Source organism: Brassica napus, chromosome A10 (assembly GCF_020379485.1).
Source record: "Brassica napus cultivar Da-Ae chromosome A10, Da-Ae, whole genome shotgun sequence".
Classification (NCBI taxonomy): Eukaryota; Viridiplantae; Streptophyta; class Magnoliopsida; order Brassicales; family Brassicaceae; genus Brassica; species Brassica napus.
The window spans coordinates 7433873-7576905 of NC_063443.1; the positions used below are offsets into that span (position 1 = coordinate 7433873).

Genomic DNA, 143033 nt, shown 5'->3' on the forward strand with positions numbered 1-143033 from the left:
ATATTAATACTCATGAATATATTCAATATGAACATCATCAACAACAACCATCTTCAGTTACACAAAAAAAATTGGACAATATTTAGAAATTTTGACGGTTCCGGATCAAACTTACCTGACTATTAGTGTTGTTGTAATATTTAAATTTGTGTAATAGTTATGTCTTCATGTAATTTTTTAAAAGCTTTTTTGTTAAGTTTCTTTTGTATATTTTTGTTATCTAAATCTAGTTTTAAATATTTTAAATCTTATTTTAAAGTTTTATTTAGATTTATGTGTTAACTTAAATTTTATAAACAAAACTTAATATATTTATGAGATGTAATTTTTATAAGGATTAAACAATAAACAAGAAAATATTTATGAATCATAAATGTAATGTGTAATTGTAATGACCAAAATAGAAATAAAAATATGAAACTTTAAATTTGAAATATTGAAGTTTCTTTTTGAAAAGCAAAAACTTTATATTTGAAGTTATAGAGTATCTTTTGGAGATGTTCTAAGTAAATAAACGCAATGCATTCACAATTAACATAGAACATTAGGAAACACTCCATTCATGTTCAATGGACCCGCGTCATCCGTCAAAAATGAGAGTCTGTATTTGGACATTTTCCTTTTTTTTTAAACTATTTCTTGATTCGGATCGCATTGCAAATGATTTGGGAACCATATTTAAGACCAGACCTCTAAGATGATAAAACGTTTCACTTTGTGTATCCGTTTCAGACTTCATACAAACCGAGCTAAAATTGTATTGGGTATAAGTTGATTAGTACATATGCATTCCCTTGCATAGTTTCACCTGATCGTGTAAGAGTGTTAGATTCCAAACAAATTAGAAAATGCATATACATATCAGCTATTTTTTTTCATATTCCAAATTTATTAGATTTTTCTTTTCTTTTCAAACTAGAAACATCGATCTTGAAATTCAGTCTTAATTAAAATTATCAAAGATTGATATTATAATATGGCAGCCTTATCTATACTATTAAAAGGGAATCACTCCTAAAAAATCTACTTAAACAAGGTTGTTGGACCATTTCATTAGACTTAACTATTTATTTGGTCTTAACTTATATTTCTCTAACTATATAAATACTTTACATAATTTAAATGAATTCATTTATTATTTTCTCATAATCTATTATATAATTGCTCTAACAATAAATTCATATGAATATATGATAGATTATTCAAATGTGATCATTACCGCATATAATTCTATTAATAGTATAAACTTTTAATGGTTTAGTTATGTTTAATAGGTATATAATTTGTATTTTAAAATTTTAAGTATTCATTTGGTCCTTACTTTGGTTTATATTTTTTCTATGCTCGATTATTTATGAAATTCAGCTTAATTTTGAGTTTTTTTTCAGTTTAGTACGGTTCAGTGTACTCGGGTAAATGTACTCAAACCTATACATTATCTCTTATATAAGAAAAATGTATTTAATTTCAAAAATAAACCCGCGCTTTCTAAGCGCGGGTCAAAATCTAGTTATAGTGTTAATAATAAAACTACTTGTTTGCAAAATGTCAACGAATAGAAAAATTTCGTACAGGAAATGCATGACAGACCAATTTAAACATAATGTAAGTCATTGAATACTTAGAGGATCGAGTTATTCCTCCGAAAGAGGAGATCTAATCCATGTTCCTCACGTCACGTGCGACGTGCGTACCTTGCATTTACTTAGGCTTAAATATCGGCACAAACTTGTTGTAATAATGCTCCAGTATTATTTATTCTCTTTTCACGATATGCATTATTGCAAATAATAATATCTTCTTCACAAATAAAACAAGGGCTTATTTGCCAAATAACCAAAAAAAAAGTAATTCGATTTTTAGTAAAAAGTTAGAGAGAGATAGGAAGAGAAATAATGAGAGAGAGTATTTTTGGTTAGATAATGGGTTTGTGTTTTTTCAGGGTTTTTAGTAATTAAAACCCTCAACTAAAGGTTTATTGTACATCAAACCCCCAACTATTTATGTTGTATTTTAACCCCCCAACTTCGATTCCGTTAGCACGTGTAACCCTCCGTTTACGGTGTCGTGATTTATAGACATAAACCGTTAACCCAGAACGCTGCGTTTCATTTAAGAGATAAAACAAGAAGTCTTCTCGCAAACCACACGACGTTTGTTTAAAACGGCGAGACATCTCAATTCCGAATCAAGATATTCATTGATCGAAGAAAACAGTTCAGAAACCCCAATTTCGACGAATCCTAATTTTGTACCTTTGAGAATCTCTTGCTCAGACATGATTTTGATGTGTTTGTGACTTCAGAAAAGAGTGTCTGAGCTGATCTGGGAACAAAAGCAGAGTCGGGGCTTGCAAGATGTTAAGGTAATAGAGTTTTGTATTTTCTATTGAAATTTTGAATCTTGTAGAATTATGGTTGATGTAAACTTTTAATTGATTACATGACAAGTTTTTTCCGAGCACACATCAGAGGATATTGGGGGTGGGGGGTGATGGATCGTATAATGGAGGCCAGACAAGAAGTCTTCGACTTGATTATGAAGTGTCGAGTATAGCGATGTTAAAAAAGATGGTGTTGGATGCAGGGTTTTCAGAAAATATGAGTATGTTTTCTTACTTCCAAAATGGAGTAGTTGGCGAGAATCGTAAGGAATTGTATGGTGATAGTGACGTTGAAGAGATGATTAGAGGTTCAGTAGAGGTAGAATCTTTGAATCTGTATGTGGTTAGAGAAGATGACCCATATCTTGAGGATGTACTCCTTGGAGAAGTTGGAGAAGAAGAGGAAGAACAGGATGATGGTGAGGAGTTTGATTTTTACGGTGATGATTATGTGGAGAGCGATGGATCAGATGATGATGATGGCACTAAGATAGTCTTCTTTGGGGGAGAAAGACTTGTTGTTTTATCTCTTAAATGAAACGCAGCGTTATGGATTAACGGTTTCTGTCTATAAATCACGACACCGTAAACGGAGGGTTCCGCGTGCTAACGGAATCAAAGTTGGGGGGGGTTTAAATACAACATAAATAGTTAAGGGTTTGATTTACGATAAATCTTTAGTTGGGAGTTTTAATTACTAAAACCCATTTTTTTATGGCTATAGGGTGCAATTTCCCAAAAACAAATAAAACAACCACAATGGTAGATACACTATAAAAGGCACAAAATACAATTGCAGACAAGCTTGAATTAAGAGCAAGAAGTTTTCTTTCAGCTATTTTATATGTCGATTCTACACCTTCAACTATTTTATATGTCAATTCTACACCTCAGGTTTTGGCTTTGAAAACAGGTTGGTTCAGTTACTTAGTTTAGAGTCTATTGTAAAAAAAAGGGTAGATATATAGTTGCTCAAAGTAACTTTAAAGTATGGTTGTTTAGTTAATGTGTAAAATTAAAGTATACTAACAAAGTCTCGATTGAACCCAAAAGTGTAATATATGCATTTAGCTGATGCTTTATCAAAATTTTAACACATCAAATTACCTTTAATTAGAAATTGGCATATGACCAACATATAGTTTAAAACGGCCATATGACTAAAATATGATTCGACTAGTTTGTAGAATTATAGCATAATAAAAATGGTGAAATAACCATTTTGTACGATATTGTCATCTATGTATAGCTTAATTAAAAAATAGCTGAAAATGGGATGGAGTTATCGTTAATTTGTCCTAGCAGACTCAGAACGGTGTAGTTAATTAGTATCAATCAATATGGATATAATAAAGTTAGATCTTAAAATGCATATACAAATGTGAACAACAGTCGAGCCTTAATCATATTAATTACCCGGCTGAGTACATACTAATTAACCATATCAAGGAAAAACATAATCACAACGGTATCATCTTTATTGCTTACATACATTATTTATATTATATATCTAATTCATAATGAAGTTGACCATGATATATTATACGATTTCTTGTCACTTTAAAAAAAAGTTACGTATACATATACACATACATAATAAGATTTTTCTGTTTCATAAAGACACCAAACATGACAGATCGAGATAAGATAATTAACCATATTCTCGTTAATAAAAAAAAAAGAGATATATTACTTCCTTCATTTTGAAAGAAAATGTACATGTGTGTTGTATATATATTACCCATGAGATACAACATAGTTTCAGAATTCTTCCCTATACATTTGTTCACACCCGAAAGACGAACCCTAAACACAAAAGGAAGCAGTAGTTATCAAAATGTCGCAGTTTTTGTACTCTCTAACGCTCGTCTTCGTTTTCCTCGCATCAGCAAACACACAAATAACAGCAGACACTTCACCATCCTACTCCAAAAACCACAAAATGTTCGTGAAGACAGCATGCAATTCGACAACATACCCTGACAAATGCTACAAGTCCTTATCCTCATACTCATCTACCATCAAATCCGACCCGATAAAGCTATGCACCACAGCGCTCAAGCTCAACGTGAATTCCGCAAAAGAAGCAGCTTCCGTCATCTCTAAGCTTCTCAAAAAGTCTCAGAAATCCGCAGCCGGACGAAAGAATAAAATGTTACCGGAGAAGCTTATCCTCAGGGACTGCCTTGAGGAGATGAGGGACACAATTGTTGAGCTGAAGCAAGCGATCACAGAGATGAAGACTCTACGAGATGGTGACTCTGTGCCTGAGCATATGACGAACGTCAGGACATGGGTGAGCGCGGCATTGACGGACGAAGGGACTTGTACGGACGGGTTCGAAGAGATAAAAGTGAATAAAGAAACTAAGAAGAAGGTAACGAAGGTTGTTGAGGAACTTGCAACGACGACTAGTAATACTTTGGCGCTTATTACAAATCTAAGTTACTAGCGAACGATTATATAAAATAAAATTATTGTTAATGAATTATTACGCGCGACCACCTTGTGCATGTTTTTCTTTTCTACACGTCAAAACTGATGTGTGTTTACCACATAATATTGTAACAATGTTAGAGTTAATTTGATTAAGACAAATTATATTATAAAGATATCGTGTTTTTACTATTACCCAAGAACTTATCAAGAATATGTACGGGGTGGACGAGCAGTTAAAACCCCTTCCAAAATAGCACATTTTTGCTGTGTCCAGAATTTCAGATCGTATCTGCACATGCTCCATTTAATTTTCATCAAATTTATTTTTTGTTTCTTAAAATTCAGCACGTACCGGAAGTACGAAGATATTTGATGGTGAATTATTTGAAAGACATTTATTGAATAGATAAAGAGACGATTCGAACAAAAACTCTAGCCATCAAGAGAAAAAGAGAGATATTTTAATAGTTTTAAACTAATGGCCATAGGTTTCTATAGTTCCGACACCGGATTGTTTGATTAGTTTTATTTCTTTTTCTTTGATTTGCGTTACTTCCGGTCACTTTGGTTGTTTGATTACCAATTTATTTTAAATCTCGCAAGAAAAAAAAATTATTGTTTTTTGTATGTTTTTTCCAATGGATTTGGTAAGACAAAATTTTTGGTTCAATTGAACAATTTAGAAAAGATAATTGACAGATCTACTCTGGATGGTGGCGACAGGTTTTACCGGCTTTAATCGTTGATGGTTCTTTATTTGATGGTGATGAAGTTCTTGCTGCAAACTATGGTTACTTCGAAAGGCATTATGAATGGAACGAGAGTGGCAATCGTTCTCAATTCAGTCTGAAGCGTGGTATTTTTGGATTAATACGAATATTATCTCTCTTGAGATTCAACTGTTCTAGAAGAAATATAGAGCTTTTATATGAAAAGTATTTAGTCATCCATACGCAAAATAGATGTGTGTTGTTACTTTGGATCCCTACTATTGTATCCATTTTCTACATTTATTTTGATAGTTCCCATGCATTGTTAAGAACTCTTTGCCTAAAAGGCTTAATAATAAAATTCAGCGTTAAAAAATAAAATAATGAGACGACAAGGTGATTGATCGAGTTTGTTTAAAAGATGAATATTTCAGCAACACAAATAACAATGTAAAACCTACCTCTTGTGTCGAAATTTTATGTAAATTTTTGAATGTCTTTCTCGGTTCTAGGTGTCTCCCTATTATACATGTCATCTTTCATTTTCTCTCCTAAGTCAGCTTAACTTTACGCCGAACTTAGCTCAGTTGAGCCGACATCACTTGATATGTACCAAGTAATTCTGTCTATTTGATAGGTTTTGTCAGAGAGATGTAATCTATCTCAAATATATTTTAGGGCTCAATGTCTTTGTAAATTTTCAAAACAGAGACAAATTTATGATAATCTCTTATATATTAAAAGGCATGCATTGGCTTTAATGTATTCACACTACCTTCGCCACGTGGCACTCTCACGTTCATTTAGAAGAACTTATGTTGACGTGTTTCTTTAATAGAGCACCTTACAATTTTGTTTCTTATTTTGATTAAAAGCTATAACAAACGTTTTACATCGTCGATACTCTTATGTTTCACGTAGATTTTTGAGTTTTCAAAATTTTGAAAAGTTGTATCGAAGTGGAGGGTTATGAAAAGGTGTTCACAATGCATCACATCCTTACGCAGTTCTCTGGCCACACTCTCTTGGACAACAACAGTGCTTGTCATCTTCTTCCTGATGTTAAGCTTATCTCTGGTCATCTCTACTATCTTGTTCCTACAACAACGAAAAAAAAAAAAGACCAAGAAAGTAATGTTTGTGGATCCTGAGGTAAAAGAAACCCAAGATTACTAGCTAAGAGAAGGTGTATGTAGCCGATCACACTGGTGAAAGAACCAGAAACACTGATAGTGATGACAATAAGAACGTGAGTGTTATGAGAATGAAGATCGTTGTGAGTAAGCAAGAGTTAGAGAAGCTGCCCCAAGGATGGTCATTCCATGAAATGGTCTACCAGACTCTTGAGAAACAAACTTTGCTTTCTGATGATGATAATCTTCAATGTAAGACCAAGAAAGTAATGTTTGCGGATCCTGAGGTGGAAGAAGACGCAAGATTACTAAGAGAAGGTGTAGCCGATCATACTGGTGAAAGAACCAGCAACACTGATGGTGATGACAATAAGAACGTGAGTGTTATGAGAATAAAATCGTTTTGAGTAAGCAAGAGTTAGAGAAGCTGCTCCAAAGAGGGTCGTTCCATGAAATGGTGTACCAGACTCTTGGGAAACAAACTTTGCTTTATGATGATAATAATCTTCAATGTAATATATATATATACTAGGGCCGGCCTACGGGTGGGATGAAAATTAACAAATAATTTAAGTAGTTAGAGTAAATATTTAATATGAATTATTATTATTTAAAAATATAAATTTTGTACATGTTATTATTGTATTTGAAGATTAACTGAACCATGTTATCTGAAAATTTAGTTATAATTTTTCAAAATAAATATTACTTGTTATTTTTCAAAATATGATTTTTTTTATTAAAAGGTTTAAGATGATTTTCTTTTATTAAATAATATATGTTTTAATCATATATTAAGAATTGGATGTGGCATTACATCATTTCTTATGATTTTTTAGAGTTGGATGACCATAAAAAAACCCGTGAGATTCTTTTTTTTCATTTTTGTTAGAAGAAACAAACTTGTAAATTAAATTCACATATTTTTTCCTTTAATTTTATATACTTAAGTAGATTATTTCATGTTTTTACTAAATTTAGTTTTTACAGTAGATTATTATTAAAATTTGTTTGAGTTAAAATGTATAATTATTATAAAATTATTTATGTAATATTAGTTATTTAATTAATATATTTGACCCAGATAATATAAAATGTAAATGTATTTAAAGTACACAATTATATTATTGTAGATTTTCATAATTTTGTCGTGTGATCTATGTAACTATATTATTGTAGGTTTTTTCGTAAAATTGAACTTGGTAACCACATATAAAAAAAAGAATTATTTGTAAAATTTATTTTTTTATTTATGTTGGTCGGAGTTTAAAATAATATCTTAAATAGATTTTTCTTTCTTTTTTTGTTCTTAAAATTTTTTTGCTACTTATTCTTGAAGTAACATAATCTAAAATCACATTTCGTATTTTTGGTTTTCTTTCAGCTCAAAAAGACTAAGTAAAATAGCAAAAAGGAGAAAAGAATAACAAAGCATATCCACCATATAGGAGCTCCTAAAATCACATTCTCTATTTTCTGTATCATTTGAGAATCAAACACCTCAATCTCCACCTGAGGACTCAGATTTACAATGTAAAAATTCACACTTTTTGAGCTATTCAGTTACCGGAAGATGACAAATATATGTGGTTTTCGCAGTTTTGATGATAGCTGCTGAAAAAGAAACATTAATTAATTGCAAACAATAAATCAAATTTCAAATGAAACAAACCATAGATTCTATTACAATTTGGGAAAGGAAAAAAATCCACATGGCATACCTTCGATTGCAACTTGAAAAAGAAAAACAAAAGGCTGTAACACAGGAGTTAACTATTTTTAAAAAAAAAAATACCAAAAAATTCGTAAGAACAAAAAAGAAAAAAAAAATCCAATTAAATATTATTTTTTCATGTCTTCTCAAACTCCGACCAACATAAATGAAAATTAAATTTAAAAAATAATTCTTTTTTATATGGTTACCAAGTTTAATTTTATGAAAATATACAATAATATGATTGCATACATGACACGACAATCAACATCCCGCACATAGCGCAGACCTACCTAATATATAAAATAGAATCTATCCTATACTAAAAGGAATATATGCTAAAAGAATAGAGTGTCCACGTCATTTAATTTAATCCACCAATCAGGATGTTCTTATCTGCCACATAATTTTATATTTCACGCACAATTTTGGTCCACTTTGTAAACGAGCCATTTGTTGACCCAGCCAGTAAAGGCTTTCAAACACAGATCCTCCCCTTCCACCTTCATCGTTCTCTTCGAAGAAGTTCTAACGTTTTTCTACCTTCTGTTTTTCTGATCAGTAACGACAGTTTCCATCATTCTTTTTCATTAAACCTCTAATTTAATCATTCAATGTAGGCTATTCCACCATTCCAAATCCCTCTGTTCTCCACCTTATATAAACCCAATGAATCTCTTCTCCTCGCAAAATTCACGAAACCCATCAAAGCACATCAGGCAATGGCGACCAAATCGACAAATCCGACCGGTAAGGCTCCAATCGCTCAATTTCTTAAAGATGTCCCCCCTGGCTTAGTTACTTGGGGCTGCGTTTCCGTTTGATTCATTTGTGGGAAGCAAAAAACACAGCGGAAGGGGGACATGCTTAGTGGGTTTAGAACTGCTTCTCATGTACGAGCAGGTATGAAAACTAATTTCAGATAAGATTATTTGCTTCCCTAAGATTTGATTCCAATATTCAAGACAACTCACTACTCTCTTTACGACATGGAACTGTTGTACAAGCAAATCAAGAGCAAGATGACGATGTTGGAGAGTCAAAGAATGTTGTATCACTGTGGGAGCGTCTTCAACACTTTCGTTTCTGTTTGTGGCTTTTCTGATTTGGTTGTGCTGTTTCTTAAATCATTCATTCTCACTTTTTAGTTCTTTTTGTTTTGTTTGGGTTCAAAATAATAAGACGAAATTGTTTTAAATCCAAAAATCTTTGATTCATTATGTGTTACAGTGTCTCAGTTGATCTTCGGAGTGTCGGCTGTGTTTTCGTAGAGATTTTTACCGGAAGACCACTTCTTAAAAGGAAGAACAGAGGTGAGAAAGGGACCAAATCGATATATCATAATTACTCATTTCAGATAGAGTTTTTAATGAGTTTTTTTGTGTGTTTATTCTGTGTAGATTAAACAACTTCACATACTGTATAAACTCTTGGGTTCACCAGATGAAGAATTCTGGGAAAATAACAAGCTTCATTCTCAAACTAAGTGTTTAGACCACAACATCAATATGACCGTTGTCTGAGAATCTATTAACATCAAGGAGTTTCCGATAACATCAGCTGATCTTCAGGAGAATATATTATCTGTTGATCCAGACAAACGAGGAACTGTCTCTTATGCTCTCATGTAAGAGGTAAAGAAAAAAGAACCCAAAACTTTAAACTTACAGTGTTTTGGTCTTCTTTGTGGCTTTGCTATTATTATATTAGTTTAACACAAAACCTTATGCTTGTGATACATCGACATTAACTAAGTTTCCTCCTAACAATGAAATGGATGCTAAGTACTGTGGAGAACTTCAACGATGGTTTCAATCGATTTTCATAAGATCTGTATAAATTTGTGTCTCTGTGATTATGTGTTGAGACTTGGGAGATCATAATATTTGTTTTGCAGGAGAAAATAAGGTATAAAAGAAAAGATATAACTTGGTTTTCAAGAAAATGGTGAAATTATGAAGAACAATCAAAGAGCTTGCAAATCTAAACAAGTTACCAACCCAACAGGTATGTAATACAACAAGCTACCCTCAACAATATTTATTGTATCAAAGCTACAAATAGACCGGAATACACTGATGCTTCAAAACCCCAGTTCCTCATTAGTGATTTGGTTCATTGTTTTCGAAGGAAGCCGAGACATAAATCTTTTTCCATACGCTATCGGAGATATCTCAAGTGACTACTTGAAGCGAGTTTCCGTACACAGATTTATCTCATACCACGACATCGGCAAGCGGGTTCACATTGGCTGGGACAAAGAAGAGAAAAGATGACAACGCAGCTTCAACACTCACTTATAATCAGCCTGCAGGATCTGTGAGCATATCATTTGCTAAGACCACTTTTGGCTGACAATAAATGAAGACAAAACGTGCTTTCTTAAACAGCAAGTTTCTCCAGACTCCTCTGAGGTGTTTCTGTTCCATAGCGCCACAAGAAATCAGAAGAAGATACAGTGGGTCCATTGAATTTGGTACGAACTAAATTGAGATCTTTCATGATTTGGCGCGTTGGTTTTTATATTTTTATATGACCTCTTTTAGGATTTGAAGAAAGCTTGAACGAGTCCGAAGATGTATTTCAAACTAATGGAATGCCGTGGTATTCATGGACTGAGAGTGGTGCAAGAGTCAGTGTTCGAAGATCACCAAGAAAAGAAAATTCAGTCCGTGTCGTATATACTTCAAATCATTTGAAGTCCATATATAAAATCGTATATACTTGAAATCATTCGAATATATTTGTTTTCACATAGAATTTAAAATTATCAATAAAAATATACAAAATCAGTATCTTATTAAATATTTTAAAATATAAAAATTCAAAAATATATTTCTTTCAAAAAATGAAAATTAAAAAAAAAATATGGTAAACTAACAACATCAAAATAAATATGTATCAATATAAAATAAGATACAATAACAAATTAAAAATCTTTGAAAATTAATTCACTTAACATATACTAAACATTTGAAAATTCATGATATGATATAATCAACAGAAAATATTTCTTAAAATGCAAAATTTTAAATTATGCAAGATTTGAAGAATATAGACTACATAAATGTAAAACATCTATGTTAAAAAAATATTTTAAAACATAATATGATTTCCAAACTCGAGGTTATATCCCATCAAATGTATTCATTATAATTTAAAACCACCAATGTTCCATTAACAGTTAAACTAATAAAGGTTTTTGAAAAAAAAAGTTAATATCAATTTAGCTAATGGAGGATATGATGGATACGTTTAGAAGTTCTAAACTATATTTGAAGATCAATTTAAGAGTTAACAACCACTGAGTGAGGATGGATACAATCACACAAGTGATTTTAATAAAACATGTTTTAGAACTCATAGAAACAAATATTTAGTGACGCCATTCAGTCTTTACTAATGTTCCTGCTTTTAGTATTCTTAGTTTCTAAAAGAATATCCATATACTCAATGAAGGTTAAAGCAACTACATCATGACCTAATCCTATTAATCTCAAACAACTATTAGAATTTTTAGGCCAAGTCAACTATTATAGATGTGATGTTAAGAGTTCCGCAGGTTTTACTTTTTCAATAGGTTTATGAGAATTATTTTTTGAATAAAAATGAAAATCAATAACAAAATTTAAATTGACAAATAAAATAATATAAAAATAATTGATATCATATCTGAAAATTCAACATAAAATTTTTAATTTCAAGAAATTGTTTAACTAGAGACAAAAAGAATATAGATCATCTCTTACCAATGTAAGAAATCCAAATATTTTGAAAACAATTAAAAAAATCATAAAATTGGAAAAGTATAACAGTTAAGATTACACAGTTTTTAACAAAAGTATAAATTTTTTAAATACCATTACAAGATTAATGTTCATTTTTTAAATGTTAACAATTATTATTTTCATTATAATTTCTACACATATGTCCTATATCTAAAACATGTTGGAAATAATTTGTTTAGATAAATTAGTTATTTAGATGCATAAGTATTTAATTTTATTTAAACTTATCATTTTCATAAATTATCTTACTTAAATTTTTTATAATGTAAAACAAATATAATATAAATAATTAGTAATTTGAAAATTATTATATAAAACTATTTTAGTAATAACAGTCTTTAATCCAATTCTAATTAACATTTTAAAATTTATAAATATATATATATATACTAATTTTAAAATATTAATATTCAAGACTAATATTTATTTGTAAACCAGAAATTATATATATATATATATATATATTTATTTTTTTGGTTTATTAGAAATGCAAATGAAATATTAGTTATTACTTGTGTAATTCAAATATATTTAATAAAATGAAATGAGTACAAAGGGCAGATTTAGTTTGGGATAATTTGTAAATTACTCTATTAATAGTTTGAAAATTGAAAATTACACCTTCTATTTATTTTTTGAAAAATAAACTTTATTCAATGTGAGTTGACATTTTTATCCATATTAGATATTTCAATAATTAAAATATACTCCAAACTAAAAATGATATTATTGTTATAATTATTTATGTTTAAGATAAATTTGTATGTTTAGATAAATATATGTTATTTAATCTTTTAAAATCATAAAATAACAATTATATTATAAAAACAAAAAATAATGATTTTTTTCTCTTTTCCAAAACCTCTAGCTATATGCAGCATAATTTTACTAAACGAAAAAAAAAGAGAAGTATTTTTCAGAATAAAATAGAAGCAGAATTAGAAACTGAAATCTGATTCATGAATTAGCAAATTTCTTAATGAAATGAGAGGAAAAATGAAGAATCTGTGAAACTATAGAATAAATATTAAAATAATATATTTTGTAGATAAAGATAAATAGTTTAAGATAAATATTTCTTTTTAAAAAAAAATTTTTCTTTCTAAAACCTTACTTTAAATACAAAATAAATTAGGAATTTTGAAATATTCAGATTGGACAATTTAGTAAATTTATATATACATAAGTGTATTTTTCAAAAAAAATTTACACAATGGTGTAGTTTTCAAATTAAAATTTTACTGTAGTATATTTCTCCAAATTTTCCCATTTAGTTTTTATCATAAACCAAAAAAGCAGCATTCAAAATTATTGAATTTAGGTATATTTATTTTAAGTTTGAAATTTTATTTTAAGATAGAACAATTTGCTGACTAAACGTTTATAATCCAAACTTATCGCTAAATATTGTTTCATATTTTATACACAAAACTATTTTTAGAGAAAAATAGAATATCTAGTAAATGGAAAGTAAAATTGTTCATAATGAATAATAAAATACAATAAATTATCAATATATACATATATATATATATTAAATAGGTTTTATCCTTTTTATTAGATCATCAAAACAAGTAATGTACCAAAAATTGAATCATAAGCACATTTCTTAAGAACAACCAAGATTTTAGTTAATTATCTATATATCATTAAACATTGAGTTGGTGATAGTGATACTACTAAGCTACTGCGAAGCATTTTCGTATTTCAAATAATGTGAAAATAACCTTTTTTAAGTGAGAGAAATACTTAGAATAGAGATTTTGGTTTAAGAGAATGTCATACAATTTTGGATATTAGGTACAGAAACAACATTAATAAATTTCTTTTAGTGTTTAAATAATTGGCATGCAGTAGTGACACCTTTAAAAAAATATTTTTTTGAATGCCTAAATATATTTTTTAAAGTTATTCTAGAAATTAATATCGTTTTGCTTAAATCCAAATTTTAAAATACTATTTTTTCAAAAAATTAACTTGCTTGAAAGACACCCAATACATATTATGATATTTCAACTCTTTGCGGTTGCACATACTTCAGAATAATATTTTTATATTCTCAAATGTTTGAAAATGATTTAAAACATAAATTTAAAGGACATAATCCGCGCGTAGCGCGGAAAAAAGATCTAGTTGATTTAAAGGTTCTAAGAATGTCTACTCTACATAGACAAAAAAAATAGCCCATCATTTGTAATAAATAATAACATATCATTTATACTAATAAATAATAAAAATTACCAATAAAAGTGTCAAATTGATATCCTTGTTGTTTTCTTAAATGTTACTTTTATTAAAAAAAAAGTAATTTCAAAATCAAATAAAAAATATAATAAATTATCGGAAAAAACTAACAAAAAGAAAAAAAATCATAAAACGCTAAAACTATATATGTCAAAATAATAAAAATAAATTAAAAATAACTTAAAAGAGCATTTTCAATACATTTCCTTAAGCATGTCAAAATATTCAAAATAGTATTTATCAAAATCTTTTTATCATTCAATAGTAGTTTTAACTATAAAGTTTTAAACAATCCATTTTAATCAAGAAATATCAAAACTTTAATATGTAAAAATATAACAAAATTTTAAACAAAATGTATGATATCTGAATTTTTAAGAAATTCAAAATTTATTTACATGTTGATATATCTAAGTTATGGTAATATTTAGGTGCTGATTGTTTGAACTAGTTTTTAGTTTTAGTTTTTGGTTTTTAGATTTTGGTTTTAGTTTTTAGATTTTGGTTTTTGATTTTTAAGTTTTTGTTTTGGTTTTCAGTTTTTGATTTTGGTTTCTAGCTTTTGGTTTTGGTTTTTAATTTTGCAGTATTTTTAGTTTTTTAAAAGATGATTGGGACATTCTTTAAGCAAAAAATAGCAATAACATATATAGAAATTACAAAAAAAATCTATCAAAAACAGTGATTTTTAATTAAAAATAAAAATACATTAAAATGTTTTAAAATTATTTTATTTTAAGTATTATATTAGAACAAAAAATACAAATATCTATAAATTATGCAAAATTAAAATATTAAAATTTTGAAACTATGTATAAATTTTCTTTATAAATTACTTTTATTTTTTTTAATCTTGAATTGCTATTTTTCTTAAATTACTATAATATTTTTAGTTACTAAAACATTTTCTATTTTTTATAATTTTAGTTATTTTGAATGTGTCTAATAATTGTTATAATTATTCAATAATTTTATTTATAGAAATAGATAACTAATTCTTTGCAATTACTTATACTATATATAAATACCTAAATTATTTTACAGATATAAAATACAAATAATTATTTTACATTATTATTTAAATGATATTTTATGTACAAAAAGAAACAAATTCGTTTTTTCCTTTAAAAACCCACAAAAGTTGGTTTTTGGTTTTTATTCATAAATTGTTTAAAACTTTGAAAAACTAGTTTCCCTAAATTTTAGGGAATCTATTTGTTAAAAAAATTGATTGGGAAATCAAATGGTTTTTACAAAAACTAAAACTAAAATCTAAAACTTGATTGGAGAAAAAATGGTTTTTGAGAAAACAAAAACCAAAAACTAAAACAAAAACCAGAAACAATCATCACCTTAGTCATATTAGACATGCCGTTTTCCCTAGATTTAACAGTTAACATTAAGTTTCTCTCTCTCTCTCTTATGTTTTGAGCAAATGTTTTCTACATATAGTCTTTGCACACACCACTTCTGATGTCAAGATTGTGAAGCAGAAACTGAGAAGCACACAAAAGATACTCAAGAAATCAAAGCAGTCCAAGGCCAGCTTCAACTTAGTTCAGAGAATATGAATATTACACATTTATACAAAAACAGAGGCTTTGAGCTTCAGAATTTCTACTATTACACCTCTATCCATACTTATTTGTATAAAAGATTACATCAAGTTTGAGCCAGAGCTTAACAAACCAATTGCAGATGAAGGAAAACAGTAAAAAAAAAATACTTTTGACGGATTTTTTCAAGTTCTCGTGGATCGTTAACAACAACTTGGACACCCAGCTGCATTTTTGTCTTCTGAAGATTGAAGTCAAGGCAAGCAATCTTGGCTGGAGACACTCTTAATGGCATCCCTGGGCAGCGCTGCCAGTATTGAGCGCATATCCTTTCAACAAATAGCTGTCTCGCGCACTTTGTCCATGAGCTTTCAGAATATTGATCCCCTATAAGGTAAGTAAGCAGAAAATGTTTAACGATTAAAATATCATCCTGACTTCAGATGCTATTTTTAAACTTTGACAGAAGAGAATAAACAGACCTTGATAGGGTACTTTATCTCCCCTCGCTGATTTGTCATCTTCACTGATAGAACAGCATCCACAACCTTGAAGAAAAAACATGATTATAACAGTTCAGAAACATGGAGTAATCAGCCAGAATTGCAAGAAATTATAAACGGATCCCACAATTTAGAAGGAAATTCTATAAGAGATGTATGTAGAAAAGAGTCCCCCAGACTACATAGAGAGTAAACATAGGAATTAATAACACAACTCACAACACTAATGCTTTGCGAACAAAGGAATGAGAAATGAAAGCATACCAAATTGGCAAAGAAGTCCCTGTCACCAGATATCAGTTTGGAGGACATGCTGGTTTTAGCACAGTTTATCAATGGAACTCTCCCAAGCTTTTTGACCTATATAACGCAACATAAGTAATTAACTGAAGCGGCAGAGACGGCCACTACAGAGAACTTACACAGTTATGCTTACAGAAAAACATTATAAATGTACACCACATAAATTCACATTTCCTCACTACTTATTCTGACAATTTGATCTAAAGCTTTGTACCTGCTCCTGTGAGCGGAAATACATGAAGGGTGTGTAGTTGAGGAAGTTGGATACTCTTGATGTGTATATGTCAGCGGATATACCTGAAACCAATTTTGAGAGAAGGAAGTTTGAGAGATATACTACAAGTTGCTCAGAAAAAGCAGAGAAGAGGTATCCGTACTTTTCGATTTGTCTCATCAAGTATCTTTTGTCCCAAAAACTATGAGTCACAAAGAAGAGGTATCATAGATACTTGCGTAGTTTGCCCCTTTTTAAGAGAAACCTTTTGTTGAAGAGCTCGCCGTCTGATTCAAGCATTAGACCAATCTTGTCATCTAGTCTTTGCATTACAATGAGAAGCTTCTGCATGGTCTCCGTCAGTTCTTGATCAGCCAAGGTCTAGAAAGAAAAGATAAAGAGAATACCTTATACTACCAATTGTATCCAGCACATGAACTATAGATCTTGTAAAGGAGATAAACAAACCTGAGCAGGAACGACCTTTGCTACTTCTTTGCAGATCAAGCCGAAGTATAACACTATGAACATGAGTCAAGAAGTATGATAAAGCGATGAATAAATAGATTTTCAGTTACCTAGTGTGTTATGATCACTTCTAAAATATCTCGTAAGACTTTCAAGTCTCTATATATCTATATCAAGATTCAGAATGATTATCAGAAAAATGCAAAGAAACAAAAATCAAGATTTTCTTTGAAGAGACAGAGAAGCAATTAGAGATCAAAGGAAAAAAGGTTCACGTTTTGCATATAAGAAAGAGCTTAGAAACTGAGATAATACCGCTGCTGCATACTAATACTGCCTAGGATCTAACAGTGAGAATGAGACTTGTTGAGATTGAAGCAGCCATATACTTTGAACCAACTGAAGAAACCCCAACTGCTCCTCTATAAGACCAACTCGAGTTTCTCAATCTAGCGTAGAATGTAATCTAATCGAATTAGAATCTAAAGATATATGAATAATAGATCATATTTTTCTCCACTAGGAGAAGAAGAAAACTAACCGGCCAGAGGAGCTGCAATGATTGATGGTGAAGGCGAAGAAGGAAAACGGAGACTATCAAGGCTCCTGCAAAACATGAACAGATAGAAACACAATCAACAAACGTACACGAAATCATCTCCAAAAATTTTGATTAAAGTGTTCATCAAGAGCATATCAACCCACACGAAAAGCTCTGGAGTTAACCCTCTCTCAAAAAAAAAAATTTATTTTGTTGTTTGAACAGATTGATAAGATGGTTTCAAAGATGAAGAATGATTACCTTTTTATATTCCCTGACAAACCGCCTAGCTGAAGAACATCTTGCATTCAAGACTATATCGGTGTTGATTGAATTAATAAGGGATTCAATATGAAGAATCCGTAACAGGAACCGCTTAGGTGATGAAGATGAAGATCAGACGTCGCGATAGATCGTAGAGAGAGGATGAACCCTGAAGATGAGACGGCGTAAAGGAGAAGATTAGGGCGGAAGGCTCGTCGGCCTGGAAAAATGACAAAGTCCAAAACCCTAATAACGTCAAACGATTGAAGCCCATCACGCGGAGACTTAATGAAGCGCAGAACATGGACACGTGGCGCCGTTTCCTTGCTCGACTTTCCTAACTGGCGGATGACGTGGATGGCCTAAGAAGAATAGAAACTCTACTTTATATATATTTATATTTATATTTATATAGATAGATAAATAGATATATGTATATATATATATATATTATATTAATGATGAAATTTTTTTCCGATATAATAAAGAAACACTATATTCTCGAGCTTTCCATATTATTATGGTTATGGTTTTAACGCTAAGCTCTGTTATGGTTTAACGCTTTCATTCGGTATAATAAAAATCGTTTTCAAAATCAGAACTTTCCCTATTATTATGGTTAACACTTTTAAACCAAAATTCAAAATTGGTTTGTTATTATACCGAAAGAAACACTAAGCTCTGTTTTTTTAAATCGATTTTGCTACATTGAGTGATTGGCAAGATTGATTGATGATAGGGGATTTGCATATATTTCAAAACTTTGGTTTATGGCAATATATACATCGATTGTGCTGAGCAAGACACAAATATATGTCATTAATTTTTTGAAAGCGATCAACGTAATTTGCATTAGGGTTTTTAGACCTATATAAGACATGTCTTCCATCTTTCTTACTCAAAACCTAAATGCAAAACCTAAGCATTCTTCTATAATGGCTGCGATAAGTTGATAATGACTCATATATCCTAAACCTCTACACATAAGTTGTGACCAATGAAAAGTCCAAAAAATCCAATCTAAAACCAAATTGATGTCTACATTAAATAGATCTAATGTCTTCTTATTTTATAAATAACAAAATTATCACCTAGTGTCATATATTTGGGAGTACTACGCATGTCATTGGTCATTAAGCCAGACCCGTATGGGAAATATAAATTCTCAGTTGTCACTCATTTGGGAGATAATGCCTATCCTACTAAATTATTTCATCGGTAGGAGATCAATACAACAATGCATCTTGTATTTTCATCGGGGATTACTAGAAGAGACTTGACTAATTTGAAGGTTAAGCTAATAGCAGCAAATAATTATAAATTGATTTTTTTGTTGCTAAATTGTAATTTTATTTAAAGAATTGAAAGTTCACGAGTTACAATTTTCTTTAATAGATTGATAGATCTGAAACGATTAGTCCACATAAAAAAAAAACAAAACATGGAAATAAAGACAATTAGTACTCAAACACATATGTTTGCTAGCATTAGAATGTAAAAGTAACGATAATAACTTAGAGTCGAATAAAGTTGAAGCCATAAACGAGTCAAAAGGAGAGACACGAAAAAGATTTAACAAATGCTTATGCAGGAAAAGAAAGTTATTTCATCTCGTAAGACAAACAAAGAATCATTCATCTAAGCAGATAGTAGAGACTGCATCAAAGGTTGCCTTGAAAGTCTAAGCAACGACGTTCAACAAAAAAAACCTAGATCCGACATGAGTCAAGATAACACTAACTGGCAGAGCTTAACAGCAGATGCTCACTCTACCAAGTTCACTTTGGCTAGCACATAGACAATCCACATCACCATTCTGAAGCCTTACTGCCTCCTTTTAAAGCACTAATAATGAGGTATATAAACCAAACCAATTTATAAGACTAACTAACCAAACGTCCACACAAGCAAAACAAGTAAAATCACTAAGCCATTTCAATTTCAATGCCAATCGGAGCTCTAATAACGTTTGAAATTGGAACCACTAGCATCTGTAAATTCAAGCATTTGTATTCTCAACCGCTATCTAGTCATGCTCTAACTAAGTTGCCTTATTATTTTTGCGACAAAAAAATTAACAAACAAAACAAAAAGAAATCTAAGTGAAGCGTCGTTATACAGCTTCTGCCGGCGACTGTCTGTCGCTACTGACCTTTTCTGTATTTTTATCGCCGCTGTATTTATCAGTTTCTTCTAAATATGTGTTGACATGTAGCTAGCCTCAATTATTAATAATTGAACAAATAAGAAGGAAGCTTGTCAAAATTGATAAACATATGCTGACATGTACATTTTTATTTTTTATTTTATTTTATTTTTGTCGATGACGTTGCGTCCAGGGAAAGAACATGACTTACATTGACACAAATGAAAATAAGGAGGAAGCTTGGCAACATTTGACACATGTGGAATCTAATGATGATTTGTTGGTGTTGACTCCTCGTAGTATATGACTATAGTCGGTAACTAAATTTTAAAGACTATTCAAAAAAGCTATTTTATTGTATTTAAAAATTATATATATTTTTACTGATTTTCATTAATTTAAGTTTAAATTTCTTAAAAATCAAAGTTTGATGTTTACTAACGTAAAAGTATATATTCATTTTGGTATACATTATTTAAATCTATATTTTCTATATTATTTTTATTTTTATATTTTAGAAATTTTAAGTATATACTCCATCTGTTTCATTATAAATGTCAATTTGACATTTTTCACGGAGATTAAGAAAATTGTATAATAGACTAATATATTTTTATTTAATGTATTATGAATTTAATGAGAATGATTTAAATAAAAATATATTGGTTACTCAAAAGGGTAAAAAGTAGATTTAATGTACAAATTTACATAGGAATCGTAGAATGACACTTATTTTAAAATAAAATTAAAAATCTAAAATGACACTTATTATGAAACATAGAGAATATAAATTTACATTTTTTAAATAATAATTTAAACGGATTATCCGAATCCGAATCGAACATGCAAAGATCCAAACCGAACCTGAACCAAAATTTGTAAGTACCTGAATAAGACTGAAATCTTTAACTTTGAAAACCGAAGAGCTGCGAATCAAATCCGTACGGAGATCCGAATGTCCACCCCTAAGCTATGATACATGAGGCCAACCACTTTACCAAGGTTCATCATCCAATTTTTATTTTTTTGCGAAAGTTTATCATCCAATTTTATTAATACATTCACTCCTATTTGAAACCATACCTTCCATCCACACAGCCCATCCTGATTAAATGCTAGATTATTTGTCAAACATACAAGAACATTTTGCTGGGATTTTTAACCAGACCGAACTTGCCGAACCAAACCAAACTATCATAACAAAACTGAACTTGCCGAACCAAACCAAACCGAAAATTTAGGTTTTTGGTTAGTTTGGTTCGCTTCGGTAACAAAATTAAAATTTTGGTTTTTGGTTTGGTATGGTTTGGTAATCGGTTAGTTCGTTTTCTAAAAAAAAAATTTTAGTTTCAATTAGTACCAATATTACCTGAAATTCCGAATCAAATCAACCGAAATCTGAAACGAAAAAACAAACTAACCGATATGACTGAACCGAATTAACTAAAATCCGAACCAAAATAACCGATTTTTATTTATTTATTCAATTTAAACCAAAAATTTAACCAAACTAACCATAAAATAAAAAAATTTGGTAAAATAATTTTGAAACCGAACTACCCGAGAACCAAACCGAACCGAACATTTTTACGGTTCAATTCGGTGAAATTTTACCAAAACCGAACTACTCGAAAACCAAACCATCCGAACCTGCAGGCCTTATTTCAGTGACACAAATGGATAATGAAATTTATCATGATTGAAAATTGAAGTAAAACCTGAGACTGAGATACGAAAGCTACTAAGTACGAACCTATATTGGGCTAAATCGAATCTATATTGGGCTACTCCGAGCAACATATTCTATGTGTGTTTAACTTTTCAGTCTTTATTTATAACAAAAACCACAACGAATCTATATTGGGCTAAATCGTGCTCTCTAATATAGGCTCAAGTAAAAATCCTAAAAGCCCATTAGGTATTAGCAAAATAAAAACCTAGTTTCGGTGTCTCTCAGTTATAACCTAACATCATCTCTCTCCCTCAAGGTTCGTCGCCCAGTTTCTTCATCAACTCAGCGGCTCGTGTCTTCTTTCTTCTCTGGTAATATTTTTCATCAAGGGTTTATACTCTTATTACAATGTTATCTACGTATTCTTATTATTTTTTTCTTTCAAACTGTTATCTAGAAATGGATTGTGACCTCTTGGTTATTCTTTATAGGGGATTCGAGTTGATATATAATAAGATTCGTTTGCTTTGTTTTGGATGTATATTATGTTTAGCTAAAGAAAGCTATGGCGTACGCACCACCGATGAAGCAAGGAAAGACAGGATTTGAGGAGCCTCAAGAGCAGATTCACAAGATTAGAATCACTCTCTCCTCCAAGAACGTCAAAAACCTTGAGAAGGGTGAGATTCTTTTTCTCGATTTAGCCTTGAAGATTGATTATTTCAGTTAGATCTATTATAGGGTTTATCTGCAATATGTAAATATATAGCTTTCTGGTACTTGGTTTAGTCATTAATATAGGCACTGAACCTACTAAAATGGTGAATTCATTACTTATCTATCTGTTGGGTTCTGGTGTTTAGTGTGCACCGACTTGGTCCGTGGAGCCAAAGACAAGAGATTGAGAGTTAAAGGACCAGTGAGGATGCCAACCAAAGTTCTTAAGATTACCACAAGAAAGGCTCCTTGTGGTGAAGGTCAGTAATCAAATCTCCCTTTTCTTTTCTTTTTTTTTGAAAATTCTGCAGTGTTGTTAGCTAGATTGTCATTAGATTTTGTTATGTTTTTGTAGTTTCATATGATAATAAAGGAGAAACGTAAACACCTAAGATCTTTGTGTTATGTATTTGTAGGAACCAACACATGGGACAGATTTGAGCTCCGTGTACACAAGCGTGTGATCGATCTCTTCAGCTCCCCAGATGTGGTGAAGCAGATCACTTCCATCACCATTGAGCCTGGTGTTGAGGTTGAGGTCACCATTGCTGATTCTTAGATGCATCTACTTTAATTTTCAAGTTGTCTTTGAATTGCGACGGTTTATCTCTTTTTTTTGCTACAAAGTTCAGACTTCGTCTTTACTTCTTAAATATGTTACCCTTTTTGTTTTAATTTTGTTGGACATGTTATTTGCTAGTGGTGTTTTATTTTTTTGCTTGAGCATTGCGTCTTTGTTTATCATATTTAAAGTGGCATCTCTAACCTTACTTCATTTTCTATTTCAAAATTTATTGTGGAGTAAAATCTTTTCCAATCATACTTCATTTTCAATCCTAGCCATTACTCCATTTTGGTGTTAAAACTTGTTTTATGTGTGAAAAATTGTTCTTTAAATTTTTAATGTTTTCATTTTTTACTTAAATAATATTTTAAAATGATACAATAACATAACTAAACAAAATGTTATATTATTTAATAATTTTACATAAAATATATATACTATAATTAAAAATAAAGATAACATAAAAAGATCTACAGTTGCTTTTCACTATTGTGAAAGGACATGTTCAACTACATGTAAAGTTTACATAACATGATAAAGGATGAGTATGATGTCGATGCACCAACTGAACTTGCAAAAGAAGTTCTATTTCCATATGTCGAAACTGCTAAAGATGAAAGTGTTTTTTTTTTTTTGTCTGGTTAATTATGCTATTACAAATCATGAGAAATATTATATAGACGATATTACAGTCGACAATTCTACCTACCTTATGAAGATTCACGCCTGACTGCATCACCCTGAGTAGTCCTATGAGATCCATTCTTAACGGTACTCCTTGCGCCATGCTAAAGATCTCTTGTAAGCATTTTCTCTAATTTTCTGCGTAATTCGCCATGCTAAAGATGAAAGTGTCTGATTTAGAAATCACAAAGAGAAGGAAGCTTATGTTTCATTACGAAATGTATTAGTTGATCATCTGTGATAAAAATATTCTAATGCCATTATTAAACTAATTTATATATTATCTTTTATTTTATTTTATGATTTCTTGTACTTTTTAATAAATATTTAATTTAAATAAATTATATTTTAAATAAGTTTTGTAAACATAAAATAGTTGGGATTAATTAGTAATTTTTTATAAGTATAAGGTATTATTAACAAAATATATTATTTTTGAAGTAGAAAATGAAGTAATACATTGAAGTAAAAGCATCTTCAACCTAATTTCATATTTTACTCCAAAATTGAGAAAATAGAGTGAAAAATAAAGTGATGAACAAAAAATTAAAACGATACTCTATAAATGGAGTAATGCTTTTATTTTTTGTTCATTACTCTATTTTTCACTTTATTTTCTCAATTTTGGAGTAAAATATAAAGTGAGATTAGAGATGCCCTAAAACATTACTCCATTTTGATGTTGAACCATTTTAGAGTAAAATATGGAGTAATACATTGGAGATGCTTTTAATTTCAGTAAGTTCCATTGTTTAAATATTATAATCAAATCTTGAAATGTTGAATGATATATCAAGGGTGTGAATATATAGTCTGTTTGGAGTAAATATTTGGAGAAACAATTTTACTCAAAGTTCGGCTGAAATGTTACCAATCAGGTTAATTATTATTATTTAATTTTTACTCAGTGTACTATTGATAAAGTGGAAAAAACAGTCTAAGGTTTCGAATGGTATGTAGATCAAACCTAAAACGCATATCAAGCAGAACAAATGCAGAATAAATATAGATCTAATTGGTTAAGCTAATTTATCGAATTAGTGTATTTAACCAAATGTTAAAAATAATTTTGTAAATTAAATATCTAAAACAAAAATACAAACTATTATCAATGATTTTTTTATTAATTTAATAAATACAAAGAAAGTTTTAAAATCATATAAAAAGTAAACACAATCACACCAAAAAATCGTAAAATAAAAAAAATATCATTCTAATAAATATATTATAACTTAAAAATTATATAAAATTTATTAAAATGACAAAGAGTATTCTTTTTCCCTTTAATTATTTTATAGTCCAAATTAAAATTTAATTAAGATCCAAAGACATTAATTAGGACTCGACATAAAATCCTTAACCTGAATTTAAACCGAATCCGAACCGAAAAACTGACTCGTACCAAGTCCAAAATGTAAAACAGTATCTGAATGGGTTTTGTATAGGCTTGGGCAAAAAAAAAAAGAAACTGAAAAATCAACTGGAACCGAACCGAAATACCCAAAACCGGATCCGGACCAAAACCCTCAAATACCCGAACGGTTTCTATATTTCTATATTCGAAATAACCGAACCAAACCGGAACCGAACCGAGAACCGAACGGGTACCCGAATATATAACAATATTAATTATATATACATATAATATAACTACATATATATTTTTAATATAAAGATCTGTTAAAAGTATCCGAAAATAATTGAGATAACTAAATTATTATAATGTATCTGAACTACCCGAAATTATCTGAAACTATCTAGATAGTTTTATCTGAAATATCCAAAGTAATCCGAAATATCTGAAATTCTTACCCGAAAGTGACTGTAAAATAATAATTAAAGTAAAATATATGCAAGTTAAATATATATTGTCATATCAAATAATGTGCATGAATTCATCAAACTATTTTATATAAAAATATAAAAATTTCAAACTAGTTAAATAGAAGATAAATATGTATATGTTATTTTTAACATCCTAATTTTTTATTCTTTATTTAATGAACTAACTAAAATACTCCTTGAATTTTTGAATCCTTTTTTTTTATAGAATACAAATTAATGTGTAAATTCTTTTTACAAAAATTATATTAAATTTATGAATATGTCAATTAAATATATATATAAGTATTTATAAAAATATAATATAATTTTATGGTTTAATATAAAAGTAAGGAAGTTGGGTGTAGTATTTAAAGGAAAAAAAGAGAGAAAATAACCCATCGGGCACCTGTTTTTGGCCACCTACGTTTTTGCTATGTTTGCAGGAGAACAGTTTATACATTACAATTGATCTGCAAAGCAGTTCAGTACATTTTTTATTATTTAATTTATGTTCAGTATTTTAGTGATGAATAGATAAAAAAATGCAGATAGGACTGCAGACCAATTCTCCTGTGTTTCTCCTGCTTTTTAACTGCACGACATTTATATAGCCTAAATGTTACTCTTGTATTGATAAGAGAAATACAATTAACGCCACTTTTTGTTTCTCTTTCATGAATCATATTTACCCCCAAATTAGATGCTTGAATTGTATCCAGATAATGATTAAGTTTCAGTTTACTGTATACCAATACATGCATAATTATTAAAAACCAATAAAACTCCAAATTAAACCAAGAAAATATCTGACTAAAGTAACTTATTTTATAACTATCTTAAATAAAACCTGAAACTCGAAAGTCAAAGGGTTAAAATTACCAAATCAAATTAAACCAGGAAAATATCTGATTAAAGTAACTAATCTTACAGCTATCTGAAATAAAACCTGAAACTCGAAAACCAAAGGTTTAAAATTACCAAATCATCAAAATTTGAGAAGAACCACATTAGTTTATCTCCGATGGTTTTGATGATTTGTGGATTTGACCTTTTGATTTTCAAGTTTTGGGCCGTTTTATTTCGGATGGGATGTGAGATTGAGAATATGGGATGTGAGAATAATTTCTTCAATTTGGTATTTTCTTGGTTTAATTTTGGTTTTGATTTGTATCTGATGGTTAGACATGTATTGGTACACAATAACGGAACTTGATCATGGTTTGGGTGTGAATAGATTTTGAACTTTAAATTTGGGGGTAAATACGATTCGAACTTTGAATTCATGGAAAACTGGTTTAACATTCATTTGATGGATTGACAAAAAAAAACATTCATTTGATGGATATATAGAATGAGACTTTAACTTCGTGTGGACACAGTGTTATATGATAGTCGTCAAGTTATGATTACACATCCTTTGTTCTTATAGAATTGCATAACTTATTTACAAAAGATCTCAAAGCATCTTAGAGAACAAATCGGATGGAACTGAATGAAGGAAGATAAGCATTGTGCTTTGTACATGATCTTTTAGTATCACTCATTGCATCCGAGAGAGCAAATTGGATGTAACTGAATTAATATAAGCATTGTGCTTTGTAGATGATATTTTAGTAAGTTTTCTGACAAAGCGATAGTTGGTGATGATATTTGAGTGGACTTTTGCTATAGCTGGCCCAAATACAAATTAGGACGTGATACTGTATTTTAATTTGAGATTTGAAACTATGTTGTTTTCTCTTTTTTTATCAGTTACCCATATCACTAGACTAAATTTTGATCAGATGATACGATTTTCCAAAGAATATCTCCGTCTGGCCGGCCGTATGCTAAATGTCACTAAAGCTTCGTTAACATTGGAGTACTTTGATTATTAATAAAGTTTCATGAAACAATAACTAGTTGAGTTTTTTTAATATTTTTCGTCTAATTAAAACGGCACCGTACTTTGGAAAAAAAACTGTAAATTAAACTTGTTATGTTTTTGAATTATTTAATTATTTTTAATGAAATTTTATTGGACCGTGATTAACCTCAGTCTCTTAACTGGAGTTATTAGCTTCAGTTAAGAGACGATTCTTAGTTTTTTTTCAAGATTTTAACTAAGAAAAAATAAGAACTGTCTCTTAAGTAAGAAATATAAGAGTTGTTTTTAGTCGAAAAGTGTAAAAAAAAAATAAAAAATAAAAAATAAAAAATGTCAAATCATGAATTAGGAATCCCGGCTCAGAGACTGAATTTAATCATGCCCTTGGTAACAATTTTACTCTAGATAAATACTAGTAATTACAACTCAACTGAACTAAATTCGGGTCAGACCCACCCTTCCAATAAAATTAGTTTTTGACCCCAATCCTTCAAATTTTGACATGTCCTCTTTCCTTTTTTTTTTGGCAACTTCATATCCTCTTTCCTCTCTTCTTCATTTGACCTCATTCTTATCTCCCTTTCCCTTTGTCCAATTAATTTCTATTTTCACTCTTAACACGAAATTCATCCTCTTCTCGTCGTATTCATAACACCTCTCATCTTCTACTAAAGGTAAGTGACCATCAATTTTGGATTAGGTTTTAGATGTTCAATTTAGGAACTAGGGTTTTAAATATATGAATTAGAGTTTATAACAACTCGATTTGAGAAATGATTTTGAGATTGAATTTTCTTTGACATGTACATAAATGACAATGCCCCCTCGTCGCAAGAAGGTTAAGCCTAATCCTCGACCGATGACGATGCGTAGAAACTAAAAATCTATCTATCTACCTAATTGAATTGAGTGGATCATCCGCGGAGAGTGAAGAATTGAGATGGATGGAGCTGAAATTGACATGGTTCATGATACGAGCATTGAGAGAAATCTTTCATTGTTCATTTCAAATTTCAATATATTCCTCTATGGTACTTTCAAATTCTATCCCTCTTTACTTCATTAATTCACTCTTGTGTGCAAAAAGAAATTGTAATAATAGGTTTTGATGAATGTAAGCAGTTTTTGTTAATTTCTTTTTCGAAGAGGTTTATAATGAATACTCTTTTTCTAGATTCTAATAATCTATGTGTGTTCGAAACTCACAAGAGTTTTTTGTGTGTTATGTTTCGTGCCTATTCATTTCCGAACTTTATAGTAGCGCGTATTTCATATTGTACTAAACAAAAATTCAAAATACTACATAAACTTTATATGTCGTGCCTTTTTATTCCAATCTTTATAGTAGTGCTATTTCATACTGAACTAAACAAAATTTCAAAAATACTATATGAATTCTTAAAATCGTGTATATATAAATATATTGACCGTTAAAGGTGTTAGCAATCCGTTAATTTATCAAAACAACGTCATTTTGAATAATTATTTTTAAATTTTATAAAATTTATCCAAAATGACGTCATTTTGATAACTTAACGGATGACAAACACGTTTGACAGTTTATATATATAAGCACGATTTTGAGAGTTCATCTAGTGTTTCTAAATTTTTAATTTTACCGAATCTATCTAAAATGACGTCTTTTTGATAAAATTAACGGATGACTAGCACTTTGATGGTTATTATATATATATATAAGCACAATTTTGAGAGTTTGTGTAGTATTTTTGAATTTCTGTTTAGTTCAGTATGTAATATGCACTAATGTAAAGTTCGGGAATGAAAAAGCACGACGTAAAATTCATGTAGTTTGTTTGAATCTTTATTTAGTTCAGTATGAAATACATATTATTACAAATTTCGGGGAAAAATAGACACAACGGTTAAATTTCAGCATGAAATAGACATTTTTCCCTTCGAAACGCATAGACAAAAAAGTTACTAACCCACTGAAGATGCTAGAAGTGAGTGAGTGCAAACCATATATGGTTTATAATAGCAGCTTGAGTAATAGAATAGCCGTTTGAAGAAAAAAAAAAGACTGAAATGATAGTGAAAATACTTTAATCTAGATCCCGCAATCCCTTGATAAAATTTTCAACGACTAAGCCATCATAGATCAGTCTAACCACTAAACTATTTTTACCATTTTGATAATTTAATATTAAGTTTTACAACAATAATTTATAAACAATTCTTAATATATATATATATATATATATATAGTAAACTTAATGTATAGAAAGATTTTGAAATAATTTGTTTTCTAGTTAGTAATATAGGAAAGAATACAATGCCAAATAGAATTTGAATAATATTATAAACTAAAAATAAAGAGAACATGCATGGTGAAAGGGAGAAGCTACTTGACCAATACCAATGAGCGAGAAGAAAAGATACCATGCGAACCATCTTACCATAACTAAAATCACCAAAAATAAATTCTAACAGATCCAACGGTTCATATTAACTTTAAAAAGATTGGACGATCACCTTTAAAACAATCTCATAGATTCTCTGAAACAGAACACAACACACAACTACACAACACTCCTTTCGATTAATCTTTTTGTCTGAATGGACAAAGCACGCGACATCTCTCTGTCTTTTATCTTCTCTCTCCTCCCTTAAAAACCGAGTTTCAATAGAGAATGAGAGAGAAAGAAAAGTAAAGAAATCTGAAATCAATCTCTTTTAGCTAAAGCTTTAGCTTCTGAAGCAGCTTCTCGAGCTCAAAAACAAACCCTAGTTAAAAAACAAAAATGGCGCCGACACAAATGCTGCTGCAACTTCTTCCTCTCCTCCTCATTTTCTTTAACCGGGTCGGATCAGTACCCACCGACGAGTTACAGACACTGTTAGACATTAAAAAGGAGCTAGACCCAGAAGGCAAACACCTCGTTTCATGGAGCATCAATGGAGATCTATGCAAAGACTTCGAAGGCGTTGGCTGCGATTGGAAAGGACAAGTTTCCAACATATCTCTACAAGGGAAAGGGCTTTCCGGTAAACTCTCTCCGGCCATTGCAGAGCTTAAACACTTGACGGGTCTGTTCTTGCATTACAATGCTCTTGTCGGAGACATCCCTAGAGAACTCGGTAACTTGTCGGAGCTTACGGATCTTTACCTCAATGTTAACAATCTCTCCGGGGAGATTCCTTCTCACATTGGGAAGATGGAAAGCTTGCAAGGTTAGTTTATTTTAATCAATTCATCATTCAAGATAGATCTTGTCCCAAGATTATTCAATGAAGATTTTGAAATCTGAAAATGTTACAAGACTTTTTGTTTTATTGAATTTATTGCGTTAATGATGTGTCTTCAAACGTCCTTTTCATGTCCTTTGTTTGGGATTTAATTTTTTTTTTTCCTTTTTGTAACTTTACTACAAGGAAGAAAAGTCAAGAACTTTATGCTACTTCAAAATATAAGACACAAACTTTGAATTTGAACCATTGATTGCTTTCTGCCTCCTAATTAATACGGACTTGAATTGATTGTACTTTCTCTAGAATAATCTTGTTCATTTAGATTTATTGATTGAATTACTTCAAAAGACTTTAACTTTGGAGTTTGAATTAGTACTAGGGCCACGTTTCCTAATCTAGAACTCGCTTCTCAACCTCCTGTGTATTTGTGTGTGTATATGAAGTTAAGACAAAAACTGAACTTTAAAGCTTGTTTCTGGTTTTGTGGTGTAGTTTTGCAGCTGTGTTACAACAATTTGACAGGAAGCATTCCAAGGGAGATTGGTTCACTGAAGAAGCTCAGTGTTCTTGCTCTTCAGTCCAACAAACTCAGCGGTGCTATACCCGCCAGTTTAGGGGATTTAAACGCGTTAGAGCGGCTAGATTTGAGCTACAATCACCTCTTTGGTTCCGTGCCTGGTAAACTAGCTGTCCCTCCTCTGCTTAGAGTCCTCGATATCCGCAACAACTCTCTCTCTGGCAATGTACCTCCTGGTAATATTATTACTGTTTCCATCACTTTATTAGAAACAAACATTATGCATTTGTGTAGCATTTACTCATTTGGATTTTATGTTTGACAGTACTGAAGAGACTGAATGAAGGTTTTGCTTTTGAGAACAACTTGGGGCTATGTGGAGCTGAGTTCTCGCCTTTGAAACCTTGCAATGGCACAGCTCCCGAGGAACCAAAGCCGTATAGTGCAACCGTGAACGGTTTTCCATCGAGGGCTATACCGGAGTCAGCTGATCTTCAGTTACCTTGCAATGGAACTGAATGTAGTGGTGCTCCTTCTCCAAATTCTCACCAAGGTTCAATCTTGATCGGTCTGGTTGTCTCGACCATCGCCTTGTCCGCCGTAAGCATCCTCTTGTTCACACACTACCGCAGACGCAAACAGAAGCTTTCAACTGCTTATGAGATGTCTGAAACCGGACTCAACGCCAAAGGAAGGAAGAACAAGGGTAGTTCTCCATTGGCCAGTCTTGAATATTCCAGCGGTTGGGATCCGCTTTCAGACAATAGGAATCTCAGCATCTTTGATCAGGAGGTTATCCAGAGCTTTAGATTCAACCTGGAAGAGGTTGAGACAGCTACTCAGTATTTCTCGGAAGTGAATCTGCTCGGAAGAAGTAACTTCTCGGCGACTTACAAAGGAATCTTGAGGGATGGCTCTGCTGTCGCCATCAAACGGTTTAGTAAAACAAGCTGCAGATCCGAAGAGCCGGAGTTCTTGAAAGGACTCAACATGCTGGCGTCTCTCAAACATGAAAATCTGGCGAGGCTTAGAGGCTTCTGCTGTTCAAGAGGACGTGGAGAATGCTTCCTCATCTATGATTATGCTCCCAATGGAAATCTACTGAGCTATCTTGATCTCAAAGATGGAGATACTCATGTTCTTGATTGGTCTACTAGAGTATCCATCGCCAAAGGCATCGCTAAGGGTATGCTTTTTTCTTTTTCTTTTTTTTTTCCTCTCTCTTGTGTTTAATCTTATGTATGCTTTTGATTTTTAGGAATTGCTTACCTGCATTCATACAAAGGAAACAAACCGGCTTTAGTTCACCAAAACATCTCAGCTGAGAAAGTCTTGATCGACCAGCGATACAGTCCCTTGCTCGCAAACTCCGGTCTACACACACTTCTCACAAACGACATTGTCTTCTCTGCAGTCAAAGACAGTGCGGCAATGGGATATCTAGCTCCAGAATACACCACGACAGGACGATTCACCGAGAAGTCCGATGTCTATGCGTTTGGGGTTCTTGTGTTTCAGATACTCTCTGGGAAACAGGAGGTTAGGAGTCTGGTGAAGCTTGGAACTGAAGCGTGTAGGTTTCATGATTACATTGACCCAAATCTCCAGGGGAAGTTCTTTGAATACGAAGCCACCAAGCTTGCGAGAATCGCGTGGCTGTGTACTCATGAATCTCCCATTGAGAGACCCTCCGTGGAAGCTGTTGTTCATGAGCTTGGGAACTGTAGCAGCTGTCTCTGAGGAACCATATGAGTTGTGATGTACCTTTAGGAATCAAGGAAGGGTTTGGTGTTAGTCGCCTTTTCTTGTGTTTATTAGAGTTAAGAAAATATGCTCTTCTGCTTTTTCCCTTCTTGTTGATGATGTTTGAAACTGTTCAGTGTGTTGTTGTTTTAGATAATTGTTTTATTAGAATCATATTTTGAATTTGGTTCTGTTTGCCACAATAGCCAAGGTCGGTTTTATGTGAGTCCTAAATTGGTTTTAAACTTAAAACTTAACAAGCATGTCTGATTTCACCTTGGCTGCCCCCAAGGCCCTATGAACGTCAACTTCCTTCTTCTTCAGAGCGTTATCGTAGTCAAACACCATCAGGTTGATGTGAGCAGCATAATAGGAAGAATAATAAAAAAATGTTGACAGTCAATTCACAATAAAAAAAGAGAGGAGCTAAATGAATAAAGATCCAGTTACTTACAACAATGCCAAGCTCAGGCGATTTCATGATACTTGACTGGAAAAGTCAAGTAATGCACTTGAGGAAAAAAAAAAAGCCTCATGCCGCTTTTTATTTGTTGAAAGAACTCAGCAGGAGCATCCAAATTGTTTACCAGAGGAGTATCCTCTGAGGCATACCAGACTCCACCGTGTCACGCAGCTCGGTTCTGACTTATTTCGGTAGTAACTAGACCACTCCATCAGCAAGTGTGTGCAGCGGCGGAAGCAGATTTTTTTTCTAAGGGTGTCAATAATATTATATTATATATTTATATAAAATACGGTGTCAATATATCATATATTTATTTATTTATTAAATAAATATTATATTAAATAAACATTTTATCATTATTTATGTTTGGAAACCTTAGAAAATATTTTATAGTAATGAAACTAATTAATTTTAATAATATATAACTAAACTATTACTATTGTAATTTATTATTCATAATTTTATTTAAATTAAATTTACATAGCAATTTCTATGTAAGTTATTGTCTCACCCGATTTTTATTTAAAATGCTTATTTTTATAATTTAAATGTTTTTACTTAATAAATCAAAAATATGATCAATAGAAAGTGCTTTAATATATTTCAAAGCTATTTCTTAAAATTATATATCCTAAACTAGACAATTAAAATTTATAAAATACACGGTTGTAGCTTTTGTTATAGGAGAAATAAAGATTACGGAAGAAATAGTTTTAGTAATTATCCTTTAACTTTTTTAATAAGATATACATGAGTTTTAATTTTTGCAATAACCCCATTTTAAGTGGTATGGTTTACTCATATGGATTTGAGAAAGAAAATGATGTACATGTGGATTTAGATTACTTTTGAAATATTCAAGTAATTATTTTTAACTGAACTAATGTAGGCTTGGAAAATATGTAAATAAACCATCTCTCTCTCAAAACAAAAGCCTATCTACTCTATTTTCTTCTCCGATCAATTCTGTTTTCCGGCCGACGTTTGTGGGCTCCCACAGCCACAACGTCAGTCGGGATTTATTTTAAAAGTTCTCTTAGTTTCTCTGCTTGCTTATATAGCCTTTTGTGATCACCTAAGTATCTTTCTCTTGTGGATCTAGATCTAGATCGAAAATCTCGAAGTTGATTCTTTACTCTCTGACTGAGTGCATATCCTTTCCACGTTCTTTGATCATCGATGTGTAGTGTTTCTATGGTTTTAAGACCTTGGATCAGATCGTTGGCTTTCGGTCCTTGCCTCTTGTTCGGAGTTGTTTCTTCTTCGGTTTTCATGGTTTGATAGTAGACTCTGGTGATGAAGCTGTTGGGATCAGCAGGATCGCTCATCCTCTAATCTTTGGATTTGGAGCTTCGGCTCATTAGCAACAGGTCGCTGGAAGTCGTCAGGTAAACCAGTTCTTCACTGCTTCTTCCTTGGTTGTATCATATGGTTATGCTCGTGGCTCCTTTACCGTTTCGGAGCAATATAATGAGTGAGGTATTTGATTTCCATCAATAAAGTTTCGACCTTGGTGTTGTTTTCCTTAAAATCCTTCTCTTCCCAATGTTTTTTTTTGTTTATTCAGTGTTTTATGTATTGGATCAGATCTGTTTTGATTATATTCTAAGTGTGTATTTATGATTATGGCTTCCGGAGACTTGCATGTTTCTAGGAAAGTTCTTTTCTTCGCCTAGCTTAATTTTTCGGGGGTCTTGTAATGGCTCGCCAGCTCTGTTTTTATTGTCGTGAATCTCTCCAATGTATTCCACCTTTGTACCTTGTTAACCTAATGAAAATTCAGTGTTAAAAAAAAAGCAGGCTTGAATTTTGTTGGGGTCAATAAAATATTTTGAGTGGGGTCAGTACTACAAATTCTCATAAACTAGTGTAGATAATTAAAATCTATAGGGATCAGCTGACCCCCTAGCTCTCATGTGCCTCTGCCCCTGAATGTGTGCTTTGCCGTTTCTGGAAAGATCCGTTCCACAATAAGATCATTGTCTTGAGAGGATGAGAAGTCGCCAACTAAGGTCTTTTTGGCCACTTGTACCTTTGTGTTTGATGGGTGAAGATTGGACGACTCTACATACAACTCAATAATTCCTTAGCTGTTGTGGCAAAATCATCGTCTTTGGCCTTTGCGGCCATAACTTTCTTCGAGGACTTTCATTTTTTTTTGTCTTAGATTTCAGTGGCTCAGTGGCTGGTACGAGATCTAGAGGGGTATCAACATGGAATTGATAATTTGCATCAGGTTTTGAGCCCCGTTTTGAGATGGTTTCCCGAGGCTGTCAACATAGGAAATGATATTGTTATTGACTTTTCCATTGCTGGTTGGATCTCTTTTTCGTTTCCACATTCTACCGAGTAAGGAATTTTGATGTTCTAGTCAACTACCACACATGATACACATGGAGTCATTAAAATACTACGGAACCCAAAAATTAACTTGAATTTTGGTGTTCCAGTCAATTTGTTGTCTATCACAGTAAGATGTGATGATATGTGGAATGGGGAACCACAACATGCTGTCTTTCTGGAACCACGATTCATAAATGCATGCATATTCCTACAAGAGGTATCATCCACGGTTGTTGATCCAATTTTTGAATCAAGAAAGTAAAATCTACCCTAACACCTAGGTGTTTAGTGAGTATCTTCACACCTTGTACTGTAGAACATTTCAAAAGATGTACAACCTAGTTCTAGACTACTACGACTGATGGCCGTATATCAGCTTTGAGGATTTCTTCCTGGCATACGAACCTTTATGATCGGCTTTCTACTTCAGATGAAGATCCAAAGATGTAAGGACGACCCTTTGTGTATCTAATTCGGACATATCAGGATCCATGTTAGCTTCTTCAAATTGTCAACCTCTTCTTGATAAGAGATTTCATGGTTTCCTCATCTCGCCGCAAGTTCACAAAAATATGGACCAAATGAAGTTGGGCATGATCTACGGTTGTTATGCCTCCCAGCACCAATTTGTATCTTTGATTCGAATTGGAAAAAGATCTACACTCATCCGAGTCTGATCCATCAACAATGCCCCCTTACCTTTAGTCCAACATTTATGGATTTAAGAAATCTTCTCGACGAACAGACGAAGAAGGCAAAGCAGTTCGGAGAAATCACAAATAAAGTGGTAGAAAATTGGAAAAATTATATCAAAAATGCGGAGATTGGAGAGATAGAGAGTGAAAATCTATCTTGATATGATAGAAGAAGTGGGGGAAATGAGAAAATGAGAATCATATTTACAGAAAACCCGATGCGAAACTCGAAAGAACATCATTTTGTTTAGTGGACCCACAAGAGAGGCTACGTCCCGAATTTCGGGGAGGCAACAATTCTACTTCTCAAAAACCTGGAAAAGCAGTTTGAAATTAAACCGCTTCTGGTTCAGTTTTGAACCAAATTAAACTTGGAAAACCAAGATCGCATCCCGTGATCACCGAGATGTCAACTAGGAACAAAAACATAATTTGAAAGACGCATAACGCCTAGTTTGTTTACATTATTGGCCCATTCTATCTAATTTATCGACATCAATTTCCTCTCTTGCAATGAACTGAAGGGGGGGGGGGGGGTTATTGTTAGAGATAGATTGTGTCCCTCGACGAGACCTATCATGTAAATGAAATCATCTCGGTTGAGAAGAGAGGCGGCCGAGGAAGGTCATGTGGCTTAGAAAAAAGGAAAGAAATTGACAAGTTTCAGCTATATAAAGAGAGGTTGGACAAAGATTTCTTTCCTGTTCAAATAAAAAATTAACCCTTTTTGCTTGATATGATGTGGATTAGGCTTCTTATCCTATAACTTGTAGGTTGCTTACAAGTTGGCTATCCATTTAGGAGGTCCTTTGGTGTTTAGGAAGACACTGAAAACACAATTTGGTATCTTGGTCATCTTTTTGAAATGCTGACACGTTAAGTGAACTTCTTTGGTTTCAAGAGTTATTTTCAACAATAAAAATGGTATATGATGTTATTATAGGTAGGGTGGGCAAGCAACATGTATCTGGATTTATCATTAAACGTGTTTGTATATAAGTTTGTCATTGTGGAATTCCAGATATCTTCTTTGGTTTCAAGAGTTATTTTCAGAAATTGAAATGGTATATGATGTTACTTTGCTTTAATGTTAGTTTGTAAACCAGTCACGTATAGAAATTAATGTTGGTATGTTAACCATGTTCCTATATAAGTTTATGTCATTAAATGTGTTTGTATATAAGGTTGTCATTGTAGAAGTCCATTTAGTTCAATGGTTTGATTAAGGGTTCAGTTATACTTTTACAGCACGAAGTCTGTAGTTTCAAGTCTTAGAGAAAGCGAATTATGCATAATATTTAAAAAATGCATATAAAAGATCTTCCGCATGGTGTAAGAAATACCATAAGGGGTGGATCTTATAATGTGGTTTAGGATGATGAAGTCAGATGTGAATCCTCATAACTTCATATGATATGTAGAATTGTCGACTGTAGTATCGTCTATGTAATATTTTTCATAGTATGTAATATTAATGATTTACCAACGTTTTAAAAAAAGTTGTCACCTTTGTTATTTTGTGATTCTTTACAACTGCTGAAACCCTCTGCCCCGTTGAAAGGTGTCTAAGCCCAGTTCTATTATTATGTATTAGAGTCTAGAATGACTGTTAAGTTAACAAGGACTCATGTGCTGTAAAAGACTTAGGTGATAGGATGACTTATCACAACTTAGCTGGCAAGGAATCTCTTCTTAGAAATAAAATGTCAAAAATTCTCTTAAAGTGTAAATCCCTCTTATCAATAATCATTTATACATATTATCATTAAACAATTAAAATTTTAACAACTTTATTTAGCAGTATAATCAATATCTACTTGTCTAAAAAGTTTCTCTTCTATTTATAAAAACTTTGGAAAGAATCTTTTTTAACAAATAACTTTTCTTCTCTGTATCTCTTCCTCTCTACTCTCTCTTTCTTATTGCGAAGATGATAGATTTTGTCTTGGAGTTCGTGAACAAAACAGGTTCAAATTCTTTATTTATGTTCCTCTTCTGTAACTTCATCATCATCTTAATCATATTGGACATCTCTAAATCGGGTTCCGAAGATGAGTCAACCTCTGGTGCGCAGCAACCCATGTTGATATCGAGTCTCTCTTCCAAATCGGATTTTGAGAAATCCAAGCCGAGTCTCACCTCGAAGACCAGTTCACAAGAATCTGAGCTTATGTCTGAGTCGTTTCTCTCCTCCAAACACACCAGTTCTGGTCAATCGTTGACCTGCAAACCCGGTTTGCAAATAATGTTTTCTGGGTTGTAACCTGATTCAGACTTTTTAAAGAAGGACGAGAAAGGATAAATAGTAAAGCAAAGGGTTTAGAAGTGAAAATGAAATGGAAGTGGAGTGTGTGTGCTTGCTTAGTAGACGAGTTGAAGAATTCATTCACAAAATTAATACTCAATGGAAAATAGAGAAATTACTGAGAGTTTAACTAGTAACCATTATATGAACACTAAAAACAGATAGAAAATGAATGAATAGTAATAAAATTTCAGGAATGATGAATAATGATGATTCTTTAACAAAATCAATAAAGAACATATTTGTTCTATGATACTCTACAAACAAAGAAATGAAAAAGAACCACTATTTCTCATGAATTGTAAATTTTCTAAAATATGTTAAAAAAATGTAGTGTTACTTTTCATTCTCTTAGTTACCATTGAAAAGCCTAAAAGTAATGATCTCTTGTCACACTTTTGTTTATAATTATGAAAAATACTTTAAACATTTGGAAGCACACGTTAATATCAGTGTTACTAAGTGAACACAAATTTAACTAAATTTGTATCAAAGGCAAGATTAAATCAAATCAGAATTTTTTTTGCTACAAAACAAAATTACATTATAAACACAAAAGCAAAATGAAGCTGATACCACCAACACATAGAATCAAAGGTCAGAAAAACACTGATACGATTCAACAAGGATTTGCGTGAATAATTCGCAGCAATTGGCTTAAGCTCTTGCAACCAACCAAAAACGCAATTTATTTTATGGTTTGTTCGACACAGAAAAAAACAATTTATTTAGTTCATCAATTCCACAAGTCAATAAAACAAAGCTGATGTCCAAAAACGATAAAAACAAAGTTAATAGATAAATAAATCCGACAAAATGATACGATTTCCCAAACCAAATTGAGATATGTATTAAAACGCTATCCAGCTATGGGCGATATCCAACATTTCTAATTGTGTACTTGAAAATTGGAACTCCTATTAAACAAGTAATTTCGAATTGGCATAAAGAAAATTTGTATTACAATGTGAATGCCAACTTTTTTTTAGACTACCAAGATTCATCACCAAAGTAATTTATCTTTTTCACGTTTGAAACCACATCTAATACCTGATTTTATATCAGCATTACTTGATCATGTGACCTCTAAGTTTTGTCCTTATATTTTTTCCAACTAAGCTAATGACATTAAGTGTGATTAACACTGTGTGAATGCCAACTTTTGTAAGTCTCATAAACTTGTTATATGTATTTGGGTTTCTTGAGAGTTTTTGAAATTTTAATGACTTACCTAATGATATCTTTTTTTTTTGTCAAACACCTAATGATATCTAATGCCAACTTTACCTAATGATATCTTCGTTCTTGTTACTCCGAGTCATATCATCGTCAAGACGTATTATAGCTTTAACCAAATTCATAGTCCCAGACTTGGCAAATTTTTTAAAAATTATTTATTCACTTTGTTTAACAAATATGAGCACACGTACTTGTTTATAAGGAAAAATTAGTTACACGCCAAATAAATTTAAAACCTGAAAATGACTTTCGAGAGAGCAGAGTAACAAAAGTCATTTGAGTTTCAAAATGAAGTCACTGAAGAGTAAATTAAATGAGAGAGTTTGCACACACACTTTAAAAGTTTTGCACTTCTACAACAAGGACACAGAGAAAACAAGTCAAAGAACCCTAAACATTACATCCTTTAATAAGCCCTAACTCTTTAGTGATCATCTCTGTTTAATAAAACAACTAAACCTGGAGAAAAACCCCATTACACTCAAAAGAATCTCAAGGCACCAAAGAAAAAAACGAAGCAGGAGGTCAAGATCAAGAGCGATCCATGTCTCATTCACTCTCACTAAATCATCAGCTTGGAACCTCGGTGTCAGATTCGCTATGGTCTCCGAATTCTCCATCATCTCCATCTTCACCTTCTAAATCATCATCTTCATCATCATCCTCTCCTGGGAGAGAAGAGAAGAGATCCCTGATCTGTTCAGCAGTGTTGTTTGTGTAGTAACCTTGGACAGGGTTAGTGCTTGGCTGAGGCTCATGCTGCGAAAAGGGTACAGGAGGTGCCGACATTGGTGGTGCCTGAATAACAACAGGCTTGTTCAGCCCATATCTAGCCTTTGGATCTTCCGCTGAGCCACCACCGAATGAGATGTTAGAAGCTTGTGTTGAAGTCGGGATCCCAAATCTTTCTCTTCTTTGCGTCTTCATCTGCTGTTGCTGCTGCTGCTGCTGCGATTCCTCCTGACCCGCTACAAAACGCCCAACCACTACCTGAGAAAATAGATAACAATGCTTCAGAACAAGAAAAAAAAAGGTAGAGTCCATTAAAGAGATAGATCAACACCTCATTATGTTATATACTCCCTCTGTTTCATAACATGATGTTTTAACCCAGTGCATATCTATTAAAAAAACTATTTTTTATCAAAAAGTATAAAAATATAATTTAAAACTACTATTTAGTTATAAATAGAAATAATAAAAATACAGTTTTTGATAAAGTTAAAAAGTTATATGAATTTGTGCACAGATCATATATTATGAAGCAACAAAACTTCTCTAAAACATCATCTATATTGAAATGGAGGGTGTCTAAGTTAGTTACCTGAACAGGACCAGCGGCAATAAAGAGACCGGCGAGTCCACCACCAAAGACACGACCATCAGGTCCTGCAAGAGACACACTCATCCCTCCAGCTCTGCTTCGGGTTCCTCCACTCTCGCTTGGTATAAACGAACCCGTCAAAGAAAGAATCTCAAAATGACCCTGAACCACAAATAGTTAACTTAAGATTCAGTAAAAAAAAAAGCTTTAAATGAATCTGATAGAGAGAAAGAGAGAGAGAGAGAATAGACCTCATAAGTGAGAGTACCACCAGATGTCATAGACTGACGAAGTGTAACATTAGAAACGGGACCGTTTGCTGAAAGAATGCATATAGCACGAGAGCTCTGTTGAGAGAATGTCATTATCTTCATCGTCACATCCTGTTACCATTCAGTCACAAATCTTGAAATTATGCATGGTGATAATATGTGTTCATATTAAAAACTGAAAACTTATATATATATATTTTTTTTCCTTGTAAACATTACAGTAAAGAAGGACGTACCTCGCCGGCATTTACTGTGAGCACATGAGGCGTAAAACTTGCACTAGTAACAACTTCTGGAGTTCTTACAACTGCAGAGTAAACATCAAATAAATCGAGAATTAACAAACTATTAAGGTAACAAAAATCAGGATAGGATGAATCTTAAGTTGTTAGTTGCCAAACAGTCCAAGTTAAAACAATTATGCAACTTAATCACAGTGCTTATATCAAATGATACTCCCCTTAAGATAATATTCCAGTTTAGCAGACAGTATATTTCGTGTTTCAGATAGAAGCATTCACTATATCTTTTAGACAACAACTTTTGTCCTTACTCCAACTTTTCTTTTTAACAAGTCAAACTAAAAGAAAAAGAGAACAAGATCCATTACAAGCCACGTATTGGTTTAAACGAACTGTATAAAGATTCCTATAAATCTAAGACAAGAGAGAGATATAAGCGGGCATTACCAGGAGAACTGTTGTCGAATTCGAACATCTGAGGATTCTTGACCCAATTGTTGTTGTTGATGGGCGGCTCTACAAGTCCTCGACCTCTTCCTCGTCCTCTTCCTCTTCCGCGCCCTCGTCCCCGTTTCCGAGAAGAAAACTCCGTCGTCAAAGGAACGGAGGAGGAGATGGGCATCGGAGAAAGTGTGACAGCGAGTGAACCGTCGGGGTTATACTTCCTCGGTCTCCCTCTCTTCTTCTTTAGCTCAGAAGACGTATTCTCCACCGGCATTGTTAAGCTGAAAGGCGGAGCAGCATTCTCCGAAGCTTTAGCCGCCGCGACGGAGGCAGATGCGGATGCGGCGGTGGTGTTGGGTAATCCGACAGGAAAAGGGTTAGGGTTTTCGGACCGTGGTGGGTCCATGTGGTAGACACCACCACCACCAGTAGGAGGAGGAGGAGCTACATGTTGGTTCAGACCAAAGCTGCTTATGATGTTGTTGCTGGTTCCTTCTCTCTCCTCCATTAGATTCTGTAAGGAGAGATTCCGACAGTTTAGGAGAAGCTTAAGAGGACAGTGGAATCTTTCTGATCACGACAGGTTCAAGCTTCTGAGTTTAAAAGTACAGACAAGAGAAAGAAAGAGGAGAGAGAGATCCAGAGGAAGTGAGATTCAGAAGAGTAAGAAAAGAGAAAGGAGAAGAAGTCTTGCAAAGTGAACTTAGTGAAGAGAAAGATCGAAGCTTCCATGGGGGAACCTTAATTTCGGATGAATTTCTCCTAAAACACTCATAATTACCAGCAGAAGTTTTGGATTCTTTTCTTTTTTTTTCTACGGGTGGGTTAAGTTTAGGGAGAAATTGATTTACAGATGTGAGAAATTAGGGTTTTCAGAAGGAAATTGGAAAGAGAAAATGAATTCGTAAAATGAGAAATAAATAAATAAATCAAAGGAGTAGATATTTATTACATTATTACATTTTGAATTTAATAAATACAAAATGAGAGAGACGAGAAAAGAAAGGTGTAATTCGGAAAATTGTAATAATGGGCTTTTAAAGAAAATTTCAAAAAAATTTACAATCCAGTCTCGGAATTTGGGATACAGCTAAAGCTAAATTAATTTAATACAAAAGGTATGAGTAGGGGGCAAATTTTTAATTAGATGACATGATTTTGAGATTTCCATCTTATTTAAAAAAAAAAAAAAGGTTTTGAGTCATATAACGTCATTTTATTAGTCTACCCACGTTGACTGTAACCAAAACACTTTTGACCGATCCAAATCTTAACCTACAAAATCTCTGCGCCCGTGACTAATGTCCCGGCTAAAAGTGTTATGGATGGATCAAAACAAAGATACTGAATTTTTAGCTTTTATGTGGACTTTAAATTAGATACTTTTGTGAATGATCAAAAAAAATTTGAGAATAAAAACTAACAGAGTGATTGAAAGACATATTTCTCATGAACCTTATCAATCGTATGTAGAGAGCTTATATAGTATGGTTAAACAACTTAAGTGAGTGTGTGATATAAGTACATGTGTTATCATCTAGACGGTTATGTACACGAGTTTGTTATGGACGTTTAGCTATATTTGGCTGTATACAGACACATATTGAGTAACTACAAACATTACAAGAAAACATGTGTCTAAAAACAAAAATTTACAACAAATTAATTTTGGTCGTCCTAAATTGAGTACCAGGTGACGGCAATGTTATGATGAATATTAAAGTTTACAATGAAAATCGTTAGTTGTAAACCTGATGTATATTTATAACTTCCGATAACTATCGACGTAAAATAGCTTTAAAATAATAAATTATTTATAATGAATGTTTTTTCGTTGTAAATTTGATGTAAGTTTACGATGAAAATCGTTCGATGTAAACCTGATGTATACTTATGATGAGTTAATAGCTTCCGATGTAAACCTGATGTATACTTATGATGAGTTAATAGCTTCCGATGACTATTGACGTAAAATAATTTTAAAATAATAAATTTTTTATGATGAATGTTTTTTTCGTTGTAAATTTAACATAAGTTTGCGATGAGTTAATAATTTCTGTTAACTATCAACGTAAATAGTTGTAAAGTAACAAACTAGTTACGACAAAATGTTTTACAATGAATCAGAGCGGCGAATGAACAAGTGAAAGTAATATGGTAAGTGGAAACATGTTTGTAGTTTGCTATACCAAACATATGTTGTCGTGAATTATTTGTTATATGTATGTAAAAGACTTGTAAAATAGTTTCGTTGTTAATCAGTTGGTACTTTCCTACCTACCAAAGATAAAAGTTTCCTATATATGTCATCTATATTATTAAAGTTGAAGTACACATTAAGATTGTTTGGCAATATAGATAATAGTTAAAAAATAGTACTGTTTGAAAACATTGATAGTAGTAAGTTAGGAAAAAAATAATGGGTTTATGCTATTAAAATTGGAAGTCCATTACATTATATTAAAAAGTAATGGGTCTATGTTATTTGATATATAATATATTCAAATCAAAATAATAATTTAAAATTGATTTATATCAAAAATTCATTCAATATATATATATATATATATATATATTCAAAATTTGATTTTTACTAACATATTTTCTAATAACTATTATAAAAATGTTTTCAATATATATAAGAAAAATACAATACAAAGCCCAATTTCAAACACCAACTTAAATTATGGTTTTTATATTTCACATTAAATTTTAAAATATAATCTATGTGATTATTATTAATTATAAGAAAACTTATTTGATGGTACGTATAAAATACGATTAATTATATTATTATAGAAAACTTATGTTTAATTATTTTCTTTGTTTTTCTCATTGTGTTATATAAAAAAGGCCTATGTACTTCTTTGAATAAACAACTTTGTTCATTTTCTAATAAACTGAGTGCAAACTCTTTTGTTCCTTGGTGAGCATCATAGATTGTTAAAGTGTGATATATAGCAATCGACTTGGCTAACGCTTTGTTATGTGATATCCAAAGGGGAAGCCGTTATAAGGTAAATGAGAAGTCCAATCCGCAAGCTTCTGTGCGACCTTTCACTCTATCCATCTTTCTCATTGGTGTTAGTAACCCTTTGACCGAGGATTTATCTCTCAACCATCTAAGCAAGTGCATTTCTTGGGTCATATTGCATTAGCTAGGATGATAAATATCATAATTTATTTGATATTCGCATGATGCATGAACTGAATTGTTTAAAGAGTATTTTCCAGAAGAAAACATGTCTACTGATTCTTATTATAAGGTTAATAAATTGGTTTATAGTCTTGGGTTGCATGCGGAGATGATAGATTTTGCATCGGCGATTCTATAATATATTGGAAAGACGATGAGAAGTTAATAGAATGTTGCTTCTGCATGAAGCCAATATTTAAATTTTAAGGAAGAGGACTGAATAGTCTACCATACTAAATAATGTGGTATCTACCAATTACAGATATGTTGAAAAGATTATATCAATTTGAGAGAACAAGTGGAGTGATAAATAGGCATGCCAAATATATCCAAACGGATGGAGAGGTCACTCATCCATCAGATGCAAAAGCTTGGAAACATGTCAATACGGTACACGCTGACTTCGCTAGAAATATTCGTAATGTTTATCTTGGGCTATGCGTAGATGGATTTAGTCCATTTGGTATGTCTGGACGAAAATATTCGGTGTGGCCAATAATTTAATGTTGCATTCGAATCATGTTACTTTCGGGTAATCATTCATCGTTCTGTATTTGAGTTGTGTAGTATTTCATATGGAAAGACGTCTAGAAGTTGCCTTATTGAGCTTTCTATTTGTTCCCCTTCCCTTTCCATTTCCTCTCTTTGAAGGATTGTAAGTAAAAGTTATGGATATAGTTGGGTTGGTGAATTTAAACCGAAAAAAACTTGTCTAGGTATTATAGGACCGATAGTAGGACATGATAACTTGTGGCATATAAATATCGTTTGGAGGAACCGGTCGTTACAAACTTGCTAAAGAATATTCCCTTTGTTTCACATTAAATTTCATTTTATATTTTCAAATTTGTTTTATTATAAATATCGTTTTATATTTCCAATGAAAATATTAAATATAATTTCCAGTTTTTACCTTTGTTTTAATTCATTATATAATAAAATTAAACAAAATAATGTATTAAATAGGAGTAAAAGATGAAATTACTCCATCTGTGTGTAAAAAATTTAAACGAATGAGTATATTACATTTTACCCATTTGGTTCATTTACAAGGTACAACGTTTTTGATCTTTCTTTCTTTTCCCTCACCTCTCTTTTTTTGAGAAAAATATGTTTACGTTCATGTGCCCCATAAGGCCATAACCAATAAGATATGCCTTCGACCCTGGTTCTGAGCCAACACAACGCTGCATCAGTCTTTGAAGTTGGGATAAGAGCAAACACAATTTCTGGATCTGGCCTAAGACAGTGAAGAAACATTTATGTTTACAATTCTGTCGATAAAATATAGAAAGATTTATATAATGGGTCACATTTATACAATTACACTTATTAATAACACTATCTATCACTTTGATAGATAAAGTGATAAAAAGTTAACGTATAAACATTAATGTTTATTTATATCTCAAGTTTGATTCCCTCTTGTGTTTTCTATTTATGAGTTTTCGAGTCACATGCACTTTTGAATATATACATTCATTCATTTTTAATAAATTTAACATTTCAAAAACAAAACAGAAAAGAAAATAAATTTTAAACACTTTTCGGAAATTTTGAAAATGCGAAATTGTCAAAACAATTTAAGGGTGCTAATAATAGTTCCACCTCCACTTCAAGGAAGGTAAGAGACTAGAGAGTCTCTTGTTAGTCTTGTTAGTCTCCATACACATGTAAAACCGATCACTTGAAGAGAAAAAATAGCCAATCATATAATTGACCTTTTACAAACCAAACCACAAACAATTTAAGTTTTGTTTTCTAAAAGACAGATTGAAATCAGACGTGGATCGGCGACTCAGATTGTAGCATGAAGGCGAGTCTTCGTTCCTCAAAGGAGTACTCAATAACTTCAGCCTTTTCAGGGAGAAATCTTGCATCGTTGTTGTTGTGGAGTGGGGTTGGTGCAGTTTGCATGGGGACAGAGATTGTTGCTGGTGTTGATGGGATCGGAATCATCGCTGCTACATTCTTTGGTGTTTGCATCATCATCATCATCATCATCTTCTCCTCTTCCAAATTCTTGATAATGTTGTTGTTCTTGACCGGAGTTGCAAATGAGGATATCTCGTTCACTGCGTTGCTTTTCGAGATTGGAACAAGTTGCTGTGGCGTTGCTATGTTGGCCTTTGATGCAACCACCGTGGTCGAGATGGGTGAGAATGGTTTACGAACTAGCGGAGACTGTAGCTGTTCACAAGGATTCATTGACTGTTTCCTCGAGGGAAGTCCAGCAACATCGAGCCCTCTCCTTCCTGCAGGAGATCAATGCAATTAAGAGAAGCACCCAACACTATGGATAAGCAACTTAGTTCCATTTTTATTGTTAAGACAAAAGATTACCAGTTGATAAAGCTCCATCGGCTTGGCGTTGATCTGCTTTCTTGTTAGGTTTAGGAGTCTGATGCATCCCTGCTCCTAAGGAGAGTCTTCGGTTGGTTGCGGCACCACCGGTTGACATTCTTGGAGCCTTTTTGCCACCAAGGGGTTTTGATGGGCTCGGTTTTGATCCATAGAGCGCCTCTTGTTCTGCTATGAGCTGTCCTTGGAGCTTCTTATGATCCTTTAATATGCAGAAAACATGGAGTTAGTTTAAGAAGATAGTACTGGCCAAGAGTTTCTGATTGAAACGAAGTGAAGTACATACTCGTTGGCGACGGTGTTCTTCTTCTCTTTCCTGCCTCAGTAAGTTATACTCCTCAAGCATGGACAAAAGACGAATCTAGACACAGAAACAGAGGACTACAAATGGTCAGCGATGACATTATGAATAATTGTCAACTGAGAATTTATAGAGAAGTCATACACCATCATAGAGGAATTCAATTCTCTTCTCTTGTTCCCAAACTATTGTCTTCGAAGCCAGTGCTTCTACCATTACTGGATGAATGAAGATGAAAAGACATTATTACCATCATAATCTATTCAGAGCATAAACATTTGTGATATGTTGATTAACAAAGAGTAACTTACCTGGAAGTTTGTTAACAAGATTACGAGCTTTCTCAGCACGCTTGAGAGTTAGATGAGCTCCCCGTCCAGCATTGTATCTGTTATCGTCCTGTAGAGTGGAAAAATAAACAGAAAATATCAGAAAAAAATGTAACGAACTTTGTGACTTTATAACTGTTTATGTGATTCCGCGGCTCTAACCCTGTTGTATTCTTCAAGCCAGCTTTCCTCATCGCAGGCAGACAACCATTTCTCGACCTTCTCAAGTATCTCTTTCCTACTTAAAGCTTCCTCTTTGACCTTAGATATATGTTGCTCAAGATGCTCCAGGACCAGTGTGGCGTCCACAATACCAGATTCTATGCCTACTATAGTCTGATCCATAGCACTATCTGAAACTGGTAACATGTGGGTTTTCCTACATATCTCCTCTAGCTCTGATCTCTTCTTCATAACAAGTTCTTTCATTTTGCTTGCCTTTACCTCGCCCAATCGGACAACTTCTGCCTCAACCTGTATATGGCAATGGAACTCACGGTAAGGTTTACTGACATGCACATTAAAAAAAAAAACTTCCATTTACTTGTAGCTTGATTATAGAGTTAACGGTGTAACCATGAAAGTTTTTCAACAGCTTACGTATTTGATGAAGTCTTCAGAGAGACTATTGGCTTGAGTTATTTCATGTTCTGATGCAGCTATATTGCAGGTAATGTGCTGATACTCTTGCTGCTCTTCTATGGGTGTATCCATCAAATTCCAGAGCTCTAACATGGTTGTTGCTAGATCTTGAAGCTTCATAAGAATCCAGTAAGCAACTATGAGTGACAACAACATCAAAGACACTATCTAGATATAACTCGCAAAAGCAATTATATCACTTACCTTCTGCATTCTCTGTATCTTAACTTCCCTCAGCTTTTGAACTGCAGCATCCAAGGTGTCAATGGTATGATCACTTAAGCTTCTTGGTCCCTCTGGATCAGTTAATGTGGGATTGACTTGGCTAACAACCTCATTGAAGTCCATACCAAGTACTGAACAATGAGAATATAGAGTACACAGGTGCTTCCGAATAGTCTCCACTCGATCACTCTGAAGGAAACAAAGTAAATAAACAGATAACCCAAAAAAAGAAAAAGAAAAGAAGAAGCCAAGTTCAAATGAAATTTCACCTTCTCCTTCTGAAGTGCTTGCAGATGGCAGTGTAACTCCTCAAGCTTTCTCATAGACAAGTCGGTCTCATCGATGGGTGGTTTGGGGAGAACAAGTTCTCCTTGACCTTTGATATCATTAGTGATATTCTCAATTTCTTCAAGGACAAATAGGAACTGGTTTCTTCTCTCGGTTTTCCTCTTTTGCATCTCTTCCAATTCAGGAAGAATCGTCCCAAGCTCTTGTTTCAAGCTCCCAACGCTTTGATCAGACTTAAACACATACAAAAGAAAGAAGGTTAACACGGACTAACCTTCCTCAACACTTAATCCTCATCAGATACGCTACTCACCTGTCTAATATGCACAGGGCGCTCCCCCATTGCAGAACAGATGGCAGCAAGCTCTGCTTCAGCATCAGCAATAGCTTGTCTTAGCTGAGCTCTGCATCGATTAGCTTGGTCAACTTTTCTTCGGTAAACTTCCAAGCATTCACGTTCAAGCTCAAGCAGCATTTTATCTCTATCAGTTTCAGTTTCTCCAACTTCATCCCAAATAATCTGTTTTTTTTTTTTAAGAAACATAAACAAAACAAGATCTTAATAATACAGATAATAATGATACGAAAGACAAAATAGTCTTTCTTTTTTTTAAATGATCAAACTCACACCACCTGAAGTTCGTAAAGGAGAGATCCACAGGTTGTTTCTACTTGAAGAATCGGATCTTTTGCCATTTCGAAATGCTTCTTCTGCCTGTAAAGGAAACCTTAACTAACTATGTCATTCCCAAAAAGGAAACTGGAGATTCGCTAGCGATTCCCATACATATCTCAATCAACCAATCGAATCGACTAAACTATGTAGAGTCGATTTGACATTGGGAAGCAATCGATTTCAGAATTAATCAATGAGAGAGAAGGCTTGCCTGAAACTAGAGATTTCTCCAGAGCTGCTCAATTTGAAGTTTGATCTGTTCCTGCTGCTACTAGGTTGGATTGGAAGGAGATCGATCAGATTTTGGATTTTCGAAATAGAGATACGTTTTTGAAACCCAAGATCGAAGTTTCTGTAGAGAGAGAGAGAGAGCCGTTGAAAGATGTTAAAGGTCGATGTGAGAATAGATTTGAAATTTCCGTCCGTTACCGGATCAGCTCTTTCTTATTCCTTTTTTTTTTTTGTAAAAAACTTTCTTATTTCTTTTTGAGCTTTTGAATTTCAAATATTGGGTTCCAATCATGTGCATCGCGCTTCGACTCGACAAATAAATCTAAACCGTCAAATTGTAAATCTTTAGCGCTCATTCGATTGAAAACAAAATGGAAACAATATCTTGGACAGTATAAATGTTTTTGTATTCATTTAGAAATACAATACGGACCTAATTGGCTAATTGTGCTTTTTAATATAAAAAATTGTTTTATTATTTTTTAGATTTTCATTTTTCTTAAAATTAACATTTGCAAATTATTTATAAAATAATATAATTATGTGTTGATTTATACAGTGAAAATAATATTAGTATGATATATATATATATATATGTATATATATCTATATATTTTGAAAACATAAATACTAATATTAAAATAAATAAATATCAAATAAAATATTTTTATAAATTAGAAAGTCAGGGTTATAAATGTATTTTCTCTTTAAAAATAAGAGTAAAAATGGTTAGTATAAACATAAAAACGGTATTATGAATGTATTATTTTTGGTAATTTCTCTAAAAATTTTGGAAGATTTGCTCAAGTTATGTACACATTAACTCAATTTTAATTTTTTTCATGTTTTTAACATATTAAAATATATAATATAATTTATTATAATCGAAACTGTTTATTTCAAAATTAAATCAGCTAATATTAATTGGATAGTTTCTTTTATAGTATTAAATTTTAAATTTAAATATGTTAAAATCTAGGGATAATTTGTAAATTACTCCAGAAACACTTTATAATTTGATAATTACACCTTCTATTTATTTATTTTGAAAACTACACTTTCTTAAATTTGAATTTACCTTTTTATCCAAATTAGATATTTCAATAATAAGATAAAAATCCAAAATTAATAAGAATATTATAATTATTTATGTTTAAGATAAATATGTGTTTTAAGATAATTAATATGTGTTATTTAACTATAGTTCTAAGTACGGGGGCACATACTTTGATTATTGCAAGCATAACGTGTATGCACAACTGTTCTGCTTATTTTGGTTCTTTTGCTTACGTCTATAGACCTGGTTCATATTCCATTAAGAATTAGATATAGAATATCTTCTCATGCAATTTTTCTCTAGTAATTTTCCCATCAAAGGCTTGTTGTGTAAAGTAGACATTATCAAGGAAAATATGATATTTAAAAAAAAAAAGAAACACAAACTGATCGAGAGAGTGATAGAAAGCTCGAGTTGAAGATCCATGTGATAAAAAAACGTTTTTTTTTTCAGCACTAAATGACCAGAGATGAAAGAATCAAATATATCTTGTAGGTTTTAAGATGTGGTTGAATCACGGGTCTGACCTCTTTCTATATGCAAAATGAATAGTTGAAAAAGTCTTATAGAAAAAGACTTATGTTTTTAAAGTGGGAGAAGTCGTTTATCTCAATGAAATATCCAGAAAGTAGTGGCTTCTATTACAAGAGAGAGCTTACACTCCTGGACTATTAACTTAAATCTTTGTTTCGATACAGAAATGGTTCAAATACGTATTATGATCTGATGGATCAGAAACTCTTTTTAGTGAGTGTTAACATGACCTGAAAGTTCTAATTGCAACTTAGTTTCAAACCTAACTCATTCCAGTATGGAGTTCTCTCATGGTATCAGTCAGATAAGATATGGAACTAGAACGAACATTTGGACACATACGTCGAACTTAAACAGAAGCAGAGTTCTTCAAAGGTGTAGAACAAATGGAAAATATAACAAATGTTAAGGAGAATAGAAGACGAGACGGAGAAGAGAAGGCGGAGAAGAGAAGGCAGACGGCGTCTGGAATTCTTCTATTTTTTTTTCAAAATAATAATTTTTTTTAACAAATATTAAAAAGATATGGAAGAGATATTGTGTAGATATATTAAAAATATATTAGGTACATTCTCTAACGATATTTAAAAAAAATAAAAAAAAATTAGAAATTGAGAAATATTAAAAAGGGACAATTTGGTAAATTTATATATACATAAGTGTATTTTTTAAAAAAATTAAACAATGGTGTAGTTTTCAAATTATAATCTTATTAGAGTGCATTTCTCCAAATTTTCCCTAAAATCTACATTGATTTATTTGTGTGTTTATATTAACTTTACTATTATAGAATTAGATGGTTTAGAGTTGAGAGCTGGGATATGGTTTTTGGAATGTAAAATTTAGGATTCTAATAAATATATAAATAAATACATAAATTTTTTTTATTTTTTCAAAAATAGTTTCAAAAATACTTTTTGAATTTCAAAAAGAAATTTTGAAAACAAAATTTGAAAAAAAAATTGAAATTTTTTTTCACAAAAATATAATAAAAAAATCGATTTTGAAAAACTATAATTCAAAAACATAAAAATTATTTTTATTTATTTAAATAATTATATATTATATATATAGAGAGTAATGGTATAAGAATTTTTTGCCTCTTAATGAAGAAAATATTTTTGAAAATATTTCTTTAGTTATGATAAACATAAATAATGACACCAACAAAGTAGTAAACATGAAAATTCTCCTATTTTCTGATTATTTCATTAAACATACAAAATGTTAGTTTATTAAGATACATTTTAAAAAGAAAAATACCATAGGATAACCCTACAATTTTTTTTAATCACAAATATAGTAGACAAGAGTTAAAATGATGAAAATAAATTTTATCGAAGAGGTAAAAGTCACTGATATCTTTATGACACTATGATAAACTAGACATTTGTGAGGGTTTTTCGGTGTTGAGGGTTTATGAAGAAGTGGAGATTTGACGAAAATAAGCGAGACAGTTACGAGGGTTTCTCGGTCGTCCGAATTCAAAAGGTGAAGATTTGTCGAGCTTGACTTCAGTCCACGTCTGATGTGCCTTGATATTGACATGAGTTAAACAAGGCAAAACACAAGGGAAATCGGTTCATGATCAATAAAAGCCCAATCCGTTTCAGCTCGAGTGATGAAGTCATTATAACGACATGTGAGTCAATGTCTTCCTCAGCCAGCAACCTGAAAACAAAGAATCAATCTGCTAGAGAGAGAGAGAGAGAGAGAGAGAGAGAGAGAGAGAGAGAGAGAGAGAGAGAGAGAGAGAGAGAGAGAGAGAGAGAGAGTTATCTCAGTGAAGCTTGCGAAGGAGTCTTTTCAGCCGCTTCATCAAGGAGAATACGATTGACGGTAGTGTGATTGTGTATCTATGTGAAGATAGCAAGCATGAATAGGAGATTGTGCCGATACTCTAATATTGATTCCTAAAGCTGGTAAATCTTGATATTTTTGATCTCTTGTTGTAGGTACGAAAGCTAGATCAACCGAATGGTCGAAGAAGCTTAAAACAAATCGACCAAAGAGATGATCGGCTGGGCAATATGAATGGAATCTGACTTTTAAACCTTAAACAAATGGAAAACGAATGAGATGCTAATGATAATAAGAATAAAAAAGGATAAATGAACAAAGGATAGGATGGATCATGCTGCTGGTCATGTGACATTCTCAGCTTGATCAGTTGATGATCGAAGTGGATCGAGATGGTGCTTTGCTTGCTGGTTATGTAACTCTATCAAGCTTAGCTAATGGGTGGGATGGACGTGATGGATTGATAGACAACACATAGATCTATGGAAGAGATCTTTAATAAGTCAGATTGCTATGAAGCTGTTTCTCACAACACTATAAAGAAAACCCATAGTTTTAAGAAAACTAGAAAACTGGATATTTCATAAATTTTCAAAGATGGGTGTTTTACAAAGATGAAAGGCGATGTGCATATGTTTCATAATTTCAGGGGATAGATGTTGTGCTCGTAAAATCTGTGGCTCGGCCAGAGTTTCACCAAACCGCCCACACCAGCCATTTAGAATGTACCATCAATAGATGTTCAGTCCAAAGAGCATATATCGACAACCATAACGAATTTTTCAATAAACCCAATTTTCCAAGCACGACAACTCATCAAAGAATCCCTGAGACTTGGAATCACCAGAAAAGCTTCACGGATCAGGAAATTAAGGATTTACAAACTGTAAGTTTTCCAGCCCATCTATATGTGATATCAGTTTTTAGAAGTGAATTCAGGCCCAACCAAGGAACAACCTTAATTAAACTCAATTATGAACTTCAATAGAGATCTCTTATCGATCCAGGAATCCAAGAGTAAGGAGAAAATACCAAGGGGAATTTAAGATGCAATTAATTTTTTAAAACCAACCGACATTGTTTATGAAAAGTCTTCCACCAATTCAATTAGGTTCAGACCAAAACTTTCTATGGAAGTCATGAGATTATTGAGACCAACCAGAAGACAAGGCAGACATCATTATCTACACCTGCATTCAAAATAAAATTATTGGAATCAAAGTTTTGATGGCTCCATGGAATATAGCTGTTAGGCTTGATTTTCTCTTGAAACAGAAGGAAACTTGTGGATCCTTTGTATCAGAACAGCTTCTAGATATAACCACGGCCAAGAAGCCTCCTTGATGTTCTTCTCTGCTTGCTTGATGAAGAATATGGCCGTTGGTCTTGGGCAAGAATTTGTAGAAACTCTTTTAAGTGTATAGTGTCAACGTGGCTGAATATGGAAAGTTGATGTGTACGTAATACGGTAACTTATTTTAATAAAAAAATATATTATCAGAGCCAGGTTTCGATCCTGGGACCTGTGGGTTATGGGCCCACCACGCTTCCGCTGCGCCACTCTGATTCTTGCATTTTATTTTGTATTATATTTGTAGATTAACCAAACTTAACCTTCCTTATGTCTTGTCATTGCTGATGGGCTTTGTTATTTCAGCAGGTCTTACCAATTGATCAATAATTTAACTTCTCTTTTTGTAATTGTTAGCTATACGAATAGAGATTTTTACTAGAATAGCATAAAAAAATTGTTATATAACTAGAATAGCATAGAAAAGTTGTAAATTACTATAATATTTTTAACCCCTAGTAAATTACATTAAAGACGCTTGCTTAGTTTTTTTTAATTGAGATTAGTTTTAATTAACAAATCCATATCACTAAAATTGTAATCCATGTCATAAAAATTGTAATCAAAAGAGAGGGAGAGGGAAAGACAATCAATCTACATTTTAATTCAAACACCACAACTTCCTTCAATCATCATTTACCCTAACCGAACATTGTTATTTATCGTCCTTTGTCCGATATCGTCAGTTTGAACCTGTCTTATCCGATATTGTCTTCATCGTCTTCTTCCCCGAAATTGTATTCTCCGCAATATTCTTCTCCGAAATTGTCTTATTTTTTGGAAGTAAAGACCAAGAAGAAGATAGAAAACAGATGTTAAGCTTATTAGTTTTTGCAAGTAAAAAATGAAAATAACTTTTGCAAGCAAAAGAAGAAGACCGAAGAAAACATACCTTAAAAGCTTTTAGGTTTTGAAAGTGTGTGATCCACACTAACTAGGGTCATATTTTTTCTTTTTTTTTTACGACAAAAGGCTATAACGAAACTAAGTAGATTTCTGATCCAAGAGCCACCTTGGAGGAATCGAATCAACATAAACCATAGCAGCAAGCTGATTTCTAGCACCTCATGCCAGCTTGTCTGCCATTGTATTTTGTGCCTTCGGAATATGCTGAATAGTGAAGGGATAAAAAAATTCCTTACATCGTAGAAACTCCTCCATGTGTGTAGTGAACGCCGGCCATTCTGTTGGTGTAGACACCATTTTCACCAGTTGAGAGCAGTCAGTTGCAAACACCACTTATTAAATAAAATTTAATGCTTCAGATGTTGTATAATAATTAGTTAAAATTTTGAATAATTTTTAAAAAATAGGAACAAGAAAAATTACAAAAATCTTTGACCAGCACAAAATTAGGTGGACTAAATTTGGCACACCAAGTTTTCAAAAATCACTATTTTATTTTTTTAGACAGAAAAGTCAATTAAATATTTAAATCAACTTCTATTACATGGGCAATTTAAGTTTAAGTTTAAGTTTTGATTTAGCAATTTTACGAATGATCTAAGTCAAAATGTTATCTCAACTACAATACATGTTAAATCAAACTTAAAATAAAAAAAGTAAATTTAATGCATGATTGGTAACATTTTTGAGTTACGATCATAAATGAAACTTAATCGAGTCTACTACCACATGTCACCAAATCAAAATCAAAGCCTTAATTATGTAAAGAGACGCATAAAAATAACTAAAACAGACCAACATCGAGTCAAAACCTGAACCGAACACAATTATCTCGCTTTCAATCTTGTGTTAATTAATACTTCCGACAAAATTCTCGTTTATTCCGGCTTGTTTCAAACCGGTAGAATGAAATTGAATCGGTTTGGTCGATAATTTACGCTTTTGTCTGTGTCCCTAAATGGGTTTGGAGGGTTTTCAGAGGTACAGACAGTGGGGGCTTGAGCTGGGGAAAAGGAACGATTCAAGTAGTGATGATTCGGAGTGCCAAAGCTATGAGATTTGCTCCGCCTCTTATCCTGAGAACTTCTTTATTCCAAAGCCCATACGAGTTCGTGTTATACTTCTGCGAACGAGACTTTTCTGGTCTCAGCAGAGATAGAAATGGCTCTTACAGAGAGATGTTGAGAAGTGGGCTCGTTGATATCAAGAAGGATGATGCTATTTCTCTCTTCCAATCTATGATTCGGTCTCGTCCTCTTCCTACGGTCATAGACTTCACTAGATTGTTTAGTGCAGTGGCCAAAACAAAACGGTACGATCTCGTGCTAGGTCTCGTCAAGCAAATGGAACTGAATGGGATTTCGTGTGATCTTTACACGCTGAGTATTGTCATCAATTGCTTCTGCAGGTGTCGTGAACTCGGTTTTGCTTTTTCTGTTTTTGGAAAGATGTTAAAACTTGGGTATGAGCCTGACACGATCACTTTCTCAACTCTGATAAACGGTTTATGTCTCGAGGGTCGCGTCTCCCAAGCTGTGGAGTTAGTTGATCGTATGGTAGAAACAAAGGTTACTCCAGATCTCATCATACTCAACACTTTGATCAATGGACTTTGTCTCCAAGGTAAATTGTCTGAAGCAATGGCTTTGATAGATCGAATGATGGATAACGGATGTCGACCCAATGAAGTTTCTTATGGTCCTATTCTAAACAGAATATGTAAGTCAGGGAACACTGCCTTGGCCTTGGATCTGTTCAGAAAGATGGAAGATAGAAAGATCAAGCCTCAACTAGTCCAATACAGTATTATTATCGATAGTCTTTGCAAAGACGGCAGCCTCGAAGAAGCACTCAGCCTTTTCAATGAAATGGAAACCAAAGATATCAAAGCAGATGTCACTACCTACAACTCTCTCATAGGAGGCTTCTGTAATGCCCGTAGATGGGATGATGGTGCACAGTTGCTGAGTGATATGATTACAAGGGGAATCACCCCGAATGTCATCACTTTCAGTGCTTTGATTGATAGTTTCGTGAAAGAGGGAAAGCTTAAAGAAGCTAAAGAACTGTACAATGAGATGATCGCAAGAGGCATAGATCCTGATACCATTACATATAATTCTTTGATATATGGGCTGTGCAACGAAAAACGCTTAGATGAAGCCAACCAGATGATTGAGCTTATGGTTAGAAAGGGATGCGATCCGAGTATCGTGACTTATAGTATCCTTATAAACGGATACTGTAAGGCGAAACGGGTTGATGATGGTATGAGACTATTCCGCAAAATGCCTCTGAGAGCCGATACAGTCACTTATAATACTCTCGTCCAAGGCTTTTGTCAATCAGGAAAACTTAATGTCGCCAAAGAACTATTCCAAGAGATGGTCTCTATTGGTGTGCCACCCAGTGTTATGACTTACGGTATATTGCTCGATGGGTTGTGTGACAATGGAGAACTAGACAAGGCACTAGAAATACTTGATCAAATGCACAAGTGTAAGATGGAACTTGATATTGGTATATATAATATCATCATTCACGGGATGTGCAATGCAAGTATGGTCGACGATGCTTGGGATCTGTTTTGTAGCCTCTCCCTCAACAAAGGAGTGAAGCCTGATGTCAAAACATACACTATAATGATTGGAGGATTATGCAAGAAAGGCTCGCTCTCTGAAGCGGGCATGTTGTTTAGGAAAATGGGGGAGGATGGGATTGCGCCTAATGATTGTACGTACAACACACTAATCCGAGCTCATCTCAGAGGCAGTGACATAAGCACTTCAGTTGAACTCATTGAAGAAATGAAGAGGTGGGGCTTCTCTGCAGATGCTTCCACCATAAATATTGTTATGGATATGTTATCGAGTGGTAGATTGGACAGAAGCTTTCTAGACATGCTTTCTTGAATGCTTCATCTCACTATGAGGCAGTGCCTTTGGTGTTTACGAGTTAATTGGGTTTTTTAGTTGAAACCAGTTTTTTGTTGCGTAAAAGTACAACTGGAGTTTGTCAAGGGTTCATTGTGGGTTCTCTGGTTTTGTCAGAGATATCATAGGCATTGCTTTGCTCTGTTTATAGTTTACCAAAGGCTTCTTGGCTTAGGAAAGGTTTGGAAGAATTGTCAAGTTACTATTAACCACAACTGAGCCAAACTTGCGAGATTAGTGACTCCTTGAAAGTTTAAGAATCTTCTTTAAGCAAGTTCTTCTTTACTTAAGCTCCATCTTTTCATTTGGCTATTTTCATCTGTATACTTTGCTTACCTTGCAACGTTCTGAACCAATCTGTACATTTTTTTTGGAGATTGGCTTCCTGGTACATGTGTGTGCACTGTGCGTTGAAATGAAGTTTACATGACTGTCTAAATGCCCTTCTCTTAGGTAGACTTGAAACATAACAGTAAGAAATATGTGTTGTGTTTAGCTGCAATGAGCATTGATATGATGAATGTTATTGTCTTGTCCATGACATGTATTATTTTCTTCTCGAATGTTGTTGGTGTTGAAGAAACTTTTCTCTGCTGATTCATTTCAGGTTTCTTGCTAAGTTATATGTTAGTGGCTTGATGTTGCAGAACGATTGTGTAAAGACCGGTTTTTGGCAGTTTACTGAGATGTAACTAAACCCAGTTTTTAATTATATAAACAAAAACAAAAGTCTGATTGGTTGTTAGATGACCACACCATTAATCTCAATGATGTTCCCATGAAGAATATTAATCACTTGAACTGGTTTGACCCAAAAAAAAGTTCACTTGTACTGGTTTTGTATTTCTTAAAAAAATGGAACATGGTTTGGATAGTTGATTAGCTAATCACTTTCAGTTATACTAGATCTTTGTCTGTGTTACGTCCAGATTATGTATTAAAAAACTTTTCTTCAATGATTTCATTCGCTTTTTATTTAAATAGAGTTCTACATAATTTGAAATCAATAAACCGAAAATGTCCACAACATTAAAAGATAGAAGTAGTTTTTTTCAAATGTTAGAAAAAAGAGAGAGTTTTTTATATATATTATATTGTGTCTTGTTAAATTTAAGTTATGCTCTGCTCTTTTGTGTGTGTGTGTTTATGAAGCTGCTGATAACATCAATGGTTATGGGTTGAAAGAAAATCTTGTCCTTGTTGGTACAATGAATGATACCTGAGTACGTCCCAAAATGATAGTCAGATTATAATAATAGTTTTGTAGACTAATTTTTATATGTGCTAATTTATGGACATTTACTAATTTATAAACACATAAGTTGAGAAACAAATTAGCAAAAGTGAGAAATTGAAGGAATAATTAGTCGTTTTTTCATATAAATTTCAGTATTTTGATTCACTTCCTATTTTATTATGACTGATAGAGAAATTTCAATTTTGTCCAAAAAAGATTTGAAATTAAAGAATATTAGTACCTGACCTGACCATGGATTATTTACCCACAAAGAATAATTAATGTCCAAGGGCTCTAGCCTCTAGGTATTGGCTCCATAAGATAGTTTATCCAAAACGACGACGTTGTGTACTAATCTCGATTTATAAACTTTAACAGTTATTGTAAATTACAAAAAACTCCAACATTTATATCTTATTTTTGCAACCGCGCTTGATTCGAAGATCGTCGTGAAACTAGTCCAAAAGTAGTGTGTGCGCATCAAACGATCTCTCTCCATCATCGCCCGTCACTGAAATCATCATCCGATCCGCCACCAGCTATGGCAGTAAGAATCGCTGGATCTTCTAAGATTCGAATCCAAAGGTCACAAACACTGCAACAAAAGCAGAGAAGAGCATCAGCCAGGAGGAAGATCCTTCCAATACTAGCGACGCTTGGCCATCCAATTCACTCCACATAGAAGGAAATATTGGGAAAAGAAACTGCTCCACAAAGGAATCCATTGGGTAATGAAATTCCTCCATAACCCGATTCACTGGGATAAGCGTATTAACGAGTTTTCCTTCAATCTGCCACCAAGAAAGATAACACGAAATCACAGCACCAAGGGCTGGACTGAATACACTAAGGAGACTGCATACTGCAGTAGAAGATCGCACAAAGGCGACCTGAGAGCCATCAACAGGCATAGAGGTAGAACCAAATGAAACAAAGTTCATTGGAACATTGTAATCTAAGTCCATAACCGACAAATCTGGTGCTACATACACAACAAACCTCTCAGACCATTCTACAAGAGAGCAAACTGAGATTGAGGAGAGGAGACAAACCAGAATGAACGGGAGAGTAAGCGAACCAACACAAGTGAGAGAAGAACAATGACGTCTCCAAACAACAAGTCGGCTAAAAATCACACTGCATACTGCAGGATATAAACCCTTAGAACCAAATATTGTGCCATCAACGAACACAAGGGAGACAACACCATCACTAGCCAGATTTGGAATGTTGAAAGATACTTGAGAAAGGGTGAATGGTGTGTCAAAGAGCCGATGAATGACGAGACTTAAGGAAGCGTCGGGAGGGTCCGGTGGTTCCGGCGGGGAGAGAGATTCAAACGGCACAGTAGCAGACGACCACGGCGGCGGATCTGGAGGAAGACGGAGTCGCAACGGAGGAGGCGGTAGATGGAGTGGCGATGGAGGAGACGCAGTCACCACCAGAGCCATGGGAGAGGAGAGCTGCTTTATAGGGTTGGAGACTGTAGAACTGGGATGAAACTGAAGAGATCCATGGAAGCGGCTACACGGTGGTGGGTCGGGAGGAGGCCTGAAGCGCGACGGGGCAGGAGCAGTCCTCATCAGGAGCATGGCAGAGGAGAAGATCTGCTTCAGGAGGAGGAAGGCTGAACGGCGGAGTTGAAGCGGATGAGATCCATCAAAGCGGCGTGCATAGGGACCTGGGCCTGAGAGGTTTTACCTAGTGAATAACAGTCTTTATAATAATATATTGTTGTCTTGTTAAATTTAAGTTATGCTCTGCTCTTTTGTGTGTGTGTTTATATTGATTCTGAGTAATTTAATTTGATTCATTTGGTTTTTTATGAAGCTGCTGATAACATCAATGGGTATGGGTTGAAAGAAAATCTTGTCCTTGTTGGTAATGCAATGAATGATACCGAGTACGTCCCAAAATGATACAGTCAGATTATAAAAATAGTTTTGTAGACTAATTTTTATATGTGCTAATTTATGAGAAATGGACATTTACTAATTTATAAACACATAAGTTGAGAAACAAATTAGCAAAAGTGAGAAGTTGAAGGAATAATTAGTCGTTTTTCAATTAAATTTCAGTATTTTGATTCACCTTCCTATTTTATTATGACTGATAGAGAAATTTCAATTTTGTCCAAAAAAGATTTGAAATTAAAGAATATTAGTACCTGACCTGACCATGGATTATTTACCCACAAAGAATAATTAATGTCCAAGGGCTCTAGCCTCTAGGTATTCGCTCTATAAGATAGTTTATCCAAAACGACGACGTTGTGTACTAATCTCGATTTATAAACTTTAACAGTTATTGTAAATTACAAAAAACTCCAACATTTATATCTTATTTTTGCAACCGCGCTTGATTCGAAGATCGTCGTGAAACTAGTCCAAAAGTAGTGTGTGCGCATCAAACGATCTCTCTCCATCATCGCCCGTCACTGAAATCATCATCCGATCCGCCACCAGCTATGGCAGTAAGAATCGCTGGATCTTCTAAGATTCGAATCCAAGCTACCTTGATTCAATTTCCTTTAAATTTTTTTTTATTGTAACAGGAGGCGTCTGGTAAGACGCTGATGGATCTGATCTCGGCGGACCCAACCCCGGTTCCTGCAAAATCATCATCTTCTTCTGCCTCCGCCTCAGCCTCCTCCACGCCGTCTCCCGCAGCGGCATCGGCGGGTTCGCATGTGAACCAACCAATGTCGACGAAGACGACGCTGGGGGAGAAGAAATCGAAGAGAGCGACACTGATGCAGATCCAGAACGACACTATATCTGTAGCCAAAGCTGCACTCAATCCTGTTAAGGCTAATATCATGATGCCCCAAAGGCAGAGACAGAAAAAGAAGGTATTTGATTTGATTGAATAGTTAAGTGTTTTTTTTTTTAATGTTGGAAATGAATTTCACAGCCAGTTTCATATACCCAACTTGCAAGGAGCATTCACGAACTAGCTGCCACCTTGGATCAGGTTAACCTCCTTCTTCTTACTCTCTTCTTCCGTGTGTGAAGATATTATCTCAATGTTTCTTCTCTTATGAACAGAAAAGTTCCCAGAAACAGCTTGTGAATCACGTGTTCCCTAAGCTTGCTGTTTACAACTCCGTTGATCCTTCTCTCGCCCCATCTCTTCTTATGGTATGTGGCGCCGTTTGCTTTTTTTTTTTTTGATACTTCTTTAGCTCGAACTACTTACGTTTTGCAAACTATCTGTCCTATAGAAGCATCAGGTTTTTAGCATTCTTTGTTTTCTTTCTCTTGTTGCGTGATTGATACAACAGCTTAATCAGCAATGTGAAGACCGGAATGTGCTACGCTATGTCTATTATTACTTAGCTAGAATTTTGTCCGATACGGGCATGAGTCCAGGAGGTGGTATCCCCACTCCTAACTGGGATGCTCTAGCAGATATTGATGCTGGTGGTGGAGTCACACGAGCTGATGTTGTTCCTCGGATAGTTAACCAGCTCACCTCCGAAGCTTCTAATTCCGAAACTGAATGTGAGTGTCCTCAACTTTGCTCTGCTATTCAATCATTTGATGGTTATGGATGTAACACATATATAGATATTAACAGCTCCCACATCATGTGATGCGACTGGAGATGAATTCTAACCTTGGCGATTTTTTTTTTCTTTAGTTCATGCTCGACGACTGCAAGCTTTAAAAGCTCTGACATATTCACCGTCTGGAAATTCTGAGCTTCTGTCTAAATTGTATGAGATTGTATTTGGCCTGCTTGATAAGGTTTGTCTTACTACCAGTTTCTCTCTGTTTTTCAACAAGATGGTTTGCTTATTTTCCATAAGTCGTAGCTTAGTTCCTTTTTACTAGGTGAAAAATTGATGACTTTAATCTTAGCGGCTTTCTTATAATATATAATTTATATTTATACTATTGCATTCTGATTGATTTTCTCATCTGTAAAGTGGCTCAGTCTAAGGCTTATGTCCCAGTTAGATGCAGAAGCACTGATTATGTTCCATGTCGCTTTCAGGTTGCTGATGTTCCGAATAAACGAAAGAAAGGGGTCTTTGGGACAAAAGGAGGTGATAAGGAGGTATTTTTCTCTACTCTTGGGTTCCTCCAGTAAAAGGCTTAGGGTTTTAACAAGTCCTGTTTCCTGCATTTTATAGTTTCCTTTTCATGCTACTATGCTTGCTCTCTGCCGTGCTTTGGGGTATAAACTTGTCAAAGTTCTTGTCGATAGCTACTACGCAATAGGCAGTGTAGCATAGTTACTCTTTGGTTATTTGACACCGTACATCTGAGAGATTCTGGCTGTAAGCTGTCTGCTTTCAAGTCCTTAGTTAAATGTCATTTTAATTGAAGAAACACTTCTTACAAAACATTACAACTATATCCCTGTATCACATTATCCATAAGCCATAAGAATAATGGTAGTTCTCTCCGATGGGCATATGCCTTATGTATTGCAAAAGTTTAACATCTATTCTTTGTTATTAACTTGAGCGTTCTGTCTCCTTTGTGCTAGTCGATTATTCGGAGTAACTTGCAATATGCTGCTATGAGTGCACTAAGAAGACTTCCTCTTGATCCAGGAAATCCACTTTTTCTGCACCGTGCAGCCCAGGGGTAAGATTTTTATTTTTGTTCTTTCTATTGAAGTGATAAAAAGTGATGGAGTTAATAGTTTAGGTGGTTTTTCATCTTTTCACTAGATAATTTGTTGTTTTTTCTCCTAATTATCCAGCAGATTGAAAACTTATCCACTCTATTTGCAGTGTTTCGTTTGCTGATCCTGTTGCGGTGAGGCATTCACTGGAAATTTTATCTGAGTTAGCCGCAAGAGACCCCTATTCAGTTGCAATGACATTAGGTAAATAACTTATTGAGTCAATTCCGCCTTAAATTACATTTGCCATTCCATGTCTGTGTAGGCACATAATTGTTTGTCATTCAAATTTTGATTCGCCTCTTGATCTTTTGCTGCAGAAAAGCTTGCGTCTCCAGCAGGTATGCTTTCCAAGCCTAGTCTCTTAGCGTTAATTTGTTCTTTCGTGATTTTATGTTCACTTGTTCTGATTATAAAGAAGTCTCTAAAACACGAGTTCCAAATGTATTCTGAGAATTGTTTACTTATGAGACCGTACTCTTAATTCTAACACAAGCCAACTCCCTTTTAATCATACAATAATGTTATAGCATTTGGGTTAGTTGATATACCTTTCTTCTTTGGACCAAAGTAGGGGCTTTGCAAGATATCCTACATTTGAATGATGTGCTTGCTAGGGTTGCCCTGGCTAGGTTGTGTCACAGTATATCCCGAGCTCGAGCGTTAGATGGTAAGCATATCAAGCTCTTTCTCTCACTACTGCATGTTCCTTTTAGCTGTTATTTACAAGTTAGTACTTTCCTTTCCATTTTCTTACAGAGAGGCCTGATATAAGATCCCACTTCAACTCAATTCTTTATCAGCTACTACTAGATCCAAGCGAAAGGGTATGCTATGAGGCGATTTTGTGCATTCTGGGAAAATACGATAACACAGAAAGGCATGGGTTCTGTGACTTTGCTTTCTCTTTATTCATTCTTTTAATAGGTTTTGAGTGACCAACATTTTATTGCATCATTTAGGACGGATGAGCGTGCTAGTGGGTGGTACCGCTTGACCAGGGAGATCCTGAAGTTACCAGAAGCGCCATCCAAGGATAAATCCAATAAAACCAAGCGCCCACAGCCCCTTATTAAGCTTGTAATGAGAAGGTAGTCTTAGCTTGTTGGAAGACTGTGTTTAGAATTGTTGATCTTGTTGAATTCCTTCCTTCGCTAGAATGTCTCTTTGAATGGAATGACTGTGTTTCCTGTTAAAAAACTCCGCTAATTGATCCTCTCCTTTCAGGTTAGAGAGCTCATTTCGCAGTTTCTCAAGACCAGTGCTCCATGCAGCAGCAAGGGTTGTGCAAGAAATGGGAAAGAGCAGGGCTGCAGCGTTTGCTATGGGATTACAGGACATTGATGAATCGGTTCATGTAAATGCATTTTCTGACGTTCTGGATGATGCTGAGACCAATGACAGTTCTCACCCAGAAGGTACATTGTCAATACCTCTTTAACTTCAGCATCAAATCACGTGTAGTAAAATCATGTTTTGTTACGAACATAATTACAAAAACTGTTATATAGCTGGCAGAACTGGAACTACAAAGCCCTGAAGATTGTGATAGAAGATGTAAATTTACTTTTATTTCTACCAACCTCTCTGTATAAACCATTCCCCAGTTCTGACATATTATAGACTAAAAGAGCCTAACCTACTTAAACCATGGTTACTTGAGAGTATCACAGTAAATCCTAGTTACTCTATAATACTTAGATAGTGATTATAAAAATTTCCATCCAAAGTCTAAAATCACTGTTTCGATTAGTTTTGTTTTCATTTAGTTAGGTGTATAACAGATGCTCAAGTATCTTCTAATTTTTTGTGGAGCGTCAAAGTTCATGCAAGCTTTCGCTCATTAAAAATTTTGTTAAATTTTATCGGTTTATTATACTGCTAAAGGTCACCAACGCAACGAGAAAAGAATGTTAAGTCATTGCTCTGATGGTGCACCAATATTATTCTTTGACTGTTTTGCTATACCTCGAATCGTCACATAACTGTAATGAAGTCATATGATGGTTTAGCTGTCTTATCGTCAGACCTAAACAAAGTAACATGTTTTTCCTATCACATTGATTTTCCTTACCTAATTGTCTATATATGCCGGGTATCTTTTCATCTTTTGAGTTGTTACATTTTCTATATCAGTTTGTATTTACCTTTTTTCACTCTCTCTGGTTACATGTATACCCTTATTTTTGTACCATTTTAATTGGTTGGAATTCTGCAGGAATACGGAGAACATCATCTATATCCGCAGGGCCCGGTCGCAATGAGACAATTGCAAGTTTGTTGGCTTCATTAATGGAAGTGGTTCGAACAACAGTTGCATGCGAGTGCGTGTACGTCCGGGGAATGGTTGTCAAAGCATTGATATGGATGCAAAGTCCGCATGAATCACTGGATGAATTGAAATCAATCATTGCCTCAGAGCTTTCTGATCCTGCTTGGCCCGCAGCGCTTGTTAATGATGTTTTGCTTACTTTGCATGCTCGATTTAAGGTAAGTATGATTTTTTTTTTTTGCAATGGGGACTTGGAAAATTGGCATGATCTGATGAAGAAAATACCTGAAACCCTATTAGAACATTCATGATGTACAAGTAGTATGCCTTATCTCTATTTCTATCTGCGTTTTTGGGAAAAATTGACACAAGCTGTAGTTGGATTATGCCATATTTGTGAAACTGAAGGCAAACTTAAACAAACTTGGTTGGGAAATGTGAACTGTCTTCTTCTTCTTCTCTATTTCTATCTGCGTTTTTGGGAAAAATTGACACAAGCTGTAGTTGGAGTATGCCATATTTGTGAAACTGAAGGCAAACTTAAACAAACTTGGTTGGGAAATGTGAACTGTCTTCTTCTGTCTAGTTGACTTTATTTAATATTTTTCATAGGCAACTCCAGATATGGCTGTTATTCTTCTCGAAATTGCCAGAATATTTGCCACCAAAGTTCCAGGGAAAATTGACGCTGATGTCTTACAACTGCTCTGGAAGGTACTCTCTTCTTGCTAATATAATTTTAAAGCTACTATAATTTACTTAAATCTGTTGGCTACTATAATCTTCCTGTATCAAAATTTCTGTGTGTTGGGAATTTTTGAGATCTTGAAACTTGTATGCTTGTTAATATCTGGCAGCTATAGTTTGGATAAAAAAACTCACTGTATGTATAACTAACGCTCAAATTATTGTGGGATATTATGACTAATTATTACCTCAAGTAGTTTATTGTGATATTATTTACTAATTGATCAACTTCTAGACATGTCTTATCGGAGCTGGTCCTGATGGTAAACACACAGCTCTGGAAGCAGTCACAATAGTACTCGATTTACCACCTCCACAACCAGGATCCATGTCAGGACTGACATCACTTGATAGGGTGTCTGCATCAGATCCGAAGTCGGCTCTGGCGCTGCAGAAATTGGTGCAAGCTGCAGTAAGCATTCATCAGAAGGGTTTACATGCATGTGGTAAAGTTTCAACACATTAACTTAGAACGAATATTGTGGCAGGTATGGTTCCTTGGAGAAAATGCAAACTACGCTGCTTCAGAATATGCATGGGAATCTGCAACTCCACCAGGCACTGCACTTATGATGTTGGATGCAGATAAAATGGTTGCTGCTGCTAGTTCTCGCAATCCTACGCTAGCTGGTGCATTAACTCGCCTCCAGAGGTGTGCGTTTAGTGGTAGCTGGGAGGTATACTACTATGTTTTGTTGATCATATATTTTGTAAATAGAAGATTTGTATAGATGACTTGATTATCTTGCAATGGTCCGGTCCTTTCCTTTATCTTGTCTAAGAACATTTTGGCTGGTTGATGCAATAGGCCTTTATCTGTCTGGGGCTGATTTGTTTAAATTATTTGATTACACACGAGGGCGGAAACTATATCTTGAGTCTCTTTGCTTATAAGTGGGAATATAGGGACGTGAGCGGATTGAAGTGCTCTACTTAGCTAGCTTTTGGCAGTGTTTTTTTTGTGTCTACCATGACGAATGTGAAACCTGGAGTACTTGTGGTTAACTATAATGATCTCGTTTGCTCTCTCTCTCTCTCTTTTTATTTAAGCTTTACTAACTGTTTAGAGGCCGTAACTGTTATAGAAAATAGCTGATGTGATAGGCTGTGTTACTTCATTACATCTGATATTTGATTTTCTTCCGGCACAATGTTTCTATCAGTGTAGGCTACTAATTTGAGTATTATTTCTAGGATTTCCTGCCTAAATGTTTATGTTTTGTGGATGCACAGGTCCGAATTGTTGCAGTTCAAGCTCTTACTACGATAGCCATTAGATCTGGTGAACCTTTCAGGCTGCAGATATACGAGTTTTTGTACACCTTGGCGGAGGGTGGTGTACAGTCTCAACTTTCTGAAATGCACCTGAGTAATGGGGAGGACCAAGGAGTTAGTGGTACAGGACTTGGAGTTTTAATAACTCCGATGTTAAAAGTTCTGGATGAAATGTATGTAGGACAAGACGAATTAATCAAGTAAGGAAGAAATCTGATCCTTTTCCCTATAATTCATGCATGTAACCTGTATATGACCTTATGGTTGAATGGCGTTTTCCTTGATAAGGGATATACGCAATCACGATAACGCAAACAAAGAATGGAAGGACGAGGAGCTGAAAAAACTCTACGAAACCCATGAAAGACTGCTAGATTTTGTTTCCTTGTTTTGCTATATTCCAAGAGCCAAGTATTTACCCCTGGGTCCAATAAGGTACATTCTGAATTCTGATTCCATTTTATCAATGTGTGACAACCTACCAAGTTCTAGTGCATTATACTTAGATACAGATCTTGCTTAGAACACAGTCAGGAAAACACCAAACTCTTTTTTTTTTTGGCGTTAGCTTTTTATGTCATATGCTTGTCTAGTTTAATAGGTTTTACGGAATTACAAGTATGTGGATGACCTTAATCCTGACATAAAAACAAAGGAATCCTGACAAAATTCAAGAACCATGTTAAATGTATGGTGACCATTGTGTCCCTTTTCCCGGTTCTCTTTATAATATTAGGTGCTTTTCTGTCTCTATTGCAGTTTTATATGAAAACACTGATATGTTCTTTTTTTTCCCCTAATCTATGAAGTGCAAAACTCATTGACACATACCGCACAAAGCACAATATCACGGCATCTTCTGGGTCTACCGATCCAACTGTTCTTGCTACTGGTATTTCGGACTTAATTTATGAGTCCACTCAGCCTGCCCCTACTGCCTCAAACTCCAGTGGTCTAGATGATGATCTGGTGAATGCTTGGGCTGCAAACCTTGGTGATGATGGTCTTCTTGGAAACAACGCCCCAGCAATGAGCAGGGTCAGTTGCCTATCTTTATCTGACTGTTTAAGAAGTAGAATTAGTATGTGCACTGTATATATATTCGTCTTAATGTTAAATGGAGGGGGATATGTAGGACACTATAGTTTGTGATCAGGAAATCAGAAAATAAGAACAGTTCCGGAAATTGCCTATTAGAGTAAAGCCTTGTTTCCAGAGCTTACTAAATCGTTTCACATTACAATCCAATACCATCCCGAACTTGTCTGAATGCAGTCGATACATATGTTTTTAGAACTATGTTTTTAGAACTACTATTGTGGTGAAAACTTTGGGCATTGACTTTCCGATTAGAATCAGATGGCAAATTTTCTTGCATTCACATGAATTGCAGTTAAACATTCATCAAATAATCTAGTCATGTGAAATAAAGATCTTTCAGTACTCATTCGTAAATAATTACATTATAGTTAAACATTTACGGCTCCAAATGAATCTCAGGCCTATATAAAAATTGTCAGGTCAATGAATTTATTGCTGGAGTTGGAACAGATGCACCAGATGTTGATGAGGAGAATGTCTTCTCTAGACCTTCGGTTGGCTATGATGACATGTGGGCTAAGACTCTTTTAGAAAACAACGAACTGGAGGTATAAAGTTAGCTTTATCCATCTTTAGGGCTTTCTTCAAAATGACTGGAAAGATATTTCTTAGGTTTTAATGAAGCTAAAAAATGATTTTCAACTGTATTTACAGGAAGATGATGCGAGATCAGGTTCATCTTCTCCAGACTCTACTGGATCGGTGGAAAGCTCTATATCCTCTCACTTTGGTGGAATGAATTACCCATCCTTATTCAGTTCAAAGCCTTCTTCACAAGCAACTGTAAGTTACAGCCAGTTTCTTCCTTTAATTCCATTCCTTATCACTTAATATGCTATTTGTGACAATCACGGGCCATAGCTTTCGTGTAATTATAGAATGATATTATGTCCTTAAACTCCTAAGTCTGAGTTGCACAGAATATGACTGCGAAATATGTTTCTCATTGACCAAGTATAATCGTCTGTAAAAGTGTTATTACTAAACACTAGTAACTGGAGATATTGATATGCGTGCAAGTAGTGTCTAAGAAGGAAAAGGCATGCTCATAGCTTTTAGCATAAAGAAGTTGAACTGTGTAATGATCATAAGGACTTTTGTATGTGCCTGTATCGGATGCAATGCAGCCATCATCTAATTGTCACTTATATGAATATGCAAATTCAAATAGGCAAAATCGAGTGGAAGCAAATACCAGTCCACATATGAAGGCTATGGTTCCCCTGTAAGCTGATATTCTTTTCTGTTTTCTGTTTTCCCCTGTAAGGATATGTGCTGAAATGGGCTGATGATTCCTAAATTCTCCTTCTTTCCTTTTTTCAGATTAGAGAAGAACCACCACCGCCTTACTCATATTCTGAGTCACAAAGTCGTGAATCGTTTGAGAACCCTATGGCAGGGTCAAGTTCTCGAAGTTACGGATCAGATGATGATGAACCTAGGAAATCTACTGTTACAAGATTCGGAACAGCGCTCTATGACTTCACCGCAGGAGGAGATGATGAGGTAAGCTTTTGCTTCTTCTTTTTTCCGTTCTTCTTTGGGCTTGTTCAATTGTTATCCACTACTTATTGCCTATACAGTAACCTTGTTACTGGAAAAAGTCTGTTATGATTCAAGCGTCACTTGGGTTTTGTTTCAGCTAAACTTGACGGCAGAAGAGGAATTGGAGATAGAATATGAAGTTGATGGCTGGTTTTACGTAAGTTCAGATAGAGAAAAGCACGAGTCTTTCTGAGTAGAGCTTTTTGTTTAGAAAAAACTAAAACTAACTTGGATCAACTTATTGTAAACTGTGACAGGTTAAAAAGAAGCGGCCTGGGAGGGACGGGAAGATGGCTGGACTTGTGCCCGTTCTTTACGTCAACCAATCTTAAATTTTGCTGAAGCCGAGGTTATGAAGGAGAAGGCTTAGATGCTGAGAAAATTCTGGTCCATTATTTCTGTGAGAGGTGTTATTTGTACATGAATGACTGTTATTTGTTGGAGTTTGATATATGTGTATTTGTATCACTTTTGACATTTATAGTTCCAAATGCTTTTGATTTGTGAGCTGTCTCTAAAAAGAACATTATTTTGTCTCACTTCCAGAGCATGGCCTGGGTACAAGCACACCAAAACATGTGCTTTAGGCCCGGCAGCGTCACATAATATTTAGGGCCAATAAGTAAAAAAATCAGTTGGTTCAGATGGTTCCATAATATGATAATAAGTGTTTTGTTTCTGTCTCATCCGAGTTCGATGCTTACTGCTTAGAGAAAGAACACATTACATATGTTTTGTTGACAACCTCTTCTTATACAAGGCCAAGACGGCCCAACAAAAACTAATGATCAAAGGCGTAAGATTATAAAAAGAAATATAGAACACTTATTATGTTTCCATAGTAGGTGTTTTGTTTCTGTTTCATCCGATTTCGATTCTTAAAGACAACATATTACATATGTTTTGTTGACAACTTTTTGCTTATAATGAACAAGGCCAAGACGGTACAACAAAAACTAATGTTCAAAGGCGTAATATTATTATAAAAGGAAAAATATAAGCAGTAGTTAATACTAATGATCAAATGCCAAAAATAGGAAAATATTCAATATGTATAATGATGGTAATTTATTGATCGAATTATAACTATTAGAAATCACAAAAAGGAGATCGGTTTGAGGTATTTTTTATTTTAAATATATATATATATATATCTATACTATTACTTGTTAAGTAAATTTTTGCAACGGAACTCTCACGTTAAAAGTAAGAGCGGTTAATATCGTTTATACCCTTAATGAATAATTATATAAATTAGTCAAAAGATAAAAACGAATTTCAAATCAATCTGATTAAAAAAAGTGATTAAAATTAATAATAATAATAATTATCTAAAATATAAATAATTAAAAACGAATTTCTATTAATACTATTATATTTATATTAGATAATTGACTATAAATAAATATAATAACATTTTCAAAAATAAAAACATGTTTTAAAACATAAGATAATTCTTAGATATATTCTGTTGTTAACTGAAAATAATATTTTATTATAAAATTTATAGTTAGATTTTATAATTAAATGCTAATCAAATAAATATATTTTCTAAAATATATGTGAATGTTTTTAAAATTTAACACAACAATAAGCATATATATTTTTTGATAAAAACAAATGAATATATTTTAATAATATTTTATTTATATGTTATATTTGATAACTGACTATAAGTAAATATAATAAAATTCTAAAAAATAAAATATATTTTTAAAACATAAGACAATTCTTAAATATGTTGTGTTTTTATCTGAAATAATATTTATTACTATAAAATAAAAAGTTTAATTTTTTATCTTTTTAAAAACATAATTAATAATTTCTTATGTTGGTTTTGATTTAATAGTTATAAACAGATAAATATCTATAAGAACACTATGCCCACATGTGCGGGCAAAACACCTAGTAAACTATACATAGAATAACAATTTCAGTTAAAATTCATAAAATTATATCAAGTCTTTTAAAATATAAAAAAAATGCTGAATGTTGTTAATAAAAATATAATAAATTTTGGATTATATTAATTTTCAGAATGGATTTATAAAGGTATTATATTTTTAAGTTTTTGATATTTTCTCAATTAAAATATTATTTAATATTAGTATTTTGTAAAAAAAAATACTTCATCTGTTTCATAATAATACTTGATGTTTTGCATTAGTGCTCAAAGATTAAGAACACTACATTTTTTAAAAAAATGTATTTAAATTTTATAATTTTAAAATCAGTTAACCAATTATTAAAAAGACTGTAAAATCTAATTGGTTGAACAATTTCCAATAAAGTTAAAGTTAACCTTAAAATCTCAAAACTTCATGTAAATTGAAACAAAATAATCCTTCTAAAACATCTTCTATATTGAAACGGAGGAAGTATAAAAGATTAAGGGGCCAAAAGTTTTTTTATTGCTTCTAACTCCATAAACCGGCACTAAGATTTCTGTTTTCATAGTCTTTTTTCTTTATTTTCTAGTATTATAGCTTCATTTAGGTTGAGGATATTTTTCTTTTCCGCCGGCTTTCGTAATACGAGATATTTTCTTGTAATGATTATCGTAGATTGCTCAACGGGTTCTAGAGTAAATTTTTTTGGAAGAAATCTCTTCTAAGACAACAAAGAAAATGATCGATTAATTATCTCGAGAAATTTTAACATGTAAGCAATGAAGGTGACTGCAGTCCGCTATATAATGCAGAAAAGCATTTCCATTGTTAAAAAGCGTGGAACAAGATCATCTGATATCAATGTATTGACAACATCCAACCAAATTTCAGGACCTCATCATTGATTTTTTTGTAATCATATTTGTCAAATCATATTTTGTAACCGGTTAGATTGTTTCTCAAGAGTTTGTTGTAGGTTTCTTGATGCGATGTATCATATCAACTTTTTTTTCATATCAATATCAACTTTTCTGTTACCGTCTTCGATAGATAATATTCAATAAAAGAACTTTCTGTAAATGTAGCTCTGGGGCGGTTCCAGGTAAAAAGGAAGTGTCCACACTGATTTTTTATTTATTTTTAATAATTAATCAAAATTTATTTATATATTCCTAATTTATATACAAATTAAACCTTGTGCCCCATACTAAAAAATGTTCTCGGTCCGCCCCTGACTCTGCTCACTTACTATCTCTGTACAAAAAGATCGCATTGCTTGGAAGAGGTTATTCCCTTCATTAATATTTTATGATTAATATCAATGTGGTTGTTATAATCGCTAAAGTTTGGTGATTTCGAAAGTAGCATTTGCAGGCATGTTGCAAGAATGAGACTAGTGAGATACTTCACTAGAGAATTCGGTAATCGTAAAAAAAAAAACACTCACAGTACGAATATGCGTGCACTCCAAGATAACTTAGACAACAAACTCCTCTAGATTCATAAGATGATAACTCCTCTTCGTTTGATTTGAGTATAGAGAAGAGAGAACACAAGTGAAGTTTTGTGTGGTTTTAGGTGAGAATATGCGTTAGTAATCTGATAATTCAAGAACTAGCAGATTCCAAGCTCAAACACAACTCAAGAACTAGCAGATTATAATAAGCAAGCACTTCCACATTGGTGGGTCAAGAATTTTGATTCAAAATGTTAAGATCAAAAAAGGAAGTTGAATGATAATTACCTGCTTGAGCTTGCCGGTGAGATCAATCATGCTTGCTTGAATCTCTAGAAACGCCTGTGTTACAACTTACATATTTTAAACCTTAAGATATGTAACTATTAGAATCAAATTCGGTAATTACAGTTCTGGTTGCTTCGTCCGCCATATGTGCAGATCCTTCCAACTTAGACTGGTGTCTTTCGTTTCTTTTTAGAGTTGGGTTAAACAAAGCGAAAGTGACGATATTCGTTCGAACCGGGCCGGGTTGTTGTGTTGGAGGGAAAATATCAATTAAACCCTCCAACTATTGACAACTTGACAAAATAACCCCAATTGTTTTTATTTTGTGAAATTAATGGGTTGATGTATATCTTGTCATTAAGAAGTCTTTTGTTTGAATGTATTGTGTTCCGATAATGTGAAATCAAAATCTGGTTGAGTTTGCATTCATATTAAAGCCTCCATATGTTGACAAAACAAGTGTTTTAAGTGGATGTCGAACTAATTAATGAAGATTTATGACAAACCAAATGTTGACTGACAAAAAAAGTCTCTTCGTTTCAACAAAAATGATAAAGAGTTATGGATCATATTTTGAGTTTAATGATTGACACTTATTTAAAAAAAGTTAAATGAAATGTAACTATAAATCTGGTGACACGACACCAAATGGTTTAGGTGGTACTCATGATAACCCAAAAGAAAATAGTTGGCTCTAATCCAACAACGCATGCTTCAAACCAAAGTGGTTTGACTCTTACCAAACACAACATCTCATCACTGACTCGATTAAAACCCATATAGTAGCTTATAAATAAACCCGACCAAACTTAAAAAAATTAGACAAGCAAACGTCCCAAAATGGAACCTCAAGAAACAGAGCCACCACCTCGAAAACAACTTAGACAGCCTCCTTCTGTGCCTTTCGTTTGGGAAGAACGACCTGGCTTCCCAAAGAAGAACTGGCAACCTTCACTAGCCACCTTCGTGCCTTCTCCTCCTCCTCTTCCTCCCCCTATACCAGTCCCGGTTAAGCTGGTCACATCGGTTCCTTTCCGTTGGGAAGAGACCCCTGGTAAACCGGTCCCTTATTCCACAAACGACCCACCTAAGCTTCCACAGCCACCTTCAGAAACCGTCACCACTCCTCATCCGTTACCACCTCCGGTTCCAGTTCCGGTTAAGCTAGTTACATCGGTTCCATTCGACTGGGAAGAAACTCCTGGACAACCGTACCCTTGCTTCGTTGATTTCAACCCACCTGACCCGTTGGATCAACCGCTGCCACCACCTCCCATGTACGGTACTGGTGAGGAGGTTGAAACCAGCAGCGATACTTACGATGACGCAAGCAGCGACTCCTTCAGCTCTGTACCCATATCAGGTGCTACTGCTGCGGATGACAACCTGACATCTCCAGGCTATGAATCTGATGACAGTACGAGCAGTTACATGACAGGAGCTTCCAGCCTCGTGGGAGCTTCCTTCTTGGAAAAGCTTTTTCCACGTCTTCTCCCACAGGAAAAGGCTAAAGCTGCTGATTCTACTGAGGCTTTTCAGGACTCTACTCGTCCATTGCATGAAGAGGTGAAGCTTACGGCAGATTCTGGTAACATGAAGATTGGCTTTCCTGTGAAGATGCCGCAGACGCTCGGGGAGCTGATAATGCTGAGTAGAAAGAGAAGCTATATGAGAAGAGCTGTTGCAATGAGAAAGCACAATCCTTCCATGGTAACTTAAACCTCTCAACTATCTTCTCTAGCATTCTGAAATGTTGACACTTGACTGGATAAACTAGCAGGGATTTACAAAGAATGGAGCTGAGAGGTTCTGCATCAAAATGAAACAAGGACATGAGTGGGAAAAATACCAACCGAGGCTGAAGCTTGTTTAGAAGAAAACTCTTATTTAAACTATGAACTTGTATTTGTACAAACAGATGCGATATTGAACTCCCAAGCTCTTTCTTATGCAAAACGATACACTTCTAATTATTCCAAACTTATAACAAAGAATGTCCATTGACAAAATAACAAAGGCTAAGGCTTACCAACTCCAAAAACTGGTTTGGCCTCAAGATTCAGCAAGAACTCTGATATGTTCCATGATCAACTGGGATGTCTTCAAGCTAAAGCTGTAAAACAAGATCTGAACCAACCTGGTTCTATACAAATAACAAGCTGTTCTTGACATCAACGACATGAGAAAGAAGCCAAGATCTAGCTTGAGGAACAAACACATTGCAGACATTTGGCCTAAATGTTATTGACATCAAGTATTTTTAATTCCCTTTTCGAAAACAACAATCAAAACCTCTTAAAGCATGAAAGCATTTAAAACAAGAGTATAATGAGCATTTTAATCATTACATATTTGTATATCCATCAATGAAATGTTCCAATATCATTCTAATAAGAAATCTGAAAAGATTATAAATACTTCATATTGAAAATCACATGAATAAATATCAGACCGCTTGATCGGCGCTGCTGCTGTGCCAACCTTTACTGCAAGGAGGTATTTCCATGAACTCGTCGAACTCCTTCACATGAACATCGCAGCACTTCCACTGCACGAAGACAAAAGAACATTAATACTCAAAATACAATTACAAAAGCTTAAAGAAAAGAGTGTTTTGTGCAAAAGACGCACCCCTCTGAGTCTGTCGTGGAAGACAGCAGGACCTGGATGATAGCTGCAAGCAGTCTCGTGATTGTCTCTTTCTTTGAATGTTTTGTCACATCCTTTGTTTTTGCAAACTTGCGGTTCATTGATGTCTATAACAACCTTTTTAACTGGAGGTGGTGGTGCTAAGGTCTCAATATCTTCTTCTTGCGCTTGTACTACTGGTGTACTCAGGTCCTGCCTGATCTGTCCTTTGGGTTGGGAGCCTGTGTGGTTTAGGACACAACAGCATTAAACAGAGATTTCTTGCATTCAATAAAAATAGGAGAGAGTGAAGAGACCCCAACCATGGTCAGAGCAGAAGAAGCCTTGGCGGCACCTAGAGCAAGAGTCTTTTAATGTTGCTGCTGCATTGGCAACTGGAGATGAAGTAGGAACCGTGATAGGAGGCTGTCTTGGCGCAGGTTTGGCAAGAACTGGTTTCTCAGTTGTGTGTTTGCCTTTCTTACATCTTCATTGCAAGAACAAACAAAAAAGTGTCAGTATGTATGAAAACATGGGTTATGTGGGATGAGGAAGATAATTATTAACCCAGGGATTTCCAAGAACAAAGTGAAATCATGACTTCTTTGCTTGCAGCAGCTCCACTCTTTCATTCCGTCGTGAAAAAATGGCTACATGTATGAGAGCATGACTTAGCTTTAACTCTCTGAGGAGATGAGTGCCAAACAAGAAAAAAGAAAAGAAAATCAGAACCAATAGAAAATGAAGAGTAAATTTGACTTACTCCCTGCTTGATCAAAAAAACAGTAGACAGAGCCCCCAGCCACACCGGAAAAGAGTGGTAAACAAAAAAAAAAATATGTAAATTAAGATACAATACAATGAAATCTACAAGCACAGATGGCAAAATATAAAAGATGAAGAAGACTTGGTATATATATGCAACAAGGATAGGACCGTGAGAAGTGCATTATATTGTTGTACTGTATCCTTCCAATGGCATGGGTTATAGAGAGTCAAATGAACTCTCCTAAGCTCAACAAGTTGAGTAAATTCTAAAGAGCTAATAAACTTGCAAGCAAAAAGTCTTAAAGCAGTGTGGTCAAGGCTAGAACTGTATGCAATGTAATAAGAAAAAAACAACAACAACAAATTGCATATCATCATGTGGTCAAGACGAAAAGCAATATCAAAGTCAACAGTTTGGAAGAAAGTCAAATCAAGAGAGCGGAAAACGAAGAGTCGTACAGAAGCATGAAACTGGCAAGAACCGTCTGGATTGTCATCATCGGTGAACATGGCGTTGCAGCCTATACGTTGGCACTGAAGCTTAGTTGCTGATCCTACTTCCATTGTGCAATGATCTTTCGTCTGTATTCAAGATGATGATAGGCCTCTCCAGTTCACACTTTAAAGAAAAATGAGAAAGATTCAGATCAATAACCATTGACATCAATTGGATATAGTCAGAGCTCGAGGACTACCTTTGATGAGTGAGTGAGCTACAACTCGAAACCATCATCGGCTTCGGCACACGGATTGGAGAAATGAAAGAGACGACACGATTTAATCATATATCATGGGCCTCGAATTGGGCTTAGGATTTTTGTAATTTTTCGTCTTCCAAACAAGATTGAAGCAAAGGGAAATAGATTACAGACCTATCTCGTGCTCCATTGTATTATATAAGGTGGTTTCTAGCATTACTGCCCAATCATCATTTTTAATCAGTTTGTTTTTTTCTCAACCGAGCTGGAGGTCATTCAACTTCTCAAGATATGTTTTCTGGATTTCAAAATCGAATACTTCCCAAGAGTGCAAAATGGAATTGCTGACTCGCTAGCTAGGAATGCCCGTTCTTTTCATAGATCTTTGTGCTTTATTGGTTGTTTTATTCCGGTCTGGTTACCCAGTCGACCTCAAGTTTGAGTAATAGAATAGCCGTTTGTTGACAAAAAAAATCAGTCTGCTTTTTTTCTAAAGTCGACTATTAACAGAGAACGTTTTATCGACTACTAAACTTGCCAAAGATTACCACAAGACCTCAAATCACCCCTCTTGTGTAATGAAAATTGACATATTCAAAGCTTTAGACTCGGTGCAGTGGTACTCAACTCCTTGAAAGCTATTGGGTTCCCTGAGCCTTTTATTCACTAGAGTCGTTTGTGTATATCCTCTCTATCATTCTTAGTTCAGGTCAATGATGAATTACTAGGCTATTTTGGTAGTATGTGAGGGTTATGATAAGGATGCTCTCCTTCAAAATGGACATCGCGACAGTAGCCGAACGTTTTGAATACCACCCAAAATGTAAGAAGGTCACTCACACATCTCTGTTTTGTGGATGACCTTAGGATCTTTGTAGAAGGAACAAAACAATCTATAGAAGGCGTCATATCGGTGTTTGATGAGTTTGCGACTTGTTCTTAAGAATTAATCTAGAGAAATTAACTCTGTGATATAGCTGGTATGCCTGACCATACGAGAGATCTCATACTGACCAATTTTCCCTTTGCTATTGGAGAGCTTTCGGTTCGGTATCTTGGATTTCCTTTGATGACGAAAAGCACAAGTAAGCAGGATTGTCTGCCTTTGGTGGAGAAATTTAAAGGGCAAGTCAGCTCTTGGACTAATCGATTTATCTCCTATGCTGGTTGATTCCAGTTAATTGAATTTGTTCTTGCAAGAATTGTTAATTTTTGGTCATCGGCGTATCGACTTCCATGTCAATACATGAAAGAGCTCGAGTCAAAGTTTTTCCATTTCTTTGGTTTGGACCTGAGCTTAATACTAAGAACGCTAAGGTTGCATGGAGACATTTATGCCAACCAAAAAGTGTGGGAGGCCTCAAGCTAAGATCTTTAAAGGAGATAAACATAGTGAATGGTCTGAAGCTGATATGGAGAATGCTTTCTCATCGATCCTTATGGGGAAAATGGGTAAACTTTCTTAAAACCTTTTGGAAAATCAGTGATAAAACTCAGTTTGGTTCTTGGATGTGGAAGAAGAAATTGAAATTGAGAAGCGTAGCAAAATTATTTCATAAAAAGATATTGTCAATGACATGTCAACTTCTTTTTGGTATGAAAGCTGGTCTGAGATGGGTATTCTTTATGATGTTCTAGGGGATCGTGAGATCATTGATCTGAGAATAAGAAGAAACGCCACTGTTGATGAAATAATCAAAGATGAACCCACCATGGTTCTGGTCTCTTGCGAGAAATGGAGGGACACACTGATTTATGTAGACAAAAATAGAGTTTTGAAGATGAGGACACACATCTTTGGAAGAGAAGCTCATGGTTTTAAAAAAAAAATTCTCCACTCAGGAGACATGGAAGCTATTAAGAGAAGATAAACCGAAATATGACTGTGGCCCATGTGTTTGGTTTCCTCAGGCCACACCTAAATGTGCATTCATCAGCTGACTTACAATTATCAACAAGCTTTCTACAATTGATCGCATCCATAACTGGAACAAAGACTCTAACACTGATTGTGTTCCCTGTCAGCAAAATATGGAAACTCGAAATCAAAAAGTGCATCAACCTCTTCAAATTTAACAATTAACTCAAGAGAAATTATGTCAAAAATAACAAAGTTTAATCAAGAAATATCAAAAGATCATTTACCGCATATTAATCCAGAATATATATATATATATCAAATAGGAACTTTAAAACAGCTTATTCAATTAAAGAACATGAACAAACTTTGTCTCTACAAAATGAATTTGAAAAAATCAAGTTATTATCTTCTCTAGCTTTGGATAAATATAGACAAAAATAATTTAATTACATCCATTTTTGCCTAATCCAAATTGCTATAAAACCCCTATCGAGAACATGAATAGACTCACCAATATTAATGTTATTAAGAGATAAAACTCTCTTAAAATTTGAAGATTCTCTTCTAGAAACCGTACAATCAAATTTATGCAATGGGACTGTATATTTTAATTGCGCTCCTAACTTTCAAGTAAGCTTGCATGAGCCAACCATACTCAATACTTTAACTTTAAACGTGCAGTTACCTGAAATAAAATTTCAAAATGAACGACATGGATATCTACTACTCTATCGAGTCTATTTTAAGCAATCAACATCCGAATTTAACCCAAGATGTCTATTACAAGATGATAAAGGAGAAACAACAATTCTAGCAGTCCATAGTAAAGATACACCAACAGCTACATACACACCAAAGCAATTAAAATGAGATGAAATAACTATTCCAGATCAATGGAAAATTGAAATTACTCAACCTCCTAGAAATTTTGAACAAAATAATATATCTACAATAATTGAACAGAAAGATGGAAAAATATTATTAAGGTTTGGATCTTATAGGGATCCATTTCCACCTAGAATAAGTTCATATCATTCAAGAGCCTCTTTTTCTGAATATCGTGCGGGTCAATCCAGTACAAATTCAGAAACAAAAAGTGTAAATCCAAATACTAAACAAGATGAACCATAAGATTTAAAGCACCTATAGCAGAACCAGATCAAGATGCGTATCCAACATCACCTACTCCATCAGATTTTAGATCAATAAATGTTATAACTAAAAAATACGAAATTAATAAACAATATATAAAAGAAGAATTTTATTCAAAAAAAATGAAGAAAAACGAAGCTGGTATTTTAAGAGGATAGAGAAAAATGGTATGATTGTATGATACTAAAAGAAATGAATATTCCATTTTTCATATGGTTTAAAATTTATTCAATAGCTCATAATATCAATTATCCATTCAGGACGATTAATGCAAGTACATCATTAAGCCAAGTATGGGAACAAGTGGATGGAAATAAAATTAAAGCAATTCATCCACCATTAAATGATTTAAAAATAAATACTCTAAACCGACAAATTTTAGCTACACCCTTTAAAACTGGAGCTAACAAAGATGATAAAGAACCATTATTAATGCAAGATATTAAATCTATATATCACCAGAACAATTATCAAAGTCAAATACTACATACAATTTCTAAACAGATAGATAGCATTGATAATAAAATAAATATTAATGAAAAAGAAAAAGTGGACCAACACACTCAACAACCTACCCAATCTTTAAACCAACAACAAGACAAATCAAATTTCCTGAAAATGAAATTTTAAAATCAATCTCGACCAGATTAGACAGGTTAGATAAAGGTAAAGGAATAAACACTATAGATGAAGATGACAATGAATCTATCCAAACCTCCTCACAATCAGAAAACGATATACAAGAAATAAATCGAATAAAAAATAAATCAAGAAAACCATATTATCCTAGGCATACTCCACCTGATTTATTATTTGAAGAACATCACAAATATACTAGTAAAGAATAATCTGGAGAAAGTATATACGAATGGAATATAGATGGACGATCAAAATATGAAATGATGAATTTATATCAAGAAATGGGAATGGCTACAATGGCTTACAAAGGTAGAGGAAATAATGATCAACAATCATGCATTTTATTAATAGCTGGATTTACTAGAGCATTAAGATATTAGGGGGATAACTCATTAGACGCAATTATGCAAGAATTTATAATTAATCATGTTGAAATAAAACAACAAGAAGATGAAAAAGGACACGTATTAAATCAAATGTCAGCACCACTAGAAGACGACACGTTGCAAGACCTTATTCAAGCTACCTTTGCCTATAAATACGCATTCATGATCAAGGAAGGGGGCACGAGCGATTTCACTCTCTAAACTTCTACTCTCTAAAACTCTCTCTTCTCTCTAAAAATTCCCAGTGTTTTTCTGAGTTTTAAGCTTGTAATTTTGTATCAAAAAATTGTATCCCAAATCAAAATCAATAAAAGTAAGTTTTAATCATATTCTGTGTACACCCGCATATGTGTACAAATCAAAATCTAGTTACTTTTCAAAACAAAATATCCGAACATCCAAAGTGAACAAAGTTTATTATTTTATTATATTATCTTATTAGTTATGATATTTTAGCACATATGTCAATTTTAAATTTTTAATTACCATGAATCATGGTCATGTTAATTAGAAACTTCGAAAAATCAAATTTTATAGAATTATTAATTACTATGAGTCATAATCATATTAATTAAAAACTTTGAAAAACCAATCTTTATATAATAAAATAATAAAAATGTTACTAAAAAGAAACAAAGTTTAATGTAAAATTGAATTTTGGAAAACCTATAAAAAAAAGCACTACGACTTCATGTCATATTGAAATGAGTTTTTTGCATCGTAGTGGGTCTTAGTTGGAAGGAGGATCTTCATTAGAATGTGGAAAAGTATTGCTGCTAACGCCTTCAAACATTTTTTGTGTTGAAAATCGATTTGTCTTTGCGTGCATTATTTTTCCTCAACTTTGAAACTTTTATGCCTGAAATATAGATTTCCACATAAGCTTCGATTTCTTGTTGAAAGTTGGAAAGCCATAGACAATATCTTTACTGGATAGTGAAAATTCCTACAAAATATTCACAAAATGCATTGTATAGCAAAAATATATACATGTATAAGTCGAATGTGTCATATCCAAAGGGGTGTGAACGTATCATGACCAAATAGGTGCAAACATAACATCACTGAAAGGGTTCGAATGTAATATTACCAAAACGGTGTAAATGTAAAGTTACCAAAATGGTGTGAATGTAATGTTACCAGAAGGGTGCATGCGTAATGTCACTGAAATGACATAAGTTGAAAAGTCATTGTGTGGGCTAAAGAAAACATTTAGGTAGTGATATCAGATGTTTGATGAGATTTTCTTATCAAGTGGTTTAACTTAAACCAGTATGATGTGTTTATATAGCTAATTTATGAGTCCAATAGTGGAATAATCATTTACTTGTATGTTGATGACATGTTGATCTTTGGTACTGACCTTAGACAAGTAGATTTTGCAAAAAACATTATTTTCATCAAATTTTAAAATGAAAGATACGAGGGAGGTGGATGTGATTCTTGAAATTTGAATCACACATACAAAAAAAAAAGATTATTTTTGACACAATCTCATTACATTGAAAACTACACAATCTCATTATATTAAAAAAAATTTTAGGAAGCTTAGTTGTGAGATTTTTCTCCATTGAGCACTCTCATAGATGCGAATGTGAAACTTGTGTCTTATACATGGCAAGCAATATCACAACTCGAGTATTCACAAGAGATGGTTCTTAAATGCATGTCATGATGAAAACTAGGCTAGATATAGTTTATGTTATGACAGGTCTTAAAACAGGTGTTCAAGTACTTGAAAGGACCATAAATTATGGTTTGTCAAATGTCATATTTTCTTCAATGGTAGAAGGGTTTAGCTGCAAGTTTAATTATCAACATAGAAAATCATTATTTTATAAGTGGTTGAGTGTTTTTCTTGGAGAGGTACCATTTCATGAAGCAAACTTGCATGAAAATAAATTTGATTATAGAACAAGAATTTGTAGCATTAGCATATTCTGGTAAATTAGCATACTAACTAAAGAATTTAGTTTACGAGATTCTGTTGTGGTCGAAATAGTATCACCAGTTTTTATTTATTTTGATAGGGAAGAAATCTTGGTTAATGTTTATAACCAACTGTAAATGGTAAGTCGCGGCAACTGGTGTTAGATATAGCGCATTATGTGAGCTGATCACTCACGGGGTGATTACCATGGAGTTTGTTTGGTCTGATTGAAATGTAGCATTCATTTGACGAAATGATTAGCTATAGACTTTGTGACAAAGTTTGTTAAAGGGATGAATTTAAAGTCTATTTGAAATCTTTAGATGTGGGATACCCAATTCCCCTCTAATATAACGTTAAAGTCTGAATTTAATATGGAAAGCCTATACTTAATTACTGAAGCGCATGTTTAATCATCCTAGGGTATGTGTTTGGACATGCAAGAAAGAGATAGGTAGAAATGTTATTCTTAATATATACTTTGTAAAGTGCATTTGAAGGTGGATGATTGAAAGTATTTATCTATACGAGTGCGAAGTGATGCTGCTTCGATAAGCCGGGACTTTCCTTTGTATACATTCATGAATGGATATGAGACACATGGCTTATAATAGTATGTGGTAAACACTTAGAGTAGTGTAGAAACACATATGTGTATTATCTTCATATGTTCAAAAAGGATTGTGGGATTCCATCCGCAGAATATCCTGATTCTCAGGCATATGGAATGAGTAATAATTATACTAAGATGAAAATTTAATTCTACGAACATTTTTATTTACGCATGAATATGATCTAATGAATCTATGATTAAAGGGAAGTTGGATATTTAAGTGAAATCTCGCAACCATTATAGTGAAGCATTGCAATTACTTAGATGAAGAATTGTAATTGTTTGTGATTGTAACTATTAGTGATGAACTGTTGCAACCTTTGGTGATAAACCATTGCAACCGTTGACGATTAAAGCATTTGGTGACGAACATTGTGACTTTTGGTTAACCGATACAACTGTTGGTATTAATAGTTATAACTCTTGGTTAACCATTGTAACTATTTGTGTTAACCACTGCAACCCTTAGTATTATATATAAGGAACTAGGGTCAGCCTGCCCTACGGGCGGGATGTATATTAAATATTAATTGAACCGGTATAGTATATATTAATATATATGTGTATTATATAAAACTATACATATTAGTTAGAATTTTTTATATGTTTTGGTAACATGAAACTAATAGAACTGTACATAACAATCATCGTCACTGGAGCTCCAACTTTCAAGCACAACCTGTGGTTGGACAGGCCCGGAAATTCTAATGAATTTAGGTACTCTGGCAGGTAGTGGGTGGTCCAATCATCATCTGGTGTAGCTTCTATTATTGGTAGGTGTCAGGAAAGCTCTCTCTTTTAGGTACTCCTTATCCCGGTAGTTCAGGAGAAAGTTAGGATATGCATATGCAGCATTCACCAATGCTTCGTGTGGTGTTTCAGAGCTAGATATCAAGAACTCTCTGTCCACAATAATCTGATTACCTTCCGCATAATCATTTTTACTATTTTTGCGTCGTAAAAGACACCACAATTAATGCTTCGTGTGCTCTTCATAAAATATATTTAGACTATTTTTGTTTTGAAGAATGTGGATATATGCTTTCCATAAATCATTTTTTGTTATTGTTTTTCTTTGTTTCAGTTTCGATGTGGTTAATTGATTTTTCTTAATAAGATTGTTAAAATTGTTTTAGTGTAGCTATGTTTTTATTTTTTTACAATAGAATTTTTAACATTTTTTTTTAAAAAAAATTTTTGATTCAGACAGTGCAACTATATATATTTTCATAAAAATATTAGATTTACGTTCAAGAATTGTATTGGAATTTGTAACACTAACTTTAAAAAAAAAAAAAAATTCTAGGTGTTCAAAAGACAAATGTTTTTCTTATAATGTCTTCTTTTATTTTATAGGTGTTATATATTTTGTGAGTGTCTATTAATTTGGTTGTGATTTTGTATCAATATTTTGTTAATTTCAGTTAATTTGAATTTAGTAATTATAAGAGAAAAAAATATTAGATTCAATTTTTTATTTTTTTTTTATTTGATGAAATATGAAAAATATTGTCAATGAATTATAATTATCATTGTTATGATTTTCTTATGTGTTTGAAATTTTTTTTATGTTAGATATTTTTGGTTATATTATAAGTTTTAATAAATTTTTGTTTTGTTTATTTAGTATATTTTGTGTTTGTGTTTTCCTTTTATTTAATATATAATTTTTTGGTTATTGTATTTTATCGATGTTTTAATTTGTCTATATTTAAATCTGGTGAACAAAAGAATGTTCATTAAATAGGTATTGTATTTCCGTTGGGAGGGGATTAAGCAAATAGTTCTTGTCCTTGGCTTCCATGATTTTTATGACCTGGATGACTCGAGTTATTAAAAAAATAGTATTGTGAAAAAGTAACAAAAATAATAAAAATTTATCTATAACTATTTTTTTTTGCCAACATCTATAACTATAAAACACAGATAATTAAAAATTAATTAGTTTTGTGCTTTTTTTCCCATGAGTCTTGAGAATTAGAGGAAACATGTGCTCTTTTATGTTAATATATACATATAAATTGTTTGTTACGCGCAATCTTAATTGTTTTTTTGTTTGTTTTACAAATACTTAATATCAAGCTAAATCTGCTTTATCCAGCGTGATGAAAGGTTGAGCAGAGAGAGCTCTTTTAGCTAAGTAATGCTTCCAGTTGGTGACAATTGGATCCACGAAAGGCTTTTTTCATATGAAGTAAACAAAGGGCAATGTATCTTTTTCATTGTTGTTGTTGTCAGTACCGTCATTATCCTCATCTTCAACTCCCATAGCTTTATTTCTCTTGCTATCTGTCTCTGTCTCTGCCTCTTCCCACTCTTTCTCTATCTTCATCCCGGTTTATAATCCCAACGGTCATGTGTCATGCGAGACTTACATCTTCTACATATCCGCAGTATCTGGTATCTTTGTAATCCTTTCAAATATCTTGCTTGTGTGGGCCTCCAACTTTCTCCCTAGATATTGTATGCTCTCTTCTTAATCCAGATTTGTGATCGCATGAAGCACCTCATAAAACCGGTTGAATACATAAGAGACCTACAGGAAATGTACAACAGCAATTGGTTATGAAGATAAATCTTGAAGCCTAAACTCCATGATGTTAATCATAAAACGATACTGTAACTATGAAGAGCTGTAGGTTATCTTACACTCCAAACCATCAAAAATCTTAGTAAGCTACGTATAGCGTTTTTAGTCTTTCTGGATTTCTCATATATATAAATATAGCTTTCAGACACAACAGTTTTCACAGCAAGAGATTAAGAACGTGGAAACTTATGTGAGAAAGGAATAGGCTTCTTCTTCCTCATGCTGCTCAAGTACCTTCGAGCTTTATCGTTCCTAACCTGTCACATTGAGTGCACGCATTTCGGCCAAGAAAAGTAACAATGCAGCTGTGAAAACTGGAAAGGGACAATGGACCTTCCAATGGCTTCCGCAGCAGGAGTCCCCAACATATTAGTCAACCAGCCGTAACGTTTTCTGTCTCACTCCGAATGTTTGTTCTGTTAGACATGAATGTTTCAAATCAGCATGGTATCATAATCAAAGGCTCTAAAATAAAAATTAACTGAACAAAAAACTATCAATGGAATCCCAAGATATACCTACCATAGTCAACAATCAGATCACTGCAACTCATCCAAAAGCCTCAGAACTCGTTAGTCATAAATACCTGATTCATGTTCTTCACCACTATCGGTTACTTTATAATGCAGACTGAAGAAGAATGTAAAAGATGAGAAACTAACCTATGATTTTCGTTGTACTCTGGATTCCCCTTCTGCCTTGATGCCATCACATTTGAGCAAATGCCTCATGAGAAGCTACACAGTCATGTCAGACTCCTCAACTGCAAGTTTCATTTCTCCATTTACAAATACTTCGAAAGAAACAATCTAATTTTTACAAAACAAAATCAACTTTAACACAGTCCTTCATTCCATTTTTCTTACAAAAAAAGTAAAATAAAACATATGAATAATAAAAAAATAAAGTGTTAGAGAGATAAAAAAAATTGAAACTTGGGTGAAAGACCCGTAGAGGAAACGTGAAGCGGCCTTGCAAGATCATTGTAGCTTCCCAACATAGCATGAGGCAGACATTCATTGTTCTCAACTACTCTATCCTCATCTTTATTCTTCAATTGCCTAAAACACATTCGTACGTAGCTCAGCCTACAAAGCAACAAAACTATATAAGCTCCTCTCCATATACAAATAAAGCTTTTCCATTTCACATTAAGTAAATTGATAAAACAACAGACCCTAGTCTTCTAAATAGAACAAAAATTTGAATCAAAGTCAGTCATATAATCAACCCACTAACCAAGGATCTAAACCCATAAACTATCGAAAGAGGGATTAGCCGTTTCGTGATAGGTGTTTTTAGAAAGCTCATGATTCAGAAGCTTAAATTGATGAATTACAGGGGATAGAGCATACCTTTTTATAGTCGAAAATTCTGAGATAAGAATTAAAAGGGATGCATTCACTAATAGATTGAATGCTTTGATGACGTTTCGTTTCAGTGTACTCTCGTTATGGTTTCAGATTGTTCGAGTCGGGAAGATGAACAGACTTGGGTTTCTGAAGTTTTCGCACACGTCGTAGTGACCAAGACATTGGGCCACCAGCGTAAAACAATTAAAAGCCCAACTTAAAACAAAGCTTTAGTGATACTGAGCGTATCTGACGTGTCAACGCGGGAGGCTTCCTATTTCTGACGTGTAATCCGAGCTGGCACCACCAGGAAAGATTGAAAGTGTACTTTATATATAAAGATTGTGGACATTGTCAAAACATAATTTGTAACGTCAGAAAATAATTTTTAGTTAAAGAAAGAAAAATTCATTATTCAAAGATCATCAAAAATCTTTGAAGAAACACATATAAACACTAAAACTATATTTGTTATTCGTGCATCTTAGCCTAGAACAAAAATGAGACTTTGATTGTCTTATCCTACAAAGAGATTTCGTGTAATCCAAAACTTGGAATATGGTCGAAATATTCTCTAAGAAAAGTAACTTTGTATGTGATTAAATCACTATCCAAATTTCTGATTCACGTCCATTCGGGTTGTCTAATCCAATTAACCAACACATCTAACCAGAGAATCAATCCGGTTTCGCATCCTTCTCAGCTGTTCATTGACACATAGTGCATATACATGTCTTCAACCAATATCTGGCCTCATCTACGTCTCCCACCAAGCAAATTCGATGAAATGGTCGCCTGTTTCAGAATCTCTAGTCACTTATCTAGGGTTTGGTAGACTCCTTTGAAAGATGCATCGTCGGATCGGATCAAATCTTACAAAACACGACTTACCGATACAAAACGTATCTTGAACCTTTATTTGAAAATGACAATCTGTATTTTTAGGGATTTAGAACAAGTCTCTGAGTTTGAAGAAGCAGCAGCCGGCGAAGTGTTCTGATGAACGGTATTAAGTCGACGTGTTCTTTTTTTTTAAGTTATTTTTCTTTTTTTTAGTTTTAATACATTTTTTTTACCTAATCATACAAGTCACTTTGATTGGTAATCAGTAGCAAGGTGGATTAAAAAGTTGTCACACAGGGTAAAACGTTATAGACAATTATAAATGTCATTTAATCTAATAAATGTAGCTAAGTTAGCTTTACACCACACGTTTGATCTTTCTCTACTATAACTAGGGTCGGTGTCCGCGCTTCGCACGGATTACATGTTTAATAAAAGTCCAGTTCAATTAAAATTGGGAGTTTTGAAGTTTCTGAAAGGGTAAGTTATGTTTTGTTTATTTTATAATGCGAAGACGTTGGAAGCAGTGATCATTTTTTTTTAAAAAAAACAACAGTAAGTTTGAATAATAAATTGTTTTGAGGAATTCAATATTCGTAAGAGAAAATAGTATTTGAGTGTACCTATTTAATTGACGTAGAAAGCGGTAACGTAAATTTTTTAAAAGTTGGCTGGTGTCGTTTGCTATGAGGCTTAGGATAACAGTTTATTCCTCTTTTGAAAGCGTTGTATGATACCAATATCGTTATCAAAGTAGAAGCGCGATCCAGGTGTGGTTGTGAGTGATAGTTTTCCTGAAAAAGTCAAATATTTGTAAGCATTTATTTTGACATAAACTTTATGTTTAGTTTATTACCTTCATGTAACCGTGGAATGATACTTGGTTTTTCCTGGTATATATGTGATTTAACTCCCTGAAATTAGACGCCTCCTTGTCTCATAAAGTTAGACGTACCAATTTTGATCTACAAATAATTATTGTATTATATTTTGTTTAGTTGTAAACCAATTGTTATTTAATAAAAAGTTAGTACATGTCTAAACACAATCCAATGATGATTTTTGAATCTGTATAGTGGTTATATAAATCACTTCCTTGGATGAGGCATATGCGGCCAACAACATCTGTAGGAATAATTTGGTTTTAGGGACAAAAATTTAGTATTTATCTGTATGTGAGAGAGTTATTGTTTTTTTTTTACCTGGGAGGAAATTGGTTGCATTTGCTAAGCTGATCAACGGGTGGTAGCGTTGGGGCCGAAATATGTATGAAGGGATCGGTGGAATGTTTTCTTGAATCAGTGTAATAATTGTTGTCTCATTGATATTAATTATGTATGGTTGAACGGTAAGCATGTAACGTTGGTTATTGGGAAGAAGATTAAAATATCTAATGTGATAAATTTTTCCTTCCTCGAAGCATTGGTAGATTATGTCAGACGTAGAAATAGACACCCTCCCTTCCATTATTTGTTCATGTTTAGTGGTTAAAAGCCATCATTTGAAATGTAGTTGGAATAATTAAAAGTAAGTATTTTTAAGACAAACCTGGATGTCAAGACAAATGAAAGTTGTTCTTAGGAAAACATTTTTATTTTTGTGATTTGTGATGGGCCACATCCTAAAGATCCTAACGATTATTGGATGCGGTCCGAGGGTGTCGCCCCAATTGTTTTGATCTTTTGATGCATGTTATGCACATATAAAAATGAGAATTATTTGTATTGCCCATCTTTTATTAATTTCATATTTTTTTGAAGTGAACATAGTTATGGTTTGTTTGTTTTTTTTTAAATTATTGACATGGTTATTTAAAAATTAAAGTAGGCCGGCCCATAATTATTTGAATGAGGTCGAAGCATGAGTAATTGGAACTGGTAGTTATAAATTTGTTGGGTGGGTTTGATAGTAGAATTTAGGTTTTTTTAGAAATTTATAGTGACCGTGTGTGAAATAAGGGGGGTGTTATCTTGGGCGGACAATTTTAAGATGAAAGGAAACTTAGCCAGTTCACACATTGTTAAAGAAAACAATAGAAATAATAAATTATTTGAAAAAATAGAAAATTTAAAAGAAAATAGTTTGACTGTTGAAATAAGTAATTGTCCGAAGGAAATAGTTTTACGAAGACGGCGATTTGGGTTAATGAGCTGGGCTGCGAGATTTTTCTTTACCTGGCCCACCGGCAAATTGTAGACAAACCGAGATTTTTGTAAGCGATAACGAATCCCAAATTTTTTATTGCAATTTTAATTCGAAGCCCAGTCAGCTAGTGACATGGCAGTTTGATAGGTGGAGATTATTTTGCCTATGTGGCACCTCTAGAAAAGCTAGGATTTAGCTCCTTTTATATAGTAGGATGAGCCTACAGTTCAGATAACGTGGCGTACATCTCATACACACATTTCACGACGTCGTTTAGTAGGGAGAGCGTGACGGCCACAAGCTCTACGTCCTTTTACCTTTCACATATCTTTTTTCTTTCTTCATAAACAAATCCCTGTTTCTCTCTTCACTAAAGCATTGCCACACATAGAGAGACAGAGAGTTATCTATGGCTATCAGCATGAGCACGTTTGGCTTAGGGCTAGGTTACACCGGGCAGCTTCCATTCAGGCCAGTCACTGGTGAAACGGGGAGAAAGCAGCAGAGAATGGCAGTGGTGAGAGCAGAAGGCGGAGGAGGAGGAATCAATCCGGAGATCAGAAAGAACGAGGAGAAGGTGGTGGACTCCGTCGTGGTCACCGAGCTTTCCAAAAACATAACTCCTTATTGCAGGTTTCTCTCTTTTTTTTCCAAACCAAAATAAGAATACTTTGCTACTTTTTTTTTTTTACAAAAAAAAAAGAATTTGAAGTTTGAACTATCTTTTACTAATATCATCATACAAGATTACAAATATACTTTTTCGATATATTTAAGTATACTAATAATCCATATCTTAAGCTAAGGCTACGTTCCTCTCAAATCGTGTTAATTTTAAATCATCATTATTAAATAAAACATTGACGACAAAGTAAATAGAATAAAGCATTTTTATATTTATAAAATGTAATCACAATGGCTAAATTTTCGTTTATAATTATCAAAATTGTTTTAAACGGTTAATTTTTGTGGGTCAATTTGAATAAATAAATATATAAATATATATATATATATATACATATATATATATGTATGTATGCAAATATATAAACGTAAACCTATAAAAATGTAAACACAAACAATTAAAGGCTAAAGCTTTCTTTTGTAAGACTTTGCTACATAGGTTTACATTTGTATGATATTATATTTGCATTAATTTTATTATATTATATTCATATTAATTTTATTTAATGTATGGTAGGTGTTGGAGGTCGGGGACATTTCCTTTGTGTGATGGGAGTCATATGAAGCACAACAAAGCTAATGGAGATAACGTTGGCCCTCTCCTTCTTAAAAAGCAGTAGCTTTTGTTTCTTTCATTAATTAGCTTCTCAAAATTATCTTTGAAGTAATGTATTAAGGTGTACTAAGTCCAAATATATCTATTCAGTTATTCAATCATGTGAAACATAGTTACGAGTTTCCTTTCAACAATATTTTTTTATATATCAAATAGTTTGGGTCGATCACTGTTATTAACTAGCTTCACATCAACTATTTATATGCTCAGAATAGAACTACTCAAATATGATAGTTTTGTTGTGAAACTAGTTAAATCAAATGTAACAAAAGGAAAAATCTGACAACAAATGTAGCAAATGTGTGAGGGAGGAATTGTTTATAGCATATCGTATTCGTATTGACCTATAAGACACCAGCGAAACTAGTTAAACTATTATATGCTCATATGCACATGTATTGAAAATTTGAGGGAGGAATTGTTTGATATGCTCACTAATAGACCTTTTATTTATATTCTAGATAACATATCAAATCCCATTAGTCAAAGAAAAAACATATTAACCCCAATCAGGTCGATAATTGGGGAAGGCTAAGAGGTTGACACATATATCTAAGTCGCAACTGTAACAAGTGGTAGATCTATAAAATATTTTGAGTGGATGTAAAATTAATTATTAATAAATATATTACATATATCTATTTTTTATTTTTCAGTAAGAGGAAAATTTAGAAGAAAATATACTAATAAAATAATATAACTAAAACTAATGAGAAACGAAAAGACTTCACTAACCGAATGGGGAAAAAATACTGGAATTCAAAATATTTTTTTAAAAAAAAAATTGAATGAAAAGAAATGAAAAACAAAAAATAGAACATGAGGAAAATAATGTAACATAACACATGGCCACAAAAAGAACTCAGAAAAGTAATGGAAAACTAGATACGACATGCGCTCGAGAATTTATATAAAAATTATTTAAGAAATATCGTATAGAAAAATAAAATTTATATTCTTGATCGAATTAATATTTTTAGCCTTTAAATAATTTTTAATTTTTTTTGTTAATTACATAATTTGTTTGCTGATGAGCTGATCTCATTTTTTAAAATATTTTAGGTCAAAATATCACTTATCGCATAAGAACCTACCGTTTAGGCCGAAAAATCTCAGGCCTACTATTTGGTTATAATGAAACTATGTCAGTTCGGTTTTATATCATGATTTAGCAATTTAAAAGTTAATTCTGGTTATGAGAAGTTTACGTTCACATGCCAATCCTATCTATCTTCAATATATTTTCTCATTTTTGGGTCATTTTTTCATTTTGGTTATTGCTCGATATAAATATTGATTTTTGAGTTTATTCCCATTTCATTATTTTGTTTTGGTCTGAGATTTAGAAAATATTTAAGATTTAAAACTATTAAAGAGATACATACTTATGTTAAGATATGCACCTTGTGTAGAATAAATATTTAATATTTATTACTTATTTGATGTTTTTCTACATATTATTAAATAATAAAATAATAATTATATATTAAATAACTAAAAAATTGGTTATGTAATAAATTGATGTGTGCATATAAATTAAACGACCGCTTTTGTTTACTCGCAATCACTTTAGAGTAAATAAATCAAAAAATCAATCTTATCTATCGTATATGATATATAATTACATTTAAATGATATTAACATAGATATATAGTATACTTTTAATATGAATATTTATTAAATGAGGTTTCTACTCATATTATATTTTTTAATGTGGAATGTTTACTGGTTTCAATTATTTATAATCATTTTAAAAAAAACAATGAAGATTTTAAAATAAAAATATTAACTTTTCAATATATGTTCAACGCAGATATGAAAATATAAGTATGTATTTTCATATGATGTACATTTTCATTTAAACGATATGAAATATATATATATATATACCTATTAAAATAAAATTATTTATTCATATGATTTTGTAATCATTGTATCTTATCATAGAATAAAATTTAAACCTTGATCACAAAAGTATATGTGAGAGTTTTAACAGTTTTAATAATTTATACTCGTTTTGAAAAATTTAAAATTTAACATATACAAAAAAATATAAATTTTTATTATATGATTAATGTAATTGCATAATTTATTTTAATTATAAATAACTAAAAAAATGATTGAAGGTATACAGATTGTTAGCAAATCTTTATTATTTAAAATCATTAATTACCGTATATATATTAATCACATTTGGTAATTCCGTAAGTTTTATTTAAGGAAAGAATATATAATAATTTCAATTTGATAAATGAATGGTTCATAATGGACATACTATATAATATAACATTCCCTGGCAATTTAATTTTGGACTAACAAAATTCTCAACTGATAACCGGGCCGGGTACTTGACCCGTGCCCAAACCTAGTTATAACTTTTTAAATATTTCTCTATTAATATATTTTTTGTAACCTAAAACAATAAGTATCTTTTCTAACCTGTAGTTTTCCTTCTCTTCTTTGTTGTAAATTATTGGATTAGCCCTAACCTTGCTCCGACATCATTTGTACGAAATTTAACTTGGCTAAATGGGAGTATCGAACTCTATTAATATATAAGGAATAAGAAAAAAAGGATACAAAGAACTAATGAAGAAAAGAAAGCCTTCACTAACAAAATGGAAAAAAATACACTAAGATTCAAAATAACTTCAAACAAATGTTTTTGGATGAAAAGAAATGAGGAACAAAAAAGAACATATGAAAATAAAGAAATATAAGGCTGTGGCCAAAAAAATATTAGAAAAGTTAAAGAAAAATAAGAAAAAGAAAAAATACAAAAGGGGGAATGGGATTCGAACGCTGATCCAGTGGGGGCAATATGAGGGTTTTAACCAACTAAACTGCAGACTTGACATGCCTAGCGTATTTCAATTTATTATAGATTGTACTGGGGGCAACTGCCCCCTGTTGAGTAACGTAGATCCGCCCCTGTAACAAGAGCTCTCATTCTTTCAACCCAAGTCTAGTTATCATGAGAGATTAATCAAAGTCAATCCTCATTATTGGATTTTTAATAACGAAATCCCTTTGGCTCTTTGGATAGGAATTTTTTTCAGGTCCCCTACCCCTCTCTATGAAGTCTCTTGGACCTGTCTCTATCCTTCGTTTGGAGATCGATGTGCTCTGCGTTTTGGACTGCAATCATCAACGCTACTCCTTCGCTTATGTTTTGGATTTTGGCTTATGTATTAGAGTTTCTTGTAAATCGTTTTTAGTTGTCTAGTAGTTTTCTCTTATGGCTCTGGAAAGATTTCGATCTTTGCCGGTTTATGGCTCCGGAAGAAAAATGTTTCTTGCCGGCTTAGGTGTGTTTCGACTGTATTTCACCTGTGATAATATAATCTTTCAGATGACAAAAAAAAAAAAAAATAAATAACGAAATCCCAAAAGTCATGGTTAAAATTATTACTATTGCCGTATAATCGCCTTGACACATGTCAGAATCGGTACGGTAGACTACCGAACTTATTTAGGACAAAAACTAAGTCCTACCAAAGTTTTGGGTGAGGAACAAGAGCATGTTAACCAACCCGAAATTCATAATCCCCAAATTGAACCGGAAAAACCCAACGCCCCACTTACGATTTTAGTAAAATCTCGAACAAAGAACCGGTTACTTTGCAAATCTCACCGCTTCCACATCTCGGCGGCGGCGTCCTCCCCTGGCTGACACGACTTCTTCATGTTTCTTCTTCTCCACTTTTCTCGAATCTTCTTCAAATCTCTCTCTCACAATATAATCTTTAGCTTTCATCAAAAGTTTCTCCACCCTTCTTCCTTGTTTCCCCTCTTAACATCTTCCACCTCCGTTGTTCCCAGCAATGTCATGGTACCGAAGAACCAAACTGGTGTTCGACTCCGTGCGACGGAACCTAAATCCGAAGATTCTTCCCTCGACCTCGAGAATCAACCCAACTGGGTCTTCGAATCCCTCATCTAAGTTTTCTGGGTTCTCCTCAATCGAAGTAGGGAGAAACACCAAGAGGGTCGCTTACAATCCGTTTCCGAGTCAAGCGAAGAGAAGCTACTACGTTGATCGTTACCAAGTTCGTCACTTTAAGCCACGTGGACCCAGAAAGTGGCTCCAAAACCCTAAAGCCGTCTGGACGGTTGTTCTCCTCGGTTCCGGAGCCCTCATCACTCTCTACTTCGGCAACTTGGAGACTGTTCCTTACACTAAGCGAACACACTTCGTTCTCCTGTCCAAATCCATGGAGAAGCGTATTGGTGAATCCCAGTTTGAACAGATTAAGAAAACTTACAAAGGCAAAGTCCTCCCTGCCATCCACCCTGAGAGCATTAGGGTTAGGTTGATTGCTAAAGATGTCATTGATGCCTTGCAGAGAGGTTTGAGCCACGAGCGTGTGTGGAGTGATTTAGGGTATGGTTCCATGGATAGCACTGCCAGGGGTAGTGATAGGGGAGTGAAGGAGGTGGGTATGGCTTTGAGTGAAGATGGTCAAGAGACGTTGAGTGGGATGAGATGGTCCAAAGATGATCAGATTCTTGATGATAAATGGATTCAAGAAAGCAGGAAGAAAGATTCCAAGGGAGAGAGTGCTCATCTTGAAGGTATTAACTGGGAGGTGATTGTGGTTAACGAGCCTATGGTTAACGCCTTCTGCTTGCCCGCTGGGAAGATTGTTGTCTTCACTGGTTTGCTTGATCATTTCAAGTCTGATGCTGAAGTTGCTACTGTCATCGGACACGAGGTACATAACAGTCTCACCTCTTGTTAGGAACATTGATATTTCTAGGCTAAATAAGTTTCTGGAACAAGAGCGTGGTTTTTTACTGATTGTTTTATTGTCTGATTAGGTTGGTCATGCTGTGGCTAGACATGTAGCGGAGGGGATAACAAAGAACTTATGGTTTGCAATCCTTCAACTGGTTCTGTATCAGTTTGTCATGCCCGATCTTGTGAATACAATGTCTGCCCTTTTCTTGAGGCTTCCTTTCTCCAGAAAGTACATTCTCTTCCTTTCTCTCTTGTTGTCTCTCTTTCCATCCTTTGCTTTTAGTACAATAACTCACAAGATAAACTTAGGAAAGTTTAGCCTTTGAGGGGATTTTGGGTTCAGTTTTGCAAATGATTGTCAAATAATTCGATAAATTTTGTTAGAAACTAATCATCCTGTGAACCATTAGGAGATATGAAGAAGAGAAGGAACGATATGTATGTGTTTGATCAAGTAAAATAAGTTCTGATGTGTGTAATGGCAGGATGGAGATTGAGGCCGATTACATTGGTTTGCTATTGCTTGCATCTGCGGGCTACGACCCACGAATAGCTCCCAAAGTGTATGAGAAGCTGGGGAAGCTCGGGGGAGATGTGGCACTTGGGGAATATTTATCGACACATCCTTCGGGAAAGAAGAGATCACAGCTTCTGGCTCAGGCCAATGTGATGGAAGAGGCACTTATGATCTATAGAGAAGTCCAATCGGGTCGTGGCATTGAAGGCTTTCTGTAGCCTTCTAGGCCATTCATCTCGCCTGAGTCTCTTTGTACTTTTCACCTTCCCTTTTATTATGTTTTTAAAAGGAAGAATATGTAAGTTGGCTTGCATCTATTGCACTTTTTTCTTTTGATCGTTACTTGTATTATAACATCTATCTAGGCCCAATATATTATTGCCAAGTGCCTGACATTTGTAATGGTAAAATGTCGAATGCAAAATAATCAGTATTCTTCATATAATATAGTTAACAGAAGGTTGAACAAATGTTTTACTACACTTGTCTATCAAATTTTGCCATAGGGTACCAAATTCAAGCAAAATATGGGAGTGGCGTGAAGAGCTTGCGACTCTCCAGTTATTATGGTTATACAGGTAGCAGTTTTTAAAAGATAAAAAGATATCACCAAGCAGATTTATGTTCAAAAATAGTTTAACGAACGTTCGACATGAAGTTCAGTAGTCTAGTCGGAGATCAATCGAATTTTTTTTTAAGACTTTTAATCGACATGTAAGACGCAGTATTTCACTTGGAAATGTCGGTAGTTTAGTTTTGTGCTCAATCTGCAATATTTTGAGTCCTATGCTAAACTTAGAGCCGGTGGGTTTTTCCATTAACAATATTTTTTTTTTGTCATCTCTCAAATAATTTAAAACATTAAACAAAAATTATGAGGTAAGAACATAACTTAAAATATTTATCAACTAAATGTTTTAGCAGAACATGCAAGCATAATATTATTATGAATATTTTTTTTGTCAAGCAACAAAAACAGATTTAAACTGACTATGTAGACTAAACTGCTAGTTCCGCATCTATATAGATAAGAAACGATGGTTGCTTCCTTACACTGCGTGCTAGGTTGTCCACCTTAGATATTTGTGACCGTGGTATATTGATGATTTCTGAGCTCTGAAAGCTCTTCTTCAAGATCTTTATGTCTTCCAATAACTTGTAAATATTGGTCATTCTTCTGTTTCCGAAACCATCTTCACTAACTGAGAACAATTCGTTGCAAATGTAACCGTAAACTGCCTAAGATTCTACATACATTTCATCGCCAAATCAAAGCCTTGATCTCTGAGTGGCAACTGGGCCGCTCCTGTATTCCTCACTCCCATTAAACCATCAAAATCTTTCAGAGTGATATCCCATCCTTGTCCGGAAAATGGTTCTTTGGTTTTCCATGACCCATCTGTTAAACACTATTTACCTGCGATAGCTGGTACCATTGGTTCCACCGGCAAGCGAGAATGGTCGAGTGTCTGTATAAGTAAGTTTTGTGCCTCATCCCAAAGTGATGACTCCGTTTCAACTAACTTAAGAGTATCTCTAGGATCAATATCCAAATTGCTATAAACTTTATTATTTCGTCATTTCTAAATATACCATAAGATCCATGCAAATTGATGATGTTCCAACTTCAAAGAGACCCTCCAAAATAAATGATCCATGTTTGTAAAGAGAGATTGAGTGGGAAATATTTCTGGGTTTGATGGAATGCTAGAGAGCGCCTGAACCTGAACCGCTGGTGCACATTCAAAGAACACATGATTAATGGATTCCTCAGAATCTCCACATCTGCCAAATCGTATCCCCTTGTATTTCTCGTGCTCGTAATTTTTTTTTTTGACCGCAATACATCATGTGACCAATTACCATAAAAAATGTTTCATTTTAGGTAACAACGAACTTTCCAGCAGTGAGCCTTCAATGGATTGACTGAAGGACCATACTCATGTGACATTCTCTCTCCATCCGAATACACTCGTTCTAATTGGTATTTTGATTTAACCGTGTATCTTCCAGTATTAGTAAAATACCATCTATCTCGATCTGATGACAAAAATCGGCTGAGTGGAATACTTTCAATTAATTCCTCATCTTGAGGATCCACCAACGTCTGAATTACCTGTAAATTCCATGTTCTTGATTCTACATTGATGAGAGAATCCACTGTAAGGTCCCGGTGAAGGTTATGTTGAATTTTATTTGTTTGTCTCGGACGAGTGGATGAGAGAGCCAAGGGTCATTGATCATGATCCCACCCTTTTGATTAGTCTTTTGCTAACTAGAAATCTAGCTGAAACAATACTACGTCAGCCGTATGACGACGACTACAATCTAATTGGTTCCAGGGGTGATTATTATGAATACTTATTAGTTTATGTTTTATTAATAAAAAATAAGCATGATACGTTATTATTTATGTTTTCAAAAATTTTAAATCAAACATCAAATTATTTATATAAAAAAAAATTTCATTAAAATATATATATGTTTATTATTGTGTTAAAAATTTAAAAACACTTACATTTTAGATATATGTTAGAAAATATATTTATACAAATGTTTTTATTTGATTAATATTTAATTATAAATTGTTTTATATCTTAATTTTTTAACTTCTATAATATAAAATATTATCTCAAGATAACAACATAATATATCATAATTATTAATATTTAATTATAAATTGTTGTATATCTTAATTTTTAAATTTTATAATATAAAATATTATTTCAAGATTACAACATAATATATAAGAATTATTTACTTTTAAAAAACTTATATTATTAATATAAATTTGTTTTTAGTTATCTATCTATACTATTATTTGAGAAGTGAATTTGCTTACTTGTCATCTTATCCATAATTTTAGTTAATTTGTTTACTTGTCATCTTTTCCATGATTTTAGCATAAGTCATTGTCATTAGTTTTATTAATATTATTATTTAAAATTTTATCTAGATATATATATATATATTTGAATATTACTATATCTATATATTATTAGTTTTAAATATATTTTTTAATATATCATTATCATGATATTTAGGACATTTAATTAATAAATAGATGTTAAAAAATTATATTAATAATATCTACCAATAATATCATCATTATTTTATCTCATATTTAGTTTATGATTTTATTGACTAATATTATAATCCGTTTCTCTGATTTTAGTTTTGGAAATATTGATCAAATACAGAGTATTATAAAATTTATATATTAATTATACTAATCATTTGAATTAATCAGTTTTTTTGTTTATTCGGTATGATCTATTAATGTAGTGAAATATATCCATATACTGTGGTTTCTTAAAAATATTATCCATTTTGTTTATTCGGTACTACCAAATTCATACTATTTATGTATTTCGGTTTGGTTCAGTTTTAAATGGTTTGGTTTTTCCGGATTGAACACTCTTACACTATTGTTATTTTGTTGATATTTTATAATTGTGATTTTTATAATCCTTTCAGTGCCATATGATTTTTTTTCTGTCCAAATACAATATATATTTAATTTTAAATACAAATTTCTTAATTTAATTATTACTACAGAAAATATTTCAATCCAAAATATACATCACATAAATAAAACTATGAAACAAAAGAATATAATTTAATACACTGATTACCAATATGAATATTGAAATTTTATAATTTATAATATTAATTTAAAAACTGTATCTAATTTAATTAATATTTTTATTAAAATAAAAATTATAAATAAAAATTGTTAGGTTATTAGATATATTAATCCACACAAGGTGTGAGACATCAACTAGTATATAAAAATTCATTAAGGGTATCATTAAATTTAACCGATATAATTTTTAATGTGAGAGCTCCTTTGCGAAAAATCACTTCACAAATAACACGCAAATAACAATATAGATATTTATATATTATTATATAATTTATTGTTAATGAGAAACACACTTAGAATCCAACATTGAAGTTTTTATAAGAGTTACACTATTGATATCTTGATATAGGTTTAGAACTTAAGTTAGATTTGAAGGAACTGATAACCAGCAAATTTATATAACAAACATGTACTTTTATATTAAAATTTTATCAAAAAATTACAATTCTTTTGATTAGCTTTACCCAATTTTTTTATATTTTATCAAGACAAAAACTATGACTATCTAATTTTAATTTCTCTTTTACTTTCTGACCTTGAGTAGTTAGTATTCCCTCTAATGAAAAGTCCTCTTATTGCTTTCCCGACGTAAATTGCTAACTTTAATAAACTTTTTTATATTATTTGACTCAAAAATATATATATATAAAATAATAAAGTTGAAGATAAACTCTCCACAATGCGCCACATCATCCTTCATATCTCCATTTTGCGACATGTGTCAAGCAAAAAGAGAGCTTCTTCTTTTTTCTTCCAATTCGTGGATTTTCTTCTTCTTTTTTCTTTGATGTTTCTGGCTCGTGGATTAGCTGGATTTTATGATTTTTTATTGGGTCTTTCTATTTATTTATTGACCCATACTTTGATATATGCGGCCCGTTTGTGTTTAGAGTTAGGTGTGCCATCTTCAACTGATCGACGTCGTCACCTTCCATTGTCCCCGACTGCGTTTTCATGTAACGTCTTCCTTTTCACTTGAAAAATCAAGCTTTAATTCAATCATTAAGCTTCACCCACCTTTCTTCCCACTCCATCTCATTTATTCTCATTAACAAGCAGCATTTGTAACAGATCCAAGGTCGAGCTATAAATAAGTGTTTTGGAGCGATGACGATATGCACCATTGAAATATCTCATAGCTTAAGCAATCCGACAGACGCCTTCAGATATGTCGTCTTCTATGTTCTTCTCGCCAACTTGAGAGCAGATCGTTGCTCAAACACGGAGGAGGTGCGTCTTTTGAGGTTTTTGGAACATAATTTCCATTTTCCTTGCATTAATCAACGGCTTCGTACAAACATTAGTTTAACCGGTATGTAGAGAAAGTAATCTTTGATTCCTCATTACACAAAATTAATATGGGTTTATTATGTTTAAATTTAAGTTTAATTTATGTATTGCTTTCTAAAATTGTTTAAATTTTAATACAAAATAATTTTTTTAAAAAAATAATTTATCCCCAAAAATATATATTTTTCATTCCCACCATTACTTTTTCATAACAATAACATAAAAACAAATATGTTTTAAACTAAAACAAAGCTAAATGTCTAAACTTAAACTTCAAATGCCTGAGGCTATAACATACAACTCACCAATTCCTTCCAATATATCTTCACTATTAAACTTAATAGACATTATCTTCACTACTAAACCTAATACACATTATTCACCATTTCGAGCATTAATCTCATACAAAAAAAAATAATATATATAAAACATAATTGTAAAATAAAAGTCGCATAATTAAAACAATATATATAGAACGAACTTAACATCATCGTGTATAGCAAAATGTTGGCTGCTGATTTCATGAAAAACTAAGCACCAATACTAACTTCCATAGTAAAAAAAATATGCAACATAAACAAAATCTTTATAAACACAATAAACAACCGCTCTATGCGTAGCGCAGGCAAGCCACTAGTAAATAAATAAAAATAAATTCTTTTATATTCATTCGACAAAGAAATTTATTCTGTTTAGGATTTATTTGTGGAATAACCATAAAAAAATAGATTTTTAGTAAGACGGTACAAAGAGATAGGAAGAGAAAAGAAGAAAAGATGGGGTGAGGTTGTGGTTATTTAGTAAATTATAATTTTTGATGGTCATTTTGCCTAATTTCCCTTATGTTTACTTGACTTGACTCCAAATATTCTCATGTGCATCTTCTTTCATATATTTTAAATATTACTAGGTGGACGGACTCACACAATGTGCTGACATAAATATAAAATTTTAAAATTATGGTTATATTTCTATAATCTATATTCTTTTATATATACATAGCTAGCATATATTATGTTTATGTAATTATGACAAATTCTTCATTAACTGATTATACATGTAAAGCAAAAAGAGGGATATTACATATGCATATGTATTTGTATATCTATCATTTTATATTCTCAATATAAACACAGTCATAGTTAATGTTCAACAAAAGATAAGAATTGTTAATCTAAATTGACTTACTAAAAGAAGTTACTAAATCATTTTAATATATGTGTATTTATAAATTATGGAAAAATCAACCTAATACATTTGAAAGGTTTGATATTTGATATCTCTATAAAGTCTTATATACTAAATCACAAGTTACTTAACAAATCAAAATTTGACATGTCGCATATGTTTTACAAAAATACATAAACAATCTAATGAAAAATATATCATCTCTAATTTCTAGTAACTCTATCTTAAATTATATCATAATATCTCATCTTACTTTTTCCTATATGATTTTTTATCTATTAATTTATCCTAAAATCCATACTAAGTACTTGAAAGTGTTTGTTTCTAAATTAGGAAAAAAAGTACTTGTAGGCAATAGTATCTTTAGAATACACCAATGTAATCAAACTCAAGTTGACAAAAATAGATTTGTATACTGATGTTAACGGGTCTACAAGTGTTTGTGAATGAGAATAAGACTAATCTAATGAAGAACAAGATCTAAAACAAGGTCAAAATGTAAAAGGAACTAGAGCTCAAGGTAGATATGTGTGTATGCGGGTATGAATGTGTCTCTCGTTATCCTCCTCTTTTATACTTGCTCACGTTATTAGAATCCTTCGACATCTTCTCTTCTTCTTGTTCCCCAATTCCAGCAATCTCAGAGGTTTGATTGTTTCCGCGGATCCCAGGAGCATGATTCGTTTGACCAAGTCTTATCCTTTTTTTTGCGACTTCGATGGCTATCGACCTCTCGGTTTGAACTTCTATCATCTTCGATATCTTTATATGTCACCCGCCACCCAAAATGGGTTTGGGATCATGATCCAACAATTGCCCCCACAGTCCTTAGATGGATTTGCGGCACATTTAAGGACGAAATCTTCCTCCTACTCTAGCGCAAGGATAATTACGTTGTGATACACCTATATATCTCTCATATACTATCCCTTCACACATTGGAGTATAATTCTTGTAAGCATATTTTTGAGATCTTTAAAATCCTGGCTAAATTTGAATGCATAGCTCCTTGTCTGTTATATCCTTATTTATTTTTTGTAATACCTCATGAGCTATGTCTATTATGAGAAGACCGAGCTTCAGTGATTCTGATAGGAACCATGAAAGAGGCGGTACAGAAGGATCAGAAGATCCGTTCCGGCGATGTTAGTGACGCTACAACTGAGGTTATGAGAGAGGAAACTCCTCTTCCTTCTGATTCACGTGCCACATGCGGGCGTGTGAATGCTATCAGCCCTAAAGAGGCTTCCGCGAACAAGGCCGTTGGCAAGAAGCATGCGAGTCCGTTAAGTTTCGATGAGCGAAATCGTCTTCCAAAAAAGGCTAGGACTGAAGGCTCCAGCCAACGTTAGAGTTCGTCGAGTGAGGTTTCTGGGACTAAACCCTTTCATTGATGGTTTACTTATGGCAAAGATTCCCAATTACTTATTATCTAGACAGTGTTGCTCATGTGTACACCTCAAATCAGTGCAATGTCTTCTTCCGTCTATTCGTAACATGGCCGAATGTGATTCCTATATGAAGATGGCGGTCACACATTTCCATTGAGACACATGATTGGATATTTTGGTATAAACTGACATTTTTACATAGAGATAACAATCCTATATTTTTGTTTAATGTGTTGTTTAGAGCAAAAAATCTTTGCACATATGGATTTTAGCTCATTAAACAGAAAGGCGAATCATAATTTTTTGTTGGACTGATTTTAATTTGTTCTCTATGGTTAATTAAAATGTGATGTCTATATGAAGATGGCGGTCACACATGTTAACGTACGAGAAATCTGATGGAAATTCAAATTGGCTCATATGTTAGAAAATATTTTGCATATATTTTAGAAAATATAGAATTTGGCTCATTAAACAGAAAGGTGAATCATAATTTTTTGTTGGACTGATTTTAATTTGTTCTCTATGGTTAATTAAAATGTGATGCTTATATGAAGATGGCGGTCACTCATCTTAACATACGAGAAATCTGATGGAAATTCAAATTGGATGCACATATTCCGGTTATAAAGCTGATTGAAATGATAATGATATGACATGTTAGAAAATATAGAATTTGGCTCATTAAACAGAAAGGTGAATCATAATTTTTTGCTGGAGTGATTTTAATTTGTTCTCTATGGTTAATTAAAATGAAGTCAATTTAATATAATTCTTCGTATATTATGATAATGTAATTAAGTTTATTTCAAAACAGTATTTTAAATTTTATAAACCATTTAAATTGTAAATTTAGAGGTAAAACATATTTTTAATTTTTAATTTTAGTTCTCCAATGTATATAAAAGAAGTTTAGTAAGACAACAAATAATTTAATCCTTCTCTTATTTCTAAATTTCGCAATAAAAAAAAACTGGAGTAACATACACAAATTAGAATTTACAAATAACATAACTTATAGTTTGGAAGTGTATTCAAATTAATCATTTGTATGTTTAGTTAGTCTGTTTCTATCATTAATTCCATTTGAGTGTCATGTATTATCTATGATTTCCATTGAGACACATGATTGGATATTTTGGTATAAACTGACATTTTTACATAGAGATAACAATCCTATATTTTTGTTTAATGTGTTGTTTATAACAAAAAATCTTTGCACATATGGAATTTAGCTCATTAAACAGAAAGGTGAATCATAATTTTTTGTTGGACTGATTTTAATTTGTTCTCTATGGTTAATTAAAATGTGATGCCTATATGAAGATGGCGGTCAGACATGTTAACGTACAAGAAATCTGATGGAAATTCAAATTGGTTCATATGTTAGAAAATATTTTGCACATATGTTAGAAAATATAGAATTTGGTTCATTAAACAGAAAGGTGAATCATATTTTTTTGTTGGACTGATTTTAATTTGTTCTCTATGGTTAATTAAAATGTGATGCTTATATGAAGATGACGGTCACACATGTTAACGTACGAGAAATCTGATGGAAATTCAAATTGGATGCACATATTCCGGTTATAAAGCTGATTTAAATGATAATGATATGACATGTTAGAAAATATAGAATTTGGCTCATTAAACAGAAAGGTGAATCATAATTTTTTGTTGGACTGATTTTAATTTATTCTCTATGGTTAATTAAAATGAAGTCGATTTAACATAATTTTTCGTATATTATGATAATGTAATTAAGTTTATTTCAAAACAGTATTTTAAATTTTATAAACCATTTAAATTGTAAATTTAGAGGTAAAACATATTTTAATTTTTAAATCGTAGTTCTCCAATGTATATAAAAAAAGTTTAGTAAGACAGCAAATAATTTAATCCTTCTCTTATTTCTAAATTTCGAAATAAAAAAACTGGAGTAACATACATAAATTAGAATTTACAAATAACATAACTTATAGTTTGGAAGTGTATTCAAATTAATCATTTGTATGTTTAGTTAGTCCGTTTCTATCATTAATTCCATTTGAGTATCATGTATTATCTATGATTTCCACTGAGACAAATGATGGGATATTTTGGTATAAACTGACATTTTTACATAGAGATAATAATCCTATATTTTTGTTTAATGTGTTGTTTAGAGCAAATTTTTTTTGCACATATGTAGATGAATGTTGAATTCGTGATATCTAACAATTATCGAATGAATGGGGAGTAACAAATAATGGCGTGTGTGTAAGAGAGAGAGAGAGAGAGAGTGGGCCATTCTGCGTTTGAGCTTTAAATGTGTTTTATAAATGTTGTAATAGACCGTTGAGCAGACCACTGATATTCCCACCAAATTCAATTCCCCACAGATAGAGATAAAGAGGCCAAGAAATCGAATTATTGAGGGTTTTCAGTTTTCACCGTCAAAGACTAAGGTTTTTTTTTATTTTGTCAAATGGTATTAATATTTTGGTATGGGGACATGTAGTGAGTCTTTATCATGATTAAGAGTTTTTTTTTGTATAAACCATGATTAAGAGTTATTATTTTGTGGAATTTAAACATCATCTATTTTGCTGTGGTAATAATTCGAAAATAGTTCGAGCTTTAACTTTTACGACTTACCACGGATCCACCGTCGTTTGTATCAAAGGAGGTACGAATGATTCAGTCCACGAAAGAGAACTTACATAACTTTGTCTTAAATACTTTTAAATTGCATTCTTGTATATGTTCTTGAATACTACTTGTTTTGATTCCCTCTTTTCACCACTATCAAAGCAAAATAAAAAGCATGATGTGACATATTTTTGTTTTCTATGTAAACGAAAAGGTGAAAGAGATAAATCAAAAATATGCTCGTAAAGTTCAAGACTGGGCTTATTACAAAAAGTGAGTATTACATTAAATATTAAACCTCAGTTTACCGCGCTAAAACAAGTAACAACTGATCACAAAAGCAATAATAAAAAAAAAACACTAACGAACTAGCATTAAAAGTTGGAAATTTTTAGAAGAAGAGCCATAAATAAAGTAACCTAACGGTACTATATGCATATACAAGTAGAGAAGCATAAGGACTCATGAGCTCCATTGATAACTCTCTCTCTCTCTCTCTCTCTCTCTCTCTCTCTCTCTCTCTCTCTCTCTGCCATTACCAACCACTTCTCTTCTCAGTAATTATGCTCACAGAGCATATATGATACCACCTCTTACTTGCTTCACCTTTATTACTTCCTCCAAGTAACAACGACTCTTCTATCTCTCTCCTTCTCCCCCAAAAAAAAAAGAGAGAGAGAGATAATCCTTAAGCTTCTTCTAACAATGGCTGGCAAAAACCCACTTCAGAAATGTTTTCTTTTCATCATCTTATCCCTCAATCTCATGTCTCTACATGCAGAAACTGGTCAGAAGAAGACTTATGTTGTCCACATGGACAAATCCGCCATGCCTTCACCTTACACTAATCACCTACAATGGTACTCTTCCAAGATAGACTCTGTAACAGATCCCAAATCACATGAAGAAGAAGGTAACAGAATACTCTACACTTACCAGACTGCGTTTCACGGATTAGCAGCTCGGCTTAGCAAAGAGGAAGCAGCGAGGCTCGAGGAAGAGCCTGGCGTTGTAGCTGTGATTCCGGAGACAAGGTACGAGCTCCACACCACAAGAAGTCCCAGGTTTCTCGGGTTAGAGAGGCAAGAGAGTGAGAGAGTTTGGGCTGAGAGAGTCACCGACCATGATGTGGTCGTTGGTGTCTTAGACACTGGGATATGGCCCGAGAGTGAGAGCTTCAACGACACAGGCATGTCTCCTGTCCCATCTACTTGGAGAGGTGTCTGCGAAACCGGAAGAGGGTTCTTGAAACATAACTGCAACAGAAAGATTGTCGGTGCTAGAGTTTTCTACAGAGGATACGAAGCTGCGACGGGGAAGATCGACCAGGAGCTTGAGTACAGATCACCAAGAGACAAAGACGGTCACGGGACGCACACTGCAGCAACAGTAGCTGGCTCGCCTGTCAGAGGAGCAAATCTTCTCGGATTTGCTTATGGAACGGCTCGAGGGATGGCTCCAAAGGCACGAGTGGCTGCTTACAAAGTCTGTTGGGTTGGTGGATGTTTCAGCTCGGACATCTTATCAGCGGTTGATCAAGCCGTAGCTGATGGAGTCCATGTTCTATCTATATCCTTAGGCGGTGGGATCTCGACTTACTCCCGTGACAGTTTGGCTATAGCAACGTTTGGAGCAATGGAGATGGGAGTGTTCGTCTCGTGTTCGGCAGGTAACGGAGGACCTGATCCGATCAGCCTCACGAATGTTTCTCCGTGGATCACAACGGTTGGGGCAAGTACCATGGACAGAGACTTTCCAGCCACGGTGAGGCTAGGAACTAGGAGAGTCTTCAAAGGAGTTTCTCTTTACAAAGGCAGAACGGTTTTGTCTCCGGGAAAACAGTATCCTCTTGTTTACTTAGGAAGGAACGCAAGTAGTCCTGATCCGACGTCGTTCTGTCTAGACGGTGCTTTGGACCAGCACAACGTAGCAGGGAAAATCGTGATATGCGACCGTGGTGTTACTCCACGTGTCCAGAAGGGCCAGGTTGTGAAAAGAGCAGGAGGTGTTGGGATGATACTGACCAACACCGCGACGAACGGTGAAGAGCTTGTCGCAGATTGTCATTTGCTACCAGCTGTTGCGGTAGGAGAGAAGGAAGGTAAAGTGATCAAGGAGTATGCGATGACGAGTAAAAGAGCTACAGCGAGTTTGGAGATTCTTGGGACAAGAGTTGGGATCAAACCGTCTCCTGTTGTAGCAGCATTCTCTTCGAGAGGACCGAACTTTCTCTCCCTGGAGATCTTGAAACCAGACTTGCTAGCTCCGGGAGTCAACATTCTCGCAGCTTGGTCTGGAGACATGGCGCCGTCTAGTTTGTCGTCTGACAAAAGGAGGGTTAAGTTCAATATACTGTCGGGAACTTCCATGTCATGTCCTCACGTGAGCGGCGTGGCTGCTTTGATCAGATCAAGGCATCCAGATTGGAGCCCTGCAGCGGTCAAATCAGCTCTCATGACAACCGCTTACGTTCACGACAACATGCTTGAGCCTCTTACGGATGCAGCAGGAGCAGAACCTTCGTCGCCTTATGATCACGGTGCTGGACATATAGATCCTCTGAAAGCTATGGATCCTGGTCTAGTCTACGACATTGGACCTCAGGAGTATTTTGATTTCCTATGCACTCAGGAGTTGAGTCCTTCACAGCTCAAGGTCTTCACAAAGCATTCAAACAGATCTTGCAGACACAGTCTTGCCGGTAATAACCCTGGAAACTTGAACTACCCGGCGATCTCAGCTTTGTTCCCAGAGAACACACATGTTAAAGCTATGACACTTAGAAGAACCGTGACCAACGTTGGTCCTCACGTTTCTAGCTACAAGGTCTCTGTCTCTCCTTTCAAAGGCGCAACCGTCACAGTCCAGCCCAAGACACTCAACTTCACTACCAAGCACCAGAAGCTTTCCTACACTGTTACTTTCAGGACGAAGCTGCGGATGAAGAGGCCTGAGTTTGGTGGTCTTTTGTGGAAGAGTGCGACGCATAAGGTTCGTAGCCCGGTTATAATCACATGGTTGCCACCTCTGTAGAAGAGAGGACAAACCGTTATTCAAGAAACTCTAATGTTTTAGTTTCACAAATAATATTTTCTTTATGTAAGGGAGAGCTCTTCTCTAGAAGCAATGCTTTAAAAAAACTTTGTCAGTAGTTTTAGTTCATGTTCTTGCATAAGCTATCTTTTTAAATAAAATATCGTGTTTTCATCAGACTCCTGCACAAAAAGAATGCGAATGCTTTATATAACTCGTTCACATTCTACAATTCCATTTTCCAAGACCTTGTATAAATAGAATGAAGAGGAATTGCTTTGTATACCCCCACCTCAGTCCTCTCGCCTACACAAATCTATCTAACGATTGATCATTGATCAAAACTGAGCAAGTGTCTGACATGATACATAACAGCACCAATTCAATACATCTTTGATGAAACCCACTGCTACCAACAATTTTCTCAGATATGACAATCCAAACCTGTCATATGTTATTGACATATCTGATCACCATGAATTATTTGGAGATTGATTAGTTTATTCGCATGTTATGTATCTTTTCATGTGCAGTGAGAATGTTGTCTGAAATAAATCTTTCGTCCACAAAAACTGACTGTTTGGGAGACATTATGACCGACAAAGCTGACTTCAATCTACACCAAAATATCTTTTTGGGACATGTTGAAACGTAGAAAAATTTTGAAAACATGGTGTGAAGCTTGGGTTTACGAGAAAGCTTCATGGGCAGCACAGTAGCAAATCGTCTTGAGCCAAGTCCACCCAGGCCCACTCCAGAAGGGTTGATCTCATTACATACACATATATAAAGTGATGGTTGGTATGTAATTAGGTCGATTTGTAAAAGGCTGGTTTTCTTGGCGATTTTGAGTGCGACAAGTGACAGGGTTTCGATCGATGGATCTGGCTATTCCGCCGGATTTGTCGGATCCTCCGAAGGGTGTTAAGGTGATTACGGAGATTCTGGAGGGTGATGTGGTTACAGATCGGGCTGGAGTAACGAAGAAAACGGAGAGCTGGGTTGATGTTGCGCAAGATAAGAAATCGTTGAAGAAACAAGTTGGAAATTCAAGATGAGATTATTGCGAATTCAACTCCGTTATGAGAATATTTCGTAGTAGGAAAGTTTTTGGATCAAGCGCCTCACATCGCAAAAGTCGGTGAGGTGAAACTCCAACCGGAAACCATTGCGTGTACCAACTTGGAGGAAGCTAAAGTTTTTGTTAAGGTGGATACATCAAAGGTGTTGCCAAAAGAGATTACTTTCACTAAGGAATTGCAAGCATTTCACAGTGAAGTACTACTACCCTTGGCTCCCTGCACGATGTAAATTGTGTGATAAATGGGGGCATGGTGGTGTGCACACTAAAAGAAAAGGGAAAAAAATATAAAGATAGTCCTGGAGTTAAGAATAAGAATCCGAAGAGTGAAATTAAGAGTAAGGAAGTGGAGACAAGTGAAAAGACAAGAGGAAGTGCAGAGAGTAGTCAAATAAAGGAAGTGGAGGTCATGGTTCAGAAAGTTGATATTGGGGAGGAAGAAAATATAGAGGGAGAAATTAAGGTGAAGGAAAATGGTTGGTCTGAGGTATCTCCAGCGAAAGCAGAGGAAGTGCAGACAGTTACATTGCAGAGTAATACTTCGGTTATTGAAATATCAGCTTCTAAGTTCTCTGTTCTTATGGATGAGGAGGAGGAAGGTGAACTTTTAGAAGAGATTCAGGAAAAAGAGGAAATGGAAACTCTAGAGAGTGGTTCTCAGGAAGATGATATTATTGATCAAAGAGTTAAGGAATGGGAGAAGTTAGGGGTGCAGAAAGGGAGGAAAAGAGATCAGAAGACTAAGGCTCAGGATTCCAATCCGGGTAAGAGCATAAGGTCTTCTCGCCAGAAAAACTAATCCGTGATGAGTTTCTTCTGGAATGTTCATGGTTTCAACAAATATTTTAAACATTCCGTTGTTAAAGAGTGGGTTAGAAGCAATAATTTGGAGTTTGATTGCATTTTGGAAATAAGGGTAAAAAAAAAAGCAAAGCTGGGAGAGTTTTAAATACGGTTTTCAGAGATTGGTCATATACGACAAATTATGAACACAGTCAAGGTGGTAGAATTTGGGTAGTATGGAAGGACACGGTTCGGATGACTCCTGTCTACAAAACTGATCAGCTGATAACATGCTCAGTGGGTTTGCAAGGTCAGGAGGAGTTATTTTGTTCGTTATTTATGCTAGTAACACAATGGAAGGCAGAAAGGAGTTATGTGAGGATCTCTGTCACCATCAGAACACTGCAATGTTTCGAAATAAGTTTTGCATGATTATGGGATACTTCAATGAGATATTAGAAGTGGAGGAAATTTCGGGGTGTGCTAGTGGGGAAAGAATTTCAAGTTGTATGAGAGAGTTTCAGAGAATGGTTCTTCATTGCAAGTTCTCTGATATGGGTTTTGAAGATCTTTTATTCACATGGTGCAATAAAAGGGAGGAAGGGGTGATATAAGAAACTAGATGGAGTGCTAATGAATTACTCAGCTCTACTGAGATTTCTTAGTGCTATAATAGATAACTAGATTTTGACCCGCGCTTGAAAAGCGCGGGGTTGTTGGATTATATTATAATACAAAGTTTTATTATATCGAGAAAACATAATTTTTAACAGCTATAATTTACAAATTAGTTTATTTGAGATTTTATATGTACACTTTTACGTAAGTTTCTTTTCGACATGAGAATTATATCCGGATCAAAAAAACAAAGCGAACCGACCCAAAATTATAGGTTTAGTTCAGGTCCAGAGAAGATAACCTATTGGGTTTTTTTCGACCCGCAGGTCTTTGTTTGAGTTCGAGTCCTATCCTAGACCAGATCATAAATATGTGTTTATTAGGTATATTTGGATATTTCGAATATGTTTCTGGTATTATAGATATTGTTTTTAAGTTTTTGCTTTACGATTATAGTTTTGATTTCAGGTAGATTTTTCAAATTAAAAAAAAAATTGGGTATTTGGATAAAATTTTGGATATTTTTCAGTTCATCGTGTCAGATTTTGAATAAGATTTTAAATTTTTAGGTATTTAAATTTTTCTGGTATTTGTTTGGAGTTTCAAATACTTTTCGTGTTTCGCATATTTTTCAGATTTTTTATATATTTCGAATTCTTTTAGGATCTTAAATACCCGAACAGATGTGGACCCATTACGTCCATATCAGATCCAACAACTTTTTGATATAGATTTTTAAAGTTATTGTACAAAAACATGGTTGATGAAATATTTTTCTGAATAAAGGTATCATAAGAAATAATATTAAGATATGTTAAAAATATTTAAAATATTGTATGTTTACAATGATTAATGTATTATCAGAAAAATAATAAATAGTTATACATAACTCCAACAACTTTTTTATATTAGATTTTTTAAAACTCTTTCCTTTTTAATAGTATTGATTCGTTTTAAATGAAAAGTATATAAAAGTATAATATCTAAACAAATAATTTTCAAAATCTTTAATAATCAATACTGATATCGTGAAGTTGGGTTAGCTTTAATAGAACTAATGAATTTTTTCATTTTTTGAAGGTAACATGAATATTCAGAAAAAACATTTTTAAATATGAAAATATTATCAAACTATAGACGGTTGAAAATTTAGTATATGATATGAGATTTTAGTAGGAAAGTTTATATATGATATGATTACTTTATTATAAACGAAAGAGGAAGTTAGAATGTACACATATATGTCTTGTAATTTATCTTGCTTTAAATCATATATTATATAATAAAATGATAATATAAAACATTAGTTTCAATGCTTTTACGATTAAAAATCAAAATGATAAATATAGTAATGATTAGGATTTAAGAGTGAGATTTAAATAAATAAAAGAATTGACTAAATTATTGTTAGAGAAATATATGGTAACATATTGCTAGTATAAATTTAAGGTAAGACAAAAAAAATAATGAGTTAAATGAAAGGGTCCAAACAACTTTTATAAGTAGATTTTTTTAGACTCCTTCCCTTTTAATATTATTGATCGGATGATTAACATCTAACGATCTCATTGTTCTGGGCAAAATAATAAAAAATAATAATAACTAGTGTTTAACATGAGGTGACTAAAGATCTACTGATAAATTCTTCACAGTAAAACAAACATGTGAATCTTAGCTACAGTCTATTTATATTATCAAATGAGCACCAAACCAGTTGATGTAACAAATTGAACTAAACCAAAATCTCCATTATCAATTTTAACTAACGATTCTAACCCATGTGTGAATTATCAATCTCACGTAAACATAAACATGAGAAGATAATTATAATAAGAGTACTTATCTTGATCATATTGACCACCGATAGATAGGAAAAACGAGAAGCTGAAGCCGGCCGATATGACGTCGAAAAGAGTACTGATGTTTTTGGTTTTTATTTTTATTTCCTCAACGCTGTTTATGGAGTCTACACAATAACGAGTAAGAGTAGCTAATAACTAGAGCATTATGAATCTCTTTATTATGCTGTTCAGAGTAACGAATCAATAAGAAAATCATAAAAGCTTCATCTGTTATCACCTATCATTCTAGTAATCAAATTTTAATTTGCCAAATATTGAGACTAGCATACGGTGTAAACTGATCTAAATAGCAAAACATGACGATGACACTTTGCTATCAATGGTGAACCAAACAAACCAACGACTCTCCATTAACCAATATTAAAGCTATAAAACAGTAATAGATAAATAAACTGAAAAAAGGATCGAATCAATATATAATAAACACTAGAATATTTGACATCATGACAACACATCAAAAAAACTACAGATCACAAAATATATTTTGATTACGAGATTCATGACGATGCTTTGTTTGCATCAGTACTATTAAAACAGCAGTGTGACCAATTGATAAAAGTAGAGTTTAACTATTATTTCAATCTGAATGTAACCATCATATATACACACCATGTATAAAAAACATGACAGTTACGTAACTTTTTTACAGGAAACAGACAAGGTTATCAATTTCCCTGTAACCGGCAGGACCCACTACCTTCTACTACTTTTCCTTTATTGATGTAACTAAATTATTTAACCCACAAATTATTTTCTCAGGACCAGAAATACAAATATATTAATTTTTTCAAATGTTTTTTTTATCTTTTACCTAGAATACGGGTCATGGTCCATACCTAATTGACATTGTTACTATTTATTTAAAATAGAAAACATGTCTACGTATGTATAACAATATTTCAAATCTATAAATTTGCTGGTAGCTTCAAATCCGCCTAAAGCACACTACACTATTTAAATTACCAACTTTATAATATTGTCATATAGGTGACCACTAACCACTAAATTTATCTAGCGTTTTTCGGGTCAACCATTATTAGATAACGGGTCAATGAATTTTTTTGGTTTAAACCGGATTTTATGGAGTTTTTTAAAATAAATTTTATAATTTAATTCAAAATCTGAACTAAATTATATGCAAATCATTCAATTTACCATTTTTATCCTAGATTATGATCAAATATGAAAATATCACAAAAAGATATTAAAATTATATTAAAAATTAAATTTAGAAAAATTTATATCAGTACAATAAATAAATATTTTTGAGTATATAGATCGTATTTAATTGGATCCGGGACCTAAACTTACGGGTAGATGCCACATAGGTTTTCGAGTACGGATATTATTAATTACGTTAATAATTCAAAATGCTAAAAATACAAAAATATCCTGATTTTATTAAAACTTAATTAAATATTTCATCATCAAAATTATTTCTATTAAAATGTTAAACATATTATAATCGGCACAATTATAATGCATTCTTTGTAACATTTAAATGTAAATAATAATCAAAAATACAAATGTATATCAAATAAATTTGATTTGTTTAGGAAATAGATCTACACTTTAAAAGTGCATATCAAAATCTAGAATACATAAATATGATTACAAAGAAACGGGCATACGAGCATATATGATTACAAAGATCCGAGCGTATGTTGGATCAACTTTTAAATTGCAATTATTTTATAAAATAGATTTTGATTAAGATTTATACATAAATATGATCTAAACACACACAAAATATGATTACAAAGAAAAACAAAAATATGAAAATTAAATTTTTAAAAAAATATATACCCGCCCTTTTTAAGGGCGGATCAAAATCTAGTAATTATGATAAAATCCTAGTAATACACATCAAAGTCATGTCAGAGATGTCTATTCCATCTACCGTTCGGAAGACAAGTAATTGATTGCATAACAAACGATTTATAAACTAATATATCATCAGTCATTCAATTATGAAGCATTAAGCATAAAGTTACTTATCTCTCCAGATGGTTTGGTGAATGAGAATATGTTACGAAGGAAAGTCATCGGTTCGACGGAGATCAACGTACGACTCTCGGCTTCTTTTCTTCTTTTTTTTTTTTTTTTTTTTTTTTTTTCATCGACATGATTAGGGATTGGGCTTATTTATGTAGTAGCCATATTTCTCTACAATAATTTTTACAAAAACAACGATGACATGACTAATAAGATTGATGATATGGCTTATAGTTAATATGACATGAACAATCACATTTATTACTGATATATATTTTTGGTAAACTTTATAAAATATGACAATAACTAATACATTACATTTAAGGTTGATTTATATTTTTGGTAAACTTCTTAAAATATGGTATTAATTTATAAATCATTACTAAAATAAATATATTGAAATATGCATTATAAATTTCGAAATCCATTATTTAATTGTATTTTTATAATTATACAATTTTTATTACTAATATTTTCAAAATTTTCTACATCTTTTTAAAAATATTAATAAATTGTTAATTGTAATTTCATTAGTTTCTTTTAGATATCTACAAATTTTATAAATATTATTTAGTTATAATTTTTAATAACTATACAATTTTTATATGATTTTAAGTAATTTTATACAAGTTGATTTACAACATTTAACCAAAATAAATAGATAAACAAATTATCTAAGATTCGAATTTTAAATATATTACATATATATTATTAAATGTAATTTAAAATAAACAAATTTTGTTTTTTAATTTTATGCTTAAATAATCAACTTTATATTAAATATTAGTCAAAAATAATAAATTATATAATATTAATAAATTTCATTTTAAATATAATTTAACTTTTAAAAAAAATATCACTGCACATGGTGCAGGAAAACACCTAGTTTTAGAGATAAATTAGGTGAGTAACATTGATTTTGATATAATTCAATGTCACACATTTGTATCCTATTTTATCCGGTTCTACCCCGTTGATTAAAAGGTTTCCGGTTGCAAGAGAAAGTAGGTGACGTCTTTCTTTTGGTGGAGTCGTCCACGTATACATTTATTAACCACATACATATGCACCGAGTATCCTATTTTATATCCTACTAGGATAAAGCCGCCCTACGGGCGGCCGAATAAATAATAAACTAATAATATTAATTTATTTTAAATTTTTTGTTTACTTTAAATTAAGTAAATTAAAAGTAATATTAACTATTTTTGTCAGTACTAAAAGTAGTATTAACTTTCATAATCTTTACAATAATCTTAACTATTTATTTTACCATTCATTTTTTAAATTATATATATTTTCTAGCTAGAATAATGTTTTTTAAAATATAATTATTTACTTCTCTCAATGTTTATTTTAGTTTAGCTATACTAATAACTATACCAATAACTTACTTGCACGCGGTGCTATAAATTTTCCTTTAGCTATATTCCATGTCGATTATGTACTTCCCATTCGGTTATTTGAATCGGCATGTCAACTCTCTTTTTTATTTCTATGTTATTGTAGTAAAAAAACAATAACTAACAATTTTATAAAAATATTACCGTCATTTGGAGTAAGTAGAGTGAACTTATGTTCTCACTTAGATATATTTTTGTTTCTTGAATTGAATTTTTATTTTTATACCATTTTTAAAAACTAATGATTTACATGATGGAAAAGAAATATTTTTTTATTATACAGTCAAAATATTTTAAGACAGATAAATAAATAATATGAAATTATCGTTACTATTTCTACGTACACGTGTTTGTTAGAATCTTGAAGCTCATTACCATCAAACATTTTCACATCAAACCACACCTTTGATTCCTCCAGACTATCCAATAGCAGGGTGCCATTGCATGCCTCATCAAGAACTATCACGTTTTAGTTACCAATTTTCCATCACTCTTAGACCTATGCGGGGACCTACTGAAACGTATAGGAGCTTAAGAAAACTCATAGTTGGCCTAAATCCCTGTTGAATCCTGACCATGAATTCACTTTCTCACATGTTCAAGCAACGTCACTTACTACTACTCCAACGTAAATCTAGAGTTCCTTACCAAAGTAATAACTTGCTACTGGTTTTCTTTCGTCTGAAACGACCATCTAAACCTCGCACGGTTTTCAGACCATCCACGTGATGCAGTTGAGATTTGACAAACTATACATTCGACATTAATGATCAAATGAAAATATAGGCACAATATGAAATGGTTGGAAAAGAGATTTTGAGAAGATCATACGTCCAATATTACAAAGCCTGAGTTCCGGCAGTCATAATAAACAAAGGTAATGAAAGAAATTTTGCCTTTCATAACCGTCAATACCTCTGTACTTAAGGATAGGAAACGTAGAGACTTTTAGAAAAAAAAAAAAGCATGATTTAAGATTAGCTAATGGTAAGACGAAACCTGAGAATAGAAGGAATGCTTATCATCCTCCTCTTTTGCGGAATCTGCTGAGATTACATGAGCATGTGACACTAAAAGTTCAATTTGTAGATTCTGAGATACTTGATTAAGCAAATGAAAACAGCAGAGCATTCGATCAGACACGAAAAAGGAGAAGAAGGAGTCACGAAAAGAAAGAAGCCCATGGACATATGGAACATGGAAGTAGAGGGGAGAGTAGTCATGGTGAACTACACGTAGAGAAGTAGCTCGAGAACGAAGAGACAAATATATGCAAGAGAAGAGTCTTCCTTGTAAAAGCTCATGTCCACACCTCTAATGTATTTAATCATCTCTGATCGCTAAGATAGTTCAAGTGATGAAGGGAACTTTCGTGGGAAGTCATCGTACGCGATCAATTTCTTCTTCAACTGATCCTTCTCTCTAACATAAATCAAACAAATCATAAACGATCTGATAGCAGTGAACCAAAAAAAACTTAATGCGAAACATACTCTGTCAAATTCTGTAATTGGTGTCCCGGTCCTCCCGGATAAGATTCGCCTTAAGCTTCGCCTGAAGGTGAATGGAAAGCGGCATGGCAAGTGTTATGCAGCTCCGATGGAGTAGAACCCATTCTTACCTCTGAAAGTTTAGAAATCTAACGATTGACAGGGTGAACTTATGGATTTCATTGCATGAGGCTTACCTATTTATAGTCGAAGATCAACACAATTGAATTAACTGAGGATGATTCAGTGACAAATTGTGTGAGGAGTGAGCAGATGTTGTTTATGAGGACATTAAAGCCGACGACTAAATTCATCCAACTTCCGTAACGGTTTCTGTGACGGTGAGAATAACAGGTTGAAGAACTCTTCGACGACCACCACCATTGAAGCCGGAGACTCCAAGACGAACAAAATATCACGTGACCAAACAATTCATCTTAGGCCCACACAAACAAATCACTTAGTTAAATAGCCCGTTAAGAATACCCACAATGAATACGAAAGAAAAACTACCGAAACTTTAAAAAAGAGATGGACACGTGTCGCCTTCTGCTTTTCTTATTTGATGACGTGTCATCTTGAGAAGAGAATTACCTTCTTCTTTATGTAATAAGATTTCAAGCCAAACCCCTATGTGGTGGCTTCTGTAACAGAGCTCTTCAAGCAAAGCCAAAGAATGGTAAATCTCCCTCTGTCTGGAATCTTCCAACCTCTGTTTCCTTGGATACTATTGACCTTATGGACTAGTAGGAACCGTATGGTATTTGAGGAAAAGATCTTCAATGAAAGGGAGGTTATCCTAAAGGCAATCAAGGATGGTCGTGAATGGCAAGTGGCTCAGCCTCTCAAGCCCCCGACAACTTCTCCAACCCCCCCCCCCCCCCCCCAGCTCAGAAATGTCGTGTAATGCCCAACCTATCTACAACGGTACAATGTTTCTCTGACGGCGCTTGGGATAATGTGACTGGTAGGGGAGGAATGGGATGGATCATTAAGAAGCAAGATGGGGCTACACTGCTCCAAGGCTCTTCTCAACGACGCTATGTCGCCTCAGTATGGTAGCCGAAGCACTGGCCTTGAAAGAAGCTATCTCCTCTGCTACTAATGCAGGTTTCACATACTTACTCTGTCTTTCAGATTGTAAAAGTCTCACGGATCTCATCACAGGAAACTCTTCTGTGACTGCTATTCAAGGCATCCTCCACGACATTGGCGAGATGAGTCGATCCTTGAATTCTATCTCTTTTTCTTTTATCCCTCGTATTAAGAACGAAGTTGCTGATAGATTAGCTAAAGCAGCCCTTGTTGTTGTTTCTCCTATCTCAGTTATGTTGTAAACTCTTTTCTTTTAATGCAAGTAATGAAAGGTTCGACCAAAAAAAAATAAAAATATCACCGGAATAGTATAAGAATATAACCCTACCAACAACCTTTAAATATTAAACATATTCCAACTCTAGTTATCCCTAATCCCACCACAACCCGTAATATTACACCCTAAACTTTAATCAGTAAACCCTAAACCCAAGTCTAAACCCTAAACCCAAATATGAACTCTAAACCCAAATAAAATAGAACAAAATAAATAACATAGTACATATTGGAGAAATTATGAAATGTTCGTGATTGCATGTAAGAAGTTAATGATAATCCCAATCATACTTTTTCATCTTCTAAATACTAAATCCTAATCTCTAATCACTAAACCATAACCCAAATATCAAAATCTAAAATGTACATAGTATTATATAATATAAAATTATATTATGTAATATTAAACTATACGATATATATCACAATACAATTTTTACAGATACATGTAAAGATAATTACTCCCTCCGTTTCAATATAGATGATGTTTTAGAATGACTATTTTGTTTCAATTTACATGAAGTTTTGAAATTTTAAGGTTAACTTTAACTTTATTGGAAACTGTTCAACCAATTAGATTTTACTGTCTCTTTTATAATTGGTTAACTGATTTTAAAATTATATCTTTAAAATACTTTTTTGGAGAAAAGTAATTTTCTTAATCTTTGTGCACTACTACAAAACATTAAGTATTATGAAACAGAAAGAGTATAATTTAAGAAAATTACAAACTATATTTCTAAACAAAATAGAACATTTTTTATTAACCAACAAATGGAAGGAAACATGATAAATAGTATAGTAACAAAATAGAACGCATAACAAAATATACATTTCTATTTTATATGCATAGAATAGAATACAATAATAAAAATTGTTCATCTTCTCCCACATACAACAGAGATTTCCTGTAAATTCAGTTATGTATATGTTCTGGTGTCCTTGTTACTGTCGCTTTTGGAATCTGAGAAGCATCTTCTTTTCGTCACCGACAAAGCCTCCGGTTTCTTCGTCCTCAAAACTTTTCGGGAACGTAGTCCGTAATGTCTTCGTCGCTCAAATCTGTTTTGGAAAAACTTTTTCAAATATCAGCAATGAAAAACTTATTTTGCGAGTGTGTGTGAACAACAAAGAGCCACATTTTATCTTTCACAATCAATAATCATTAATTAAAAAAAATTGAAGATTGAGCCGGTGAAAAGGACGGCTAATATAGTATTATTATAGAAATGTAATAGTGTATATAGGAATATTAGGGAAATTAGTTACTTTGCGAATTAAGTTTTTTTTTATGCTATACGGTCCAATTCCCCTTAGGGATTTTAGATATTAGTCGGCGGCTAAGTTTTTTTTTTATTAGATAGCTAGGGTTAGAACGTGCTGATAACGTGTTGTGAAAGAGAGAATCGATTATTCTTATTCTTATTCCATAGACAACAATACATATATATAGGAATACAATATTAGAGTTTAGAACCTTTAGAACATGGACTTATGGCCTATATGGACATCCACATAATAGTTCATAACATACTCTAGATTCTATATTATCATGGTATGAAAAATGTTACTTAATATAGTTTAATTTCATTTTATTCATTTTAACTTTTCTATTATCTAAGAAAATTATGTAATACTAATTAAACTTCATTAAAATACTTATTGTGCTTAAATTTGAAATTTAAATATTATACTATCACATATATATATATATATATATGTATATATGTATAACTATCGCACGTCATTGTAAAACATTTATGAGTACAAATCAAAGTTAAACATTATGCATATTTACAATAGTTTATTAATAGTTTACATGCATCAAAATATATATATATAATGTCTTAAAATTAAAAATTATGTTTTATAAAGTACATAAATATATATATATATATATATATATATTAAACAATATTTATAGATATATAAATATACACAAATTTATTGGTTGTCCAAGATCACTCATATTACATGAGTGCAAAATCAAATTTGTGACTCTTTATCTAGAATTACGAGGTCTTTGTATAGAAAGATTTGCTTTATTGATTGTTTTATTCTGGTCTGATTACCTAAATCACTTCAAGTTTAAGTAATAGAATAGCCGTTTGTTGTAAAAAAAAAAATATACACAAATAAATTGCTAAGAAATAATTATTTTAAAGTCTACAATTTTAACATAAATATTTAAAAAAATATTATAAATACTTTTTATATAAGTCAATTATATTTTAGTTTAAAAAGTATAATAAAAACTAAAATAAATTATTAATACAGATTCATACCGTATCGTACCCTAACAAACATATTTTAAATTTATTTCCCTTCTTTTTCCTGATACGTCTAACTAACGTATCTTCTTCTCCAATTAAATAGTATTATCAAACAACATTTTCTTTAATTATTTTGCTCAATCCTCAAGACCACAATAATTTTCAACTTTACAACAAAGCTCTGACCTTGTTCTTCCAAAGTGTAATCGAATGCCATATCACAAAATCCCAGGAGATCAGATCTTGCTGTTTCAGAATCAACAAAAGACAATCTCTTAAAGCAATATTCTATCAATTAGGACCACCAAAGCTATTAGATGGACGATTGTCGGGAGAAGAGAAGACGGTGTACGAAACTGAGAGTAAGTACTGATAATAACGACATGGAGAAGATGATGCATAGAGAAATCGAGAGACAAAGAAGACAAGAAATGGCTTCTCTTTATGCTTCTCTTCGTTCCCTTCTCCCTCTTCACTTCATTCAGGTCACTACCCAGTTCTTATAACCCTAATCCTGATTTTGATGCTTTATTATTACCTTAGATCTGTACGTAGTCTTTGTCATTTGACTTGGTCTTCCATGTAAGAAAATGAAAAGAGATCATCGCAAGTGTTTTGACTTTGTGCTTTTGACTTCACTATAGTGGTTTTCTTAAGAGATTCCTAATACTAGATCTATTAATATCTTGGTTTCTTTGTTTCTTGACGGGATTTTTTGCTTAGGGTAAGCGTTCCACATCTGATCAAGTGAATGAGGCTGCGAACTACATAACGTATATCTGCATAAGAAGATCAAGGAACTGAGTTCAAAGAGAGATGAGCTCATGTTACTCTCTAGAGGAAGCTTCTCTGATGATTCTAAGGATGAGATGAAGATGATGAATCATGTGGTGGTTCGTCACTGTTTGGCGGGTCTGGAAATAGTGTTTAGCAGCCGCTGCTATGGTGGCCAACCACGGCTTTCTAGTGTTCTTCAAGTACTTAGTGAAAATGGTCTCTGCCTTCTTAACGCCATCTACTCTATTGTTGATGACAGGGTTATTTACACCATACAAGCTGAGGTAAACTTATCTTACTTTAGTCTTACTTAATTTAGCTACGTTCATTTGTGTTTGCATTTGTATGTTACGATAGAAAAACATTTAGTGAACATTTTTAGGTTATACCGAATATTTTTACTATACAAAGTGAATTGTATCCATTCCGGTCATGTTTGGTTTTCTTGTTACAGTTTATAAAAAAAAGTGATCAAATTAAACACTAAATTTTGTGATTTATTTAAACATTTTAGCTCAATTTTATAACAAGTTGAAACATAGATATACAAATAATGTTGAGTTCATCATAGTAATTACTAACATGCGAAAACACGAGCTAGGCCCTAGTACGTATGTATCCAGATTGGAAGCCATCAATCAAGACTGTAAACGTTATAAGAAAAAAATATATATATATATCTCGCCTTCTTCTTGAGCATCAAATATATGAAAAGAAGAAATGATAACTACTATATATGATCATATTTGATAGTAACTGAGTTCGCCCTAGAGACTTTTCTCTCTGGCACACCACCCAAGACGCCGTCGTCTCCGTCCGATCTCCATGGATTCACACTGCAAGGTCTCTCCGCCGTCGCCTCCGTCCGAAACTCCCATTAAGAAGCTATGCTTCTCCTCGTTGGGATTCTACCTAGGATGACCCGAAGCGTTTCTCGGAGAGGTGAAGAACTATTGAAAGCTCAAAGGTCGAGCCTTTCACTTGCCTCTGCCTCTCCCACGCCTAGGTCGTTGCCTCCGGTGAGAACTCGTCGTTCCAATGTCTCAGAGTCTGCTTGCGTTTCAGTGACAAATAGCCCTCATGTACTACCCTCGAAGCCAGAACCTCCATATCTGTTTCCGGTGGAAAAGATAAAACCGCTGCTTGAAACCTTCCCTCCGCCAGATCCGCCTCCACCAGATCCGCCGTTTAAAACTCCCTCTCCGCCAGAACCACCAGACCCTCCTCTTAAAGCTCCTTCTCCTATGTGCCCTCTGGAACCTGTAGATCCTCCGGACGTTTTATTTCTCAACGCTCCTCTGCGTTTCTGCGACACCTCCTCCGGACCATCTCTTCAAGCTTTATTTCAGATTTCAACTGTAAAGCTTCCATGTAGGATAGCGACAAAGAGTGGAGGTGGTGCTGGTGCTCATGTGTCGGCAAGTGACACTTTATTGGCCTACGGGCTTCTCTCTCCTGTGTTATACAGGTCTATATTTGGATGTGTTGACAGTTCTTTATTCAGTTCTTGTTTCGACCTTCCTATCACTCCTCCTTGTAAGAGCATGCCTATTGAAGGTTTTAACCTGAAGTTCACACAAATTCCAAGAAAACAAAATAATATAATATACTATTTTTTGTGAACCTGTATCCTGCAACTCCTTGCGTAAGGGGCGGTATCACTACTGTTTCGCGGGTCCCACGACACGTGGCGGCCCACGATTGGTCTGCCTATTTTTTTTTTTTAAGTTAAACAAAAAAAAAGTAAAATAAAAAATAAAAAATCATTAAAATTGTCTTGGAAATCGAGCTCTCCTAAGTTTACTGATGGGGATGCTCTAAGGTCCCTCATGTACATCTTAGCTCTTTCTTTTCCAGTTATTCTGCTACTGTAGAATGGATTAGACAGCTATTTGTGTGGGTGACGTTGGAATTGAGGTTCATGACTTTAGTCGGTGATATACGGATGGGTTTAGTGTTATTTGGTCCTACTCTTGCGACCTCTAATAGCGTTTTTATCCCCTTGGTGCGATCGTCAGCAGTATGCAGTTCTCTTACGGGTTCTATTCCGGGTGTTGGTGTTATGTTCGTGTATCTCTCTTTTTGGTGGCAGGTAGAAGAGAAACTCATCTTCATATTTAATTTGGATGTGGCGGGTTATAATTTCCCGCTTATCCCTCGTTTGAATCAGTCTTCTTTCCTAATACTTCCTCCTATATGGAGTGAATTGGATGAACAAGCTTTGTTGGTATTGCAAGGATCTTCCTCCCATCGAATGCTCTTCTCTGCATATGGTGCAGTGTGTGTGGTCTTATGGGTTACACTAGATGCGATCTTTGAAGTAGCTTATGACGTTGTTGTGATACGATCTCATATGGTTTCTTTTTGTGATTTGTGTAGTCATTCTTATCTTTTATGTTATTGTTGTTGTTGTTTGTTTGGATGTCAATAGCCTCCTTGTATCCTTCTTTATTGGAGCGTAAACATTTTTAATATCAGTGCAAGTATGGTTTGATAAAAAAAAAAAATATGTTCATATTTGTTTCGTGTGTGTATATTAAAATACCCAGTTATAAATGACAAATCAAACTTCAATTTTGTTTTATTTTGTATTTGGGCCATCCTCAAAGGAAATGTCTTCACGCCATGTTTTTAAATGGAATATAATTCTCATATCTTTGTATGTATTACTGTTGTATACTGCATAAAATTAATAATATGTTTGAGAGTGCATATGGCTTGTTTTCTTTGCAGGTCAACGATATGACTTTGATAGACTTCAGAAAACTTGAAGAGAGCTTAATCAGAATGAAGTAATAAAATGGTTGTTGAGTATGTTTTTAATTTGGTGATGTTTGTTTGTCCATGTGTCATCTTCATTGAGATGTCATTTATAAGATCTGTCCAAATGATTCCATCTAAATGTTATTCGGCACTTTTCGTTTGTTTATTTATATTTTTATCTAGATGAATTTGGTAAACAAATGACTTATATATCTTTTTTTTATTTAATCATATTTTAGCATTGTTTACCTATATTAATTTTATTAATTATCTAAAATATAATTATTTTAAAAATGGTTTTGGCAGGAGATATAATTTTTTTTTCTAACGGAAAATTATTTTTTGTAATTTTAATGAGAAACTATTTTGTGGTTTTGGTGGAAAATGTACTTTTTGCGCTTTGGCGAGAAAGTGTGTTTTTCCGGTTTTTGCAGATAAAGAATTTTTGTTTTTTCAGTGAGAAATTTTTTTTGTGTTGTTATAGCGGGAAAATACATTTCTGCGGTTATGGGGGAAAATGGGTTCTTTGGTTTTGGCGGGAAGTGCTTTTTCGTGGTTTTGACGGGAAAATGTTTACGTGGTTTTGGCGAGAAATGCGTTTTTGCGGTTTTGGTGCAAAATACATTTTTGCGATTTTGAAGAGAAAATTATTTTTTTTTTGGTTTTAGCGAGAAAACACGTTTTTGCTTTCTTGGCGACAAAAAATACATTTTTTGGGTTTTGGCGGGAAACTTTATTTTGCGGTTTTGACGGGAATGTGCATTTTCGTGCGGGAAGTTCGCTTTTGGGATTTTGCGAAAAAAATGCGTTTTTGCGGTTTTCGTGAAAAATGCATTTTTGTGGTTTTGGTGGAGAAATGTATTTTTACGTTTTGGTGGAAAATATGTATTTGTGGTTTTGACCTAAAAATGTATTTTTTTTTGTTTTGGCGAAAATGTGTTTTTGCAATTTTGGGAAAACATATAATTTTTAAAGTTTCTTTTTTTTTTTTTTGAAACTGGCTTCAATTTTTAAAGTTTCTTGAGAATCTATATCATAATCATTTGTTTGGCTAAACTTGAATATAAATATTTATTAGAATAAGGCTAAATTTGTCATTTGTTATTTTCGAAAGGTTCATCTCTTATTATATTCACCAATTAAACTCATATGGATAAACCATTTGGATGAGTTTCATTTTAGGCTACAATTTTAAAACTCATCTGGATGGATCATTTGGATGATGCTCATTTTAACACTAAACGAACATCAATTCTCATCTTTATCCATCTGGATGGACAAACGAACAACCCTCTCTTAAATTTTCAAGGAAGACTTAAATATGTACGTAATTTATGTGTAATTGTATTACTGGATTGTGTTTACTTCACATTTATCTGTATGTATTATTATTCCACATAGGTCGGATCTGATTAGCTAGTTTAGTTGTTTTTTGGATTGGCAAATCTTTTTTTCAATAAACGAGGCTAGTATTTTATCTGATCTATTTCAATTCTATCACTAGAAATTATTTGATATGTTCAAATTTAAATAACGTGATAGATTCACTTTCTCATATGCAACGCTCTAAGGGTAGCAGACGGACTAGTTGATCTTATACATGGCTGTAAGTGTACTAATGAGTTTCAGAGCTTGAAGCGGTTGTGATTCCTTTTGTTCTTTGTTTTCCATAGCTCACATATCACCGATTGGCATATGCCACATCATAACCCATTAGTTTCATAACAATGAAGAAGACATTGGACAATTGCAGTACATAATTATGTGTCTATGTGGACTTTTGATCACTTCGTGCAAGATTGTATGTCCTTATATTTTGAGTCTGGGGCACATGTGTGATGCCGAATGTGCTGAAACGATCATTGCATCTTTAAAATTCCTTCATATATATGCACATACCATTATTTGAAATCATCTTCACCAATTCAAACAATTTGCCAAAAAAATTACGTGTAGTTGTTGGAAAGTTATCATCCATTCTATTTCCCAAATGTGAGCTTCAAATTCTGAATGCAAATGTGTGAGGGTAGATCATGTATTCCTTGCCCCCTTCAAAACCTCAAAACCTTCGAGCATGATGTACCATCCTTGTCATGAAAACTGTCCATTTTCTTTCCATGACCCATCCGTACACCATTTTTTTATTCTAGATTTTTGTACTCGTGTTTCCTCCTCCACATGTCATATGATTGTATTTTTCTGTGGAATGCCCCTATATGTTCTTTATTCCATAATGTTGATTTTGTCTGTACTAATTACATTGTGTCTCAGGGATTTATGTCGACGTTGTTATCTAGTTTAAATTTATACCCTCCCAAATATATCATAAATTCATGCAAAATGTTGATCATCCAAGTGTGATGAAATTCTCCAAAATAGTCATATTAGTGAAAGAACGAAAGTGAATGAAATCTGTCTGAATTTGTTGGAATTTTTGACAAAGCCCATACTTGTCGCTGATGGACATCTGAAAAGGACATGATTAGTTTTTTCCTCATCTACTCCACATCGTGCACACTGTGTGTTGCCACTTATCTTCTCGATTTTAAGGTTTTTATTCATTGCTAAAAATCTGAGGTGATTTGCCATAAGAAATATTTGAATTTTAGTATACATCTAATATTACAAAAGAAGGTATGTAAAGATTTGACAACTGGACGATAAAACATATCATTTTTAAACTGATCTGGTACATATGCTCAATGTGATAATAAGACTTGACCGTATACTTTCTTGATTTTATGAAATACTATCCATCTTCATATGATGTAAGGAATTTGTATAGTGATATATTCTTGATGATTTTCACATCCGAAGGCTCAACCAAAGCTTGGATCACTAGAGTTTTGCCTTACATTCTTGCTGGGTCAATGAGCTGATTACGTAAGAGTAGAATAAAAGATGTTTGATTGTTTTTTTTACTGGTCTCCGACGATTGGATGGGATCCAGAGTTATTCCATACTGAAATAGGTGATCTTCTTTTCACCCTTTGATTAGTCATTTGTTAACCAGAAACTAGCTGATATAATATTACGCAATTGTATGATGACGAGTATAATCTTATTGGTTCTATACATTTCTTTGAAAACTCGAGCAAATAATGGATTGATTTCTCAAATAATCTCCAAAACTATTTTCCTAGTATAAGTGTACTAAAATCCGTCAAAGCTATGAAACCTAGTCTTCACTCTTCTTTAGTTTTACATAGCTTATCCAAAGAACAAAATGCATACCTTTTCCATTTCTCTTTGAGCTCCACCAGAATTGAGATACTATGTTTGTTAATTTTGTCATCACTTCGAAAGCCAAAAACAAGACATATGATTCGGTAACGCCATTGCAACTGATTTGATAAATACCTATTTACCTCCTTTTGTTAGGAAATTAACCATTCATCCATTTACTTGACCAAGAAGTCTATCCTGTAAAAAACCAAAAAATTGCGTTCTTGAACCCCCAATTTTTTTTGGGATCCCTAGTTATCTACCAATTTCTCCTACTGTTCGACTCTCTACTATGTCATGCATTTCTTTATGAGTAGACCCATGAATCATGTGCCAGAATGGTAGAGCAGATTTGGTAAAATTAGTTTATTGATCAGACACCGATTCATACTTCTTTATTTTTTCTTAGAATAGTCTCACATTCCTATTTATTTGCTTTGCAGAAAAAGGATGTCCTATGCAAATAGTAGATGACATATCGTGGGGCACACTCTTGCCACCTTAAAACTTGTTAATATTTTTTGCTCTTTCTGCTTTCCATATATTTGAGATCATTATTTATATACATAATAAAATTTTAGAAAGATGAGGGATATGCTTGTCTTATTCCGCTATGTGGGTTGGTGTTTCCTTAAATTTGCCAACGTGTTCGTTCTATCATCCACAAAATCTATTGCAGTGCAAACTCCATCGTCTCAAACAATATCTGAATGAACGCTCTTTCAATCATATCATAAGCATTACCCATGTCTGTTTTTACTGTCATATATTAATTCTGAGATGAATTATTTTTCCTTAGCCCTAGCACATTTAATGTGCTATCAATATACTATCTGAAATCAACCGTCCTGCCAAAAATGATGATTGGGTTCCCGATATTAACATCAGTAGACAGTGCTTAAGTATTCGGCACATAACATTTCAAATATTCTTGTATCACACATTAAAAAGACTAATCGGTCTTAATTTTGTCATTTTAGTTGGTCACTTCGTTTTAGGGATCAATCAAATATATTTTTTGTGTTCAACCTAGCTAGCTTCTATCTTTTATATCTGCATGAATGTATTTACAATTCAATAGAGTATGCCTTTATGTGCCAAAAATGTTGAAAAATAAAGCTGTCATCCCAATGCTTTTTCTGTGTGCATCATGAATAATGTCCTTTGAATTTCTTCATGTTTCACTGCCGCTGTAAGTTGACAATTCATTTGATCGATTTAGTTGATAGTATTTCATGTAAGCAAGCCTCAAAAATTTTAGGATTAGAAAGGTGAATAAATCTTTAATGTAGCTGAATCATAAAATAAACATGAATATTACTAACCTCACAATCATAAACAATTAAATTATAAATTTTATCCAATATCCACAATATTGACAAATACATGTGAATTAACAATAAAATTGTAAAAATTCCTTTTAAACTTGGAGAAATGCAATTTTATTGAAATTAAACGAACAAAGGTTCTTGAGAAGTCTTATCATAGAAGACTTCTTGAGAAGTCTCACGTTTAGGTTATTTTACAATTTTAAATTTACACAAAAACAAAAATATACTTTATATTGTTTGGAATTAAAACTTATACAACTAAAATATAGCAAAATTATATAATCATGATCATAATGATTTTGAATTTATATTTTATTTGGTTTTGACACACACAACAAAGAAATATATCAAAAATTTAATGATATCTTACTCTTTAGAGAGACAAATAAACGATGAAAAAAAATACAATTTTAAGCTAAATAATAAGAAGACAATTACATTAAGTTGAATCTATAGTTTTATTCAAAAAATAGAAAAACTTCAAAATATGTCCTCATATCTAAAAAATTAAATATCCAAAACATTAAAATTGGTTCAAAACAGAAAAAAAAATCAAAATAGAACCTTTTTATATGTTTGAATAATAAACAAAACAATCACATGAGGTTGAATCTAAGGTTTTTTCGAATCTAACACAAAAACACACACAAAATGTATACCCAAAGTTTATATATTTACCTTTTTAAGAGTGGAAAATGAAATCATGTAATGAAAAACCTGTAAAAACAAGATAAAGTGGTGAGAAAAACATGAGATAAAGATTAGAAACTGATATAAGTTTGGTGTCTTCAAATTCAAATAAATTAGAGAGGGGTTAGACAATTTTAGAGTGGGAAAGAGAGAGAATGTATAAATTTGGAAAAATGATTGCTGACTACATGAAGTATCGACCATCACATAGCTAACCATGCAAAGTATACTAATGTATACCTAGTTACACGAAGTATATGTTATGCATGATAACATCCCTCAACTTAATGATGTTATGTAATTAACATCACAAGTTTAATTTTATTCATCCAAAAAATGATGTAGATATCAGAGACCGTTAAATACCTCGTTTCATCAATTAAAATATGACCAACCCGACTGTAATTTAACTGAAATTATATTTTAACCCACATTTTAAGAGCGTAACAATTTTTTATAAATATCTAATGTACAAAATCAATATCTTTTAACGTTTTTTGATATGTAGTGTTTTAACATTTCTATTTTGGTGTATTAGAAAACTATATAATTATATTATTTATATTTATATTAAATATGTAAGTTATATAAGATATTATGTAATTTTTTTAAAAAAATTATTTTAATATGTTTTCTTATGAACTTTTCATAAAATTTATGTAATTTGTTTGATGAATTGTTTGATATATTGTTATTTTTAAAATTTTAATTAGAAAATATATTTGACGTCAATTTATTGACTCTAACATTTTGTTTGCTCAAAACTTATTTGATGTCAATTTAAATCAAACATAATCTCACATATATAATTATTATATATGTACTTTTAATAATAAAATAATCTAAGAATAAGTATATAATATGAAAGTTTTAATAAGTTTAAATGAATGCAATTTAATATAAACAAAATAATGCATTAATTTAATTATGGATGAATTTAATTAATTGTATATCAAACAAATAAGATGTTGGAGTAAGTAAATTGATATCAAACAACTTTTATAATAAAAATTGATCAAATAAATATATATCACACAACTATTCAAAAGAATTACACATATTTAATTAAAAATTAATAACAAAACAGATTAAATAATAAAAATAAAAATTAAATAATATCTTGTATAACTTTTATATCTAATATAAATAAAATAATACAACTATATAGTTTTCAAATACACTAAAATAAAAATTTCAAAACAATACTTATCAAAATTTTATAAAACATATTGGTTTAATAAATTATATTTTGTTAAAAATATTCTCACGCTTTTAAAAAGCGGATCAAAACCTAATTTTTGTTTAATTACCGTTAGGTGCGCCATATTTTAATTGAGAAAATGAGAGACTTAAACGGTCTTTGACATCCATATCACTTTTTGGATTAATGAAATTAAAGTCGTGATGTTAACCACATAACATCATTAAGTTGAGGGATGTTGCCATGCATAACATATACTTCGTGTAGTCTGGTATACATTAATTTAGTTTGCATGGCTAGCCATGTGATGGTCAATACTTCATGTAGTCAGCAATTTAAAAAGTCCGAAGTAGAAAACTTCTCACGAAGTCTACTAGTGTATTACAATTTATTAGGCTTCTCAAGAAGTTTGCTATTGCATTACAGTTTATAGACTTTCAGAAGTCTCCTAACCATAAATTTATGTAACGTTCTAAAGGTTTTCTAAAGAAGTTTGCTAGTACATAACTTCTTGGTAAGAAGTCTTCTACCCATAAACTCTAAATCAGATATTTTAAGTAGATAACAATACACACTTTTTTTTTAACACATAACAATACACACTTCTTAAACACAAAATCTACTTATAAATTTTTTAATATATACAATACTAAACACTTATATGTCAAATTTTAGTTTAAGATTCAGTTCAAAAAAAAATATTTAGGATTCTAAAATTTAATCCTAAGAATACAGACATTGCTTGAACATATGCTATCAAACTCTTACTAATGTACAATCGTTACATACAATATATATTCACTCATCTATGTGGGAAAAAAATTAATTTTGTTAAATTTAAATTTATATGATTTAGAATACTTATATTTACATGGTCTCAATTTATTCTCCATCAAAATATTTTTCTTAATTTTATAAATCTAATCTATTAATTTAGGGTCCTACTTTATATCTAGCATACAAAAGTTTATGCTAGACAATTAATTAGAAATTTAACTAAATCTCTTAAATTTCCTCATATATGATATTTTCTTAACAGGAAAAATAAACAATATACATCTAAAGAATAACATTCCTAAGAAAAGCTAAATATATATCCATTGTGCTATTATTTTTTCTTGTTTATCATATTTAATCTAGACCAATTTTTATATATATTTCAGTAGTTAATTTTAAAATTAATAGTATATCCCAATTATTTTTGAAATTATCATATTAAATTTTTTACAAAAAAAATTAATAATCTTTATTGGTTTTAAAAATTTCTGTTTGATTTCTGTAGTAAAAATAAAAACACCAAAATGAAATATAATATATTAAATAAAATATTATTTAAAACTATAATATTAAAACATTTATTTTGGTCACATACAAACATTTCAAGAATAAAAAACTTTTATACAAAACATAATAAATTTTGTAATAATTTAAATTAAACTAAAGTTTAAAATTAAACTATTAATATGACATTGCATTTTTAAATAAATAAATAAAAATAAGTAATTAATATATGGTTACCACAATTTCATCAAAAACAAATTTCAACATTCAAAATAATATTATATACTTAAAAAAAATTGATATTAGATATATATATATTTATATATTTATATATTTATATATATATATATAAACTTATTTTATAGTTTAAATATTATTTTAAAAAATAGAAATATATTCGTGCGGGTTCAAATCTAGTTAATTTTAAGATTAAATACAGACAAAACTTAGGTTCACCTTCTATGGTGTACCTTTAAATTTACCACATCTCTTACCACCAATCAAAGTGTCAACTAGATAATTAATAAAAAAATATTAAATTTTATTTTAAAAAAATTAAAATAGTTGAAAAAAGAATGATGCCTAACAAAACCCTAAATTCTAAACCCTAAATCTAAATCTAACCCCTAAATACTAAACCCAAACCCTATACCCTAAACCCAAACCTTATACTATAAACCCAAATTCTAAAGGAGAAGTTACATGTTTACCACTCTCATGGTACCACTTTTCATTTTTACCACCACTAATGAGACATTTTTAAAAATATATTCTTCATTAAATGGCAAAAGACTCTTATACCCTTGTTATTTATATATATAATAAATCATTATTTAAATAAAAAAAAAAAAATAAAAAAAATAAAAAAATAAAAAAAAAAAAAAAATAAAAAAATAAAAAAATAAAAAAATAAAAAAAAATTAAAAAAAAATTTATGTTTTCGAATTATACTTTTTCAAATTCGAACTTTTTTATAAAAGAAAAGTTTTTGAATTTTTTTTTTCAAATTTCTTTTTGAAAAACAAAAATTATGTTTGAAACTATTTTTAAAAAAATTTATATATTTTTAAGTATTTATATATTTATTATAATCATAAATTTCACATTCCAAAAATCCTACCCCACCCCTCAACTCTAAACCCTAAGTCTAGATTAGTTAACCCTAAGGGTATAATTGTATTTTACCCTTCATTAAAAGTGATGGTAAAAATGGTTAGTGCAAACATGAAAAGTGGTACTATGAATGTGGTATTTGTGGCAATTTCCCAATCCTAAACCCTAAACCCAAACTATAAACCCAAACTATAAACTCAAATCCTAGACCCTAAACCCAAACCGTAAATTCTAAACCCAAACCCAAATCCTAGACCATAAACCAAACTGTAAACCTTAAACCCAAATTCAAACCTTTTGGGTTTAGGGTTTACGGTTTGGGTTTAGGGTCTAGGATTCAGGTTTAGGAAATAGGGTTTGGTTTTAGGGTTTATGGTTTAGGATTTGGTTTTAGGGTATATGGTTTGGGTTTATGACCTAGAGTTTGGGTTTAGGATTTATGGTTTAAAGTTTGGGATTTAGGGTTTAGAGTTTGAGATTTAGGCAGTAAGCATAACCATGAATGGAGACAATCAACAATGAACCTTATTTGTGTTTAGTTTATTGATCTAAACACCCAAACACCCTAGATTAAGCAAACAGCTTACTCAGCCATGGACAGAGAAAACATAGAGATAACAGATGAAAAAAACATGTCTGAATCAATAATAAAAAGCAAAGAGTATTTAGAAATCTTCTCCAAAGGATGTAGAGATTCTTCTCCCTTAACAAGAGTACAAGTTTTTCTCTCTCCCAAAATCTCTCTAAAAGTAACGTAAAATGTCTAGAATAATAAGAAGAGATAAATATGCATGTCTATGGCGGCGTAGGAGTAAAAAGAGGGAACCCTAGGTAAAATCCCGAAATATTAGAAGTTTCCTTAAAAATCTGTGCAGCTGGAATAGGCACTCAAGTTGCTCCGCTCGATCGGGAATAGTCACTTCAGACTGTTCTGCGTGAAAATCACCAAATTGCAGTGTTTTATGCCTCTTTTGCTCCAAATGGTCCATCTTCTATCCAATCCAACTCCAGACCTGTAATGACTCGAAGTACTAGAAATACTCGATAAAGACTCAAAAACACTTTAGAAAACATTGTTAGAATGTATCAAAAACACAATATATCAATTCCCCCATACTTAGATTCTTGTTTGTCATCAAACAATGCCAAGTATCAAGAACATGGAGAAATGTTTGATAGTGTGAGAACTCTCTTATTCTCAGCAACCATACTTTAACCGCGAATCTCTGAACCATACAAGCAGTAAAACTAGGACAACACACCCTTACTGGTACTCCACTGACTGATGTTCAAAAATCGGCTCCATACTCTACATCTCAAACTTAAAAAAAAAGACAAAACTCCCTACATTCATTTAAGAGTATTCTCATCACATATACTATTCAGGGTATACGGTCTAGGTGTAAAACATGCTATTTAATGGTGGAGTTAAGAGTGTTTAAAGACTACCATTTTATTGTAGAGGATGCATGATATCGCACAAAATGGCAAGAGAGGATAAATCAATTGATGTCCACATCCTCTTCTCATTTTTGCTTCCTCTGGAACGACTGCTCCGTTTTGGATCAGCCATATGCCTGGTCAGATCATCTGCCTGCTCTCCAATCTTTCACCTTGGTACCCACTCTTTTTCTTTACCTTTCCAGTAGCTCATGTTTCTTTGATTTCTTCCCCTTATCCATCACCTTATTATCGTTTTTTTTTAATATTGATATGGTGATGTGACGAAGAATGAGGTAATACATGATGATTCTGAGTGCCACTGGTGGTTCTGATTTTGCAACCATTCTGGTTCTCCACTCCTGCTCTTGTGCAGTTTGTTGGTTATGAAGCGGTTGCTCCCTTAATCTGTTTGTTCTTCTTTTTGACTAAATTTTGCAACAGTAACAAGTAGGAGGCTGCGTTAGTCCTTTCCTCAATGGTTTTTTTTTGCACATATCTGCACATATGACACTGAAAAAACAAATTCATGAAGGTGGAATAAAGGCTAAGGTGCAGGGTGGGAACTAGCTAAAGCTGAGCTAGCCACTCAGGATCAGCAAAATGGATAAAAATGATAAGAAATCCTGAGTGTCTTCTCGTTTCTCAGATCTAATGCCCATAACAAAAAGAATTTCAGTCAAGATTAGGTGCAAGTTAGGTGGAGTTAAGTCTACCCAGTGTAACCTGATCGGTTGTGAACTAGTTAGGTGGAGTTAAGTCTACCCAGTGTAACCTGATCGGTTGTGAACTTCTGGAGAATCAAGTGAGATATGTTAGGGTGTTCCAGGTCCACATGTGTGTCTTTTACCACTGTTAAGGTCACTGAATAAGCTAACTAAAGCACGAAGTGATTAGTGATCAACACGGAATAAGATCCTAATTTCCACAAATTTTTGACTGACTCAATCCTAAAAACTGACTCAAACTGACCCAAAAGAAAAAACAAAAAAAAGAAACGAGTAAGTAAACGACAAAAACCCTCCCCCAGACTTACTTCACAACGTATCTGGTGTGAAAATAAATCAGAGAAAATGTGAAAACAAGAATAAACTTTTTTTCTGTGAGATACTTACCTGAGTGGAGCGAGCGCTCCAAGAAAATTATGGGTGTTCCATCACCAGATCTCCGCCTGGAGCAGTGGCTCCTTCAGCAATCTAGAATTTTTAAGTATCTCGGATTTTTCTGCTTTTTGACCTGAGACTCAATAAACTAAACTGAAAAATAAGCAAACAAAAACAAAACCAAGTTATATTTACACTTACCAGTGGGTTGCCTCTCACCAAGTGATTGGTTTAAGTCACTAGCTTGACTTGGTGACACGGATCAGTCGGATTGAACATGAGGGCTTGTTATAAAACAAGCTCCACAATCAGACATGTTCAGTTTCAGGACTCTGCTCAACAATCCTTTTATAGCAAGTTCCCCTTTCTCCTTAAGCTCATATGTGCGAATAGCTCTGACTTTAGAGAAAAGTTTAGAGGTACCCTTACACTTTTCTCATGCTCAATGGATTTCTCATCACACTTCCGCGGAATCAAAGTCATTGTAGGGCTTCCCTTGACCCTTTTCTTCTGGACTTTTATTTTCACTTATGTATTCTCACTGAGTTTCTTAGTATCAGTGTGAGAATTTTCATTCAGAAATTCTTTGATCTCACTCTTGTCACCTAGCTCTTTCTTAGGAACAATTTGCAGCTGCTCTCCACTAACCACTGATATGCAAGAGGCGTATCGGATTTGTGATCTGGTTGGAACAACTTTTTAGAAAACCTCCTTGTTGATGTTGGAGAAGGAGACTCTCTTATTAGGTAGGTCGATGATTGCTTCCACTGTACACATAAATGACCTTCCAAAGATCAAAGGCATCTCATGATCCTTGCTCATCTCAACAACCTGAAGTTTGGTATGGAGCATACAGTCCCCTACTTGGACATGAAGATTGCAAATGGTGCCATAAGGGACTGTTGTGGAAGAGTTTCCAAAAGCCAGAATCACCAGAGAAGGCTCAACATCAACAATGCCCAGTTCGTCCACAATTGCTTTGGAGACAAGATTCACACTAGACCCGGACTCACAAAGAGCTTCCTTGAATTTTACTCCAGGAATGGAACATGGAAAAGCAAACTTTCCAGGATCATTAACCTTAGGCAATATCTTCAGTGATGGTGCCAATGCTTTAGTAAAAAGAGCCTTAATTTCCTTACGAAGTTCTTGCAATGTTTGAAGAACATATGCAATGGTCGAATCTCCCAAGCATGTTCAAATGAGATCCCTTGAGGAAGCCTTCTCACCATCTTCCTAAAACCAGCCAGCTGCTCTGCACTAATGGGATCCATCAGATGTTTATGCGGAATTGGATAGGAAACCTTAAGAACATAGATTCGCACTGGTGGAGTCTCAGCAGGTTCGCTAGGAGCAGTCGCTCCAGAGCTAGCAGAGTGCTATGTGTTCACTTATACGCCTAAAACAGTCTTAGTGAACGGCAACTTTATTGGGTTACAATGTTCACCAAGGTGCTAACCACTACTACTTTAAAGAAGTTAGTTCACTTTATTGGAGTGTGTTATCTCAGAGATCTTGACGTATGTACATATGAGAGGAAGTCATACGCGCTGCACCCTTTGTCCCTTAATCATGGTTTTTTTCATTGGATTTTTCTGGTAAGATTTTTAACGAGGCAACACCTATGACGTTTTGAAAGTACTTCAGGGACATCAAGGAGAAGTGTTATGAATATTATGTGATGTCCATATAAAAAGTTTTAGATTTACTTGATTGTCAAGTCTACTTGTTTTTCACGTTATACTTTGTTCCTAAGCTATTGTAATTTTATATAAAAAAATTCATTGTTCATTGAATAAAATACACCAATTCATTTCTTCTTTTCTCTACTTATAACAAAATTCATATAAGCGCGATGCAAAGCAATTTCTATCTAACTATAATGTTTTTTTTTCTAAGACAAACTCTAGCTATTAATGTTAGCATTTCATAAGCATGCATATTATATAGTCATGATTATATATTCTCCATAAAGGAGACCGTATTGATTTTCTCCACCACTTTTTCTTCTTTTCACTTTCCTAAGGTGATATTTATAAATTATAATGTGTGTGTATATGTGATTTAAAGCCGAAATT

The 143033-nt window shown here is 33.1% G+C and overlaps 14 protein-coding genes, 2 long non-coding RNA genes and 1 pseudogene across 30 annotated transcripts; 12 read left to right on the top strand and 5 right to left on the bottom strand.

Moving 5' to 3' along the window:
* Nucleotides 1–3496: 3496 nt before the first annotated feature.
* On the top strand, nt 3497–4995 carry LOC106405348 (pectinesterase inhibitor 4). The gene has a single exon (XM_013845907.3). The coding sequence runs from the start codon at nt 4221–4223 to the stop codon at nt 4833–4835; it is 615 nt and encodes a 204-aa protein (XP_013701361.1). The 5' UTR covers nt 3497–4220; the 3' UTR covers nt 4836–4995.
* Nucleotides 4996–8851: 3856 nt separating this feature from the next.
* Nucleotides 8852–11174, top strand: LOC106356927. Its single transcript, XR_007317110.1, has 5 exons — nt 8852–9692; nt 9780–10013; nt 10277–10386; nt 10510–10855; nt 10926–11174. It is a non-coding gene; the product is annotated as an uncharacterized LOC106356927 (long non-coding RNA).
* Nucleotides 11175–15926: 4752 nt separating this feature from the next.
* On the bottom strand, nt 15927–18628 carry LOC106402698 (T-complex protein 1 subunit alpha). 11 transcript variants are annotated; one of them, XR_007317112.1, is made up of 10 exons: nt 18258–18535; nt 17997–18061; nt 17771–17904; nt 17566–17622; nt 17456–17481; nt 17151–17368; nt 16988–17070; nt 16735–16830; nt 16450–16515; nt 15927–16354 (listed from the first exon to the last, which is right to left on the bottom strand). XR_007317112.1 is itself a non-coding variant. In XM_048742731.1 (7 exons), the coding sequence occupies exons 4-7, from the start codon at nt 17009–17011 to the stop codon at nt 16253–16255; spliced, it is 288 nt and encodes a 95-aa protein (XP_048598688.1). In that variant the 5' UTR covers nt 17012–17070; nt 17151–17368; nt 17456–17508; nt 17771–17986; the 3' UTR covers nt 15927–16252. The 11 variants fall into 11 exon arrangements, 4 of the variants coding, with proteins under 4 accessions (XP_048598688.1, XP_048598689.1, XP_022575986.2 ...); XR_001280785.3 differs by lacking the exon at nt 17566–17622 and having other exon boundaries at nt 17456–17508; nt 18258–18628; XR_001280784.3 differs by having other exon boundaries at nt 17456–17622; nt 18258–18533.
* A 3682-nt stretch (nt 18629–22310) lies between these two features.
* On the top strand, nt 22311–23518 carry LOC106405973 (40S ribosomal protein S20-1-like). 2 transcript variants are annotated; one of them, XM_013846542.3, is made up of 4 exons: nt 22311–22449; nt 22632–22758; nt 22942–23055; nt 23212–23518. In XM_013846542.3, the coding sequence occupies exons 2-4, from the start codon at nt 22644–22646 to the stop codon at nt 23352–23354; spliced, it is 372 nt and encodes a 123-aa protein (XP_013701996.1). In that variant the 5' UTR covers nt 22311–22449; nt 22632–22643; the 3' UTR covers nt 23355–23518. The 2 variants fall into 2 exon arrangements, with proteins under 2 accessions (XP_013701996.1, XP_022575982.1); XM_022720261.2 differs by having other exon boundaries at nt 22373–22488.
* A 6477-nt stretch (nt 23519–29995) lies between these two features.
* On the top strand, nt 29996–33388 carry LOC106405972 (BRASSINOSTEROID INSENSITIVE 1-associated receptor kinase 1-like). The gene is made up of 4 exons (XM_013846541.3): nt 29996–30927; nt 31438–31698; nt 31788–32648; nt 32721–33388. Exons 1-4 carry the CDS (start codon nt 30498–30500, stop codon nt 33200–33202), a joined length of 2034 nt encoding a protein of 677 aa, XP_013701995.2. The 5' UTR covers nt 29996–30497; the 3' UTR covers nt 33203–33388.
* A 7128-nt stretch (nt 33389–40516) lies between these two features.
* Nucleotides 40517–43452, bottom strand: LOC106402988 (AT-hook motif nuclear-localized protein 4). The gene is made up of 5 exons (XM_013843814.3): nt 42539–43452; nt 42086–42156; nt 41829–41960; nt 41578–41739; nt 40517–41243 (listed from the first exon to the last, which is right to left on the bottom strand). The coding sequence occupies exons 1-5, from the start codon at nt 43041–43043 to the stop codon at nt 40824–40826; spliced, it is 1290 nt and encodes a 429-aa protein (XP_013699268.1). The 5' UTR covers nt 43044–43452; the 3' UTR covers nt 40517–40823.
* A 3966-nt stretch (nt 43453–47418) lies between these two features.
* On the bottom strand, nt 47419–50971 carry LOC106348818 (65-kDa microtubule-associated protein 3-like). The gene is made up of 12 exons (XM_013788637.3): nt 50765–50971; nt 50511–50592; nt 50191–50397; nt 49859–50110; nt 49569–49778; nt 49323–49478; nt 48885–49196; nt 48705–48792; nt 48538–48611; nt 48379–48453; nt 48075–48294; nt 47419–47986 (listed from the first exon to the last, which is right to left on the bottom strand). The coding sequence occupies exons 2-12, from the start codon at nt 50571–50573 to the stop codon at nt 47511–47513; spliced, it is 2133 nt and encodes a 710-aa protein (XP_013644091.2). The 5' UTR covers nt 50574–50592; nt 50765–50971; the 3' UTR covers nt 47419–47510.
* A 3136-nt stretch (nt 50972–54107) lies between these two features.
* On the top strand, nt 54108–60586 carry LOC106350729 (pentatricopeptide repeat-containing protein At1g12300, mitochondrial-like). Its single transcript, XM_048742733.1, has one exon. It carries the CDS (start codon nt 57464–57466, stop codon nt 59342–59344), a length of 1881 nt encoding a protein of 626 aa, XP_048598690.1. The 5' UTR covers nt 54108–57463; the 3' UTR covers nt 59345–60586.
* A 463-nt stretch (nt 60587–61049) lies between these two features.
* LOC106348817 (TSET complex member tstB) lies at nt 61050–72682 on the top strand. 3 transcript variants are annotated; one of them, XM_048742735.1, is made up of 27 exons: nt 61050–61149; nt 63157–63453; nt 63516–63575; nt 63650–63742; nt 63886–64105; nt 64245–64351; nt 64602–64664; nt 65100–65200; nt 65350–65444; nt 65561–65581; nt 65812–65910; nt 66000–66120; nt 66203–66331; nt 66468–66658; nt 67459–67730; nt 68125–68226; nt 68495–68671; nt 68748–68936; nt 69493–69734; nt 69823–69969; nt 70344–70572; nt 71055–71183; nt 71290–71418; nt 71807–71860; nt 71959–72141; nt 72278–72337; nt 72438–72682. In XM_048742735.1, the coding sequence occupies exons 1-27, from the start codon at nt 61144–61146 to the stop codon at nt 72510–72512; spliced, it is 3591 nt and encodes a 1196-aa protein (XP_048598692.1). In that variant the 5' UTR covers nt 61050–61143; the 3' UTR covers nt 72513–72682. The 3 variants fall into 3 exon arrangements, with proteins under 3 accessions (XP_048598692.1, XP_048598691.1, XP_048598693.1); XM_048742734.1 differs by lacking the exon at nt 61050–61149 and adding an exon at nt 62927–63075; XM_048742736.1 differs by lacking the exon at nt 61050–61149 and adding an exon at nt 62927–63075 and having other exon boundaries at nt 65815–65910.
* Nucleotides 72683–76204: 3522 nt separating this feature from the next.
* On the top strand, nt 76205–77769 carry LOC106352222 (arp2/3 complex-activating protein rickA-like). Its single transcript, XM_013791887.3, has 2 exons — nt 76205–77523; nt 77594–77769. Exons 1-2 carry the CDS (start codon nt 76654–76656, stop codon nt 77684–77686), a joined length of 963 nt encoding a protein of 320 aa, XP_013647341.2. The 5' UTR covers nt 76205–76653; the 3' UTR covers nt 77687–77769.
* A 334-nt stretch (nt 77770–78103) lies between these two features.
* LOC106348816 (cysteine and histidine-rich domain-containing protein RAR1-like) lies at nt 78104–80079 on the bottom strand. Of its 2 annotated transcripts, XM_013788630.3 has the most exons (7): nt 79905–80079; nt 79669–79828; nt 79205–79207; nt 79009–79091; nt 78765–78928; nt 78445–78683; nt 78104–78361 (listed from the first exon to the last, which is right to left on the bottom strand). In XM_013788630.3, exons 2-7 carry the CDS (start codon nt 79771–79773, stop codon nt 78260–78262), a joined length of 696 nt encoding a protein of 231 aa, XP_013644084.2. In that variant the 5' UTR covers nt 79774–79828; nt 79905–80079; the 3' UTR covers nt 78104–78259. The 2 variants fall into 2 exon arrangements, with proteins under 2 accessions (XP_013644084.2, XP_048598694.1); XM_048742737.1 differs by lacking the exon at nt 79905–80079 and having other exon boundaries at nt 79669–79894.
* Nucleotides 80080–91786: 11707 nt separating this feature from the next.
* Nucleotides 91787–93640, bottom strand: LOC111201296. The gene is made up of 2 exons (XR_002654534.2): nt 92130–93640; nt 91787–92067 (listed from the first exon to the last, which is right to left on the bottom strand). It is a non-coding gene; the product is annotated as an uncharacterized LOC111201296 (long non-coding RNA).
* Nucleotides 93641–93656: 16 nt separating this feature from the next.
* LOC106352221 (CDGSH iron-sulfur domain-containing protein NEET) lies at nt 93657–94882 on the top strand. The gene is made up of 2 exons (XM_013791885.3): nt 93657–94051; nt 94620–94882. The coding sequence occupies exons 1-2, from the start codon at nt 93828–93830 to the stop codon at nt 94720–94722; spliced, it is 327 nt and encodes a 108-aa protein (XP_013647339.2). The 5' UTR covers nt 93657–93827; the 3' UTR covers nt 94723–94882.
* A 3445-nt stretch (nt 94883–98327) lies between these two features.
* LOC106348815 lies at nt 98328–100416 on the top strand. The gene is made up of 3 exons (XM_013788628.3): nt 98328–99433; nt 99540–99688; nt 99945–100416. The coding sequence occupies exons 1-3, from the start codon at nt 98543–98545 to the stop codon at nt 100192–100194; spliced, it is 1290 nt and encodes a 429-aa protein (XP_013644082.2). The 5' UTR covers nt 98328–98542; the 3' UTR covers nt 100195–100416.
* Nucleotides 100417–110532: 10116 nt separating this feature from the next.
* LOC106348814 (subtilisin-like protease SBT1.3) lies at nt 110533–113332 on the top strand. The gene has a single exon (XM_013788627.3). It carries the CDS (start codon nt 110828–110830, stop codon nt 113153–113155), a length of 2328 nt encoding a protein of 775 aa, XP_013644081.2. The 5' UTR covers nt 110533–110827; the 3' UTR covers nt 113156–113332.
* A 12511-nt stretch (nt 113333–125843) lies between these two features.
* LOC111215972 lies at nt 125844–129768 on the top strand (annotated as a pseudogene).
* Nucleotides 127542–129254, top strand: LOC111201546 (zyxin-like). The gene is made up of 2 exons (XM_048742738.1): nt 127542–128344; nt 128830–129254. Exons 1-2 carry the CDS (start codon nt 127696–127698, stop codon nt 129237–129239), a joined length of 1059 nt encoding a protein of 352 aa, XP_048598695.1. The 5' UTR covers nt 127542–127695; the 3' UTR covers nt 129240–129254.
* Nucleotides 129769–143033: the final 13265 nt, after the last annotated feature.

Excerpts from the sequence above, each read along its gene's own strand:
- LOC106348818 (XM_013788637.3), bottom strand. The coding sequence starts at position 50,573 with ATGGCAAAAGATCCGATTCTTCAAGTAGAAACAACCTGTGGATCTCTC. Across the intron at positions 50,111-50,190 it reads GCCCTGTGCATATTAGACAG|TCTGATCAAAGCGTTGGGAG; the intron begins GTGAGTAGCGTA and ends TATGTGTTTAAG. Across the intron at positions 49,779-49,858 it reads AAGCACTTCAGAAGGAGAAG|AGTGATCGAGTGGAGACTAT; the intron begins GTGAAATTTCAT and ends TGTTTCCTTCAG.
- LOC106348817 (XM_048742735.1), top strand. Across the intron at positions 71,419-71,806 it reads AGCCTTCTTCACAAGCAACT|GCAAAATCGAGTGGAAGCAA; the intron begins GTAAGTTACAGC and ends AAATTCAAATAG. Across the intron at positions 72,142-72,277 it reads CCGCAGGAGGAGATGATGAG|CTAAACTTGACGGCAGAAGA; the intron begins GTAAGCTTTTGC and ends GTTTTGTTTCAG.
- LOC111201546 (XM_048742738.1), top strand. The coding sequence starts at position 127,696 with ATGCTTCTCCTCGTTGGGATTCTACCTAGGATGACCCGAAGCGTTTCT. Across the intron at positions 128,345-128,829 it reads CCTTCCTATCACTCCTCCTT|TATGCAGTTCTCTTACGGGT; the intron begins GTAAGAGCATGC and ends GATCGTCAGCAG.
- LOC106405972 (XM_013846541.3), top strand. The coding sequence starts at position 30,498 with ATGGCGCCGACACAAATGCTGCTGCAACTTCTTCCTCTCCTCCTCATT. Across the intron at positions 31,699-31,787 it reads CTCTGGCAATGTACCTCCTG|TACTGAAGAGACTGAATGAA; the intron begins GTAATATTATTA and ends TATGTTTGACAG. Across the intron at positions 32,649-32,720 it reads CGCCAAAGGCATCGCTAAGG|GAATTGCTTACCTGCATTCA; the intron begins GTATGCTTTTTT and ends TTTGATTTTTAG.
- LOC106352221 (XM_013791885.3), top strand. The coding sequence starts at position 93,828 with ATGGCTATCAGCATGAGCACGTTTGGCTTAGGGCTAGGTTACACCGGG. Across the intron at positions 94,052-94,619 it reads AACATAACTCCTTATTGCAG|GTGTTGGAGGTCGGGGACAT; the intron begins GTTTCTCTCTTT and ends AATGTATGGTAG.
- LOC106402988 (XM_013843814.3), bottom strand. The coding sequence starts at position 43,043 with ATGGAGGAGAGAGAAGGAACCAGCAACAACATCATAAGCAGCTTTGGT. Across the intron at positions 42,157-42,538 it reads ATTCGACAACAGTTCTCCTG|TTGTAAGAACTCCAGAAGTT; the intron begins GTAATGCCCGCT and ends TTTACTCTGCAG. Across the intron at positions 41,244-41,577 it reads TTGCCGCTGGTCCTGTTCAG|GTAGTGGTTGGGCGTTTTGT; the intron begins GTAACTAACTTA and ends CTATTTTCTCAG.
- LOC106348816 (XM_013788630.3), bottom strand. The coding sequence starts at position 79,773 with ATGGAAGTAGGATCAGCAACTAAGCTTCAGTGCCAACGTATAGGCTGC. Across the intron at positions 78,929-79,008 it reads TTGTTCTTGGAAATCCCTGG|ATGTAAGAAAGGCAAACACA; the intron begins GTTAATAATTAT and ends CTTGCAATGAAG. Across the intron at positions 78,684-78,764 it reads CTTCTTCTGCTCTGACCATG|GCTCCCAACCCAAAGGACAG; the intron begins GTTGGGGTCTCT and ends TAAACCACACAG.
- LOC106348815 (XM_013788628.3), top strand. The coding sequence starts at position 98,543 with ATGTCATGGTACCGAAGAACCAAACTGGTGTTCGACTCCGTGCGACGG. Across the intron at positions 99,434-99,539 it reads CTACTGTCATCGGACACGAG|GTTGGTCATGCTGTGGCTAG; the intron begins GTACATAACAGT and ends TTGTCTGATTAG. Across the intron at positions 99,689-99,944 it reads AGGCTTCCTTTCTCCAGAAA|GATGGAGATTGAGGCCGATT; the intron begins GTACATTCTCTT and ends GTGTAATGGCAG.
- LOC106348814 (XM_013788627.3), top strand. The coding sequence starts at position 110,828 with ATGGCTGGCAAAAACCCACTTCAGAAATGTTTTCTTTTCATCATCTTA.
- LOC106350729 (XM_048742733.1), top strand. The coding sequence starts at position 57,464 with ATGATTCGGAGTGCCAAAGCTATGAGATTTGCTCCGCCTCTTATCCTG.
- LOC106352222 (XM_013791887.3), top strand. The coding sequence starts at position 76,654 with ATGGAACCTCAAGAAACAGAGCCACCACCTCGAAAACAACTTAGACAG. Across the intron at positions 77,524-77,593 it reads GAAAGCACAATCCTTCCATG|GGATTTACAAAGAATGGAGC; the intron begins GTAACTTAAACC and ends ATAAACTAGCAG.
- LOC106405973 (XM_013846542.3), top strand. The coding sequence starts at position 22,644 with ATGGCGTACGCACCACCGATGAAGCAAGGAAAGACAGGATTTGAGGAG. Across the intron at positions 22,759-22,941 it reads CGTCAAAAACCTTGAGAAGG|TGTGCACCGACTTGGTCCGT; the intron begins GTGAGATTCTTT and ends TCTGGTGTTTAG. Across the intron at positions 23,056-23,211 it reads AAAGGCTCCTTGTGGTGAAG|GAACCAACACATGGGACAGA; the intron begins GTCAGTAATCAA and ends ATGTATTTGTAG.
- LOC106402698 (XM_013843483.3), bottom strand. The coding sequence starts at position 18,304 with ATGCAAGATGTTCTTCAGCTAGGCGGTTTGTCAGGGAATATAAAAAG. Across the intron at positions 18,062-18,257 it reads TTGTCAGGGAATATAAAAAG|GAGCCTTGATAGTCTCCGTT; the intron begins GTAATCATTCTT and ends CATGTTTTGCAG. Across the intron at positions 17,369-17,455 it reads CAAAGGTCGTTCCTGCTCAG|ACCTTGGCTGATCAAGAACT; the intron begins GTTTGTTTATCT and ends TTTTCTTTCTAG.
- LOC106405348 (XM_013845907.3), top strand. The coding sequence starts at position 4,221 with ATGTCGCAGTTTTTGTACTCTCTAACGCTCGTCTTCGTTTTCCTCGCA.